Below are 133287 nucleotides of genomic sequence, written 5' to 3' on the forward strand. Positions count from 1 at the left end.
ATCAATGACCTTGAACTCCATGCTCATTTAACCATAATAAACTAACAATAATACGAAGGACGAATAATTCCTAACACTTTGTCATGAAAAGAAAAGAGAAGAAATAATTCCATGCTTAGAAATATGAATATTCATTCGTCATATGACGAAGTCTACAAGCAAACACAACACTGATCTCACCAATATAAAATAAACATAATGATGAACCATTTTTATGACAACTCTTGTACCCATTATAAAGAGTAGGTTTTGGTAAGACGGCCAGCTTAACGACAGACCTATTGACAGTAATAACTAATTGAACAAAAAATTACAACTATTAATCCGAAAATCATAACTAATGATTACATAATCAAATTTTTATCCTAAACATAATAACTAATCGTGCAAAAAGTATAACTAATTGCCCAAAAAATATAATTAATGGCCGTTTGACGTTAAGTTTTACATTTTACGGTCTTTTATGAGAATTTGTGTATAACTTATCTATTTTCATGTACCAAATAGTACAAAAGAAAACAATTGATCTGCTATCAACTGCCAGCCTTTTTTTATTAGAATCAACTAGATACGTAGTAATCAAAATTATTTGGTTATTAATTAATTGCACCGAATAATGAAAGACTATAAAAAAGATTTGGTTAATTATTCAACTGAAGACATTTTCAACCAAGGAAAAGAAGTCCGACATTGTCAACTTTCACAGCATATGCTCATCGTACGCTAGCCTAGTACTTGCTTATGTGCGGATATGCTCCTGAAAACTAGTGATTTGTTAGTCGATACAAGTGTTTTTTTACACGCATCAGACGTGTTGTTGCCTATGCTATTTTCTTGTTAGAGGTTGGGTTAATGTCACACCTAAAAGAAAAGGACTAATGTTGCAATTCGTCAACTCGCTTAATTAAACGGGTTGAGTCATAGATCTCCTAATCTTCAATTAGTTAATCATTTGGGTGTTTGCGTGACACTAAATCAAACGTGTTATTCTTTCGCAAATCCTTATATTTTGAAGTACTGTTACAGTACTAATTAATTAAAATGGCTCTTAAAAGCTTAAATAAATGGACTTAGCTTTGGTCATTTTATATTATGCAATGCAAAATTTGGTTTTACTATTATCTTTTTCCTTTGTTTGGATGATCACATTTCTCACAAATGAAATGGAAAGACAAAGTGGGTTTATGTAAATGATCGACAGAGCTAGTAGTTGCGGTAGGAATATTCGTGAGCCTAAAAACTCTTTTTTCTTAATTCTAGCGAATGGAAAGAATCAAACCTAATCAATGCTGTATTGTAAACTTAGAAATGAAGCAACAACAAAACACAGAATATAGTATATTACTCAACTAGTTAGACTCCGTTCTTTTGCACTGAATTAATGAAAATTAAGTTTATTTAAGTCCAGTTCACACAAATTCAGTTCAGTTGAGTTTAGTTTATGAGAATTCAGTTAGTTTCCTCTCACAATTTTCATTTACTTCAGTTCAGGTAAGTTTAGTTTAGACAAATTGAGTTCGGTTCAATTCAAACACATTTAGTTTAGTTCAGTCCAAAAGAATAGAGTCTTATCGTCTTAGAGGTGTTCAAATACATAAACTCTTAACTAGAAAACAATTTAGAAAAAATAACCCCGATTATCAACTTTCTTGACCAAAATGCAATACTTGAATACTGGTTGGTGAAACTCAAACCGGAATAAGTATGGTTAAATGTAGGAAATTACATTTAACCTGATAATGCAATGGAGTATCAAGGAAATGTGAAAATTTGTTTGATTGACTGCAAAAATGAACTAGCATTTCATATATAAATTTCCACTTCATCTATGAAGATTATTAGGTAAATATTAATGAGAATTGTGTTGTTGCTATTCAAATACTAAAATTTTCACTTTCGGAGAAATTTTAATAAGTGTTAATTTCTTTCGGTGACTAGTTTAATCCATTTAGTGACTAGTTCTACTTTTATATTAAAATTAGACCGTCTTTTTTAATAATTTTTGATCAAACAATACTACATAATGTGGATTTTAAAAATAAATTAATTAACCTTCTCCGTAAATTTTTTTAAAGATCAAAACATAGTCAACATTGATAAAACACCAATAGTAGGCCAACAAAAAAAAAAAGTAATATATGCATTGAAAAGCAATCCTAAGTATCAGCCTTGCTAACATTATACATTTATACTTCATGAATAAAGTGCAACCGACAATCTTATGTAAGAACAAAATTATGATGATTTTAGGGTTCCCGTGCATCCAAAGGGATCAGGATGGACACATTCTAATACATGTACATATGTTGGGATGTGTTAACTCTACTAATAAACAAATAACGCTAAAGCCTTAAATTAAGATGGGTAGATTATATGAACCAAAAACCTATCTCATATGCTCATAGAGTAGCAACAATCGATTATGCGTATCTCCTAAAGGTTAATAGTTCTCCAAGGCGAGAGAAAATGAAAAACTATATCTACCTCAATATTGGGTATATTTCATGTTTCTTGAAAGTTTCCTCACGAAGAAACAATGAAGAATATGAACCAAAAACCTATCTCATATGCTCATAGAGTAGCAACAATCGGTTATGGGTATCTCCTACTGGCTAATAGTTCTCCAAGGCGAGAGAAAATGAAAAACTATATCTACCCCAATAATGGGTATTTTACATGTTTCTTGAAAGTTTCCTCACGAAGAAACAACGAAGAACAATTCTTTCCAAGACATCGTTCCAAGTGAAATGGGAACCGGTTCTCCAAATAATGCGAGGCAACAAAAAACAGATCGGAGAGCGTGGATGACCCTTTGAGAGCTTTATCATTGATGGGTTTATTGGAGTATAATTCTTGGGAGTGTCTTGAAGAGCAAAAAAAGATGAGAGAGTGGAGAATCCTTTAACCATTGTACATGCTCTTATAAATTTATTTTCTTTATATCATATATAGTTCTCTCCGTTCGAGGGTGTGTCAATAATATGGATCCACATCCACTCTATATAATTTGTAGCATACACATAGAACTCTAGAGGAAGATCAAGGGTGAGAGAAATTAGTTATACAATTTGATTTGTAATTCTCAGCATCAATCATGCATTTATTTGGTGCTAATATGTAATCATACTATGACCTTAGCACAAGTGCGCAACTTATGGCCTTAGCACAAAACCCTTAGAAACATACAGCTAATAATGACCTACCAAATCCTTGAGAGAGGAATGGAACCTAATCACCTCGAACTTGGCCTCGATCCGGATGTAACCCGAAGGGTGAACCGGGTGCAAACACCAAAAAAAATATAACGACCTACCAAATCTATATATTCATGAAGAAAAAAAAAATGTCATACTGTATGTTTCATGCATGATCTACTACATGATAATCTACCAACTGGCCACGGCAAATCCATGGGAATGTACTTCTACTCCTCCTTGGAATTGCTCTTAGAATTAATTTCCTATATCTACAAGCATTTACAAAATTATGGCTTACAAAATTATGGCTTCTCTCACCTACAAACTTAAACTTAATTAACTCAATAACCTTCACTCTTCTATATTTACAAATTAATCAAACAAATTCCTCAAATAGTTTCCTCATATCAAACCTTTTGTGGTTACTCTCCACAGCATTAACCACTTCTTGAAAAGTAGAAACACTACATGGTACAATAAGACCATTCTTTTGCTCAAAACCAAACTCATCATAGGTCTTTTCTAACAAAATTTTGAAGAGGGGATGAGAAAGAAAGCTCGTTGGAACGACGAATCTTTCTCTTTCCTCTCCAACATATACCGCGAAGAACCCTGTTGGGATCTTCGTGGGGGTTGATCCTTCCTCCACGGATTCTTTGATTAGTAAAGATTGCCGGTATGAGTGTTCAGAGCGACGATGATCAACTTCATTGATCATCGTCGCCTTTGTTTTCTTGGATAGATTAGAGAAAGGTTTAACTTTAATCTTCTTCAACATGTTTGCTATATTATTGTAAATAGAAAGAGGGAGATAAAATAAGGAAGGTTTTGAGGTGTAGAGAAAAAGGGAGAGCAAGAGAGGTATATATATTTGCAATGTGGGAAATTTAAGGGGGAATGTATGTCTTTACAAGGGTTACATGTTGACTTGTAAGATTATATAGACAAGGGAAATATTATCAATCAATCATTGTATTTGTAGCGTAGGTAGTCATTGTTTGTTTCTTTTTTAGCACATTTGATTGATTGACTTCTTGGCAATTTTATCCGTGACCTTATCAAATATTAATTTATAAGGAAGATTAGTTGTTGCTATATCACAATATGACTTGCCATTGATTTGGCTTGCCACTTTGATTGAAAGGTATCTTATTTTTCCGTCCAAAATATTCTTTAAAATTACAAGAGGTTAGGTGAATATTCTATGGATTTAATAATATAGACTTTAGGATGAACAAATTTTGCCAAATTTCACCAATAAGGACTAATAGTGTATATAATAGTTAGTTCGACAAGTAAAGTTTGTGGGAGGATTGTGTTAAAAATGTGGTGTTTAGTCAAATTTGTTGGATATATTACCAATTACAAAAATATGTGCATATCTAGACTCAACCATTTTAAATGAACCATTACAAATTATAATTTTTAGTATTACCTGAATCGTTAAACGATGGTACTTCCTTTATTTTTTAAAAATTTCTGTATTTAACTTTTGTACTATAAACATATCTCATCTTGATTATATTTTTTTATTAATATCCATAAATAAATACTATTAAGGAATTATATAAAACATTATAGATAAATATCAATATTTTATAATTATTTACTAATGAATTTTTAAATATGCTAATGGTCAAATATATCTATATCTATGTATATATATATAATATGATAATTAGTATATTTAGAAAATAGACAATCAGTCAAAGCTAGCATATAATAATGTAAAAGTTAAAATATTGTAGCTAAACAAAAATCGAAGAAGCGTATTATTGAACAACTTTTTTTTATATTAACAACAACTTTGAGATAAACTTACAATTATATGTCAAACAATTAAAGTTACGATTGACCACTTTAAATACTAAAGAGTAAAGAATCATCCCTTAAAAGGGAAAAAGAGTATTCAATCTTATGATAAAAATTACTATCAGTTCGTCTTATATATTAAACATAATATATGCGTAGACTCAAATTCTAACTTACAAGATTTTAAAAAGTTATAATTATATTAAATACAATATATATAGACTCAAATTCTAACCTATAAGATTTAAAAAGTTATAATTTTTTTATAAAGATTAAAATAAGAACATGACCTATCCAAATACGGAATAAGTACTCTTAGGTAGTAAGTAGATGATTAGTCAAATACTTTAATGTACCTTATTTTACTCTTGGCACATGGACATGGGTAGTATTTCAACCTCAAATTCATGCTTGACATCACAATTTGGTGTAGTACTATATAGTAGTACTTGTAAAGGAAATTAATAAAAGTTACGTCTTAATCGGTTAGTCCATAAGACATTGATGTAACACCAACTTCCTATATATCCTTCAATCATGGCGCGAGTTAGTTATGACTCAAGATAAAAAATACCAACCACTCCTATTTTCATCTTCATAGTAGTATATCATAGTAGTAGTTGGTAACCATGCATATATTCTTATAATATAAGTGGGATTATAAGTATATGATAAAGAAAAAACGTATGAAGAGCGACGTCGATCGAGAGATAAAAACAGTAGTAGACGTAGTTACCAAACTAAAAATGAAATGCATAATCCAATGACCAAATCACATCAAATCAATACAAAATTATTAAATTAATCAATTGACGACTCTTTGCTCAAAGATATTTATTCGAACGTCTTATTATATATGTGTTTTTTGTTCTTAGAGAGTTGAAATGACAACAATTTCGATAGAATTGAACCATAGATTCATCCTACATAATTTTATGAACTAGTTTAGTTGACATTTATATATGAATCAATTTGGTATGGTAAGATATATACTAACAAGATGAGTTCATAGGAAAACTATAGTTTTAATTTGGTAAATAAGTTTGGTATACATTATTATATTTAAGTATACTTCGCTAATTAAGACTATAATTTTAATTTACTTCATTCATATGATTCTTTTTAAAAAGTAAATTTCAACAAACAGTTCAAGGGTTGAATTTTTCCGTTGTATAAAATTGTGCTTATAGAAGCAAAATTATTGAAATGATGAGAATTTCTAAAATTAGCATATTAGAAGAGAACTATCCCACTTCTCAACCATACAATGCAACCATGAGCTTGAGGCCTTGAGGGTTTGATTTCTAACATTCTCAAATTGGGTTATTATATTGTAGTTGTTTCTTTTTGATAAAAGTTTTCGATGATAGAGTATAAATCAATTCTTGGGACTCCAACCACCAGTTTAAATTTTTGGTTGACTTGATCCTTTGACATGGTATCAGAGCCAGGGTGACATAAAGGTCACGAGGTTCAAATCTCATCCACCCCTCATTTCTAAGTGGAATATCTAGCGTCAGGTATGAGAGAGGCATGTGCTGCATCCACACTTCAAGCCCAATGGGCTCTCACGTGAGGGGGTATGATAAAGTATAAATCAATTCTTGAGACTCCAACTACCAGCTTAAGCTTTTGGTTGAGTTGGTCTTTTGACATTCGATCATTAGTTAAGATGTTTTGGTTTTCCTTGTATGGTAGAGATTCACTTATCTTTCCCATCTTACAAGAGTTGTGTCATATATACACAATTTAGTGGAGTAAGAAAGACGTCACGTAGCATGTATACTTTAATTTTTTAAATAGTGAAAGTACTGAGTAATAATATATGTTTTTATCTAAAGAAAATTGTGAGCAACTATTAGTCACCAACTAACCATAAAATCCTCATGTCATCCTATATATATTGACAAAAATTGCCCCTTCTCTTACCCCCTCTCTCTAATCTCTCTCTCTCCCCACACTATTCAATCATTAGGCTAAGGCTACTTGACGGTTCTTCACCATAAAATAGTGAAATTGTAATTTTCTTGGACACATTAGGGTTGGAAATGGAGAAGGGACCCCTTTGAGTGAATTTACTATTGGCAAACACTAGTTGGTATTAATTGGTAGTCATATATACATAAACTTATTATTAGGTAGCTGTACAAAAAAGAATAAATTGATAGATAGTCATTTTCAAAAGTCGATCACAAATAGGTAGTTGTTCATATATTCTTTTGATAAAATTGGAACATGCATCTTTTCCTTTAGTAAATTTGTTCATCTAGTTTATATGATAATCAATATATTTGAAATAATAAAAATGTTGATTGTTCACTCGTTATATAGATTGGTTAGGGTAAAGTTCTCTAACCCGTTTTTTGACAGGTTAGGTCGGGTCAAATGACTCTTAACCAATTTATTATCAATATAAATACGAACACGGTCCAATCAAACTTGTTTACATACCCTATTTAATATAACATTTATATGCCTGATCAACTGATCTTTATTAAGGACATTATGAAACATCTATAATCTATAATATAATCTATACTAATATATTAAAAGGCGTGCCTAAGCGAGAAACGGTGCCACGTGGCGCTCTCCCTAAGGGAGATTTACTCCATGTAATCCACAACAATAAAAAAAATAGAAATTGCATAATGTATTAAGGTTTGATCCCAGAACCTCAAGAACATACACTAAAGTCTTAACCAATAGACCAAATAATATTTAGTGTTACCATCTTAAATTATAATTTTAATAAATGAAAATTTTCCGTACCTGGGGCGTAGCCCGGGCCTAATAACTAGTAACATATTAAAAGACGTTCATAAGAATGTCTATGTGCCATGTGGCACTCTCCTCTAAGGCTCTAATGCAAATGCTCTATTTTCATGTCAAACCCCTCAACTAAAAAAATTATGTTGTGTAGTTCGAAGGTATCGAACACGTGATCTTTGAAATGGAAAGTGAAAGCTTAACCATTGATCCAACATAACATCATTGTGTTAATATTTCAAAATAAAATATAATAAAGTCTTGTAATTATCTCATTAAAAGACTATACAAGTAGTTGGATACCTAACACATTAATGGTAATGATAGTAGACTATAGGGCTGGCAATGATGCGAGTCGAGCTCGAGTTTGACTAAACTCGACTCGAACTCGAAAACTCATACTCAAACTCGACTCGATCGAAAACTCGCGAGTTTCAAATTTTCAAGCTCGAACTCGAACTCGAAACTAAACTCGAACTCGAACTCGAGCTCGAACTCGTTTTAAGCTCGAACTCGAACTCGTTTCAAGCTCGAACTCGAACTCGTTTCCAGCTCGAACTCGTTTCAAGCTCGAACTCGTTTCAAGCTCGAACTCGAACTCGTTTTAAGCTCGAACTCAAACTCGTTTCAAACTTTTTAGTCATTTGATATAGTTATATTTTTTATAGAAGAAATTCTTTGCTTTGCTCTTTGGTCATTTTATACACTTTTTTTCATTTTTTCAAAAAAGAAAAGTACAAGTATTTTTATAGGAAAAAATAAAGTTAAAATTTCTTAAAAAAAAGTATATATATATTAAATTTTATCGAGTATCTCACGAGTTTCTCGAGTCGAGTATTGAGTTGCTCGACTCGACTCGTTAACCTGTCGAGTCGAGTTCGAGCTCGAGTCGAGTTCACTCGAGTCGAGCTTTGACCGAGCTTTGACCGAGCTGAGTTCGAGTAGCTCACGAGCTGTCTCAACTCATTGCCAGCCCTAGTAGACTATCGTAGACATAATCTCTTACTCCAATTTCTTGCATTCTTTAAATTATAACGTCAATTTTTCCTTAACAAGACAAAAATTTACGAAAAGAAACAATCTGGGGCATCGCTCGGGACACTAACTAGTGTATTATCCAAAATCCGCTCAACATTTAAGCAACACGAATGAATAACTCGAACATTAAATCTTTAATATCTTTAAATATAACTACTAAAACTTATTTGTATAAAGGTGAAAGTGACTACCTTAATCAAGAAAAGAGTTATGTTTAGTGATTGTTTGTGGTTGAAAAACGGCACTACCAAACCAAACCATAGGTTCTACATAAAAGTTGATTAAATTAGTTAAGTTTAGGCAGATAATGGAATCTAAGATAAGGAACTAAAGGAAGTACCGAAATAGACAAGTTATGGTGATAATTCGATAAGAAAATAATAATGTTGGGTAGTTGGGTTTTGCCGCCCGTTAACATAAAAACAAGAAGGAATCACCGAAAACATAGAACAAATGTTAACTTACAACATGGGAAGTAATCTATAATCTAATTTATGGGTTTGTGCCAAAAAAGAAAGCCTACCAAACGTTCGGGAAGAGCTTAGCCGCACAACGTGGGAGCTGCAAGTATACGACGAAGTACGGCTAACAAAACTAAAGGGGATTCACGACATTATTGGACATTTAGACGTGCATGATGTAAGTTCTACTCGAAGCACACAATTAAATAATTACTAATAATAAACGAATACTTCCTAGAGCTGGGCAGCTGCAATTATCTATGGATGAGTGGAGTGTCCAGTGTGGCAGTGTCCACCTACCTTCCCCTAATAAACGGGTGAAAACTCGCGGTGAAGTGGCTGATGGGTGGATCGAGTGTTCGAGTCGGGTTAGATATGTATGATATTTTTGAAACCAATTACCCACCTCGTCCATCCACCTCTATATATCTGCTGGATATTTAGGCCGCGTGTGATGGACGGATGGAGGTCCACCCAACCCATCTCCGATCAATTGTCACCCCTGGTACTTCCTCCGTTCTTCTAACTTACAATATTTTGACTTTTGCATTATAAGGTTTATGAATAATATAGAATACAATTTTTAGCATGTAAAGTTGTTTGGATTTTTTTGTCAGAAAGTACCTAATAAAACACAAGTTTTATAGAGAATGACCTAATTTTTTTTTTTTTTGTTGAAACAGACCTATTAAAATACTTCTGGTTGTTACTAATAATCATTTCTGGCTTGTAACGGGCCTCTGGGTGGGAGCCTTGTACGAGGATAGCCCATAGGATTTCTTCTTACCAATTTCTTTTAGAAAAAACTTTAAGAATAAGAGAGAGATATCTACCTCTACTCTTTGAATAGATTATTGGCTCCTAAAGCCCTAGTAGAATAAACATATCATCCGAATAACTCACCTGACAAAAGAGACAATTGCCCAAAAATATCTGACTCAATGTTCGAATTCCTACTCCCCTTCTTAATAATTTATACTATTCGTGGCTTTTGTGGATTAAAAAAAATTCATAACTAAACTTCCGACAATTCGACCCAAACTCGATCCACACACCTCAAAAAAAAATTTGAACACTCAAAAGTAGTCACTGGCCAGTGGCCTATATCGGCCTTCAGAAAGAAATGGATCGAGCCCAATCAACAAAACTCGAAAAACCCTTCTCTTCTACTTCTAAGATTTAGGGTTTATTCACATTTTCTCTGTTCATCATCTCTCATCCCAGAAACTCTCTCTTTCTCACTCTCTCTCCTATCTCAATCTAGGGTTTAAGGATGAGCAGATCAGGTCAGCCTCCAGATCTCAAGAAGTAAGTTTAATTTCTATTAATTCATCACAATTTTCAGTCTCTTTTCTAATTCATTTTAATTTTGATTTTCTACATTCATATTGCTAATTCTTCGTTCTCGTATTATTTTTGGGGGTTGTGCAGATACATGGACAAGAAACTTCAAAGTAAGTGTTTTTATTTTCGTGTTTATCGTGGTTTTTTTATTTATTGAATTGTTTCTCTGTTATTATTTCTACTGATTGTGGAATTTATTTTGGTGCTGTTAATAATTTGTTTATAGATTTTTAGTTTTGGATTATTGTAGCGTCATATTGAATCAATTGGAAGATTGATTTTGAATGTTTAGAGGTTTTGATGGCTAGGTGAAGATACATATGTGATATGTTTACGCAAAGTTTGAATTTCGTAGCTGTTAGGTGAAACCTAATTAACGTTTAGTAAGTAATTTTGTAGTGAATTTACTGATGTCCTGAGAAATTGAACCTTTGCGTATATATCTTGGACCTTAAACTTTGGATTTGGATAATTAGAGAGTCGAAGTGTTAAATTAGCTTGGGAAAAAGTATTTATTGAGTGTAATTGAAGCCGTCGATGTGTTTGAAATAGTCACACAACTCCTGGAATTAAGGGTTGATGTATTCTGATAGTGTGAGTTGCAAGGGGTAGATCCAACACTTGGTCTATTAGGTGTGGTTTTGTATGTGTTTTGAAGGCGATGACTGAATTTGGGAATCTTCTGAGAAAGAAAGCGCAGAGTGTAACTAGAGTCATCTAAGCAAATTAAGTAATCTCAAGAGACGGGGAAACGCTTATTTGAGATTACACCATCATGCACTGGTTGATTTTTAACCAAAGTTTGTCTGCTGGTGAGTTCATCTTGGGGAGCGGGTGTGAATGGTGTTTTATTTTACCCCCATCTTAAGGGAGCGGGTATGAATGGTGTTTTATTTTACCCAACTGTAGTAAAGAAAAGTGGGGCTTTGAAATAGATTACCTTTTGAACCAACAGGAAGCACATTGCTCTCCGGTATATCACATACACTATCTTGAAATTCTAATCAATGCATACTCAAAAAGCTGAATGAAAAGCAAAAAAGATAACAAGGAAATGGAATAACATGTTAAACAACATTGAATATACGTCCCGTCCAGAGGATGTCTACATGTGCGTATCCTTACCCCTAAATAGTCGGAAATTTCAAGAGATGCAATAGGAAATTAACACAATACACTATGGCATCTAAACAAAAAATTCACTCAAAGAGTAGCTTTTTGGGCTGCATGAATAATGCAACTTTTTCCTTCCTTCAACTGTGGATATGCAATCCTGCTTCCCAACTTTTGCATACATTTAGTCCTGCTTATGAGCTAAAAGTTCCATGTTTCCACAACCTGGATGAAAATATTTGCAGCTTCTTTGGACAGCAGATGAAGTACCGGCGTCATTCTTTTTTGTGTAACCACAGACGTCTTTTGTTTAGCTGTAAATCAACTGAACAAGATTGATCTTGTTATATATTACATATATTATAGATGTTTTTGAACACAAATCCTCCAGTTAAGCAAGGGAAAAGATAATCTTTCTTTTAAAAGAAATTGAAACTCATGACTTGTGCTCCTTGGGTTTCTTGTAGAATTATTTCTGATATCCCCTTCAGTGCAAAGTCTACTCGCCACTGACATCCTATGTAGCATGGGTACTGCTTCTAAGTCGCGTACTCGTACCCGTGCCCGTGCCCAATACATATCTTGTATGGGTGCGCCGTGCGTGTACCCATTCCCAAAATTTCAAAATCTTGCCGTTTTCCGTCCCCGTACCCGTATCCGTCTTTGTGCAACCTAGACATCTAAGTAACCGTTTGCTGCTTGGTAGCTAATTCAAAAAATTTCAACAACAAAATAGTTCTATGTAGCAAGAGTTTGGTTCCAAATATAAATTCTAATAGATGACTTTATTATATTCTGAAGCTACAAGGCGATGGGATTTTATGTTAGATTTGAGGTTCATTGAGTTGTTGTTTCAGAACTTAGTACTGTTTTGTGACGGTGAGGGAGATTGGTGGATTCTGGCTGGATTGTCTATGGTCAATCTGTTGCTTGTTTGGTCTTTTAATTGATTGTGCTCGATAATGAGTTTTGCTAATATTATTCTTGCTCTGGTCTGTTGGGGTACTTGCAATAAAATACTTCCTTGGTTCTGTCTTAATACTTTTTCAACAGCACTACTAATAAATGATACTTGTATAGTTTAGTAAACTAGCTCGTTCTCTTGCAGTCAAGCTGAATGCAAATAGAATGGTGGTGGGTACACTTCGTGGCTTTGACCAGTTTATGAATCTTGTGGTTGACAACACTGTGGATGTAAATGGCAATGAGAGCAATGAGATAGGCATGGTGGTGAGTCAAATGTTCCTCTATATCTGAAATTTTATTGATGAGCTTGGTTATGCATTTTAGTTGAGATTCTGACTAGCTGGTTTATACTCTGTTTTGTGTAGGTTATTAGAGGAAATAGTGTGGTCACTGTTGAGGCGCTTGAACCAGTCGCTCGATCCATTTAGCAAGATGATATAGTCTATGTTTATGTAGGAAGCGCTGGTATATTCAGAACATGTGATTAACCTGATACATTGGGGTGTGGCTTGAATCTTATGGGTGGTGGTATTGTGGAAGTGAGTAAAGTAAGAGCTTTGTATCTTAATCACTCATTGTGAGCTTCTGAATTGGAAAATACTTTCAAAAATATTCAGAGCAACTTTGTTTTTTTGTACATCAGGTATGCTTTTGGCGTAAACATTTGATTTGAGGACTGTAGTGATCCTCCGGTTATTTGCTGGTTTTAGTACTCCCACTTTATGTTACATTCCTTGCGTATAGTAGTAATTACTCCACGTCAGCTATCTTATACTCCCTCCGTTTCTTTTTAATAACTCATTAGTTTTTCTACATAAAAGACGGTCTTACCAGGGGTTACTTAAAAGGCAGAGTAAACAAAAACTGATCCCCTTTAAGATAAATAGTAAGATTTGTTTCACGGTGAAGACTGAAGATATCAAATATGGTCTACAGTGGAGAATTGGATCAAGAGGCATATCGAGTATGAAAAATTACGTTGAATTCCTTTACTTATTGTTTAACTACCCTTATATGCACACGATGCGTGCGTCAATTTACAATAGTTTGGAAACTTTTGTTTTTTCTTTGTTCCATTTCATTTTGAACACTTCTGATTTTGACATGGTCCTACTATTATTATGTGATTTCACTCTTCCCCTAAAAAAAATGCAATTTCTCTCTTCCTCCCAAAAAAAAAAAAAATGTGATTTCTCTCTTTTTCAATAAAAGATAGACACAACTCCTATTGGTCTATCACTTCTATTTTTTTTAATAAAAATAACATTTGATAACCACACTATAACTTATTAGCTTATATTACGTTATCCAACAAGTATTAGATATATTATCAATTATATAAAAATGAAAAAAGTTCTTTTTTTTTTGTGAAGAAACAATTGCAAGTAAACATGAGTTAGTCAATTTTCGATTAATAACGTGCATATTTTATTAAATTTCTTATGCGTTGGAGCCATTTTTCATAAATTATCCGATTAAATAATACTCCCTCTGTTTTTTATCATTCTCACTTTTCTCTGCGCGTCTCTCAATGCACTTCTTTGAACTTAAATATCTTTCATTATATATTAGTAAAAATTATAACGATTGAATATTAATAATGTACTAATTGAGACGAATCAAACAAGACCCCACATGATTATATTTTTCATTATAGATTAAAAACAGAGGGAAGATTTAGGAACGACCCTATGCATGTCACCTCTGCGAGTAATGATCATGGACAAGACGCTCTCTTCAAGACTTCAACAACATGCAAAACAAATTGGACTGCAAGCATATTATGCTATTGTTAAAAGTTTATAGAGTTGTAGTATAAACATTATTTCGAATAATTTTGGGTAATATTTAATTTTCATAGTTTCTAATAAGATATTTTACATAGATAATAGTCAATATTTGAAAATCTATACAAATATATTAAAAAGTGTTTTTAAGCAAGTTTACACGTCGTGTGGCACTACCCCACTAGTTATTTCGTTTCATGTCATCAACATATATTAAAAAATATTAAAAATATGCTTCGTGTAAGATTTATTCGACCACATGACTTCAATTTAATACAACAAAGTTCTAACCAATGAGCTATGCAACATTAGATGCTATTCTTTTGACATTAAAATATTAATAGCTTGAGGTATCGTCCGGGCCTAATAACTAGTTACTCTTGTTATAAACCGTGGGAATTGAAGCAACTTTTCCCGATAAATTTTGGTTTTAAGTTTTACTTCTATCTATACAAATATATTAAAAGGCGTGCGAAAGAACGTCTATGTGCCACGTGGCAATCTCCCTAGGGTATTAGTTCATGTAATCCATGTATATTAAAAAAAATTAGAAATTGCATAGATTTGATCCCTAGACCTCAAGTACATATACTAAAGTCTTAACCACTAGACTAAGTTGTATTTAGTGTTCTTATCATAATGTGTTATGTTAATAAATGAAAGTTTCTCTTACCCGGGGCATAGCCCGGGCCAAATAACTAGTTTGCACTTAAAAAGATGAGCACTATAATAGCCATGATCATTTATCTATTCTAGATTGTTTATTTTAAATCTAAAATCTACACCATTCATTTAATTAACTTTTATAATTAAACTAAAACTAAAATTAACAATTATTATTAATAAATCACAATTAACCGTTCACCTAGTTTTCAGTAATTTTTTTAAAAATATTTTAAAGGTCAACAAATTAATGGACAAGATAAGTCACTAAAAATAAAGGACTGATATTTTATTATAGCCACTCAAAAGACTTCCACTTAAATTCCAATACAAAAAATTATCAACTTTATATTAAATTGGAGGACGTGAGTGAATATCTAAACAATGAAAAAATTCCAATCAAAATATACAAGAAGTCCTCAACTTGAATAATCAATATTCACATCACAATAATAATAAGTGAATAGGCAATCTTCAAATTATCTTCATGAAATCTCAAATGATAAATAAACCTTTACAGCAAAGTGTAGTATATTAAAATAAAATAAAGTTGGTGTTAAACTATTTGTTTGCCCGTTGTTGAAAAAAAAGGTAATAACGTTAACTATTGCTTTGCCGCTCATGTTTTGATTGAATTTGAAACCTTTTTAATGGGCCCCCATTTAGATTAAAAAAAAAATTCTTACTTTTGTCGGATCGACTGAAAAAGCCCACTACCCAATCCATTTCTTCCATTCTATTCCTTCACAAATTCTCTTTTTGCACAAATTGTATGTACCAAATAGCAAACACTATGCCTCACTTCTTACTTTCCCTGTTTTCGGAGTCTCAAAACGGACAAAACATAAAAAGCTGTTGAGATTAAGGGATTTGTTTTTTGGTTTAAAGCCTATATCATCGCATATTTGGTTCTTTGTCCTTAAAGTAGGGTTTCCAATTCTCTACTTTTGATTGTTTAGGCTCTAGTTTCTTGGAAAACTCCTTTTATTAAGGCTATTTCCTTCAGAATTTTTATTACTCTCTCCACTTTGATTAATGTGACAATCCCTAGTTGGGGAGAGGGTACGATGGTTATTTAGTACATGCTTTCAGATATGTTACGTCAAGGATTAATTCACACCGAGATCAATCTCCTAAAAATTTAAGTGAAATGATGACATAAAGATAAGTTGCAGTGGTAATGGGTCGTTTAGATCGAGTTTATTGCATGTCTTATTGTGCTGTTGAGTCATTGTGTTGGGATGTCTAAAATTTGAGAATTATTGCGTCTAGTATTTATTCTAATTGTTTAAAAGAAGAGATTAATTTTGGTCAATTTTTATTGAGATTAAAATCAGATTATACAGCGTAATATAGGCAGAAAATTATATGAATATATAATAGCCTTTAATAAGGAGTACATGTTTTCTATAACCAATTGAATGAAATATATATCATATTATTTGATCAAATTAGATACTTATCTGCACTTAAATTTCCTAACTTTTGTTTTGGTCCCCTTTCGAGAATTTGTGGTAAGATGAAATTCTTGTGGACTGTCCTCACACAGGGCCACTCAACTAGAGGCCCAACAGGCCCAACCCCTCCCCCTTCCCAATAATATTGAAATTTTTGCTTCCACCAAGATTTGAACCTTGGTCTGCTCCCATGTGGGAGATCAAAAGCCATTAGACGCAAGGGTCCTTGTGGTACTTTAATCTCCTAACTATGTATATTGGAGATATAACACAAAATCCAATTAGGTCATATTCAATTCACATTAAAATAATACTCTTAAATCCTATAAAGATAAGTTTTTTTAAGTAAACTAAGTTCAATTCGGTAAAACAAGTTCAATTGAGCTTATAGTATATGATATAAGCGAAAATCATAAATTAGCACTATATAAGTTCAATTCGGTAAAAATAATTACAAATAAGTGAGTTTTGAATTAATTTGACCAGCTCTTAAAAATTAGGGTAAAGTGAACCGAATTATTGTAATACCAAATATTTTACTATATATGTTTATTTTTAGCCCACAAATCCAATTATATATCTTTTAATAAGTATCTAAATAAAATTTAGCTGATCACTGAAAAGTGGAAATTATTCTGAGTGTTACCTAACTAGGCATACGTTAGGAATGCCTGAAATAAGTATATTCAAAGGAAAGACAGCCAGCAAAAACTAAAGTGTATGAGATTTGGTGGGCTAACCAATGAATAGGAGAACAATTAACTCTATAGAAAATGGGACTAGAAGTTTGTAACACACATGATGTTTTCTTCCACATGGGGCTGCGTAAGAACAATATTTGTAGTAGCATGCATGTCTTTACGTTACTTTTATCAGTTTATGATCGATAATATAACTGATAAGTCGAAAGATTGCTGGCAGTTAATACAATTTTACAACTGTACATTGAATATACTGTTTTGGTTAACTACCCTCAACTGTTTCCTTCTTGTCTTGTAGTATTGCGTCTCCTACGTTAACGTACTATCCTCTATTTACCCGTCTTCTTAGGTCTTCCTTAAAATGTATCTCTATTTTGGTTGTATGTATGTGTTTTACCCTTTTGATCAATCACCAAGGCAAAATATAAGGTCAAATTATCCTCTTGAAACTCATTCCTAATTCGATCATCCGCTACTAATAGACGTTATCTCTAAAAAAAATTCTGCAAAGATTATTATACATTTATAAAGATTAAAATTTCCTCATTTTAAAGATAATTTGCTCATTTGAACATAAACGAGCAAAGGCAATTCATAAAAAGAAGTTTACGATGAATATTACCTATTTTAACATGCACATGAGTTTATGTAAGAATTTGCATTTAAAGTTGCTAATTTATCAATCTATTTCACCAATTACTTTTGTTCTCTTTATTAAACCAATTAATAATGAAGCTTGATCTCATACTTAAGTATGATCATGAGAAAATCATTAAGTAGTTATGTTGTTAAGGTAGTAATAATTTGTTCAATATACTTTTACTTGTTTTATAAAAGAAATTAATTAATTCAAAATAGTTTCAACAAATCTTTAAAAACAGTTTCAGTGAGTTCAAATAGGCCAATGCTCATTAGTCGGATAAAGACACTCAAAATCTTCCATGGGGCATTTAGCCCATTAACTGCAACCCATATTTAATAAGTTAAAGGTAATCACTTATTGTAGTTATTAGTTAGTGAGAGTTGGATCAATTAAAAGTTCTTACTTTTGATCAATAAAAATTATTAATAAATGTTATTGAGTTTTGATTGATAAAAATAACTATATATGAATTTGTCTCATGTATATTATCAATAAATTAATAATATAATCAGCAGTTTTGATTAGTAGTATATTCGTTGCTCAAATACTTCATGAATTCTTCTAATTTGAGCAGGATATATAAATTAGATACACACAACTTTACTACTTTAGCTAGCACGATAATATTAGCCTAACTCTAAACTTACGGCTGATCAATAAGTCAATAATTTCATATAAGAGTTGAAAAGGGCTAATAAGTTTATGATACGGCTAACATAATTACTATCATGGCCAATAAGTATATGAATATGCTCTTATCTAATGTTTTAATTATTATCTTTGTTTTTAATATTACTATTAATATTATAATTATAATAACAATTTTTTATATATATTTCTATTATCATTATCAATATTATTTATAATAATAATAATAATAATAATAATAATAATAATAATAATAATAATAATAATAATAATAAGTGTTGATAATATTGTGTTAATAATTATTGATTATTCTTTATTATTATTTTAGAAAATTAAATATATAATTCCGTTTAGTTTTTCTCATTTTAGTTAATTTTAATTTAGTTTAGTTAATATCAGTTCAGTTCAATTAATTTAATTTAAATTTAGTTAATTTAATTGTAGTTCAGCCAAAATAAGTTAAAAAAAAAATTTCTTTCTCTATTTGTGAGAGTCACAAATATTAAGTCACGGGAATTATCTAACATGGCATGACAAGCCAAAAAAATGACATGATCAAATGATTGTGATGTAGCTACAATACATGCAGTGGCCTGCTTGTAAACAGTAAATAACATTCCCCAAAACCCAGCAATAGCATGAGGGAGTGTTCGACAATGGTAAGGTGAATGCAACATTTTACCTAAGAGAGCGATAATGATTTTGTGAAAGTAATCTTTAGATGAGTGGTGCTTATGCGACTAGGTAGCTCGCCTAGTAATTTTCACCAGAAAAATGATCATGTGGTATGGTGGAAGTTACCTTATTTTTTTCTTTGACATCGTATAAGAATTAAAAAGTAAGATAGGATACACAGTGTTTACGACAAGTGGTTGTGACTTGCGAGATCGTGTGCGTACAAGACTTGGTCTGTAGAGACTTTCATGACAATGACTTTATTACCATGCATACTAAATAACAACGACACCAATTGTTTTTATGTGCAAGCCTTGAGGGTGGAAATTACCTATTCTTGAAGATGACTTTATTACCACGGTCCATGTATACAAAATACGAATGGTTTCAATTGTTTTTATGTGCAAGCTTTCATGGTAAGAGTACTAATCACATGTTGTGTTCTTGAAAAAAAATAAAACGTAATCACAAGTTTATCTACGTAGAGAATAAATGAATTATTTTTATATGAATATGTGAGAATATTAAATAATAATCCTTTTTAACTAAAGGTACGTAAGCCGTTTTGGCTATAATAAAACCATCTGGATTTGAACCCGTGCATGACAAATTTTCAAAATGATTACTTTTTCAGAAAAAGAATTACTATGTGAAATCTTAACAAATGATTACGTCTTCACTAAAATGAATATCTATTTCATTAGTCTCAGGGGAACCAATTTAAATAGATTCGAAAAATAGAGTTATTATAATACGAGATGTCAATGTTCATGCAAAAATTAGAGATGAGGAAAAGCCTAGTTACTTTTATGTATTCATGTAAACTTCTTGGATATAGAGGATTCACACAGCTCTAAATTTCTGATATAGCTCCATGCACTCATTTACAACATTAGTAAAAAAGATAATTTTATTGGACTCGCTCCCTTGGAATTAAGAAGTTGGCTAGCCTGCATGCTATTCGAATATAGCACATAATCAATGATGGAATCATCAATTCATCAGGTAGCTGGCCTAGCAATTTTCACTAGAAAAATGATCATGGAATGGTGGAAATTACCTTTTTTTTTCTTTGACATCGTACAAGAATTAAAAAGTAATAAAAGGTACACAATGTTTACGACAAGTGATTGTGACTTGTGAGGTCGTGTGCATACAAGACTTGATTTCTAGAGACTTTCATGAGAATGGCTTTATTGGCATGTATGCAAAATACCAATTGTACCAATTGTTTTTATGTGCAAGCCTTTAAGGTGGAAATTACCTATTCTTGAAGATGACTTTATTACCATGGTCCATGTATACAAAATACAAATGGTTCCAATTGTTTTTATGTGCAAGCTTTCATGGTAAGAGTACTAATCACATATTGTGTTCTTGAAAAAAATAAAACGTAATCATAAGTTTATCTACGTAGAGAATAAATGAATTATTTTCATATGAATATGTGAGAATATTAAATAATAATCCTTTTTAACTAAAGGTACGTAACCCGTTTTGGCTATAATATAACCATCTGGATTTGAACCCGTGCATGATAAATTTTCAAAAATGATTACTTTTTAAGAAAAAGAATTACTATGTGAAATCTTAACAAATGATTACTTCTTCACTAAAATGAAAATCTATTTCATTATTCTCACGGGAACCAATTTAAATAGATTTGAAAATAGAGTTATTAAAATACGAGATGTCAACATTTATGCAAAAATTAGAGAGATGGGGAAAAGTCTAGTTACGTTTATGCATTCATGTAAACTTCGTGGATGTAGAGGATCCACACAGCTTTAAACTTGTGGTATAGCTCCATGCACTCATTTACAACATTAGTAAAAAAGATAATTTTATTGGACTCCCTTTTAATTAAGAAGTTGGGTAGCCTGCATGCTATCTGAATATAGCAAATAATCAATGATGGAATCATCAATTCATCAGGTAGCTAGCTTAGTAATTTTCACTAGAAAAATGATCATGAAATGGTGGAAATTACCTTTTTTTTTCTTTGACATCGTACAAGAATTAAAAAGTAAGAAAAGATACACAGTGTTACGACAAGTGGTTGTGACTTGTAAGGTCGTGCGCATACAAGACTTGGTCTCTAGAGGCTTTCATGAGAATAACTTTATTACCATGTATACAAAACACCAATGGTACCAATTGTTTTTATGTGCAAGCCTTCAGGGTGGAAATTACCTATTCTTGAAGATGACTTTATTACCATGGTCCATGTATACAAAATACGAATGGTTCCAATTCTTTTTATGTGCAAGCTTTCATGGTAAGAGTACTAATCACATGTTGTGTTCTTGAAAAAAAATAAAACGTAATCATAAGTTTATTTATGTAGAGAATATATGAATTATTTTTATATAAATATGTGAGAATATTAAATAATAATCCTTTTTAACTAAAGGTATGTAATCCGTTTTGGCTATAATATAACCATCTGGATTTGAACCCGTGCATGACAAATTTTCAGAAATGATCACTTTTCCAGACAAAGAATTATTATGTGAAATCTTAACAAATGATTACGTCTTCACTAAAATGAAAATCTATTTCATTATTTTCAGGGGAATGAATTTAAATAGATTCGAAAATAGAGTTATCATAGTACAAGATGTCAACATTCATGCAAAAATTAGAGAGATGGCTAATTACGTTTATGCATTCATGTAAAATTCTTGAATGTAGATGATCCACATAGCTTTAAACTTCTGGTATAGCTCCATGCACTCATTTTACAACATTAGTAAAAATGATAATTCTATTAGACTCCCTTGAAAATTAAGAAGTTGGCTAGCCTGCATGCTATCCGAGCATATCATATAATCAATGATGGAATCATCAAGTCATAGAAGGGAACAAAAAGTATTATCTTGTTGCATACTGTATTGAAATTAATGTTGTGGGCCAAGAGAAGTGATTAACTACTTTACTCTATATTTGAATGCAAAATGTTTTCCATTCGTAAAGATAAGACGTATTATCAGTCGAGTTTTTACATATTTTTTATGCTGGGATAATATGAATGAAAAATCCAACTTTATTACTATAATATTTACTTATAACTAAACGAGTACTCTTATACATGATACATATTCACTACATGATTACTTCTATGATAAAAGGGGTATCCTAAATTTTATTTCATCACCTTTATTCATTACTTATATGACTGCAATTGCATAAAGATTAAGGAACTTGTACTCAAAATAAAGAAAACCTCCACTATATTAATTACTCACTTCTCATAACTCATGATTATTACTCTTTAACTCAACTATTCCAAGTTCCTTAGCTTCCCGCTGAAGCACACAAAACACCATTCTTCTTTCTCTTTCTTGCACACTTAATTCCTAAAAAATCCCACATTTTCTTTCTCTTTCTTCTCCTCTTACCAATCAAACTGCTAAAAATTTCTCCTTTGCTTCTTCAATGCTCAAAGCAAATACAGCTCTTGCAAAATCAAATATTTTTTTAAAAAAAATTATATGATGATGCTTTAGTCCCACCTTCCATAACCATAACCATATCCTTTTCTTCAATCCAACTCAACTTCCTAAACATTTTTCCCACTAAAAATTAAACCCAAAAAATCCCAACAATTCTTACTTTTTTTGCACTCAATTTCTCATAATAGAAAGATTTAACCAAAAAAAAAGATCAAATTTTTAGTGGGTATTTCAACATTTGAGTAGAATAATTGAAAAATGAGTATAGAAGTGGTGCAAATGCAATCTTCAAGTGTAAGTTCAATACAAAATAGTAGCCCCACAAATCATGATGGTTTATACCAACATAATAATAATAATAATCATCTCAACATTATCAATACTTCTTCTTTGTCTCCTGTAGCTGCTTTAGAAGAAGAAGAAGAAGAGGTGGGTGGAGGAGAGAGAAAGAGAAGGAGAGAAGAAGAAGAAGAGAGAGATTATCAATTGAAATTATTTGGATTGTTTTTTACAGTTTTTAAAAGATCTGTTTTTGGGTGTTCTTCTTGTGAAATTAAAGGAGGGTTTTCAACTTCTTCTTCTGATTCTTCTTGTGGTGGGATGGAAATTGGGTTACCTACAAATGTGAGACATGTTGCTCATGTTACTTTTGATAGATTTAATGGATTTCTTGGTCTTCCTGTGGAATTTGAGCCTGAAGTTCCCAGAAGAGCACCTAGTGCTAGGTAATTTGTGCCTAATTTTTTTTTACTGATTTTTATAATGCTATTTTTGATTGATTTTTTTTTTTTTTTTTCTAATATGGGTTTTATTATTTGATTTCAATTATTAATAGAGATAATTTGTTTGATTAAAAAGTAATTTACTTTCATCATGTAGTACAAAGTGCTATAATTTTTATGTACATTTGTTTGTGATATATAGTATTCATTTTTAATGCCAATTTTGCTTGAATTTGAGTTCTCTTCAATCTGGGTTTATATTATTTGATTTGAATATATGGTGAAGATTTTTCTAATTTAAAGTTATTTACTTTCATCATGTAGCAGTAGTACAATGTGCTTTAATGTAAAAATTGTAAATGTACTTTTTTTGTGATATTTTTTTAATGCCATTTTGCTTGAATTTATGTTCTTTCTAATCTGGGTTTTTATTGTTTGGTTTCAATTAATGAAGAAGTTTTTTTTTCCTTAATAAAGTAATGTACTTTCATCATGTAGTACAATGTGCTTTAATCTAGAGTCTAGACTATGTGCTGCTGTTGTTATTTATTTGCTATTTTGGTTCATCATCTCAATTTTGAATTTGAACTCTGAAGTATGAGGATAAGATGAATAAACAAATATATTTATGGTAATTATCTTCTGTTCATCATAAGCTCTGCAGACCTGATTTAAACCACATGCATGAATCAGTGCTCCTTGTTGTGGCAAATTATAGCTTTTTTGATATGATATATTTCCCCAGTTTTATATTACTCGCTATACTTCTCAATTCACGGACTGCTAGGCAATTTTTGGAGAAGAGAGCGGTAGAAAGTAAAAAGAAAAAGGACCAATGTGAGAGTAGAGAGATAGAAAGAGTTTATTGCCCAAAAGGAAGTGTAGCAAGTAATGAGAAACTTCCCACAATGGAAAGTGTAGCGAGTATTATGAAACGGAGGAAGTAGTATGAATCTGAAAACTTGGTTGTTTCTTGAATCTTTACAATTTACCAATACCCTGTTGTTTATTTTTGTTAAATGCTTATCCACAAGTTCTTGACTAAATTTGAGCTATTGTGTTTCTAATTATTGGTGTGAAGCATAGTTTTGGGAGTTGGGACCATCTTCATATAATAAGGTTGATTGTAGTGATAAAGAGACAAAGGTGTTGGTTCCTCCTAGTCTTCAACTTGGGACCTCCAAGATGATTTACTGTGATAAAAGTAAATTTTTTTTTGTGGGCCAATGATTTTTACAATATGTTTTGAACAGCAATTTAAATTTTGAATCAGTAACTCAAAAGATATTAGTACTACACCCCCTGAATAATGCTTGAATGTGAATCTTGGAAGTGATAATCAGCATGAAGTCTAAGATGTTCAAGATATTCACATTTTTGTTGCTAATAGGGATGGAAAATATGGCTAATTTTGCATAATGGTTGATCAGTTATGTTACGAATACCATAATATATTAATATATACACACTTTTGTACTTTCATTTGTACCTGGAATGTTTCATAACAAATTTTTAGTTTGAGATCTCTTAATTTGAGGCTCTTATGGATCTAAGTTTGTGTATTCATTTGATTATTATGCTTTTCATTATAGCACCACAGTATTCGGAGTTTCGACCAATTCCATGCAACTCTCATTTGACACCAGAGGAAACAGTGTCCCTACGATACTCTTGCTAATGCAACATCGGCTGTATGCTTTAGGAGGTCTCCAAGTATGAACCTTCTTCCATTTTTTCACCTTTTTAATTTTATTTTCAACTACCACTTCTTGATCTTTCTTAGTTGCCTTTGTTAATCATAATAAAAAATTCTACGTTTATAGGCTGAAGGAATATTCAGAATCAATCCTGATAATGGGCGAGAAGAGCATGTCAGGGATCAACTAAACCGAGGACTAATTCCTGATGATGTCGATGTTCATTGCTTGGCAGGTCTAATAAAGGTAATGCTGTAGGCCTGTAGCTATTACCAGAGTTATATTAGCTTCAACAACCGTGTTTCGTCAAATATACTTCAATAGTTGATACGGAGTTTATATATGGTTTTGATTAGGCTTGGTTCAGAGAACTTCCAACTGGTGTTTTGGACTGTCTTTCCGCCGAGCAAGTCTTGGAATCCCAGACAGAAGAGGAGTGCTTTCAGCTTGCAAGGCTTCTTCCCCCAACAGAAGCTGCTCTTTTAGATTGGGCTGTAAATCTAATGGCTGATGTTGCACAATGTGAACATATGAACAAGATGAATGCACGAAATGTTGCTATGGTGTTTGCTCCGAACATGACCCATGTGAGTTAAAGCAGCTGTACTGTTCTCTTGGCATGCAGACACCCTTCATTATACTGATTCTAATTTTTTGGCGATTATTTCTCCTAAAATTTCCTGTTTTGATCAAAAGTCAAAACGCTGTATTTTGAGTTTTAAGCATGTTCAAAGGTATTTGTTCAAAAAAATTGTTTTATTTGCATCTTCCAAAAAAGCTTCTCTATGAGTTTAACTTATATTCATCTTGGATTCCTCTTTGTTTCTAGTGTTAAGTTTTATAAGCTGATAAGATAATATGATTGAATACTAAATTTGTTTTTATAAGAAGAATTCAGCTTCATTTTAGATGAAGAATTCATGCATTTTTCATATATAATGCAGATGGCAGACCCTTTGACAGCATTAATGCACGCCGTCCAAGTGATGAATTTTCTGAAGACACTCATTGAAAGGACATTAAAAGAAAGAGAGGATTCGGTTTTAGATTCAGCTCTTGATTCTTACAGCCGGGATCCTTCTGGAGACAATGGTTGTCATACCACTCCCTTGCAAACCATTGATGAGGAGAATAATGAAAGCGAGGCAGATGTGAGAGAAGACCGTAATTCTGAAAACGTGAACCCTGCTGCAGCATTAGATCACCACTCCTCGATTGAAAACATCAATATTCAGGGAGAAGAAAATCAGTCTTCAGTCAGTAATCACAGTGAAGAAGAATCAACACCTCAACAGACCAAACCTAAGCCATCTAACAAGCAGAAGATCAACATTAGAAGTGCACAAATTTCCACAACTAAAAAAGGGACTAGAAATAGTAATGAAAAACTTGTTGGTCAGGTTACTAAGTCAGCTGAGAAAACTAAAGGAAGCATCCTTGCCAGCAGTGTGAATCTGAGAAGGGAGAGAATTGAAGCTTGGCGGTAAATCTCATCGCACTTTTCCCTCCATTATCATGTTATGTTATGGGTTGGAAACGGGTGGGTCGTGTTATATCATCTGCATATTTGTGGCGTAGTGATCCAAAGTTGAAATTGTAGTTTCAACTTGGAAAGATGTATTCAGTATCTATTTTGCCTGTTTCCTTGGATGATTTATATGCTCTATGTTGTATGAGTGGTGATTTTCTTTTATTAACTTGTTCTGAAATCATTTGGAATGTGTTCCTTTAACCCCAGAAAAGCTAACAGTTCCATCTTCACATGTATTGGCCTTGCATTTTGTATGAATTAATCAAGTCCGATACTTGCTAAGTATTGTAATTTGGCATGTTAATAAAGTTTGTATGACACTTGTCCCTGGAGCTTGAAGCATGATTTCATATACTTCTATTTGCTGTTTACGCCTTTACGGAACCTGAAGATTATCTCCTTGTCCTGAAATAATGAAAGGGTATGGGTTCCTTGTGACTGTGAAAATTAGGCATGTCTATTGATATGGAGTTTCAGTAGTAGTAACTAGCCTTACACGCATGGGTGGATTGAGGGGGTGGCCTACCCAGGCCTCGGCCCACCCCATGCTCCAAAATAATTATAAGTAACCTATCTGAGATAGTAATGCAAATAGGTATGGTGGATCAGGTGGTTTTCAAAGAAATTAATCAATAAGTTCGGCCCACCCTATATAGAAAATTTAGATCCGCCACTGCTTACACGCTATGCGTGCGAAGTCATTATCTGAGTTTGATAAGTTTATATGAAAGTAAAATTAATATACTATTCAATAAGAGTCAACAATAAAGAATATGATATAAGTGACAGCGCACAAACCTAGTTAAAAAGATGGCATGCACAATATGCAAATAATAGAAGACGGAGAAGAGGAAGTTGTTGGGTATATGGTACATATGAGGCTCAATGGGGTGTATGGGGTGTGGAGAAAGGTTGCGTCGAAAGAAAACATCGAAGAAATGCGTCAAAAGGTGTTATCGGGGGTTCACCCGATCGGGTCGGGCAAGGCCTCCCGATCGGGCCCGCAACGACACAAGGGAGAGTGCAGAATGTGGCTCGCCCGATGGCATCGGGCTGGTTCTCCCAATCGGGCCGGACACCGAACTACGAGTCGGGCGTCTCTCCCCCGATCGGGCGGGGAATAATTTGACGCGGGATGGCTCTGAAAACGCGGTTTTCCTAGTGAGGTATAAATAGGTGCCCTAATTACGTCATTATTGTATTCTTCATTATTAAACACATATTTGAGAGAGAAAAAGCTTTAGAGAGAGTTCTTGAGCGTTTTTGTAATCTTTCTTGAATATTTATCGATTTCTAGTGCATATTCGTGGTTTTTCTCCCAGTTCTTGGGTTTCCTCGTAAAAGTTCTGGTGTGTTCTTTCCAGCTGCATTATTTGATATTCTGTTATTGTTTGCTATTATTCTACGATTGATAGTCAATAGGACTTACAGAAGTAGAGAAACCAACATTGGTTTCTTTGTTGTGCTACAATTTTTTTTGATTACTTTAACAGGAAATTGATGAAGTGCATCAAAACTATCGTTTGTTAGTGGTGTAGTTCCCTTAACTTACTGTATTTTTCTCTCTTTTTTTTTGGGTGAAAAACCAATAAGTTAAACTTTTTTAAAAAAATTGGAGGTATTGTGGTAAAAGAGGGTGGACACTAAACTTTCTCAAAAGTTCCCACATCTCTATTATATAAGCCAAGGGGGAGCAATGGTGTCCTCTTTTGAAGTACCTATTTTGCCCCCCTTCTCATTTTAAATAAGAAATTCACTTACAAATTAAAGGGGATTCCAAAAATATAATTATAACAATCACTCACAAGTCAACTAAAATCATAAAATTGCATAATTTACATTATGCAAATCACTAAAATGAGGAAACTTTATAAAAAATTTAAAAATTCACTTACAAACTACAACCTATGAAAAAAATTGACATAAAATCAAAGTGTCCACTTTCTTTACAATTATTTATGAAGTATTGTACTTCATTCAAAAATCAACTAAAAAACTATAATATTAGAAATCATAAATAAATTCAATAAAATTTCTATTTTGTTCATAGAATTTAACTTTGAAAAGTAAAAAAAAAAAAGAATGGTGAGAGACTTAAGTGACAGAAACTAAACCAATCAAATTATGCAACTAAAAACAATTATACTTCATATGACTAATGTTCAAATTTTGACTTTTATGTCGAAGAAAATCGAGTTTCTGTTTCGAAAAAAAATACAAGCACGCATCGCGTGCAAAAAATTCTAGTATAATAGAAACAATGACCTTGTTTGGCAAATAGAGTTTAGAGTTTGTTGTTAGAGTTTTAACTTTATGTTTAGCAGATTTGACTGCTGATTTGACAACTTTTTCTTATAAATATGTTTGGTAACAATTAACTGATTGCTAAAAACTTATTGCCATTTTTTGAGTAAAATGACATTTATAGACATCCTAATACAATGTGTAGTAGTATTATTAGAGGCAATAAAGTCATTTAACATATTTGCACCTAATCCTCTCAAGAAAAAGCTTTTATTAGGAGCTTTTTCATTTTGAGAGTTTTCATTCCAACTCTCTCTAAAACTCTATTTTACCAAACACTTCTTTTAGAGTTTTTGACTAGTCAAAACTCCAAAGTGGTCAAAAACTCTCTTTTTACTCCAAAACTCTAATTGTCAAACACCCCCAATATCTTTATGATATTCTCCTTGCCGCAATTTATTTGATTCAATATATTACTATACTTAATATCCTGATCTCTGTTGATGTGTTTCACTTGATATTGAAATATAATTAATGATTTTGATTATTTTTAGTAATTATATACTTAATGATTTTGATTAATTTGGTAATTAGGGGGGTTTTGAATATTTTTAGATAATTTAAAAAATCCTTAATGGATTCAATGAACATTTATCTGTAACTAAATAGTTGTTTATAAGAAATTTCTCATTCAACACACGCACGTTTTCTTTAGTTTGTTAGTACATGTTAAGAAAATATATTCGTAATAGACTCATTACAGACACCTAGATCCCATAAAAAGCTTCAACTTAGAGGTGATCATCTTGGCCCGGCCCGGCCCGTTTTTGGGCAGAATTTTTTGGCCCGCGGGCCCGGTCCAGTCGTATTTTTTTGGCTTTGGGCAAGCCAAATCGACTTTTTAGTCTATTTTTTGGCCCGCAAAGCCCGGTAATTTAGGCCCGAAATAGCGGGCTTTGGACACAAAAATTTTGGCCCGAATTTAGGCCCGGCCCGACCAATGGACAATTTTTTTTGGCCTCGATCCGGCCCATGATCACCTCTACTTCAACTACATATTAGTACTCCTTTACTCCATGAACAACTAAATTAACTATCGCCCTATTAAAACCTAAAAGACCACCACAATCACCCCTCTGAATATTAAAATATTCTAAAACTGAATATAAAAGTTCCAAGTAAAATGTTCAAATGCCAAATAAACACAACATGATTCATTTGTGATAGGATGACTAAGGGAGAGAGACATAGCCTTACGGTCTAGGAGGAAATACTGGAATTTTTGCTCTTTCCATGTACACTTGAGAAATATATATTGCATAACTTTGACATTCATATTCAAATTTATTGTAGATCAGATATCCAACATTTCGAACAAATTATAACTTTTTTTTTCAGCACAATCTATCAAACTTATATCAAAACATTCGTTACCATCCATGATTTTTACTAGGAAAGGCCAATAGTTAAACGAACAACTTTTTCACAAAACCTATCGTCAAATATCTGTAACCACATCCAAGAGTTGCATTACATCAACCAAAAACTTACATATCATAGATTATTATTTTTACATCAACCAAAATGAAAAAAGCACCAAAAATTTATATACTCAATTTTCATACAATTATTGAACTGACTTTCTTATATATCATAGATTATTATTATTACAAGAAGCTTCGAACAAAGGGTAGGAATCTCATCATATTATATCTTTCCTTGCATTTATGTTATAGATTTGTATCGATCATCTAATGACAAGTTGGAACTAAAAGGCAGTAATCTGAACCTGTTGAAAACCATCGAAAGTCCATTTGTGAGTGTCCCACATTGGAAAAAGAAGAGAGATTGTTATACTTTATAAGCTTAGGAATTACTCCTATCACCAATTGGTTTTAGGATAGAACCTCATTGGGCTTGTAAGTGAGCTAAACTCTCCTCTTCCTTATTAAGTCACCCGAGCCTATTTTTATATAATCTACAAAATTTGACAGAACTTACACCTAAAATCTGGAGAGACTCTGATCTGTTCCCTGTTCTTATATCAAAAACCACGAAATTGTTTTTGGTACGCGAAATCATCAATATCTTGCCATTGTTGAGGACTTGAATAAGCTCTAATAACTCACCGGCCTTATCGATAATCATTTATCACCAAAACACGAATCCAAGAACTCATCACTCCATACTTCTTCAACACCCAAATTTCAAAACCCCTACGATATGTGTATATATTGGAGGCTCGAATACAAAGTAATCCATCTAACAAACTGAAGAAGCTATCACCCATCTCTGGCTTTCTGTAGGGCGTAGGAAAGAACTCGAAAACCTCTGTATTAATGTTGAACGATCAAATTTTCATTACTTATTATCCAATGCAAATAATCATTCACTAAAACCTGAGCACTTAACACATCAAAACCATCATAAAATATATGAACCGTTCTCCAATTTTTGTTACCACCTAATACAGTTAAGACCTCTAGAACTTTGTATTTATTTAAAAATTTATTTCCTGTAAACCTAGCCACTTTGTACTGCCCCGACTTCTGGTTATAATCCAGCCAATAATATGGTTCGATTCGATGAGTCAAGGTGTACTTCGTCATACTCATGAACAATATAATTAATAACGACGTGTGACGAGATTTACCAAAAGGAAAGACTCGTAAAGACCACCAACAGTAGCATCATCCATTATCCTGTGTACGTACCTAACAAGAAGCACACCGTTGCAAGAACATAAAACGTGTAAATTTGACATTATTATTATCGAATCTTTATCATTATCTGGTACAAGACAATCCGTGTCGAGTTCATGAGTAAAGACAAGTCTGTTATCATTACCCTCATATTCTATGATAGAGGAGGTAGTAGAATTGTCACAGAAACCTATGAAAGTACATGATGAAATTATATTATTATTGTGATGGCGTTGGAATAACTTAGCAAAGTGAGGGGTTCTGAGTCTTCTGACAATCTCTATTATATAAGGCAATACTCGGGGGACACCAAAAAATAGAAAAAGAAATAAAAGAAAAAAAAATAGAGGCTAACTAACTGTTTCATTTGAATGAAAAAATAAAGGAGGGAAAGTAGGACATTTAAATTGAACATTAGTTTTTTGAGAAAACATAATATAAAGACAGTTTTTCTACCCAATTAATTTTATATTCTACTTCATTTGTTATCACATGTTATCGCACGCGTTGCGTGCATGTAAGACTAGTACAATTAAACTCAACATTAACACTAATAATCTCTATTATATATGTGAAAAGGGATAGGACACCAAAATATAAAAATCCCTATTTTACCCCCAACAAATCAAGTAATTGATGTGATCCAACATCCAATAGAATAAGAGAAAGAGAAAAAAAAAGAAGAGAAAAACAAAAAAAAATCAAAAGATAAATGTGGATTTTTCAAAAAAAAAAAAAACTTCTCCAATATAAAAATCTTTTTCTAAATGGAAAAATCCCATGATTAACTGCCAACACGCTGCCTCTATTCGCAACTTATCCTCACTCTCTCTCTCTCGGAAGTTCGAACTGACGAAGCCACCACCGCACCACCGCCAACGGGCCCACCAGAAGACCACTACAAGCCCACCGCCCACTGCACCTTTGTGGCTCCGTCTATGTGAATAATCATCTGAATTTCAAACTCCAAATTTTGAATTTAGGTAAATTGATCTTTATCAGGTTAATTGCTATTTTCTCTCAATTTCTTTACTTATTTCCGTTTCGAGTTTTCATTTGCCATTGTTTATGATTGTGATTTCAATGTCTTATTTAGAATTTTTATTATTCATCAACATGATTAGAGTTTGTGTTTTCTAATTTTAATTGCATGCTAATCGGGTATGTATGCTTAATGTTTTAATTGGATTGTGTTCATTGCTTCATTTGCATCATAAGCGAAGTCTGATAATATTTTATTGTATGATGATTAAAATTTTATGCTATGCAAATCTATGATGAAAGCTTCAATGTATCCTTGATTTATAAGTGAATATTTTAGAAGTTTATCACCAACTTTCGGCTGAGATTTTCTGTATGGTATGATTGGTATCTGAAGAAGTGATGAGGACATAGAGAAAATCAACATTTGATGTTTTCAGGATTTTATAAAATAGAATTAGATGGAGTAGACTAGAGTATGAGATGTGATGTTGAATGTTGATCAAGGTTTTATGATGAGTGGATGGAGTGATGACTGATGAGAATTGAGATCATGAGAGCGCTTGGAGCGAGAGAAAGAAGCAACAGATATAATGGTCAGTTGAGATATAAAGGTGTTAGATTATTACTTAGGGCTTGTTTGGTTGAAGTTGGGAAATATAATTACTCATGAATTTGCACTTCTCATGAAATTTTACATCCTAGAAATTACATTTTTTTGTTTTATTGAACATGGGAAATTCTATTTCCCATGGGAACTTCCACTTACCTAGGGGGCCTAGGTAAGTTATTTCTTCCATTTTGTAGGAAATAGAATTTCCTAGGAAGTTTTACTTACCATGTTTTGCCAACCAAACAACAACACATTTACTTATTTCCTAGGAATTCTAATTTCCCATGCATTTGAAGGTTAACCAAACAAGCTCTTAGTATAGAACTTTCTCAACGCTAAAGGCCAAGAAATACACTTTGAATGAATAATAATTAATTGCTCTTTGTTAAAAAATAAAGAAACTAGGACTTTTAATGTTGGCAATTCAGTCTTTTTTTAACTCTTCAAATATACAACTGCCACGATTTTATTTTATTATCTGTTTTCTGAAATTTTCAAATTTCTGGCTCTGAAACTTTTGGGGAATTGCAAAATTGATATTAGTATAGTAAAGAGTTTACATGCATGGCATGTATATAAAGTGTTTTTTTTTTTTTTAAAAAACACCACAAACAACATTAGAGTATTTTTAAATTTGTTCTTTTAGAAACATTGTACACAAACTATCAATTCTTTCTCTTCTCTCTTCCATAAAATTCTTACTTGTGTATTATTTCATATTATTAATTACAATTACGTAATTATTTCAACTTTTTAAATACTTTCGCACGCATTGCGTGCATATAAGGCTAGTACTGAAGGACGGGAACATTGAAGAATGGTGGAAATTGGTAACCTACTTATAATTTCCATTAAGATTTCAGTAGGTAGCACAATAGAGGTTTTTCTTTTTCTCTTTCTCTCCATTCTAATTAGTGACGCCATTATAGATAATAGTTGAAGCTCTCTTTAGTGAGAAATAAGAGATGAGAATTGATGTAATTGGAGGGAGATAAAAGCTCGAGTTATTCTTACCCTCCAATAGCATATGTATAGAGTACATCAACAAAACACTATTTAGAATTGGTTTAGGAAAGAAGCTGCAAAAGATTATTAAGTCCTATGTTTAGCGAAATTGTATTTGCAATAGGAGAACTATCATATAATCTGCAGACTCTGCAATCTTTCTCTTCACGACGACCACTAAAACCAGCAAATCGGCGGCAATAACCTGCGGATTTGAATATTGATTTGCGAAAATTTTGAATCTCCATTGTTATAAGTTTCAAGGTCTCTTCTCACTCTTTCTCCTTGTGTGTGTTTCGCTCTATTTTTCAAATTTGATAATTGCTGACAAATTTCCACACTCCAAAACTAAAATTTCTTTTGATTCTGTATGGTTCTGCTGCTAATTTTTATTTCCTCATGCTTGTTATTGGTTTTTAGCCTCGAATAATTGCAGCGCCACTGTTAATCGATTGAAGGAGTGGTTTTACAATTTCAGAGGTTTGACAAACGCAAAGTTTAAATTTCTTAGCCGTTAAGTGAAACTTGAATTGACGATTTTCCTTATTAAGGCCTTGATAGTAGATTTTGCTCGATTTGGTTCAGAATTTATTTCAATCAATTGTATTTAGTATTGTAATTATATTTTGTGTTTCCTTTGTTCAAATATATTTCTGTCCATGTTAATTCTTATTCTCATGGTGTTAAGGATTAATATCATCTTTTTTTAATAGTGAAATTATTGGATCATTGTAATTACTTAATTGAGTTAATACATAGTTATTTGATGCAAAACCCTAATTCTCTGGTTATGCATCTCATATTTTGATACTTTGTCTTTTGCCAGTAGGTGTGTTTGAATTCTAATTAATTCAATAGAAATTGCGTAGCAACAATGGAATGAACATGCGCTGCTTCAGCAAACATATGTCTCTCTTCAGCCAGCCTTTGCTTTCTCTTCCGCTCCCTCCGCGAGGGTATTATCTCTTCTACCTTTTCCATCCGACTTTGATTGGATTCGATTTCCGTGTATTGTTTATTTCTTTCTTGCTTGTCTATAGTTTACTTTAATGTCCTAATTTAGAAAGTTTTGTTTTGGGCTTGTGGAATTTGTGTAGGGAAACACATTTGTGGTATGTGATTCCAGATGAAGTAAAGAACTTATCACTTCTAAACCAGTATCTGGAAATCCTTTCGCCTACTGAGAAACAAAGTGTGCTTAGCTTCCAAGAAGATGAGCGCAGGAAGAATGCCCTCTTAGCTCGTGCCTTGGTTCGCACTACTATTGCTAGATGTAAGTTCTCTTCCTTATTCTGAACCTTTCATGTTAGTTTTGTGTAAATGTAGTTTGTCAAATTGCTCATTGACATTGTGGCTTTCGAAGGACGTTTCAAGGTTTTATTGTTTGATGACCTTTTACTTTGTAATGCTCTTTTTCTTGGGATATATGCTTTTATCTTTCTTTTCTTGCTGGGTTACTTTATTTGATTCTATTTTTGTTCAATTTTGTGATTAAGATGCTTGATTTTTTTGTTCTTTATCCAATTTTTATTATTAAATTAGAAGATTTACTAGCCTTAGAATGCATCCTACAACAAGACCCCAACTATTTAGTCTTGTAAGTTGGCATTTAGTAATTTAACCACCACTTGATACTCAACCTTAAAGTTGGGGGAAATGAGAATTGAACCTCATGGTTGAAAGGTGGGAGCTCTACTATTTGAGCTTCCACTTGATTCTATGTTTGAATAATTAAATTCTGTTACTAGTCTCCAAATAGGGATTCATTAGAAGTAGAAATTGGTAAATATACAAAATTCCAATCGTTGATTGATTTACTTTTATTGTTTCACACTTCACTGGGATATTGAGTTTCCTTGATGTGCTACGTGTATTTTTTTCTTAACTTGTCTTTAAAATGTGTGAGTTATATCTGATACTTCAGCATATGCGATGATGCTTGAGTTTTAGCTTGAACTTATGGGACAAGCATAGTGGGATGACTTTCTGATACGAGCATGGTTATAGAGTTTTCTGGAATGTGCTGCTTACATTTGATGTCAACGTCATTTTAGCCTACGGATGCCATCATGCCGTATTGAACCGTATAATGCTAACCTCAATTAATAATGGTTCTAGTCTTGACTCTTTATTAGTCTTAACCGTATAATGTCTAACACCTTTAGCACTGGGATCTACATTGGGGGTTCAATATGTAAATTGGGATAATGCTTCTTGGCATTTCTTATGGGCCACTATTGTCTATGACAAATATGCTTTCCTTCACTGAGTTCTTGTCTTATATCACAGCATAATCTAAATAGGAAATGCTGGAGTTACTAACTTACTCGATTCATGCTAGATCAGACAAATTCTTACATTAACCCAAGATCTCTGAAGTTTAAGAAAAACTCATATGGAAAACCCGAAGTGAGTTTTAACCACCCTTCTCCATGGAGATCTTCATTTGTTTGATTAGTCATCTCTCATCCCTTATTTTTCCTTCTCTACGATTTTTAGGTTGATTGGCCACATGAACCTGACATGAGTTGGCCATCGTTGCATTTCAATCTGTCACACACTTCATCCTTGATTGCCTGTGGAGTTACGACATGTTCTGCTGTGAGATATGATTCTTATTGTAAGTTTATGACTCCAGGAAGTGCTTGCTTGATGTTTAAATTTTGATTTGATTCTTTGTGCCATGTAGATTGGAATTGACGTTGAAGAAAAGAAGAGAACAATAAAGAATAAAATCTTGTCTTTTGCACGTCGCTTCTTCTCTCTGGATGAAGTTGAACACTTACATAGTATTTTAGACCCGGAAATACAACGTCAGGAATTTATAAAATTATGGACACTCAAGGTAATGATTATACAATAAGACTGTTCACACAAGGTTAACATATGCGAGTACTGAGTAAAGCATTTGATCTGTTTTTTTTAAGGGTTTCTGGAAAGTGCTCTAAAATCCCTTAGAGTAAGGATACTCATCTTTCTTATGTCATTAACCAAGATATGCGGTGTTTTATTTGTTATTTGTGGATGTGTTTCCTATGTCTATGATTCTTTAGGGAAAGAACGGAAGAATTTTTTGTTGATTTACACTATATGGAAGTTGCAATGAACTCTTAATTGCAGTATTTCTAGAGTTAATTTCATGCATTTCCCCCCTGCAGTCAAAGTTCATAACTCTATCCATGGAATACTAGTTGATATCTGACGACATATTTGATGCTAAACTATCGTCTAACTTATGAAATTACCACTTTCAGGAAGCATACGTAAAAGCATTAGGAAGGGGCTTTTCAGCTACTCCATTCAAGACCTTCAGGATTCACTTCAAAGCTTCTTCCAAAAATATGTCAAATATCCCAGAGGTTACTGATCTGACGGTAAAGTCTTGTGGCACTAGATTTCAGTTTTATCTGGACTTGGGTAGAAAGTAGATTCTTTTTCCTACATCTTTTGTGTACTATTTCTGCACATCATTTCACCTGATAAAGAAGTCTCATCTTCTATTTGAAATTGCTCCACAAATAATGCACTTTTCTTGGGGTAATGCAATATTGCTGATCTTTTACGAAGTACGTATCTGTGAGAGTTTTCAGCTTAACTGTCTTGTGTATTTTGACCACCTGCATGTTGGTAAATTTCCCACCTCCGGTGATCCCAGGAATCTGAAATTGCTGTTGAATCGACTCAGTTTCCAAATGGACGATGGCAGTTTGCGCTTCTTGACCTGGCTGATACTCATTATACTGCTATTTGCACAGAAAGTGATAGCTTCATTAAAGGTAAGGCATGATAATATTAGACTACAGGTTACAAAAGATGCTTTATCATTTGTAAAATTTTGCAATTCACTTGTGCAGGAAACCCGTCTCCTATGGCTTTAAGAGTGTGGAAGACAATTCCCTTTTTAGAAGATTTGTGTATGTCGGGTACTGATTCCGTAATCACTGTCAATGGGCTTGTCAAGCAGCTCAAATCATAATCACTTGCAATGATCAATTGTAGTAATCAGAGTCAAGCAGCTCAAATTATTCAATAGGTGATTGTTTCTGATGATAATCACAGAATCGACGAAATTAGTTACAACAAAATGATCAACAGAAGAAGAAAGCTAACTGGAGACCAGAAATAGATCAGTGATATTGTGATATAGTAAATTTAATCAGTTCCAAGCTGGAATTGGTTAATTAATTCCTGGGAGCTGTGGAGCTGTATTCTCCTCATTTTACTTGTACCGATATCCCACATTACGCAGAAAATAGGTAGAGCTGTGATGTTTAGTTGAAGTATATAAAATTTCTCCATTCGTTTTTTCAGATTTTTCTGCCTATGGTTTCTCATTATGTATGTGTGAGAGAGCATTACTAATGAGTTATCCTCTAACCCAATTTAATTTACAACTCTCATTTATTATGCTCTTTTTTTTTTTGAAGGAGAAATGTAAGATTTCATGAAATAAGTGGTTGATCAATTTATGTTCAGTTCACGAAGTGATATAGGTATGGAATAAGGAATGAAATTGGGGTGGTATAGGGTTGGAACTTGATATTTGATTCCATGTGTTTGGATTTATTTTGGAATGAATTTTTTCCTTTTTTTTTATACATGAAGGTTTGGTATGAGTCATACACATCACCTTCTTGAGTTTCTAAATTTTATACCTTATGGGTTTGAGGTATGAGTTTTGAAATTTAAAATTTTGCAAATACTAGGTATAGGTTTTCATCATTATAAACCCATATCTCGTACTTTATTTTTTTCAACCAAACATCCCTTTAGAGATTTCGAGTTTAAACTTTATATTGACTATACCTTGTTTAGATGTTTGGGTATGACATAAATAGCTTGCTGATTACATGAGAGAGTGCACCAAGCGGCCGACATGCATTGACTGACCAAACCTTTTGATACATATATCATATATGGATATAATAAAATGAAAATATAGAAGGAAGAATTGAAAACAAAATTATGACTTTTCTTGCAAGTTTATGATGTCATAATATTTGTTCATGCAACAACGGAGAACATTATAAGCAACAAAACTAGTTTTCATATCTCAATATATGACATTTTAAAGATCTCTTAGGATAAAAGACATGTGTATTAGAAAGCTAACTACACGCTAAGTCGCTAACTACGTTGTTGCTCTGGGTCATTTTGTACCAATTCATCAAGATATTGACTCTTTCAGTAAATTTTATTATCTTCTTTCTCTTATTAAATTAGGATTTATCGTCGAGAGAAAACCTCCTTAACTCGTGTATCTTTTCATTATTTCTTTTAAAAAAATTTGTATATATGTATCATCGCAAAAAGAACAGAAATATCATACAATGTTGTGCAAATTTGATGATGAAATTTGAAGTACACAATTGTGTTACATTTTGAAACAAAAGAATGCTAAAACATGGTTTACATTTTTAACCCCTTTACGTTTAGAAGCTACTCTACTAGTACTACCGTTAGTTGACGTGGATAATCCGATAATTGTGCCAAATAAAAGAAAAACCCTGTCATCAGATTTTTACAGAGGATTAGATAATCCTATTTTCTTCATCTTCTTCAGCTGGATAAGATCTTCTCTCTCCTTTACTCCATTACTCCATTACTATCTAAAACTAACCTTTTTCAGAGGAGAGAGAAAATCATCAATTCATCAACAGCAACAACAACAACAAAGTTAAACATCCACTTCCATGGAAGCTACACTTCATTTCACAGCGATAACTCCATTTTCCCGCCAATTTCCTTCTCCCTCCTCCACCTCAAAACTCAGCAACTGTCCTTCTTCTTCATGGACTGGTTCAACTCTCGCCATTAGTCTCTCATCAAGAAATTCTTTCACTGTGAGCTTCTCAGTTTTTTGTTAATTTGATTAATTTTATGATTTCGTTTCTCAATTTTCCTAAAATTCGCGGAAATTTCGAGAGTTTATTCAAATATTTAGCATTATAGTATACACCTGAATATTCATTATTTTTTTCTTATGACGGAATAATGTCGGATTCAATCAACAGAGAGAATTATGGAGAGGTGTGAATTCGAAATGCGTAACTACAACAGGTCCAAGAGATATGCGGAATGTTATTAGGGCTGAGATGTTTGGCCAGCTCAGTACTGGTCTTGAAGCTGCTTGGTCTAAACTTAGAGGCCAAGGTATTTTTCTTGATTTCTTCAGAATTTTTCATTAAGAAACATCATATTTGCTAGTATTTTTCGATTAATATTCTACTTTGGTTATATTGAGAACTTGTGAATTGTGACTATTAAAGAAGATTAGTGCGGAAGTCGAGGTTAGGATTATAGTTATGTGATTAGTGCGAAAGTTGAAGTGTTGCAATTGGAAGGAGACGGAGGTAGTATGTGGCATGATTTTATGACAAATTGAGTGATGATGTAATTTGTCTTATCTTTCTGATAATCACAGCTAACCTTGCTAAATAAGAAAGTTAAGTATGTGGCAATTATACTCAAGCTGATTTTACCAATTATCCTTTTGGTACTCTACTAAGGATAGCATATTTTACATAATATAATGTTTTTTTTTGAGGAAGGATATTGCCCCTTAAAAGTTCTGTCACTTTCTTGTTTGGTTGATGTAATGCAACTCTTGGATGTGGAATCAGAAAGTTGACAATAGTTTTTGTGAAAAAGTTGCTCATTTAACGATTGGCCTTTCCTGGTTAAAAAAAATGTCATGGATGATAATTAACGTTTTGATATAAGTTTGATAGATTGTGCTGAAAAAAAAAAGTTATAATTTGTTTGAAGTGTTAAATATCTAATCTACAATATATTTGAATATGAATGTCAAAGTTATGCACTATATATTTCTCAAGTGTACATGGGATGAGCAAAAATTCCAGTATTTCCTCCTAGACCGTAATGCTAGGTCTCTCTCTCTTAGTCATCCTATCACAGATGAACCATGTTGGGTTTATTTGGCATTTGAATCAAATAGTCAATATCTCTGAAAATCCAGCTATAACACTCAAAATTGCCTTTATGTTATTCGTTTCAGAATATTTTTTGTATGACCAAAATAGGAGGTACCTTCAAGAGGACAATCTCCTCTCTTTTCCATTTCTATACCTCTCTTTTGAAAAATATAATTTAATTTTTGTTGTGTCTACATTAAATCCTACAGCTAACTTGAATGACACTACAATTGCTTTGCCTTCTAGGCTGCTAGTGTTGAGAACAAAATTAACTCAAATAGTGTCATTTCGATGGAGGTCAGCAATATATTTGTCTTGACAGGAGGTTTCTAATCCAATTATTTTACCAATTAACATCTTAGAAGATTTTACAAAACCTCTATCACTTAGTTTTCAACTTTTCAGAAATGTATTAGTGGATGAATTCAGGAGGAATGGGAGTGTGCTTGATTGCGATGCACGTTGAAAGGCTACAAAGTGAAACAAGAGGCTCATGTGAACCTCTTCATATCCATGTCTTCTGCTTATGTTATTTCATAGCTTGTTTTGTCTGGGGTTCTTTTGTACTGTTTCCTACTAGTTGAGATTGTTTTTGGATATATATTATTAGCCTCCTAAAGAATGTGTATATATATAGATTATGACATAACCAGAATATCCCCTAAGGTAGGCAGGATTAGGTTGCTGGGTCCCCAAAAAATGGGCCATTAGTGTGTTGTGGTGCACACAGGAACAACCATGTAAAGGATCGTGTTGTGGTAAACACAGCCAAGGGTGGGTATGATGAGTATGAAGACACTGAACTCTGAAGACATTGAAGAGTGTTCTTAAGATGGGGATATTTTCTTATAATTGGGAGTTCCACCTATAATTTGTGTGTGCATTGCTACTGTTATTGATATTCGTAATTTGCACCTAAGATCGTTGATTTGCACATCTTTATGCTGAAATAGAAACTATAGTTGTACTGTTGTAGGCCGGTCACTAGGTCAGGGAAGCAACTTAGAATCTGCCACTGTCTAAATAATATTCAGCATTTCTTCCTGACCTGTGGTGAGCTGAAAATGTGAAAGCATAGATGATTCGTTTTGTTTGGATACCTTAAAGTACTACTTGTAAATATAGGTCACGAGTAAGAAGAGGTGAAGTAATAGCAACTCTTGTTCTTTTTGTTTTTGTTCTCCAGAGGTCCTGACCAAAGAAAACATTGCGGAACCCATGCGAGATATCAGAAGAGCTCTACTGGAAGCAGATGTGAGTTTTCATTGAGATGGGTAACTATTGACTGATAGCTAAATGGTTTCAGGTTATCATGCTCTTATGTTGTGCTATGTCATGACAGGTGAGCCTTCCAGTTGTAAGAAGATTTGTTCAGTCTGTTAGTGATCAGGCTGTTGGAGTTGGATTGATTCGAGGAGTAAAACCTGATCAGCAATTAGTCAAAGTACACCTTTCTGAACTTATTGTTGCTCGTCCTGAAACCACTCATTGATATACTTTTTATCGTCCTTTTCTCTTTTGTGGCCCTGTTTCTTGGGACTATCATCCTGATATGTACTGTGTACTGAAGTGTTCGTTACGCGTTTCATCTTCAATGACTTGACATTTAGACGGCTTTTTCTTTGGTCCCTCCATTTTGTTGGTAGACTGTAAGTACAAAATCCTATATCAACTACACTGATCGTAACCCTTGCTGCATAATTATTTGCTGCAGATTGTGCGTGATGAACTTGTAAAGTTAATGGGCGGAGAGGTTTCTGAACTTGTTTTTTCAAAATCTGGTCCCACTGTAATACTATTGGCAGGATTACAAGGGGTTGGGAAGACAACTGTTTCTGCAAAGTTGGCCTTTTATCTTAAGAAGCTGGTATGTAAACAAATCCTTCTCAAGCTTACTCACTTCATGCTCCTTCTCTTGCTGGCTAAATTTATGACTTTATTATATGCATTCAGGGAAAGAGCTGCATGCTTGTTGCAGGAGATGTTTACAGACCTGCAGCAATTGACCAACTTGCTATTCTAGGAAAGCAGGTAATGACCTACGATATCCTTTTATGTTTGTAATCCTCCTTTGCTTTGCGAGGAATATCAACATTGCAATATCATGTACACTTCGGAACCCAAATAGCTTGATGTCATAAAAAACCTTAAATAGTAAATTATTTTTAATATCCTTTCATATTAGTACTTTTCCTTGTAAAATTAATTATTGAAAACACACTACAAACAGTTGAGGGTTCAAAAGACAAACTTGCCAGTAAAATTCGAAATTGGTGAATTAAGTTCTCTGATTTCTGACATAAGGGGACCATACCAGATGAATTGATATTGATAAACTTATTAGTTATCACAAATTTAGTCTTTCTTGCTTAGATGCTTAATTTGCTTTCCTTGCATGTTTTCGTGAAAAAAGTACGGAGTATTGGTCCAAATTTCCTAATTCTACATGTTCCATGTTATAATCATTGTATCATAATCATCTTCTGCGATAGCTTTGATGTTATTTGTCCTCTCTAAATGAAGTAAAATTCACTCTCATGTTTATCATCAAGCTTGTGACAGGTGGATGTACCTGTTTATACAGCAGGTATTGATGTTAAACCTTCAGACATAGCTAAGCAAGGTCTAGCGGAGGCCAAAAAGAAGAATATGGATGTGGTCATAGTTGATACTGCCGGAAGACTTCAGGTGATGTTGCCTTTTAATGCAATTCCTTGGTCTTGTTGCTTGTTGCTTGTTGCTTGTTGCTTGTTGCTTGTTGCATGATTGACATCATAAACTGGACCTAGCTGATACTTCAATTTTGGCAGATTGACAAGGCAATGATGGATGAGTTGAAAGAAGTGAAACGAGCAGTAAACCCTACTGAAGTTTTGCTAGTTGTAGATGCAATGACTGGTCAAGAAGCTGCAGGTGTGAAAATATATGTTGCTTGCTTTATCTCTGCAATCAAATTTCAATCATTTGCAGCAACTTTTGCTTGGAAAGGAATTTGAGCCTATCAATTCCGCCTTTGATATATATTTTCATGTTTCCAGGATAATGAAGCTATAATTAGATAGTTGTTTCCTTATTATAACTCACCCCTTCTTTTTTTGGGTTGGTTTGAAAATGCAGCTTTAGTCACCACTTTTAACCTAGAGATCGGTATTACTGGGGCTATCTTAACAAAGCTAGATGGAGATTCTAGAGGTGGGGCAGCTCTCAGTGTCAAAGAGGTTTGGATGCTTATTAAGTTTATGCATAAAGTCTTCCTATTCAAGGAGAGCTTACTTCTACTTTTCATTTTTATGCGACACTTACATGCAAAGTTTCCATCAAAATTTGATGGCATTAGTTTTCAAGATGTGCCCTATTTACTTCATTTTACTTAATGCTGGTTTGGGTTTGAGATGAATCATGTAAAACTCCAAATGCAAGTATGATCTATGATTTAGCTTGTGTTATATACTTATATCAGCATTTAATGATTGGATATCTGAACCTAATATTACATCTCATGGTTGGTTATGGAACAACAATTTACTCAAAAGGAACTGCATCACATTAACTTAGTTGGGAAGCATTCTTTTAAGTTGAATTAGCATTGGACTCTTTAAAATCTTAGTTCTTGAAAGTGTGTCAGAACAACTTTAACTTCACCATGAACCATCCTAGACAACTGCAATAAGCTTGCATGTTTATGTCTGACCAGGAGAATTCTCTTCTATGTTAATCCATTATGTTAATATAGCAAGTGTTAAATCCATTGCCACTTGTAATTCATATGATTTGGCTTATCGGTTGGTCCCGGGTAGAACTTCTGTTGCTCAGAAGTTATGCATCTGTAAGGTGCATGCTCTGCTACTATATCTGATTTTCCATTTATTTTAGGTGTCAGGAAAGCCAATAAAGCTTGTAGGCCGAGGTGAGCGCATGGAGGATCTTGAACCTTTCTATCCAGATCGTATGGCAGGACGCATATTAGGGATGGGAGATGTTCTTTCATTTGTGGAGAAAGCACAGGAAGTTGTAAGTGTCATACACCTTTTCTATCTTCCTTTTATGTTCTAAATCCTAATGAAGCTTTTTGATCGTTGTATATTATCTAAGATGGCTTCACAAAATGTCTTTAGATGCAACAAGAAGACGCTGAAAATCTTCAAAAGAAGATTATGAGTGCAAAGTTTGACTTCAATGACTTCCTAAAGCAAACTCGTGCAGTTGCACAGATGGGTTCGGTGAGCCGTGTAATTGGGATGATTCCAGGCATGGCTAAGGTAAAAAAAAAGAACTGCTAAGCTCATGCATCCAAACATAAAGTGTTCATCCTCCTCAGTTCCTCGAGGACATGAGATGTATGAAGCAATTTTTTTTTGTTGTTTCTCCCACTATATTGTTTATGATATGAGTTCAGGTTACCCCTGCGCAAATTCGAGAAGCAGAAAAGAGCTTGAAGATAATGGAAGCAATGATTGAAGCCATGACTCCAGGTCCTACTTCACTTTTCCATTATGCGCTTCATATGCTTGCTTTAATCTTTTTTCACATCTCCATTCATCCATATATTGGCTCTCTTCTTCTGAGTCCTCTTTGAAACAGTTAGAAATTCCCTTTTTGATCTGTGGTTTTGCCTGTTTATGTGAAGTCGCTTCAAGTTAACCACTGAAGCTGCATTTTTAGCATTGTATGTCCATGTCCCTGATCAGCTCTTGACTCAGTTTGAACTTTGATCGTCATTTTCTGATCGTCCCTGACTTAGCTGCTCAGTTGTTGATTATTAGGCCCCAACAAGAAATGTACATGGATTACTTACTTACTTTCGACCCTGTTAGACAATCTGACTTTGACTTCTGAGTAAGAAATCTCGGGCATCGGGAACTGGTGTTCATATTTGTCTAGAAATTTTTCACTTATGTATACTGGAGAAATGTATAATGTTAGAGCTTGTCCTAGTTTCTGATCTTCGTATCATATCGGTCTTGTTTAGTTAACCTCTGCAGTTCATGATGGCTAGTTGTTAGGAAAATTTAGTCGCTGGTGCTAAACCTTTTTGTTATACAAGGATTCTATGTCTAACTTTCTCTCAGATGTAGGCTCCATAGTTCCTACTTCACTGTACAGTTTCCATAAGAAAAAAAAATGTGCGCACAGTCATCATGAGATCATTTAGATAAAACTGGCTTCCTGCACTAAGTTACTAAAACTTTCCTGCTTACCATAACCATGTCAAATGGAGTGCTTTTTAGAAAATTGAAGAGATGGATACAAAGAGGTGGACAAAACAGCACTAGTAGGAGAAGTATTGTGGATGGGGCATAAAGCCTGGCTTTAGGGGTTGTTGGGATCTTCATCGGGAAGTAAGACATGTTGATAATATAGACTTATTAATAAGACACCTGAAATTAGTCTATATTATCAAAAAATATTAAATTCAAATACTGAAATTAAACTTTATAATTTACGAAATGAATTTATAATTTAGAAATTACTAATTTCGTGAAATTACTTTATTTTAACTCTTAATTATTTTCCAAACGTAGCATAGGTTGATAATAAAACCCTTAAATTAGTTTAAAATTTACAATATAAGAAATTATGTTATTTTAACTCTTAATTACTTTTTTCATAATTAAATTTTTCGGCATAGGTTGATAATATTGTTGAAGATGATGGCCGTAAAAGAGCTGAAGTAATTTATTTCTGTAAATTCAATTTTTTTTGCATAGAATGATAATATTGTTGAAGTAAATTGTCATATTTTTTCTTTGATTATAAAGAAAATTTCTTGTATTATAAAGTTTTATTTCATAAATTATAATTGATATTTTTGTATATCATATCAAATTGAATATAAAGAACATTAATTTCAAAATTTATAGAGTATAATTTAGGAAATTATCTATAACTAATTTTGAAAAGTCAAAATTCCTTAAATACAAGTACACAATAGGAATATACCGTGAGGGAGAGGTGGTAGCTCAGTGGAGTATCGGCCGGAATTCCAGGGCATTGCCTAGGGTTCGAATCCTCATCCTAACAATATGTTGAGGCATTTACTTTTGGGTTATTTAGCCTTGTACCGAACCTTGGAGCTGGTGTACTTTGTAGGCTAGTAGCCTAGTAAGGATTGGTCTTCGGACCAATTATCTTTGCTAATAAAAAAAAAAAGGAATATGTCGTATTTGACTTTATCTATAGTATCTAGTCATAACTCATAAATAACATACTGCTGACGCTTATAAATGTGTCGCTCAAATTAAAGTATTACGGTAGCCTTTTTCTTAAGAAGACTATTGTAAATTTTTCACATATGTTGTAGTAGCTAGTTGTAAGCTTGAAACTTTTGTGCTAATTGGTGTCTCTCCAATGTCCATCCATTTGCTTGTTAAGATGGTGGATGATTTGTTTGGAAAGTTTGAAGTAGCAGATAACAGTGATGCAGAATTGTCAGTCCTGATTTCCAATTCACCTATAGACCCTTCAACTTATTAGTTATCACGCAGAAAAATCCCTCCTCATCACTTGTTTGTTTATCGTCCTGGCATAATGATGCTTTCCGGGTTTCACAGAGGAAAGGGAGCAACCAGAACTCTTGGCTGAATCTCCGGCAAGGAGAAAACGGGTTGCCCAAGATTCAGGGAAAACTGAACAGCAGGTATGGCTACTCCTATTGACAAATTCATAATTTGACATAATATCAACAAGTTGCAAATCAGATTATACAGGAGAGAAATAGATCTCTGTCTGAGAACAACAATTTGAACTATATTTGTATCATGATGCAGGTTAGCCAGCTCGTGGCTCAAATTTTCCAAATGCGTGTTCGCATGAAGAATTTAATGGGTGCAATGGAAGGTGGTTCCATACCTGCACTTGAGAATCTTGAAGAGTCTCTTAAAACTGAAGAAAAGGTTCATAATATCCTTATTCTAATGTCTATAAAATATCTATATAATCTTTGAGTTCCTCCATTTTGGCATGCTAAGTTGCTAACAGCAACTCTCTTCTCTCACAGGCTCCACCTGGAACTGCAAGAAGAAAGAGAAAATCAGTGTCAAGAAAGCAATATGCAGATTCAGGTTCAACCAGACCAAGTCCTCGTGGCTTTGGGGCAAGCAACTAACGAAAATCTAGCTTCTAGGAACTTTCTACTCGCCAACACGCATATCACCATTCTTCTTTAAGGTGTGATCTGAAATTTACGCGTTATAAAGCACCTTGAATTGTCACCTCCAACTCCATGAACTCCCGCCCTTGCTTATTGATGTAAGATTATACAATGCCTCTTTACTGGAAATGTATGATGTGTTTTGCAGCCAATCATGTATTGTTTTTTGATAGTGAAGAAATTAGATAAAAATTCTCAGCATACTTCTGAAATGATGTCAAGAAACAGTATAGAGATCCTCCTTTTCTGATTTAAGTTGACTGGAGAATCAATGTGCTGTGTGCATATACAATATAAATCATCTGTGCGTATCTTTTAGTATACAATATAAAGCAAGGGTTCGTGTTGGATCTGAGTACCTGAAAACGAAAGAAAAGAGGCAACATAACAGTAGTAATAGTAATCATGTATGTTTCACTGGGAGAGATTTTTCAAGCACCAGAGATCTTTAAAAAGGGAAGTTGGAGTAAGCTTTATGCACCAGCACCTTTGAAACACAATATATAACAAGATTTGGAGAAAGCTTCCAAGCATCAAATCACCATGATCAAATACCATCCACATGACCACAAAAGTTCATGTCACATGTGAAAAAAAAAAATTAGAGTCATGACGATTAGGAATGACAAAAGGTCTTCGGAATTCATCTCTTCAGGGGGCGAATGTGTACGCATTCTCAATAATTGTCGTAGTATCATAAACTCTTTTGGTTGTAATATTAGTTTTTTGCGTTGTTATCGTGAAGGAAACAAAGTCGCGGATGTTCTTGCTGTCATGGGGGTTGATTTGAAAGAGAAATGTGTGTTTTTTGAGAGGCCACCTCTTTCGATCACTCACCTCCTGCGTGGGGATGCTGTTGGTGTGGCATCAACAAGACTTGTTGCTTAGTTTGTTTTCGTTTGAGTTAAATAAATGGGTTTCCCCTCTTTTGCACCAAAAAAAGGAATGGCAACGGGTTAAACTTGGACCGGATTATGCATAATCCGACTCCAACCTTACAAGAAGTCAAATTTTAAATCTGACTCCAACTCCAAATCCGAGATACGACTCCGATAATCCGAATCTGATACAACTTAAAATCCAAACACCCGACTCTGATAATCCGAATTCAATCCGACTTAAATTCGAGCATTGGACTCCGACTTTTTTTTACACGGTTTTATATTATAAAAAAAAACTTGTATATATTTTAAATGATAGTTAAAAAATTTCAAAAGTATATAATTAACTAGAATTAATTATCATAAATGAAATGATATGTGTATTGTGTCTAACTAATGTCTATATATATATATATCTTTTTCTACATACATTTTATATAGCATACATATAATAATATTAATATAAAATAAGACCAATTGTGTTGAAAGTTGAAATCAAAGTTAGAGTATACATGCGTAATACATTTATATAAAGAAATAAGACAAATTGCCTCGAAGTCGGAGTTGAATCGGATAAGTCGGATTTTTTATGAGATCCGACTCCAACCCTACTCCGACTCGAAAACTAACTTTTTAAACGAAGTCGGATGTGGATTTTTTTTTTCTCGGAGTTGGCGGCTCGAATTTAAAAATTTTCACTTAAGGGATACTATATTCTACAACCACCAAACTTAATATAAGAGCATTTTCTCCGTAATTTAAGAATTTTCACTTAAGGACTATTAGTAGTTGGAGTTCGGACCCATGCGAATTCCACATGAAAGTTTTTTTTATCAACATATAAGTTCCATCATATTAAATGTATACTTATATCTAATAGTTAAGAGTACGTTTAACAAAAGAACACCATCAATTGTGTTAAATTTTAAATTTTATACATGACAACTGACAAGAACGAAATTCAAGATTTTATGATAATTACCTTAAACTCATGGTCGTGCAAAAAATCATAAATAATTAATGAAATATTAGAGACATTAAAGTAGTTACATTTTTTTTTTTTTTTTTTTTTTGAGGGGATTAAAGTAGTTACATAAGTATTAATTAAGTACTAAATATAAATTAATAAGACAAAAGATCAAATATGTTATCAACTTTAATGAAAATCAATATTAATATAGGGCAAATTCAACTACTCCATGTATAAGAACTAAGAAGCATAAAGTTATTCAACTGAGATCAAATATATCTCAATGACAAGAAGCTAGGCACAAAATATTTTACATTAATTCTACGTCTTATCTTCTTATCTAATCCCTCCAAAATTTCCACTCTTCTACTATGATCATCTCTTTCTCTTTGTTTAGGATCATAAACCTCCAAAGAATATCTCTCTTCACCATAATTCGAATTCAACATCAATATCTTACCTTTTTCAAGCACTTTAATTAGCCTGAAAAAATCCTTATTAAGAAACTTATTTTCTATGAATGTAAAATAACTCCAAGAATCTTCCACACCATATTCCTTCATCACCCGAAACTCAATCTCGGCATAATTATTTGATGTGTATGCACTCACATAAAGCAAACCATCCAATACACCTAGATCATAGTAAAGCTCCATGATAGCAAGGTTGCGAGGTGTATGGATTAACTCGAACTTCTCTTCGTCGATGTCAAACTTTAGAATAAAATTAGAATCGTCTATTAACCAATGTAAACAACCATTTAAAGCCACAGCATCAATACTACTTGTTGGGGTTGGGGTAAATTCTATAGTAAGTGATTGGGTGATAGTCTTCCATCGATTAAGATCATTGTCGCGACCACCAACACGAACACCAACGCCAGGACGAGCACCACCACATATTGTGAAGACTTGTGCTGTTAAAATATTACTTGGAGGAAAATCAGAAGATACCCTAACCACTTTAAACACGTCTGTTTTGGAACTGTAACCTAATGCAAATGCAAAGTTGTTGCTTTGCCCATCTGCATTATGAGGTTTAGGAATTTCAACCCGACGTTGAGTGATGGGATTTACCAAATGTAAGTGTAATAATGTAGGTAATGGCCGCCATAACTGACGAAGAGCATAAGGAACTTTTCTCATAACAGCAACTAAAATACATCCATTACAAGAATCTAGGAGTTCGACAATGGATTTAGACAATATATCTCTATTTATAAAGTTCATTATGTCAATATTGTATTCGATCTTTCGATGTTGATCATTGTTATCGTCGTAGTTATACTCAATCAATGTAGCAGAATTTGTACAACCATTAAAAGCCAAAAAACTTGTGTTGATATTGTGGGATTGGAAGAAACGAGGAAAAGTTGGATTTGATATAATGGCGTCAAATCCATTGTTACAATGTGATAAAGGTGGAAAAGGATGGCAATATCGAAGGATTGTAGTAGCAGGAATTCTACTTATTATTTGTACTAAGATTTCGTGTGGTAGATGTGGTAGGGTTTTTTGATTTTGGGATTCATCAACTTTGTTCTTCTTATGGTGAGATAATATCGCCATATTTGATGAGCAAAGTATTCAAAATTATGTCTAAGCATATGGGATTCGATAATAATAGCACAATATATAGTAGCGTTGACTGCGCCATGAGTTATCACTCATATGAAAATCTAGTCATATGTCTTCATATAGATTAATAATCGGTATCTTACTCCAATAGTAAATTGTAATCTTAATAGAAGTATAACTAGTTATTAGGTCCGGGTTATGTCTCGGGTAAGAAAAAAATTCATTTATTAATATAATACTTTATGATAGTAATACTAAATACAACTTAGCCTTGTGGTTAAAACTTTAGTATATGTACTTGAGGTCTCTAGATCAAACTCTATACTATGCAATTTTCTTAATTTTTTTTATTGTACATGGATTACCTGAACTCAAAATCCCTAGGGAGAGCGCCCACTTTAACAAACATCTATTTGTGATATATTTTAAAATTTGTGGAAGAAGATCGAAAAATTCTTTCAAATCCCTTGAATTAATAATATTATCATGGAAGAATGTTTATTGATCAATTATGTTGAGAAGAGTTTGATATGGTTACGTTTCATATTCTTTTAGAACCTAGTTAGGATTGTGATTTTATAATATAAAACATATGTTGCACATAAATCTGATTTTATGTTTGTAGATAAAATCAATAGTGTTTTTAAAATCCCTTGAAATTGAATTAATGAGACTAATTATTAAGGAATTATATTTTATTATCTAATAGTTTGAAAAGAGTATGATACAAGTATGATTCGTGTTGTTTTAAAAAAAAAATACAATTAGGACTATAAAAACTTTTACGATAGTAAATTATTTAAGATTTGAAATAGCATGACAATTATTTTCATCCTAACCTATTGCACACGTATGAGTTTTTTCAAAGGATTGACTTTTATAATATTTACAAACTCTACTTAGTTTATATTCGGTGATTTATAGTTAAGGAAAAACAAATTCATGTGGGATCTTGTTAGTCGGTGTGAACTTCATGGGCCCTTTCTGATCGAGATCGATGTATATTTTGAATATCTACTTTTTATAGTTTTTAATTATCGATAATTAAAAATATTAATGATTGAAGTTAAAAATATTAAAAATATTAATTGGCCAACGTTAAAGTCAATTTGTTGCAAGTAAAAAGATATTAATAGAGGAGGTATATCTAAAGCACAATCCATAAATAAGTGAGGTGTTAATATTTTTTGTCTTTATTTTTCTCGATTTGTAGCTCCGCATAAGTCTAAACTCAAAATTTTAAAATTTTAATATATAATATTTTAAAATTTTAATATATAATAAATGATTTCTAAAGTGATAAACACAATCGTGTGGTAAGGATGGTACAAGTTCCCAACTTTGATATTGGAGGTTCAATCTTCATCAGGAGTACTTTGAGGGAGGGGATTCCCCCATATTTCCTCCCACATTGCGTCTAGCCTACTAACCTTGACTGGATTGACCAAGGACAAGTCCTTGCTCGATAGGATCCTTCCTCTTTCTTACTAAAAAAAAACGATTTCTTCAATATTAGCAAATTACAACTTTATTTGCACCAAAAAAAAATCACATATATTAGGAAGAATTCAAAAAGAGCTATAATAATGGGAAAACATATGGCTTATATTAACAACACACAACTTAGACCTTGTAGTAAGTAGTTTGCAAAAAATAAGGACATTATAATTAGTAAAAATCTCCCAAGTAATAGATTTATTGGTTAAGGCCGTTAGAGACAAATTCGTTGAACTTTGCAAACCACACAAAAAAGAATTTGCATATTTGACATTTGTGTTTTTACAATTTAGTCTCCTTTGGTCATTATTGAATATCCATCTATATACATTTTCGGTTGAATCATTTTGCAGTAATTTATTTATGAAATCAAAAATAGTTTAGTGTAACAAATCTGAATAAAAAGAATTGAATCAAGAAGATGGCAGATGAAGAAACTTTAGTTGATGCAACTAATGACGCCACATTTCCACCTGCTGATATAGATGGAGAATTAAATCCTGGCAAAGACAAGGATTTATTCAAAGTCGATTCTGTATCATCTCAAGTGGCTAAGGTAATTAACACAAATTCCATGCTAATTTCTATAAAGAAAATTTGTCAAAAAAAACCTTTTAAAAGTTCAATTTTGCGAGAAAAAACTTTTAAAAGCATTCTTTGCGAAAAACACCACAAACTTAATTTTTCTTGTAAGATGAAACCTATTTCCATTTTCTGGTGTGGTCTTTGAAATGCATAGGGGTTGTGTTGCAGTTAATGGAAATAGAGGGTTAAAGAGAGATAGAAGAGTCAGCGTCGAAATTGAGAAAAAAACACACCGGAAAATGGAAATGGGTTTCTTATTGCAAGAAAATTTAAGTTTGTGGTTTTTTTTGCAAATAATGCTTTATAAAGTTTTTTTAGCAAAATTAATTTTTTAAAAGGTTTCTATTGGCAAATTTTCCTTTCTATAATGTATTTTTGGAGATATTTGTTCAAGCGCGTTTAAGGTAATGACGCTATATAATACATAACTAGTATATTGGTACAGACGATACCTTGGATCAATTACAATTACCAAATATATTATTATTCATAAATTTCATAATTGATTATATTAGCTTTTCGTAATATTCTGTCTAACTCAAAATTGAAAAATGGACGGTATGACATGATAAGTTGTAAAAAAAAAACTTCTAAGAAATTGAAGATAAAAGTAACAATTTCAATGTAATAATGGTAACAGGATGTTATTACTTCATTAAAAGTTAAAGATCAAAAAGTTTGTTTACATGTTTTTATAATTACATATAATGTAAGACTGTATTATGTTTTACTTTGAAACGTCTATATCTCTATTATATAAGCCAAGGGATGAGGTGTGGTGTCCTCTTTTGAAGTGACTAAAATACCCTCTAATAGTGATTTAAAATAATGTTTATCTTTTATAAAAAATTGAAAATGAGAATCAATGAAACTTGCCATATGAGTAGGTCAAAAATGAAATATGCAATATCATTAATAACAAACTAGATTGACACAATCAATTCACGAAATCAATTAGAATCTTCAACCAAAAAAAGTTAGCAACATATCGTGATAACATAATATTTCATATTTACAAAGTTCAAACAATATGGTTTATTAACATCTATAATTGTTAATGAACTATACTAAAGTCGCTGAAAAGAAAATTATTAAATCATCTACCAAATTTTACAGTGACGGTATTGAACAGTTAAAAATCATTCACCTTTAATTTAAAAAGATAATAACATCTACAAAAGAACCTCACTAATTTACATCAATATCAAAATAATTTTGAATAAAATTAAAAACATGTTCATTTGTATATATCTACATAAGATTGTCGACGCACGCATCGTGTGCATATACAACTAGTATATATAAAACCAAGACAAACAAATGACATGTACTCTCTCGTCCCCCCCCCCCCCCCACACAATCAAATGAGACATTAAATAATAAAAATGTGTGTTTCAAGATTCAAACCCATGACCTCTCATTTGATGTGCTAATGCACTAACCAACTACACTATAATACTCATGTTGGTCTTTGATAAATAATTTGGGGGAGTTCAGTCGGGACAAGATCTAGTTAAGCATTAAAATCCTAATGGATTAGTGGTTAAACTCTCATATTTCATTTCAAAGATCATGTGTTCAAATGGTTCATAATAGTGACACGTGGCACCGTTCCTTGGATAGGATCGCCTTTTAATATATATTTGTATAGATTCCTATGTTCTTTATTTGCATGTGATTTTTGTACTATTCGGCATTAAATTTTGGCGATTAATATTTCAAGATTGAGAATATACATTAAGATTAATGTGAAAACATCTTGCTTTATAATTTGCGAAATTTCCTTAAGTACCCCTGAGGTGTTTGGCATAATTTCCGAATTACCCCTCACATTTGGGGAATTCCTCAAATACCCCTGAGGTTTGTGTTTGGGCTCAAGATACCCTTACTATGGACGGAACCCTAACGCCGTTAGGTCATCCCCCTCTCTCTCCCCAATTTTCTCTCTCCTCCCATCCCCCACCCACTGCCAACACTCCTCCCACTTCCAGCGGCCAACGGCCAGCGACCACCACCCACTCCAGCGCCGGCAACCTTACCCCCTGCCTTCGCCGCCCAGAATAACAACACCCCCGGCGACCCCACCCTATCCCCTTCCCCCTCCCTCGACACCCCACCTTAGTCCTCCATTTCCCCATTCTCGATTCCCCTACCCCACCCCGACACCACCCCTCCCCCTTTCCCCCTATCGGAAATGGCCCCCCTTCATTATTCCCATCATGAGTCGACCATCTCCCCTTCCCCACCCAGATACGCCTCCCCTAAACCTTTAAACCCGCCCTCGAAACCATCCTAGGTTGTTGTTATATTGTTCTGGTAGGCGCCAACACCAAGGGTAAGGGAATCAGGAATAGGGAAAGGAGGGGGTTGGGTCGACGTCGCTGGAGGGGGAGTTTGGCAGGGGGTGGGGGGAATGGGAGGAGAGAGAAAATTGGGGAGAGATAGAGGGAAAACCTAACAGCGTTAGGGTTCCGTCCATAGTAAGAGTATTTTGAGTCCAAATACAAACATCGGGGGTATCTGAGAAATTCCCCAAATGTGCTGGGAGTAATTTGGAAATTACGCCAAACCTTAGGGGTACCTGAGCAAATTTCCCTTATAATTTTTTATTAATATGTTAATAATTAATCTAATATGGCTTACCAAATTAGTTTATAAATATTACGAAATTCAAAATGGTATAAGTAATACACAAAAACAGAGGAAATATATACTGAAATGGGTTAGTGCCTTGAATATCTGGATGATTGGGTGCTTAGAGTATCTTTTTTTTTTTTTTGGCGACAAGTACAAACATACCATTTAAACTACTAACTTACCCTGTCTAGCTGCTACTGCTAATCTATGAGCTAGAGTTACATCCATTCTACTGACTTTCTTTATTCTACAATAATTAAACTCTCTACGTAGGGCTCTGATATCATGAACTAGGGTGGCAATCTCAAAGTATCTTGCTCATGTCCTTTTTTCAGATTTTCTTGAATAAAATATTTCTTTCCTTTTTACCAATAGGCTATCAGCAATTCATGAACTTAAATTGGTTAATTCCTCATTTTAAATCTAGTTAAAGACTATTTGTGTTATAAATTTTTGATGGTGATCTTTGATATATATATATACTAGTCTTTTGTGCACGCGATGCGTGCGATGATATTTTTAGGCCTAATACTAAGTAGTAAACAAACTGAAAATGCAAGTCAGTATGTAAGTTCACCTCTATTTTGTGAATAAGATTCTTCCATGTTCTTTTATTGTATTCATTTTTGTGATTTTGAATAGTTTTTTGTTTCTCAAGTCTTATATGCGCATGTTCCTTTATAATCAGTATGTGCTTTCCAAATATCGTCATGTTCTTTTTTTTTTTGTTTTATTCATTTTTGTAATTTATAATAGTTTTTTATATGGATTTCAGTAATTTCTCTATGATCCCAAAATTGTAACCGAAAAGTATAATACAATTTTAGTTTTTTTCCTTGTCTAACTTCTAAATTCTGATTTCACAGATATTTAAGAATTTTCATCATTTTAATTTTTTCTCCTTTTCTAAATTTGAACACTTTGATTTTCAATTATAGGTGAAATGAAATTTCAAATTTTTCATACACAATCTGATTTCGCATGAAATGGTTTTTGCAAAGCATTTTATAGAAATAAACCGTATTGTTCATTATTTATACTTATATATTAAAGTGTTTTTAAATACTATTTGATTGTAGTTCAAAGAATCTTATTTCTACAACATGGAGGTGAACTTAAATACTAACATGCATTTTCTTTTTGTTTACTACTTAGTAATAATAATTAGGCCTAAAAATGTCATCGCACGCATCGCGTGCATAAAAAGCTATGTATGTGTAGTCGTCAATGATAATAACATGAAACATATTTGTTGATCAGTGAAAGTAGAAGCTAATCAAGTAGGTATTTTATTTCTATAAAGTTATAATAAGAGGAAACTTTAATTTTCCTCATATAAGCTAATCAAGTAGAAGCTAATCAAGCAAGTATTTTGTAATTTAGAAAGGAAAGAGGGGTAAAATAGTCGGTTCAAAAAAGGACACCGTTGCTCCCCCCTTCCCTTATGTAATAGAGATATATATATATATATATATATATATATATATATATATATATATATATATATATATATATATATATATATATATATCACTAACATTGTTTAAAACCACTAAAAAATACTTCATCCGTTTCATTTAATTAATTGTTACACTTTGACATTTTACACTATTCACAAATTGCACTTTGACCCTCGTTTGTGATTTATATGTGAATAAAAACATAGTCATGTGGGATCTTGGTAGATTTGTCTTAATATGTATTTTATTAATATATGCTTTTTATAATTTTTACAAATACAAAACTAGAGATATATATCATAAGAGTTTTGCATTGGCATGCGTGAAAAGTGTAAGTGTAACAATTAAAATGAAACGGAAGGCGTATAATTTAAATATTTCATTTGTTTTCTATTTCCAAGTAAATGTATACTTTAATTTCTCACTCAATTTTAACCCTAGACATCTTTATCTATAATAAAATTACTTCATCCGTTTCAATTTAGTTGTGACATTTTTAAAGTCACAGACTTCTAGAAAAATTTTGAAGAGAAGAGGGATAGAGATAGAAAATAAAAGGGTCACATTTGATAGGAGAAAGATATAGAGAAGTTATTACTCAAAATGAAAGTGTCACAACTTAAATGGAACTTCCTAAAATAAAAAATATCACAACTAAATTGAAAAGGAGGAGTATAAGAAATTGTAAACATATACATTAAGGGGACGTTTGGTTGGGAGTATTGTGGAAAGGGTAAGGGAATCAAGAGACTTGATTCTCTTACTTGTTGTTTGTTTGCTTAAATCAATGAAACCCTTTACCCTCTCCTTACCCCCAAAGTCCTCTACTTTCATTCCCCTACCCCCCAAGGGTTTCACTTACCCTTTCTTTGACTTCTAATTGACCTTCTCTTTGACCACCCCAACCACCCATTGACCCAACCATTCAACCACACCCGACCACCCAACCACCACCATCTGCGCACCCTACCACCGCAACCCGTTCCCTCCACCGCAACCAGCCAGCCGCCGGAAACACCCCAACCATCCAACACCTAAACGACGTAGGGGAGGGGAGGGAGAGAACGCGGTGCTGTAGGGGAGGGGAGGGGGGAGACCGCGACGGCGCAGGGGGAAGGGAAGGAGATACCGCGACGCTGCAGGGGGAGGGAAGGATAGACCGCGACGCCGCAGGGGGAAGGAGGGATAGACCGCGACGGTGCAGGGAAGGGAGGAGAGAACGCGACGGTATGGGAAACAACGTGACGCGCAGGGGAGGGGAGAACTCGACGGTGCAGGGAGGGGAGGGGGGCGACGTGACGGCGTAGGGGAGGTGGTGTTACTGGGGTAGGGAGAGGCGGTGTGGGGAATAGCAACAGAGGGAGGAGTGGTGGTGTTAGGGTGGAAGAAGGGTAAGAGGAGGAAGAAAGAGAATTAACATTATCTTAACCAAACACCACTCTAAATCTAAGGGTTTTCTTTTCCTTTCCTCTCCTCTCCCTTTCTTGATTCCATTCCCTTTACCCCGTTGCAACCAAACGCCCCCTAAGGTTACATTAGTAATAATAGGTAGTGCAAAATAGCAAAAATTGAAGTGTTGTATTGATCTACAAACAAGATATTGTTTGTATAAGGGAGCTTGAATCAAATTAATTATCCTTTGATGCCAATTACATTATTATTTTATTTGACATGAAGGAACCAATTAAACCACGCAAGCCAGCAAAAGAGAAGAAGCAATGTGCAAAGAAGGATCCAATGCAAACTCTGAAAACGACCATCATAGTTTCAGGGGTGATTTTGGCTCTGGCTGGTGGAGTTTTTGCGATCACTAAGAAGATGAAAGAGAAATGAATTTGCTTGAAATTAAAACAAGCCTTTTTCATGAGAGTATTTTGTTCATCAATTAGCTATTACAATGCAGAGTGTACTTTATTTCTCTGGATTTTTTTGTATGTTTAAAAGCTCATCTTTATTTTATTTTTTTTGTTTTTTAAACTCATGTTGGAGAAATTATATGTAGTTTTAATTTAATTTATTTAGAAGGTTGCTAAATGTATTTTTGGATGATAATTAATTTACTCCTATCATCTTGTTTGTTCATTATTTTTAATAAGAATGTTCATTCGAGAATGGTGGATTGACTCAGCCAAATGTAAAAACTAAATGGCTTGTTTGCCAAAAACAAAAACAAAACACAAATTCATCCTAATATGCATGATAAAGCATCATTCCAAATATGAGTTTTTCTTTTCAAAATTTGTTACCATTCAATACCTCTTCTGAATTAGTAGTGAAAAACAATAAATATATATGTGTGAGGGAAAGAATTTACATGAGAAAATATAAGTATTACCATGCATATTTACATAAGACTTTAATAACAAAACTACCTATAAAATTCATTACATGTACTATCATTAGTTACCGCCTATCAAATTGACTTTAAATTAGAGCATTCATAATGCCCTTTATTTGAAATAAATTAGAGTATTTATAATGCCCATTATTTGAAATAAGGTGAAATGTATGAGTACTTCACAAGTATCATAGCGGATTATTTTACTATTGACAACGTTGTCGGTCATAAAAAGGATTTTGCTAAACAAGCAAAGCCTACATACATGTGATTACCATCCATACCTGCTACATCCTACCTGTTCCCGTAGATAGATTCCTCTCTAGGACTAAATACGGATTATTCTACTAGTGACAACGTTGCCGGTCACGAAATGGAAGGCTAAACAAGCCAAAGACCAAAAGCATGATCCGATATCAAAATCGAATTGAGGGTGGTAACAAATTGGTAATTCAAGTCATAGACTCATTCACTCATAGCGAAGGAAAAGGCGCGAGAACGAGAAGAATGCTGAACAGCTGAATTCTATGAAGTAGTATATAAAGCTCTAGAATTTTAAAAAATCTTGACAATTTAGTTTTACATAGTACTTTACTACAAATAATGTCTTTCACTCAACTTCAACATTCTCCATCTTCAATTCTTCACATAAAATTCAACCCTAAAAAATCAACCTCTACTAATCTCAATTTTACCCTAAATTCGCCATTTAAATCCTCAATTTCCCTCAATTGTTCTTCAAATGATTCTCTATCCTCTTCAATCTCATCTCTTCAGTCGATCAAACCCTACGTTCAATCCGAATGGAAGTTAATTCTTCAAGGATGGACTTGTAGCGCCATTTCCGTGTTTTCTCTCTCCAAAATTGTACCTAATGCTGGAAAATTTTCGATGAATTTGGGGGATTTTCATGCGATTAAATGCGATGGTGCGAAACTTGCCGCGTTTTTTGTTGTTCGATTGATTGCGAATTACTTGCAGCAGGCGTTTCTATGGGAGGCTGCGTTTAATTCGGCGTATAAGATTAGGGCAGATGTTTTCGAGAAGGTTTTAGAGAGAGATTTAGGGTTTTTTGAAGGAGGTGATCATCATGGTGTTTATTCTTCTCCTGGAGATATCTCGCATCGGATTACTTCTGAGGCTTCTGATGTTGCTGACACTGTTTTCGCTCTTTTGAATGTGAGCTGAATTTTTTCGATCCTTTTTTTTTTTCTTTTGTAAAGTTTTTTTTGTTCTTTGTGTGGATGGTGATTGCTGGAATGTTAAGATATAAAGGTTTCATGAATTTCATTGCTAGCTTCAACATTTGGCGAATATTTTGACTTCTTATAGGATTTTTAGTTAGAATTAAATGGAACTAAAGAAGATGAGCCTGTTTTGGAAAAGAACTTCGAATGCGAGTATCTACATTCATACCATACCATGACATCAATTGAACTTATGAGGCTCTTATTCATATTTTGGGATTTGGGGGGGGGCGAGGGGAGGTGATGAGGGTTTACTGTGCTTAGTGTTAACCAAATGGTTGCAAATAGTGTCATCCTATTAGAAATGTTGATTTTTGCAGTGATTTTACTGATTCTCATGACAGACTATAGTTCCTAGCACTCTGCAGCTATCAGCTATGGCAGCTCAGATGTTGGTCATAAGCCCTGTTTTGTCAACAATATCTGCCTTGGTAAGAAATAAATTACTTAAACCGACTTATATTTTTATTTAATTGTCACCAGATGAATTATGATGTCGATACACCTTGTGTAAATAAAGGTCGTTCCTTTGGTGGCACTCGTTATTGCTTTACTTGGTTCGAGGCTTCAAAGGATATCAAGGAAGGCACATCTGAGTATTGCTGCTCTTTCCACTTACCTGAATGAGGTATACGTAGATGTTTATAGGTCTAGAAGTAAATTGTTTTTTGTACTGCATCTTGGTTGATAATTATTTTGATTTCACAATTGATTCAACCTCTGGCTTGGAGAAATAAGTTATGAAGCAGTAGCTTTTCTAGTAGTTTTTGGGCCATTGCAGACTGACTTGTTGACCAGGTCCTCCCGTCAATCCTTTTTGTGAAAGCTAGCAATATGGAGTGGACCGAAAGTGTTAGGTTCAAAAGGTTAGCTCATGCTGACTTGATGAGTCAGTTAAAAAAGAAGAAAATGAAGGCCCTTGTTCCGCAAATTGTGCAAGCTGTTTATTTTGGAGCATTGCTCATATTTGTAGCTGGATCACTTGTTCTCTCAGGGGGATTGTTCAACACCTGCAACTTGATCTCGTTTGTTACTTCCTTGGTTTTCTTAATTGAGCCTATTCAGGTAATAATTTTGTCTAAATTCCCTTCCCCGTCCCCTTCTCCATCTGCAACCGACCCCTTAAATAAAGAGAACTCCTTTGTCTTGACTGTAATACTAGTACTATAAACTGGAAGCCAGAGATATTTCTTGTTAACTTTAAGAAGTCTCTCTAAACCACTAGTATAGAGATCTTGATGTGGGTAAAGACTCAGTTAAGTTCAACGAAAGAGACTTAAGAGTGTTGCTATATTTTGCTTTAACTCAAGTAATATTTTTGTGCAGTTTTGTTATGAACATTTTCATCATGCATCATGGGGATTTTTCCTTATCTAATGCTGTGATTTTCATCTCGGATCCGGTTTCTTGTTGGTATCCTCGTCACACTAAAAGGAGTTCTTTTGAGCTGCCAAACTGAAAACTTAAATAATATCGCAGGGTGTTGGAAAAGCATACAATGAGCTGAAGCAAGGAGAGCCAGCTATTGAGCGCTTGTTTGATCTCACTAGATTCAAACCTCAGGTAAGGTATTGACCAGATTGGCATTTTTTTCTCTCTGCCTTGCGCTTTTCTTTCTTACTTTCTAGGGCTTGGGATGTTGAATTAATTCCTTGAAAGAGATACAAGTCCTTGTTAGAAATATACTTGTTGCCCAAATTTTATTTTATTTTTAATGTATAAATGCTTACAGAACATTGATTGCTTTCTGATGCATATTCTAGATTCTCTCATGGATATAAGTATCAATATATGCAGAGAAATCTAGCTCAATTTAATAAGGTTCCAACTGAAACATTATTTGTTGCCATATACGTTCCTTTCTTCCTCACCTTCACCTCTTGATTCAAAATGGTAACCATCAATCCTTGAAACCATTCTTTACTTGTATCACATTACAAGGAACATCTTTCTTCCATTTGAAAGTATGTTACTGATTCCATCTTTTAAATTCTACAAGCTGGAAGGGTGACATTTATCTTGGCTGGAGCAAGTATTAGCTTTGTGATTGACACCTATACTTTAAGGAGTTTCTCATTGACTGCCATTTTATAGTAAAGAACTAACCAGGATTTTTTACTTCATCTTTCCATGTGAAGATAGGCCGATTTGTTGATTCTGTTCAGAAAATTGCTTATTAGATACTGCATACTGAAATTACCTGTACCTTCTCTTCTCTGAGATGAACAAGAACGCGACTGATATGCCAGATAATGTATTGTCAGTTTATACCATAACTTGTGTGATATTAAAGCGTAGCATCTTGTTTTCTAGAGGACACAATGGCTTTTTATTAAGGCAGCAAATTGCTGCTTTCGCATCCAACGATATGGTTTCAATGTCAATAGCTGTATCCTCCCATTATTATTTAGTCATGACTCAACTTCTGCACCTACAATATTGATGTGCAAAGCTGATGTATTTAGAGCAGATGACAAAAGCTTGGTATCTGAACAAAATTATTGAAAATTGTATCATCATTTAACATGAACTCAACTATATAGGAGCTTATTTCCGAATACCATGACATTTTTGATATATTTTGAGTCATGTGCATAATAGAGCAAATAATTTAATCTTTATAAGGCTATGAGATTCGTTTGCTTAACATTTTACCAGTTTACTGTGCGAAATAGCCTTATATCTTGGTCACAAGTCACAACCTTAGGTTTTAGTCCTTTTAAATTTCAGAGTCCAGTGACCCATATGCTATTGGTAAATACTTCCCATACCCCAATAAGTTACTAGATTTACAGCACTACATGCCTTTGCAGCTCAATGTTGTGCTCATTTCATGCCATTACAGTTTGTATTTCTGGAGGGAAATCATAAATGACCTAGCTTCTTTATTTTTCTCTTCATTATGTAGGTGATTGAGAGGTCAGATGCAATTCATATAGATTCCATTAGAGGAGAAGTGAAGTTTTGTGATATCTCATTTCAATATAGAGATGGTTTACCCCTTGTCTTGAATGGAGTTGACCTCCACATTAAAGCTGGAGAGATCGTGGCTCTTGTGGGCCCTTCTGGAGGAGGGAAGACAACATTGGCTAAGCTTCTGCTTCGCCTCTATGATCCTATGAATGGTGAGTTTGAACAGGCAGTATTAGAGGGCCTATTTGTTCACATCATAAACGATGTTAAGTTTGTACTATGAAGCTTATGTTGTAACTAGATGTTATTGCTCATTTTCTTCTCTATTTGGTAGGTCGTATATTAATTGATGGACACGATGTTCAAAGTTTTCGGTTGGAAAGTTTAAGGAGCCATGTCGCCCTAGTTTCTCAGGATATTGTGAGTTCTATCATACCACTAATTACTGATTTCTTTTTTCTTTTCTGACTATAGTAGTTAGAAATTTGAATTTAACTAATGATAATGATTGTCTATCTGTAAGAATTTTAGAGACCAAAGACACCAATGCTGAAAGTTAATGAGTTTTACACTCAGGTCGTAAGTAATGAACAAATGTCAGTGATTTAATTTCTTTTGGTTCATAAATCTGTAAATTTGCTTCTACTTGACCTAAGCTAGGGATGCCTCTGTTGACCGGTGCATACTTTAGTTCTCATTGATGTTTCGTTGAATTGATCCTCTGTATCAAACAAAATCCTCCCTTTGTCAAAAATATAACGGTGTGCCTAAATTAACCTAAACTGCAGAATGTCTAAATCTGGTCTTTTATGTAGGACCTCCCCCCCCCCCCCCCCGGCTGGCCTTTAGACCAGGTGTTTTACCAAAGTCCTAGTTTTGTGTCTTTTGTCAGAATGACAGATGGGTTGATTCCTGTTCCTTGATTGACTTGTAATTTTTGCATTTTACATGAAAATGTACTAGATGCTGTTTTCAGGGACAGTTGCTGAGAATATTGGCTATAAAGATCTTGTGAGAGGAATTGACCTGGAGAAAGTTAAGCTTGCTGCAAAAACTGCAAATGCTGATGAATTTGTCAGTTTGCTTCCTAGAGGGTACGAGACTCATATCGGATCAAGAGGTTCAATTTTAAGTGGGGGCCAGAAGCAAAGGTTAGGCCAAGAGTACTTTAACTATGTCTTTTTGGCTTATTCCCAAAATGATTGAAAGCACGTCAACATATTGTTACCAAATTATTGTTGCCATTATCCCACTTTGTCTAACAAGGCTCGCGCCTGCGGTGTGATGGCCTCGCAAGATACAAGAACTGTACTCTAATGTAAGCAACCTAATCCCTCTGGTTGCAGAGAAGCTAGCTCCCTACTAACCCTTGATCTTGAAAGGGATAGATTTTTGAAATGGTGGGCAGGGTAGCTACTAGCTAGTAGCTAGACTAAAGCAAATGCTTCCAGGATTTTTGAAATGTAACGTAACCCAATACTGTGAATTGATGATGCTAATGTATCATCTTATTGAAGCTAAACTGGAATAAACTTGTGTCAGGTGAAACAGGGCCTTATGGTATTATTTATATACACTGATAGAGTTTAGCTTGACATGGCCACCAGCATCACATTGTTTTTTTATTGACCAACGAAGTCCATAGATATTTACCTGTAGGTTTCTTTTGCCAATTGGACTGGATGCCAATAACATATCAAGAAGAATTAGTAGGGCATCAATTAAATTTCAACATTCGTTATGCAATATGATTTAGTAGTTATTGTTCCTCGCTGTAACATGGAGGGAAGGCACACATGTTGAGGAGCCAATACGATGAGGAGAGAGATAGAGAGATATAAAAGGGATTTATGTGATTAAGAGAGGGGGGAAAAGAACCCGAAAGTATATTGTGGCAGGGAATATGTATCAACTGGGAGGGGAGTAGACATTGGTTAACTAGAGACAAATGTGACTCACATATGCCTAGTCTACTAGGCTTATTATAAATATAACAATGAAATCGCCTCTGTTGTTTCCCCAATGCAGGCTTGCAATAGCAAGAGCAATCTACCAGAATTCTTCAATTTTGGTTATGGATGAAGCAACTTCTGCGTTGGACAGCAGGTCTGAACTGTTGGTTAGACAAGCTGTGGAGCGCGTGATGAAAAATCATACTGTGAGGACTTTAGCTTCTATGAATCTTTTTTGCACCCTTCCCCCTTTGTTGGGCTTTCTGGTGTTTGAATTTCACTATGCTATGTTTTTTCTCTAGCATCATTTTGACTCCCAATTTTGTTTTCGATATCTCGTTATGATTTTTTTTGAGATAAGTCGTCGACTAATTTCCAAACAGTTTAGTTAATGCTCAATTTGATACAAGCCAAGGCTACAAACAGTAATTTTCATTCATATTCGTGCAGTAGCTTTTTTACTTGCGTTTTTGTTTATCTAAACTGTTTCTTTTGCATACAGTTACATCAGTTGTGAAGGAAAATGGGTCCTTTTAGTACAAGAGATTTTGGTGGTCAAAGTTTTGAAAATGGTACATGCATTGTAATAAGAAACAGAGGGTTTTACATGTGAGGTAGGACAAAATTTGAGAGGGATTATGGGGACCTTTTAACCTTAAAAGGAAATGGAGCAATAAGGGAAAACTAAAATGGAAATGGAGCAAACAATGGGACAGAGGGGAGTATTGACAAGAAAATCAATATTTTTCTCCCGTGTTTGAGGTGATGGAAATTAGCTCCGTCATATTTTTTGGGAATTGACCTTATATAAGATGTTGAATGACTATGATACAATCTAGTCTGAAGTTATTTTTCTTACTCCTTGATTATGGCAAGGAAGCAAGTGCGGGAACTTCATAGAAGTACTAAGGTGTTATAAGCTAGATAGTGGTGCTAACTGTTCTGTTCCTCAACAGTATTTATTTTCAATGTTCAGATAATTAATGACAATCCGGAAAAAAAAAAAACATTTAATTTGCTCCCTCAAGTTGTTGTTCTCAAGTCAGAAATAATGAGTGTTTTGTTCTATTATATGAGCTGCCCTGCAGCTAACAAGGTGAAATTTTGAATTAGTTTTGAGCATGTGTAATATGGCTCAACAAAAATTTTGTGATATCTGATGTAAGCTCTAATCCACTTCTCCTTGGTTTCCATTTTCAATATGACCCTGCTATAATCTAGATGCTTGGTTTTCTGCAGGTTTTAGTCATTGCTCACCGACTCGAAACAGTTCTAATGGCTGAGAGAATCCTAGTCCTAGAAGCCGGTAGATTGCAAGAGGTTGATCGTTCAATTATAACCAATAATTTGCATGATTTGCAATCATCAGCTAGCCTTGTCATATAAATGTATGACTAGAGAATGCCCATGCACTTGAATGACAGGCTACGCTTTTAAGTTTTATGCCTCATTCATGCTCGACTACTGTATTCATCTCAAAGCTCCACAGTTAAGAGTTGGTGAGGTAAATGGAACATTTCTATATTTGTAAGGAAACAAATTTTAGATCTATCAACTTGTAGTGAATATTGGCTGTAATCTTCTAGGTCAACCTGGGTAAAATTGTGTACAAAGTTAGGAAGGACACAGGCCTATGACATGCCTAGAAGTAATTGTATATAGATGGATTGGGGCACAGGTATCGAAGACTGTACTAGCTGTTCTTAGTTTAATACCTGGAGATTGGGAATTAGTGTGAGAGATAAGTATATTTCCGAATGTAAATATGAGCTTTAGCAACAATCAATTGCGTTAGATCTGACAATCATTCTATGCATTAGCAATAATTATGTTATGTTGGTTCATATTTCATTGTTTTGTTGAGTTTTTTTTTTTTTTTTTTTTTTTTTTTTTGACAACAAGGAAATTTGCATTAATGAAAAGTTGGAGTACAACCTAATGGTAATACTACCAAACGAAACAAAAACAAGAAACAACTAACACTATGAAAAACGACACTAACTCGTACAAACAACTTAACATAAACACGAATAAAGTTTGTTGAGTTATGGAGTACTAAATGCTCAACATATTGAAGCAAGGGTCATACTGCATGTCAATTAAGTTGTTTTCTGTAAAAGATTTCATGCTATCTATCCATGATTTAATAGGCTCGGCTTTTATAGGGCATGCTATTCGCGATATATTTATACTTCCTCCGTTTAGAAATAGTTGCAGAGTTTGTATAATGTTTACTATTCACATTTTGCACTTTGATTGTCTTTGGTAATTTATATTTTAGGAAAAACATAATCATATGAGATCTTGTTAGATTCGTCTCAATATATATTATTTTAATATCAACTTTTTATAATTTTTACTTATTGATAATTAGAGATATTAATGTTTGAAATAATATATTGACAAACGTAAAAACATGAAATGGTACAATTATTTCTAAACGGAGGAAGTATATGACATATGCGGATGGAGCCTAATCAGACACTGATCGAGTCATTGTTTTGTTGATTTAGCTTTTCTGCAAGAAGATGAAACAAATATATCCAACTTTAAGTTTATATCTTGAAATTTTAACAACATTTACAATCACGATCGAGTCATGTCCACTGAAAGCTCATTAATTATGGAACAATTGGGTTGCCGAATACAGATATCTTAAGTATTTCAAATGCTCAACGCATAACATTACATTCTTCTAATCCTTTAATGATATTACATGAATTACAAATCACAATTTAAAAGGTGATCTCACAAGGTGCATGGAAGGTTCTTCCACGGCAAATTGCTTCGAGATTTTCTCCCATATACGAGCATAGCGGAGAAACTTCGACACCTGAACTTATACAAGGCACAGAAAATTATCAATTAAGTTTAAATGAGCTGAATATGTAATGATAATTTCCTCAATAATGCTAGAGGGGAAATTAACTCCCAAATATGAATCAGCTCCAAAGATAAATCCCAAATTGAGATGGTTTTTGATGGGCCTTAGGGGAAGGAAAGAGGGGAGGGGGGGGTGAAACAATGTAGAACCACCGTCTCGGTTAGCAAATTTAAAGTAAACCCGCTACTATCTTTGTTGGTTATAAGTTGAAACCACTAGCAACATTAGCACTTTGTAACTTCAAACCACCGAGTTAATGGTATCAATCTTGAAGGTTATTCATTGTATGAGTTTCTGGAAACAGAGCTGCCATTATTAATAATTTTTTCGCTTACATTTGATGCCAGCACATTGCTGCTCTGAGAACTTCACGAATCTTACTCTAGACTCTAGAGTTCCAACTCAGTTACTTGGAAGCAGACGAATTAGTAGAATGGATGAGTGATATGTCTCATATTAGTCTGGAAGAAGTGAATAACCACCTGTTGGGGTTGAACTACATTTGAAGAGGGAAAATTTATGGTGTGTCTGGAGGTCTCTCGACTAGTCAAAGAAAGATAACCTGGTCTCCGAATCTCCCATGGTTTGAAGCCCAATATCGGTAGCTTTAAATTAGCGACTCTACACTTACCCAAGAAAGAATACAGACCACTTTCAATGCTATGTGTAAGTGGATGATATTGGGAGAGGTAGTTTTCAAACCAATGAAATGAGGAGCTTTTCTCCTCTAGCATCACTTTCGAGGAAATTTTTTATTTTTTAAAGAAATAGATATAGGTACACTTACCAGTAGAATATAAAGGCACAGAATGGGTTAGGAAGCCACCAGCAGCAATCACCCATCGAGCATGAAGGCGAAGAACAAGCAGCCTCGCACTATCAGGTGTGTCAAAATTAGCCCCATTTGCGTTTTTTACTGGAGCAAATTCTTCTTCTCGTAAAACCTGAGAATATAAATAAATGAATATCACATTCGCATTCATAGCCAGAGGTCTATTTTAAATAAGGAAGCGGATGAAAACAGATCACCTCAAAGAGTGCAGTAGAAGGAGAATATGCGAAGGCATCAAATATGAACTGTTCCAGTTTCAGTCCCATTGTATATCCGTTAGCTGATGGAATTTTCTTCTCTGCCAAATGATAACTGCAGCCAAATTTATTTATTTTAAAAAAAAAAATTTAACTAGGAACCTGGGATTGAATTGCAACAGAAACATTGAGGAAAAAAGCATTTACTACTGCTCAAACCATGAACCATAATTTGAAGACCTCAAATTTATATAGTAAAGGATAAAAGGAATATAAGAATAAAGCATTTACTACTGCTCATTTCATATATATTCTTTATACGGACCTGTTTTCTGTGCTTTAAGCTTCATTACTGATTACTTCAATTCATGTTCTTTAACTTAGATAATAAGAGACTGATGATGGCTTCCCATTTATGATGGGGCAAGTTTATTTAGGCAGTTTAAATTACATAAAATGGGCTGGACTGTAGGCTTAGGTGTTTATTTCTGCTGATGACATTGTTTTATTTGCAGAGGCTTCTACTGAGCAAGCAGCCATCATTTGAGAGTGTCTGCGTTGTATCTATGCAGCATCTGGGACAAAAGTCGGTTTCAATAAATCCGACAAGTAGCGTAACCAGGGACACCTTTGTCTACCTCTCTGAATAAATTGACCATAGATTGGCCGGGTGGAAAACCAAGCATTTTTCCCTTATGGAAAGGGCTGTGTTAGCCAAATGAATACTGTGGCTTACTACTACGTAGGGATGCAGATTGCCAAGACTTTGTACAACGTCTGGTGACAGACAAAAATACGAAAAAGATTCATATGGGGAGGTGACCACGAGCAGCCCAAGATAAATCTCATCTCACAGGACACCGAGCAAAAGCCAAAAGATCAGACAAGTCTTGGTTTTAGGTTTTCCATGCTGGCTAGTGCTGCCTATTTGACTTAGCTTGGTTGGTAAATTTTGACAGAACCTTCTTACCTATGGTCCTGTGTCATCCGTGCTAAATATTTTCAAGTTAGATGTGACATTGACATGTTCAGACAAATCTAATTTGTCTTGGGAAATTTTCTCAAGTACCCCTGAGGTTTGACATAATTCTCAAATTACCTCTCACATTTGAGGAATTCCTCATATACCCCTGAACTTTATGTTTGGGTTCAAAATACCCTTATCATATACCGAAATTCAAGTGTATTAATTTCCTAAGGTACCCTTAAAACTTAAACTTTGAACTTCAAAATTCAATAAGGATATTTTGAGAATTAAGTCAAACCTCAAGGATACCTCAGGAAATTTCCCATTTGTCTTTGTGTAAGATTAGGATTTAGGACATACTATTTTGGGTATCATTAGTAATTCCGAAAGTTAAAACTTCAAAAGAGTAGAGAACATGGGAGAGCTCTATATAAGATTGCAATTATCATATTATTTGAAACTTTTCTCAGTGTTGAGAACAAATTTGCTGGTAATTCTTGGTTGCATTTTGAGTAAAACTTACATTCTAACTTTTTGTATTTGGAACTACTGTAGTCTGTATATGTCAACGATTCAAGGGGATTTTTTAGCATATCTTATGCTTGCTACTCAAAGCTAAACCAGTCGTGCAAATTTGTCATCTTAGAGAGGAAAAATGAACGCCCTTCTTTGCATTTTGGATCAGATTTACTACAGAATTCGTCCAAGATTTATTCAAGTCTCTTTTCCTCAAGAAAATCCACTTTTCACAAAGTTCCAATGTAAGGAGAGATTTAATATAGTTTAAACCAGCAAATGGAGGACAAGCCATATAGTTGAATATTGACATTTTAGCATTATTTAACACTCTCTAGAAAAGCTCAAGATAATCCGTTCCCTAGATCAGAATATCAAATGAACCTGAAGTTCAAAAAAAGAAAGCATTCCATATAATTACTTACATGCTATCATTTTCCAGTCCATTGGCCACAGAATTCAAAAAATCCAAGGTGAACATATGCAAGCAAACCTGAAAATCATTGAGATATAACCTATCAGAACTACAGCTAATTAAATTTGTTAGCTCTAACAAATATAATCTAGAAGGGGTATAGAGAAAAGGATAAGATTGATTTTGAAATTAGTTGGCCAAAATTGCATTGGAAAAAAGAACCATGAAACACGGAGGTCAATTGCCAATAACTCCATGTCCAAAAGAGTGCTCCTCCTTGTAGAATAATTTGGACAAGACTTTACCATTATTCATCTCTCATGAAGAATGGCAGTCATATTATTTGTTTCTAGGACTGAAGCTACTATGAGTTCCCCCTTCTCAAGCCTTGGACAGTCTAGACATGAGTAAAAGATTGGGAAAAAAGGTCACCTATCCAAGCTAAGCCAAAGGCCTAGGTCCATCAACAAACTACCCCTTAGGAAGCACAACTTAATATTTTGTTTCAATGTCATGGCTCAGATTCAGAAATCACGTAAGTCAGACCACTATGCTAAGAAAACAAACATGAGGCAAAACGTAGTCATACATTACTCCAGCAAAAGCGAAGACGTCCAGTTGCCTGATTAACTGCGCTAGCCAGTGAAGAATCTAGTTCACTGTATTCAACCACATCAAGTGGCCCACCCTTTCCTCGTTGTACAAAAACACCAACTTTTTCTTGTGGATAGGCCTGTTAATCAGATGAAGATAAAATACTTATATAAGACAAGTATATTAGGAGCTAACATTACATATGCATATGTAATAAGATACATAGAAAGTCAAAATAACAAAATTCATCACTTCCCATGACAATGGAATTTTGACCCAACATGTAGTGTCACGAGCAAAGTGATCACGTAACTGAAGATACAGAAGACATAAAGTTGTATACTTGTATACTAGTTCATGCCAAAACTTGAACAAAGATGTCTATAAATTTATATTATTCATTTATTCTTAAACTTTCTGTTTCTAGATAGTATCTAAACTCCCATATATCACATTAGAAGGACAAACATATCTGTACTCAAACAAATACATGCAGATTCACACACAGAAATGCATCCCACATTGCTGCGACTCCACTCACAGACCGACCCTGCTTCCCAGGCTCAACAAGGACACGTCAATCAGGAATAGCTGATCAATACTTGTTCGGCTAGTCGCAAATAGGGACAACTAACAATTTGTTTTGTGTCACTCTTTCAATTCCGTTTCGGGGGGGAGGGGGGGGGGGGGGGGGGGGGGGAGGGGGGGTTGCTTCTACCAGCCAGTTAAAGTATGATTCTTTTAGTTTCAAGCTTCAACCAATCATTATATCCACGCGACACTTCAAGTATTATGTTATAAATCTGCTATCAGGGGTTCTCTCAGAAAAGGTTACTGGTGCAGCCAACACCTTATTGTTGATTTTGGCAAGGGTTCCAGGAGGGTAAATCAGATATATCAAGATTCTATCAAGCTCTATGTTATTTTCCATTTCCACATTATAAGATGATCCCAAGCTAAGAAATATGTGTAATTATTTAACATGACTATTACATTTGAAAGATTATTCAGGCATTGACAGGAATTCTGACTTCTGAGTCATAGCTTGGCTAAAGGGTAGTTATGATGTTTGCATAGGAGGCTTATATTCTTATACAGAAAGTTAATTTTCTGATTTCCAACTTCAAGGTCAAAGTACACTCAGCTTTTATAAGGCAAAAGACAAGAAAAGCTTCAAATCCCTGAACCAGAAGATAGGCTCCTTTGGTGAATCAAGAATCAACAAAAATATCTCAAGACTCAAAGTATGGACATTCAAGTTGCTTTTGCTGACATATGCAGACTGCTACTGGATCGTTTCCATCTAAGTGGGGAGGCGGATAAAAGGTACATCAGACAATGGTAAGAGGCCATGTTTTGATCCAGAATGCAAAATGAAATAGGCAAAAGGAAATAATTAGAACTTGAGGTCAAATTGTCAAAACCCGAGCACAAGTAGATGAAGCATTGAAAATGACAGCTAAAATAAAAAATATAAGAAACTACAATCTCATAGATACCAACTCAAATTACCTTCTTTACAACTTTCGCAGCAGCTGCAACACTTTTATCAATGAAGTAACCCAAGAACGTGGGATCAGCAACCCGAACCTGTTACCAATATATACAAGTCTCTGTAAGATAACTAACACAAATCAACAAGAAAGAAGAAAACAGAGGGTAACAAGAACTCACGAGTGCATTGTCCACACCATAACAATCTACATATTTAATTCCTCGTGCAGCCATATCTTCTAATAGTCTTGAAGACTTTAGGGCTGACCCATATGATAAACTCATCAGACACCTTCAACTCATAGACTTGCGCAAATAATAGATATCAGAGAAGGTGCAGAGATGCAGAGAATGATATACCTGTATAAACTCCTCCATTCCCATCAGGAGCCTTTGCCACCTGAGTTTAGACACTTGAACAATAAATCCAAAACTGATTTATATTCAACAAGTTGAAATGTCAATCAATTCTATAGGAAACAAACACATAGAAGTTCATACATATGCAAGAAAAAAAAGAGAGAAAGAGTCTTAATAGAGGCAGTGTAACTGCAGCAAGGATCTTGACCATTTTTTTTTTATAACTTCCTAGCATAAGCATAATTGATTGTATCTATAAAAAAAACAACATGATGGAGTACTTCTGCCCCGCCAAAATCATGTACATACTTGTAATTTCCAATAAACAACCATATAGCATCTGGACTCTAGTTCTTAGAATGTGATTCGCTTCGATTTTGTTTTCATAATGCAAGTTCACATACCAAGATTTTACCCTCTTTATCTATGAATTAGAAAATTAACCTCATATATTATTTATATTACCCACAAATTCAAACAAAAAAAAAAACTAATTATCACCTCTGGTCAATCTTTTCAGTCACATTTTAAAAAAATCCGTCATGGGCCTCACACACATCACAACTGATGCTAAACATGCACAACAGGTATTCAAATTCCACGACATCAAGATGAAAAGTAAACGCACTTTATATGGAGTCTCCATAATAATTCTTCCATCCTTTGAAACACAAGGAATAGTGCCCTGCTGAAAGAAGGTGACCTACATGGGTAATATATAACTCGTGTGAGTGGAATGACATTTTAAACAACCTGTTGTATAGTAAGTTTAGTCAAAGATTTACAACACATACTTGATCAGCTTCAAGGCCAAAAAATTTACGACTTTCAAAGAATTTGCGTGTTGCTTCATCTGTGAAAGGGCTAGTCATTATGTACCAGTGGATTGGTGTGACAGTTGCTGATCCTGAAGGGTGCAGATAGAAAATCAATTAATTACCTTGAAAGAATCCGATGCATTTAACTGGATCCACGAAGTATCTTACCCTCACTCATAAATTGAGTAGCTAGTCTTTGAACACACATAATTCGCTCAGCCTGTAGCTGGAAGAGTGACTTTCCGGAAGGAAGACCAATATCTGAAACCAAATTAAGATTTAATCACCGTCACATGAGTAAACCAACAAGAAAAGGTCACAATTGATGATTTTGCAAGTTCATCGCTGAACTCCTCCACCACTGATTGTGAAATAGAGAGAAAATGGATAAAAAATAGAACAATAAGAATAACTTCACACAGAGCTACAGAAGAAAGTGATGTACATCAGGACCAGCACACCTATGCTGGTGGTTTACTGATACGTCTTGTCTGTATTTGTTTTGTGTAAATATGGTCTAAAAACTTGCCACATAGAATTTAGAATAAAGTAAAGAAGAGAGGGGTATACTATAAAAATTGTTCTAAATTATGAAAAGAGCAGAAATGCTGTTGTAAATTGGTTTCGATATAGAAAAAAAGATGAAAACAATTGCAGAATAACTATTCAAGTACTTAGTAGTTTGAGATTTGAGTACTATGACTTCTTAGAGTGTATTCGTGGCTGCTGCCCCAAGCTCAAAATCCTCAATCCGCCATTATTTCTTAGAGTGTACTTTATATATATATATATAATATATAATATATTATATATAATATATATATATATATATATATATATATATATATATATATATATATAGCAAACAGAAATCTAGATACAGGATTTCAGGCTATTTAGTAAACAGTGATAGCCTAAATGATGAGTTCAAATTGCAACAAGTGGATGGTAAAAGGCGATGCCACTTACTAAAACAACCCTTAGGATCTGAGCTTCCAAGCCGGGTTCCCTGCATCAGATTATAGGGAATTATTAAAATATTTTAGGCAATACATTATCATCTGATCTTAAGAATTGCATATGCAGCAAAGCACAAGTTGAATATACACCATACTGAACATAAACAGATATAAATGACAGATGTACTTGCCAAAGATGGACAAGTCATGCCATGTGAAGCCTTTACGTCAGTTCAACAAACTCTAAAGAATTTCATTCTGAGCAAATAAGACAACAGCAATTTCAGCACTGCACGTTTTTTACTTAGCAATCTCTCTAATTATGGTTTTCTGTTTCCTTTTGCTACTTTTAGATCCAGTTTCTCTTTCTCTTTGGAGTGTAAAAGAAGGAAGGTAAGGTTAGTGATTTTTGCTCATCTTTCAGATATGAATTGCCCTCCAAATTTACTCTTTTTTGATTAAGTATCACTAGTTCCTTTAAACTTCACAGCACATTTATCAAAATACAAGCTTTGGCAAAATATATGGAGCTCGCAAGTGAAAAGGTCTTCACTTTATGGAAATACACGATTACAAGCTGAATTTCTAGCTAGCATAACTCCTTCTCTGATGAGACGTGGAAGTAGGTTTCTACAGATTTTAGTAGTAATCTGAGCCCACCATTCTGTGAGGCATAAGAATGGTGTACATTTTAAATTTATTTAGAATTCTAGTCCCAGATCTTAATTTCGTAACTTGATTTTTTTATTGATGGCCTATACAATGGCGCAAATATCACATATGTACTTCATTTTTTAGACTTTTTTCATATTTCTAGACTTGGTGAATGAGAAAGAAGGTGGAAATATTTCCTTGCATCTGTTTATGCATTTTATATTAATGTGTAAGTGAAGCAAAATGAAAGAACCTTGAAGATTCTAGACTAACAGTCAAGTTTCTTGATCTCACTTACAGGTTGCTTTGTTCTTCTCTTTAAAGGAGTTTTTTTCTAAAGCATACAAACATAAACTCCCTCCATCAACAAGTATCTTTGAAGATTATAGAGAATCAGTCTCCTTTAAGCAACCATACTAGTAAAATACTATCCTTTAAGTTTCAAGTTTATTCAGCTAAAAAGAAAAAGGTGACCCGTATTCATTTCATGGCTAATAACAAAGAATACTACCAGAGCAATATAACACCAATAAATTAATTGAAAGTTATACACCAATAGATTAATTGAAAGTTATGTACTACAGGGAACTTAAAAATAACCAAACCGTCCGAATATACGTTACTCAAAGTGCAAGGGGACTACCCCTTATGGAAATACATTAGATATACATTATATGATACAAAATGCCTTTATGCTAGATTAAAAGTTAATTAAAGCTGGTTATCAAAGATAATCAGATAAACATACACTATTTTACTAACAATCATGATTGCAACTTAAAAAGGTAAACTTCTATAATCAGGCATAAAGGAAGAAGAACAAAGTAAAGTTAAGTGGGGAAAATGAAAAAACAAAAACAATATTGTAAAGTTTAAGCATGATTACACACAGAAAGTAATCATACAATTTATTATTGGTGGTCCGACTTCTATTGCTCACTGACAACACTTAAGTATCAAATAACATAAACAATTACAAATTATCAAAAAGTAATCCTACAACCACTTATTGGTACTCCAATTTCTATTGCTCACTGACAATACTTAATCACCAAATAATTTGAACTATAAAATCTCAGATTCAATAATTCAAATTTTGTCAAAAGAAAATAAATAGTACCTGACCACCAGACAAGAGGAGGACAGCCAACTTGCCGTCATGAATGGCCTTCATTCCCATCTTCCACCATCTTTCTCTCTCATCAACTGTCCTCTGCTCAACTGTGGACACAATGTTTTCCGACACCGGCTCGATTGCCGCCACCGGCAATCCTATCTAGCCAAAACGATTGGAGCAATTCATAACTCTTTTCATCTAAAATTTCGAATTGAGAACTAACAACGTGTCGTAATCACTAACCTTGAGACCGAAGTGAGCACCGAATGATCCGATCAATCCTCGGAAGATCCAAACTCTGTACAATTTCAACAAAATCAACAACTCAAAATGCTAAAACAAAAAAAAAAAACATGCAAATTCGAACAACAATATATCTATACAACAAAATCAACAACTCAAAAGACTTGAAAAATCATGCAAATTTGAACAACACTATATCTATACACCAAAATCAACAACTCAATAGACTAACAAAAATCATGCAAATTCGAACAACACTATATCTATACAACAAAATCAACAACTCAATAGCCTTACAAAAATCATGCAAATTCCAACAACACTATATCTATACAACAAAATCAACAACTCAGAAGACTTCAAAAAAAAACATGAAAAATCGAGCAACACTATAATCTATACAACAAAATCAACAACTCAAAAGACTTGCAAAAATCATGCAAATTCGAACAACACTATAATCTATACAACAAAATCAACAATTCAAAATACTTACAAAAAGTCATGCAAATTCGAACAAAACTATATCTATTCAATTCAATTGAAGGCGTAATCGAATTGCAAATAAGAAGAAGAAAACTAAAAACCTCAATGTCTTTGATGAGAAGTTCACGTTCATCAAGAGAAAGGTCATTCCAGAAAGCGAAAGTGTCTTCTTGTCCATAATCTTTGAGTCGCTCAAGTAAACCTTGAGGAGGTGATGCTGCCATGGTGATATGATTAGTTTCCGCCATTGATGAAGCAGGTTCACTCATTTTCTCTCTCTGAATGAATAACAATGGAGGAAAACCAAAGAATTTCAAATACAAGTAATTGAGAATATGAGAGTAAGAGAGATGATATTTTTTTGAGATATTAGAAGGGTGGGAAAATCAGAAATGTCGGTGAGTGAGTATAATGAATTAGGCTGTGTTTCACTCTCAAAATGTGAATCAGATTTGGATCTCAAACTAACCCACGGGCCACAATAACAGAAACTCTACACCTTTGTGATTTTTATAAGTATTAAAAATACTACTTGAGATCTTGACTACTTTTTTTTCAAGAGTCAGCCAACTAACAACTGATGAGTTGGCAAAGCTGCGAAATATATATACTCCCATAGCAATATAGCATAGCCCATACTGTAGCAGACAACAGCTGGGCTCGAGAATTGATGTGTATTCGAATCATAGGAGCTAGCAATAGTCGATACGCTTGTATTGGTGACGTTATTGTTGATCTGATCAAAGAAGCAATACTTAATACTCCCTCCGTTTCATATTAATCTACACGCTTTGACGTTTTACACTATTCACAAATTACACTTTGACTCTCGTTTGTGATTTATACGTGAATAAAAACATAGTCATATGGGATCTTGTTAGATTCGTCTTAGTATGTATTTTATTAATATGTACTTTTTATAATTTTTACAAATACAAAACTAAAGATATATGTCTTCAAAGTTTTACATTGGCATGCGTGAAAAGTGTAAGTGTGTAGATTAAAATGAAACGGAGGGAGTACGTCCTTAGAAAGATCCGAAATGACTATAGTTGTAATTGTACGTACCTGTATTACATTCACAACCAAATGATGAATGCATCTCTAACTTGCAAATACATTTACAAAAGTAAGCACTTCTATGAAACTAACAAGCTAAAATGTTGGTATATTCTCGGTTTCTATTTGTTCTTCCTATTTAGAATCTTTTAAAGGAATTAAAAGTCAGGATGAACAAATAGGAACAGAGGAAGTAGTACATATTGAGAGTTAACTACCTTCTAAGGACCTAAAGTATTCATCTTTTTTCCGTTAAGGACCTAAAGCACATTTTTGCTCCCTTAAATTAACACTAACTGACATTAACTTATTTGCCTAAAGTCTAAACTAACGGCAAACCCAATTATGAAATAAAAACAGCCTGAAAATAAAGGGAAAAAAACTAAACCTTCCTTTATAATTTTCTTTTCACTATGAGAAAAGATGAGTCGCAAGAAGATAAAAAAAAAAACTCATTCATCTTTGTTTTTATGTTAATCAAAGCCCATCTGTGAAGGTGAGAAAATTCAATTTCTTTGCTATTTTTTTTTTTTTTTTTGGTTTTTGCTTATACTTTTGTTTTCTCTTCTTCGCTTAATTTTTTTCATCGATAAAAAGTGTATGTCTATACCATTAAATTGACTCAAAAACATGATTAATTAAGATGTTACTTTGTGCTTAGACTAAAAAAATGATTTGGATTTAATCTTGAAATTTTTGGTGGGAATTATGGATCCTTGTCGAAAGGAAGAGAATACCTAGACTTAAAACTAAAACAAGTATGATGCTCATGAATAAGATTGAAAAAAAAAAGGAAGAAGACGACTTAGTACATCAAACAAACGGAAAAATGAAAATTTGGTTTGGGTTAAAGGAGCTTTATAAATTTTTAATCAAGCATCACATGTTAAACTAATTAACAATTTTTTCCCAACACTAAGTGAAAGCAGGTGTTGCTTTTTTCGCGCTAAAATAGAAAATTCATGTTTAATTAGTTTCATGTTCTAATTGTGTACTCTTCAACTTTATTTTCATGTCATTTAATTTTGATAAACCTGACATAGTGATACATCATGGAGGGTATTGGCAAAAATGCAGAAGCTTTACAAAATAGATTGTATAAATTTTTGTCGCTCCATATGAGGTTTTGGTTAATAGTTTTGTTTTATTTTTTAGGAAATTATAGCTTAATAATTGATTTTTTTTCTATTAAATTAATTTTTCTGCTTTTGGTGTTTATAGTTAACTTATGTTTTCAAATAATCCCTTGGAGGAGCAAAAAATTACTTTAGGTTGTCCTTAAAGGAAAAAAGATGAATACTATAGGTCCTTGGGAGGTAGTTAACTCTACACTGTAACTGAACAAAGGCTCCATTTGGTATGGTGTAAATGTTTTTCATTCATGAATTTGAGCTTTCTTTTCCTCTTAGGGTCTGTTCTCCCCAGCTTATTTTCAGTTCAGTTCAGTTCAATTCAGTTCAGTTCAATTCAGTTCAGTTCAGATCAGTTCAGTTCAGTTCAGACCAGTTCAGTTCAGTTCAGTTCAGCTCTTGACAATACTTTTACTCTCACATATCACTATTCATTTCAGTTCAGTTCAGTTCAGTTCAATTCAGTTCAATTCAGTTCAGTTCAATTCAGTTCAGTTCAGTTCAATTCAGTTCAGTTCAGCTGTTTTATGCCGAAGAGAACAGGCCCTTACATGAAAATTGGAATAATTAAAATGAAGTTGGAATCTAGTGAAAGAAATATGGCAATTGAGTTAAGTACTCTTTGTTCATAACTTCTAGCGCAATAATGATAATTGATTGATTCTAGCGCATTGGAAAATATACTTGAAGGTATTTGTAATATCTCGTATTTTTAGTATTTATTTAAATAATTAAATATTTATTTTCTAAAATAAATATTTTAAGCAAAGGGTATTTTAATATTTTCATTGGTTTTAAATTACTTTGGCTGGAATATGGCGCCAAAATTGGATTTTTTAAGCTTTTGTTATTAAATCCAAGTCAAAAAATTCCAAAAAACCCAAAAAAGAAAAAAAAAAATTGGGGGGCCATATGATCCTATGGGATTTTATGGTGATTGGAGGAGTTTTGTTTTCCTATAACTTTCAAGTTTATGATGGAGGTTACAAATTTTGGTTTAATCTCCTAATTTATGGTGAAGGTTACAAACTATCTAATTTTGAAAATTAAGTACTACCTATTGTACTCCTATAAATCTCTATTATATAAGCCAAGTGAGGAGCAATGGTGTCTTCCTTGAAATTTACTTAATTACCCCTCCACAACATAAATATTAGAAATTTCCACACATAAACTTGCCAAAAAAAATCAATCAAATCTTTATTAAACTCAATCAACTCATATAAAATCTCAACTACATAAACTTGCCAATAAAAAAGATTCATAATCAAGAAGTTACCAAACATGAATACCACACACAATAACAAAAAAATATATGGCATTCTCATTACATAGACAACTCAAATTCAAACTCTAAATAATTTTTCCGTAACGCAAACATAATTACAAAAACAAACTCCAAACAAAAAAAAACAGTTTTCTTCACAGATTGGAGCTTCACGGCATTTTCAAATACGACATTCTTGCGGATATTTTACAGTTAATCAGGTATGCAGTTCATTATTGAACATAAAAGTATGTTTCAGTAAATTGTAAGAATTAATATATCTAGATTCATTAACAAAAATTCAATATTAAAAATCAGTTAGATTTTAACATTAGCGAATTAATATATCTAAATTCATCTACCTATTGATCATTCACATTGTAAGAGTAATTATAACTGTAATACGGATGGAGTATATGATAACAAGTTTTAAAATTAACGCACGCATCGCGTGCACATAAGACTAGTACATACCACATACCTTAAACCAACTTTTCCACACAAAAACTTTGAAGAATTCATACTCTCTTACTTCAATGTTCTTCTTTTTCTTCCTATCTATTCTAGTTATATATTTATTATTCAAGTTCCAATTTTCTTTGGTTTAAGAAAAAAAAATCATATTTCTTACTAAAAAATATTGTACTTATGATAGGTCATTCATGTTTAAATTCATGACTAAGTTCATGTGATAAATTACTTAATTGTTGGTTATGAGAAAGCTCAAGCATAAGAATAAGTGAAGAAACTAGTATACTTTTTGTGCAAGATCAAGGTACGTTATGTAGCTAGATCTTTTGAAATGTGGTTTCATGTGATAAAGTTGTTCATTGATTTACTAGTTGGATTGTTGGTTTAGAAATTTGGTTTAAAATGGTTACAATATTTTATTATTCACTCTTGGAAGTGAAAAGGAATAATGATTTTATCAATCATTTTTATATATATAGAAGTTTTGTGATCCTTCTTGGAAAATTAAATTATTTTTGCAAGGAAAGGTTGATTGGCTTGTTTAGGGATGGAGGAGTCCAACCTAGTTGGTTTGCTCTCCCCTAGATAAGGCTTAGGATGTAATGGTTGGTTTTGGTGCAATATATCTTAATTACTAGCCAAAAAAAAAAAACGTTGATTGGTTTTTATGAACTTTGAATGTTCAAAAAGTTGGTTATGAGGAAAGGAGATTTATTCATGACTTACAAGTCATATTATTATTATTTCCGCTTGATTAATATCCAAAGATTCAAAGTCCACTTTTTGGCAATTATAGTTACCCCTTGATATAGCCCCCTGATGGGATGACTAGCTTAGGGGGGGTGAACACTTAGTAAAATAGAAGGGGAGATAAAAAGAGGAATTGTTTTCAAAGATTGTTTTTAATCCAAGTTGTTTAGAAAGAGTTTTTTCTTAAAAGGTTGTTCTTGAATTATTATTCAAGTGTTTGGAAAAGAGTTTGTTCATAAAAGGTTATTCTTGAACTATTTTTTAAGTGTTTGGAAAGAGTTTGTTCTTATTCTTGAATCATTATTAAAGTGTTTGAAAATAGTTTGTTCTTAAAGTTATTTTTGAATTATTAGTGATGGAGTTCTCGAAATGAAAAATGTTGCGAACTAACAAATGTGTTACTTATCTAGTACATTTCGTACTCAATTTTATACTGACGCGTATTTTCGTTTTCCTATTTGGCTTTGCCCTGTTTACCTTTTTGGTAAGCAGTTTTGCAGGTTAATTCTGGATGTGCATAAGAGCATACTAAGAAGGAGATCTTCACCTAGATTAAGGTGTTTTATTTATATTGAGTATTAAGACAATATTTACTTTTATTAATAAAGAATTATTATTATTTTTGATTAAAGTCTTCCACTGCAAGTTATTTTGTTAGTTAGTAGTTGGTTGCCGAAAGCGTGTTAGTCACGTGACGGTAATACTCCTAAATTACTCAAATATTATTTACTAAACTATTTATATAAAAGTGAATAATTTGGGAGTGTTACAATATTTCTAATGATAGGTTGCACAACCCAAGATGAGTTATATTCTAGGGGTCTGGGCTTTGCATGTTCGGACTGTTTTCCTGAAGTTTGCTATGCGTACGTGGATTAGTTAATTCCACCTATTTAATTGACGTTCCTTATTTTGTAACTTACGTTTCTACTAGTATTAGGAGATAAAATTTTATATTAGAGTTTTTCTAATTAGGTCAGGATATTTTGTTCATTATTATTCAAGTTATACTTCTTAATTTTTTTTATTTTCTTGTTGCGTTAATAGAAATACAGTACACAGTTGTGCAATTTGTGAGTTTTAGGAAAATTTATTTTCTGGAAAGGATTTCAAAACGATTTCCACATGATTTTAATATGAGCTATAGCCATGACTATGAAATTAAAAAACAAGGGTTTTCAAAAATTCATATTATGAATATAATCTAGAGATAATTAACAAAATGAAAATTGGGTTAGAAACGGACTTTGGAAATTCGGATTTGGAAAACAATTTATACAAGAGGTGTAGAAAATGGGCTTAGAAATATGGAATGCACTTGGAAAATTAATCTGGATGTTAAGGCTCATCTCAATTTATGCTTCATTTCAGATCAATTAGATATAGTTATTGTTTCTGCCTCGAAACTAGTCAAAAGAGTAATATGTTTAAGGTGAGAGTCAAATCCCGAATTAGGTTAGAATCCCGAGTCTCGTAGTCTCCAATCCTGCAAAACAAGGAAAAACTGGCCCGGGGTGTTCCCGGGAAAGCCCCTCCGACGCTCAAGTCAGTTGAGATTGAGGTAGAGAGAGAAAGTAATCCAAGTCTAGAGAGAGATGCTCTGGTTTTGTTAGGTGAGAATTGAATACCTGCTCATTGATGGGATTGTTGGTATTTATAGTTTTTGGGGATTTCCCAGACAGGAAACCCTTTTTGGGAGCCTCCCAAGACCTAGGGGAGCCACCACCTTTTTAAGGTAATCAGCTTTTTGTTCCCTAAAAGCTGGTGGATCTTCCTTGAGATGAGAGAACTAGGCTTGGGGTGAAATGCCTTTTAATATTTTATTGGGCCAGACCAGGGGCCCAAACAATTAGCCCCGCGCCAAATAATCGTAAATGAACTCTGGTTTCAGAATGCGGTTGATTGGCGAATTTTTCCTGAGCTGGCTCTCGGTCCGGGAACCCGACCCGAGTTCTCCCACTTGTGGGGGGATTTTTGAGGGGAGTTACTAGACCCCGAGAGGAGTTTTGGCTGAAGGTCCAACACTGACCCCGACCCGAGGACATCGCGGCCTCTCATCACGTCAATTGCTGAAATCCCGAGTGGGGTTTCTGGGTTACAGCGTTGAGCGGAGGTGTGAGCACCGTCCCGAGAGCGCCCTGATGCCCCGAGTGCGGTATGATGAATTCTCGAGTGGGGGGAAGCGACCAGCCATAAGCACGCAATCCCGACTCGGGCATGCCGCGGCATCTCAAATCCTGAGTGGGGGAGGTGTTGGTTTGCATATTATCGGCCTCGGGATGGAGGGGGGCACCCAAGGGTCTCATGCTACCCCGAGTTGGTCTGAGACGGACTTGGGCAAGGAGCGACCAAGCAGGAGTATCCAACTCGGGGCCAATGGACCTCTCCATGGAGTCCCGAGATGGCCATGACGGAACTAAGCCATTATTTGGGTTGACCCTACTTGAGTCCCTTGGATTGACCATGTGGTGGTACCCAACTCGGGGGCGGGTGAACCTCCGTGTTCGATCCCGAGTTGTTTATTGTTTAACTTAGCTCATTTTGGCTAAGTATGAGCTCCTTGGATTGATCAAGAAGGGGTACCCAACTCGGGGGCCAGTAGGTTCTCATGTAATCCCGAGTTGGTGATGATGGAACTTAGCTCATTATTTGGCTAAGTACTGAGCCCCTTGGATTGACCAAGTAGGGGTACCCAACTCGGGGGCCAATAGGCTTTCTCATGTAATCCCGAGTTGGTGATGATGGAACTTAGCTCATTTGGCTAAGTATGAGCCCCTTGGATTGACCAAGTAGGGGTACCCAACTCGGGGGCCAATGGCCATCCCATGTAATCCCGAGTTGGTGATGATGGAACTTGCTCTTATTTGGCTAAGTACTGAGCCCCTTGGATTGACCAAGTAGGGGTACCCAACTCGGGGCCAATAGGTTCATGTAATCCCGAGTTGGTGATGATGGAACTTAGCTCATTTTTGGCTAAGTATGAGCCCCTTGGATTGACCAAGTAGGGGTACCCAACTCGGGGGCCAATAGGCCCTTCCCATGTAATCCCGAGTTGGTGATGATGGAACTTAGCTCATTATTTGGCTAAGTACTGAGCCCCTTGGATTGACCAAGTAGGGGTACCCAACTCGGGGGCCAATAGGCCTCCCATGTAATCCCGAGTTGTGATGAGGACTTAGCTCATTATTTGGCTAAGTATGAGCCCCTTGGATTGACCAAGTAGGGGTACCCAACTCGGGGGCCAATAGGCCTTCCCATGTAATCCCGAGTTGGTTGATGATGGAACTTAGCTCATTATTTGGCTAAGTATGAGCCCCTTGGATTGACCAAGTAGGGGTACCCAACTCGGGGCCAATAGGATCCCATGTAATCCCGAGTTGGTTATGATGGAACTTAGCTCATTATTTGGCTAAGTATGACCCCTTGGATTGACCAAGTAGGGGTACCCAACTCGGGGGCCAATAGGCTCCCATGTGATCCCGAGTTGGTGATGATGGAACTTAGCTCAATTTGGCTAAGTATGAGACCCCTTGGATTGACCAAGTAGGGCGCCCAACTCGGGGTGATTGGAGGGAGTCATGGTTTGAATAGGGTTGACCGTTGACCTTCTGACTTTTGGCCATTTGGACTTTTGGGGCCTGAACTTGAATTGGGCTTCTTCCATTTTGGCCCAATCTTTTGAGGGCCCATTGAGGGTCCAGAGGTTGTCGCGACGCGGAGGGGAGATTTGAGGTTATATATAGAGATGGAGAGAGGATTTGTCCGTATCCCAAATCATTTGCAATCACTTTCACTCTCTCTCTAGAATCTCTCTCTAGAATTTCTCTCTAGAATTCTCTCTAGAATTTCTAGAATTTCGTCCGATCCCGAGTCCTCCTAGCGCGCGTCTCGGTTTCCGCTCCCGACTGTTGTTTGAGAAGGTACGCCCCCTGTGTCCCTTTCTTTTCTTATTTTTGTTATTAGGTGTTTAGGATGGATCCCGAGTCGGATCCTAGTGAGTCTTCTTCTTCTATCATTAGACTTTCTGAGGAGATGGGGGGTAGATGGATTCTTGGTTAGTACTCGGGTTCCCTGTGAGGACCCTTCCACCGTTCCCGAGGCCATTCCTCTTACCACTCCATCGGATTCCCTGAGCGAGGAAGACGAAGGGGTTGTCCCGGGACCTTTTGATGTTTCCTTGGCCCATAAACCTTGTAGTTCGAGTTATCTGGATAGGTTATTGTCGGACAAGGTGGTGACGGTTTCTGAGGAACCCGAAGATGAAGCCCCGACCACCTCCGGACAAGAGGTTCCTTCCTTAGATCCCGAGGGAGGCCCTCATACATTCTTTCCCGAGGCCAGCTTCATGACTTATATGGAGAGAAATGCGAAGTATATTGGGACCAAGTTCTGGATCCAAGACCCTTACTTTGTGGTGAGGGCCAAGATGCGGAGTCGGTATTGACTCCTCCTCTGGGTGTGTTTCAGTGTACCATCATAGCATGCAGATGGGCCTTAGGTTTCCCTTGCACCCTTCATCAAGGACCTACTGAATGGTTACCAGCTTACTCTGACCAACTTACTTCCAAACAGCTGGTTAACATAAATGGATTCATTGCTGTTTGTGATCTTCTCGGGGTGGCCCCGAGCTTGCGCCTGTGGCTAATGTTTTTATTTGATGCTTGGCCCGGCTGAGCGCCATGGTCCGGGGTGGTTCCGTTTTCAGTGTCGCCCAGGTTACAAAGTGGTTCGTGATCCTCCTTCTAACCAAAAAGGATTCAGAAGAACCTTCTACCATGTTTATACCAGCGGCGATTGGGGGATACCCATATTACCCCCCGAGGAAGGTCCCAGATTTAGATTGAATCAGACGGTTCCTGAGATGTCTCGGGAGGAGGCAGTTGCTGGGATATACCTTTCTACTACCCCGAGAATACATTCGGGGGACTTGGCTTATGTGCCTTCGAATTGGTTGCCCACTCGCCATGATATCCGGAACGAGATGTTCTTGGCGGCTGTAGGCTTGAGTGAGCTGTGATAAGGGTAAACTCCTTGTCCAAATGTGCAATTTATCTTGTTTATGCTAAATTTTGACATTTTGTTTGTTTCAGTTCTAGCCCGACACCGACTCGATCCGTAATGGCTGAGCGATTCATCAGTAGCCACGACTTGGCAGCTAAGCTCTTGGCGGAACTGGACGCAGAGACTATGTCTGTACCCCCGGCTCCAAAGGTGAGTCTTAATTCCGACCCGATCCCGACACCGAGTGTATTTTTCTGTTTTGCTAACTATCTTTTCCTTCAGGATACCGAGTCCAAGAGGGCTAAGAAGCCTCACGTCCGTCCCGTAAAGTGAAGTCGGATGTGGAGAAGGCTCAGGCTGCTGCAAAAGCCGAGGCGGAGAGGCGGCTAAGGCGCCTTCGCTTGTAGCCTCGAAGGTTTCCGACAAGGCCTCGTCTGGGGTTTCATCGGGAAGCAAGCGGAAGGTCCGAGCTTTCCCGAGGATGCTTTGATAGGCTCTGAGGAGCCTATACGAAGCGTACCCGAGTCGAGAAGTTTGGGATTGATACTCCCTTTACTTCTATTTCTCCGGCGCAGAAGATGGCTAGGGTGAGGTCTGCTCTTCATACCCTCTATACCGATGCCGATGATAAGGCACTCTTGGACTTGGGCATGGGCGAGATCAATGCTTTGTACGAGTCCTGGCTCGAGGTGAGTACCTGTCCCGACTTCTTTTATTTCTCTTTCGGGTTTTCCTTATGTTTTGCTTTATCTTGCAGACCTCCATTCGTATGACTTCTGTGATAAATCGTCGCTCCCAATTTGAGGAGGGCGTTATTGAGCTGAAAGGGGAGATTGACGCCCTTAAGAAGCAGATTCAGGAGAAGGACGCTGAAGTTACCCGGCTCACTACCGAGTTAATTCTCAGAAGGAGACCTTCGAAAAGCCTCCACTGCTGTTAAGGAACATAAGCACTGAAGGATAATCAGAAGGTGCTGACTGACGACCTTAACGCTGTTACCCTCGAGAGGAACACCCTTCAGAAGGAGCTGGACGAGCTACGCGTCAAGCTGTCGTCCGCAGAGAGGAAAGCCAAGCGCTCCGCGCACAAGTTGAAGAAGGCCTCCAAAGAGGCAAAGGCTGAGCACTCTGAATTTTTGGAGGGATGGAAGAGGTCTCCTGAGGGTTTGGATTACTTGGGACAGATGGCTTCTCGTTCCTACCGGATGGCGGTCAGGGAAACGAAGGAGCGGTTAAAGGGAATCCTGGTCGGTCCCGACTCCTCTTTGGACTGGTCGAGGGTCGAGGCTGAGTTTGACGCTCGCATAGCCGAGGAGCAGCGAGTGAATGCCGAAAAGGCTGCAAGAAAGATCCTCCTCAATCATCTGCTTCCAAGGCGCCTCAGCCTTCGGTTTCAAAGGTTTCTGAGGACCCGACTGATCTTCCTTCCACACCTCCCGAGGCTCCAACTCCAAACCCCGAGGTGGACGTTGAACCAGAGGATCTTCTGTCGGAGAGTTCCAATGATGAGGATGGTACAGGCAGTACCGACAGCTCCCCTGCCAAGACTGCTGCTGTTTAGATATGTTGTTTTAAACTTTGATGTACTAACCCTGAGTGTTTCTCGGGTTAGATTTTTCTTATGGTTCCTGAGAGTCTGTTCTCGGGACCTTTATGTTGTACTTTTATTTTGATGAAGTATTTCTTTACAAAATTCATTTGTCTATTTGCTAAAATTTCTGTTATTGATGCTTATCATTCGTTGCAAATATGAGATAATGTGTCAACTTTCATTACTATTGCAATAATACCGAGCTCTAATAAGGTATTGCTAATGGCCCCGAGTTGTAACGAATGATAAAACCGCGGCTCAACTGTGCAAGGCGGCTTTAGTCATGTTAACTCAAAAGGGGACTGGCGAATACCCCGAGTTGGCTTGCATTTTGATTACAAATGGCTCAAGTGTGGCCATGTTACAGGTAACTTAGATAAATACTTCTTCAAATTGTCTGCATTCCAGGGTCGGGCAAGTGGGTGCCTTCTGGTGACTCAAGTCGGTATGTCCCGGGCTTGACCTCGGCGACAACCTTGTAAGGTCCATCCCACTTTGGCCCGAGCTTGCCTTTGAGGTGGGTGAGGCCAGTAGCTTCCACCTTTCTCACCACCCAATCCCCGACTAGGATAGGGCGAGCTCTGACCCTTTGATTGAACTGTCTTGCTACTCGTAGCTTGTTGTGAATGGATTTCAGCAGAGGTTGCCTCTTGTCTCGGGAAGTAAGTCGAGATTGACTGGTTTTTCTTCTTCGTTCTGCTCGTAATCGTAGAATGTCATTCTCGGGGATGGTATCCCGACTTCTACAGGAAGGACAGCTCGCTTCCATAAACCAGGTTGAAGGGTGAATGGCCAGTTGCCTCTTTCACGTTGTCCTTGCTGACCATAACACTCCCAGGAGGTCGTCAATCCAGCTTCCCTTAGCTCCTTCTAGGGACTTCTTTATCCCATTTAGCACAACTTTGTTTGCAGCCTCTGCTTGACCATTTGTCTGGGGTCGGGAACTGCGAGAACCTTGTTCTAATGCCGAACCTGGAGCAGTACTCCCGAGTTGGCCCACTGTTAAATTGCCTTCCATTATCTGAGATGAGAGTCTTGGGAACCCCGAACGGGTGATGATGTTTCTCCATATGAAGTTCTGCACTTGCTTATCCGTTATGGAGGCCAGTGGTTCCGCCTCGACCCATTTTGTGAAATAGTCGATGGCTACCAAGAGAAACCTCCTTTGCCCCGAGGCGCGGGAAAGGGACCTATGAGGTCCATTCCCCACTTGTCAAATGGAAGAACAGCTTGGATAGTGGTAGCTGATTGGTCGGGGCCCGAGGTATATCTCCATGAAGTTGGCAATTAGGGCACTTCCTGACCAGGACCTCTGCATCATGTTTTAGGGTGGGCCAATAGTACCCCGCCCTTAGAGCTTTCCCAGCTATTGTCCTGGCCCCCTGATGGCTGCTGCAAGCCCCTTCATGGATTTCCCTTAGAATATAGTTCCCTTCAAATGGAGTGACGCATTTTAGCAACGGGTGCGTGTAAGATTTTTTGTACAAGTTGCCTTCATGCCAGAGAAACCATCCCGCCTTCTTTCTTAAGGGCTCAGCCTCCTTCTCATCTATGGGCAAGAATCCGTCCCGAAGATACCTATGATTTCTGCCATCCAGGTGTCGGTGCGGTTCAAAGTGTGCACTTCCAAAGAGTTGATGCTGGGTTGCTCAAGAACCTCCCAAATTATGCTGCGAGGGGCTAACCCTTCAGCTGAGCTAGCCATACGAGCAAGGGCATCAGCTTGTTGGTTCTCGGACCGTGGGAAATGCTGGATTTTGAACGAAGTTAGCTTCTGAATTAGCTGTCGGGTCTTGTTAGGTACATCCTCATATTTCTCCTTAGCTTCATACTCCCCGAGACCTGCCCACTATTAGTTGGGAGTCGGATTTTGCCAGTATGTTCTGGCTCCCGGTTGATACAAATTTGTAGGCCCAGAATCAGTGCTTCATACTCGGCCTCATTGTTTGAGGCAAGGAAGTCAAATTTCACTGCATATTCCATTTTGTCCCCGATAGAGGGAAGGATGACCAATCCGGCCCCGCTTCCTGACTTAGTTGCGGAACCATCTACTTGTAATTCCCACGACTCCCTTACTTCAATATCTTCCGGGCGGGAGCAGCATTCGCTAATGAAATCTGCTAGGGCTTGGGCCTTGATCGCCCGACGTGGCTCATATTCCAGCCCGTAGTCGGCCAGCTGGTCCGCCCACTCGGTCATTCGGGTCGAATGGTTCATGTTCTCAATTAGCTTCCTGATAGGTTGTCCGGTTAGGACGATGAACTGATGCGCCTGAAAAGACGGCTTCAACTTCCTACTTGCCATCACCAAGGCGAACACCATTTTCTCAGCCTCCTGTATCTCGACTCTGCCCCTCGGTACGCATGGCTGATAAAATAGACGGGGTGTTGGGATGTTTCCCTTTCTGCAACCAACACCGCACTGAGTGCATGCTCTGATACCGAGAGTAAGTAAAGAGTCTCTCCCGGCAAGGGAGATATGAGTTTGGCAGCGTTGCTAAGTGTTGTTTTAATTGTTGAAACGCTCTTCAGCTTCCGTCCCAGTCGAACTCTTTTCTTTTCAAGGCCCTAAGAAAGCAAGCTTTGTCGCTGATCGAGACAAAACGCCCCAAGGCAGCAGGCACCCCGTCAGCCTTACTTCTCGAACGTTCCGGGGTGATGACATGTTCAACACTGCATTAATCTTGTCGGGGTTGGCTTCTATCCCCCTCTCATCTACCAGGAACCCCAAACACTTACCGCCAGTGACCCCGAATACACACTTCTTGGGGTTTAGTTTCATGCCATGGCGCCTGAGTGTCGCCAATGTCTCCCTCAGATCCTGTACATGATCCTTCTTCTTCTTGCTTTTAACAATCATATCGTCCACGTATACTTCTATATTCCTCCCGAGTTGCTCTGCAAAGACCTTGTTTATGGTTCTTTGTATGTGGCCCCTGCGTTTTTAGCCCAAAGGGCATCATTTTGTAGCAGTATACGCCTTGGGCCGTGACAAAGGCAGTATGGACTCGGTCCTTTTCAGCCATGGGGATCTGATGGTATCCCGCATTGGCGTCCATGAAGCTAGCAACTCGTGACCTGCAGTGAGTCGACTAACCTGTCAATTTTCGGGAGGGGATGGTTGTCTTTAGGACATGCTTTGTTAAGGTCTGTGAAGTCGACGCACATACGCCAAGCTCCGCTGGCCTTCTTCACCAAGACCACATTAGCCAACCACTCAGTGTATTGGCATTCTTCAATGATTCCCGCCTCTAGAGCTTCTTACTTCTTCTGCACTGCGGCATTCCTCTCGGGACCCTGATGCCTGAGCTTTTGTTGATAGGGCGGAACCCTTCCTTGATGTTTAGCTCATGGGAAGCAAAGTCGGGGTTCAGCCCTTGCATGTCCGCAGCTGAATAAGCGAATACTCCTTGAATCTTTCAAGTGCCAGAACATTGATCCTGATCTCGGGATTGAGGTTTGACCAATCCTCAATGTATGCCCGACTTCTGGTCTATCACGACCTCTTCGACTTCCTCCACAGGACGGGGCGTTCATAGTACTTGGGGTTCTCGGATATATAAACCCCGAGGCCCGCGGGGCTTCTGTTGGTTCCTCTCTCTTTCTCTTCTTTTCCTTCTTCTCCTCGGGTGCCTTAGCTCGAAAGCTGTTAACATAACATTCCCGGGCTGTTTGCTGGTCACCATAAATCTTCCCGACTTGCCCATCATCGGTTTCATATTGGAGCAGCAGCTGTATACCGAGATGGCGGCTTTATTTGTTCATGGTGGGCCTCCCAATGATAGCATTGTAAGGAGCGGGGTTCAACAACTAGGAATCTACTGGTAGACTCCTCCCTTTTCCTCTTCCCCAGTCTTACAGCCAGTTTACATAACCGAGAGGTAGACCGACCCGCCTCCGAAACCGATCAAGGTTGGTTGGTAGGGATCACATCCTTCTCGGTTATTTCAGTTTGAGGCAAACAGTCGATGATGATGTCGGCTGAGGATCCACTGTCAACAGGATTCTTTCACCCGAGAGTTTGCTATTTTCATTTCTATGACCAAGGGTCATCATGGGGGTGTGAAGTGCCGGTCAGGCTCCCCGAATGTCATTATCGGGCATCCTGCCTTTGCAGGTTCCAATCAGCACCGATGGTCATTGCTTGAGATGGGCCTTGCGAGCGCGGCCAGATGATCCTCCCGAGGCATGGCCCCCGCTATGACACCAATACCCGTCGGTGTTTCGCTATCGTTTCTTGCTTCTTTCTCCTTCCCCTTCTCTTCTCGGGGATGCTTGATGTATCTATTCAACTTTCCTTGATCAGCCAAGTGATCCAAGGCCTTCTTTAACTCCCGACAGTCTTTCGTAGTGTGACCACACTCCCGATGGTATTCACACCATAATCTCTGATCCCGCCTATCTTTGGAAGTTCTGATAGGTGGGGGAATGGGAATACCGACTTGTGCTTAAGATCCAAATAGATTTCCCGCCTGTTTCTGTTGAAACGTGGATCATTCCCGTTATCTACTGCTCTCGGGAGCAACTGTTGGTGATTCCTCATGCTTTTGTTTGGTTCCCGGTAAGGGAGTTCTTCCTTCTTCTTCTTAGCCTTTTCCCCGACAGGCTTACAGATATCCGAGGCTTGGATGAATTTCTGAGCCCGACTCATGGCCTCGGTGAAAGTGGTGACCTCGTTCTCAGCGAGGGACCATCTGAATTTTCCGGCCAAGTCCGGACATTAGGGCGGTGAAGCAACCCCGTCCTGAAGATCTGAAATCTTCAGCGACTCCTCTTGAATCGCTTAATATAATCCAAGGCTCTCGTGCTCTTGCTGCTTGATGGACATTAAGTGGATGCTGGTTTTCTTGTGCCTACGTCCAGCAATGAAGTGTTGGTGAAAAATGCCTCAGAACCGAAAAGTTGTTATGAACCGGGACAAGCCCGAAAACCAACTGAGCGCCAACCCTTTGAGGGTCGTCGGGAAATAGCGGCACCAAGTGGCTTCACATCCCGTCTGCACACTCATCTGAGCCTTGTAGGCCGCCATATGATCCTCGGGATCGCTACTTCCCGAGTATTGCTCGATGGTGGGGACCTTAACCTTTCCCGGGTTGGTACCTCCATGATCTCCCGACTGAAGGGGGTCATAAAGTTGAGGACTCCCCTATTGATCAAGGTGTTGGTCTTGTTCCGAGGAGGCCCTGAGTCCGCTTCGTCCTCCTGCCTCGTCCTCTTGGACCCGACAGGAGACTTCTCCCGCTCCCTCCTCGGGGTCTGAGAGTGAGCCTGCTCCTCACGGTGCGTCCTTTCCCTTTCTTCTCTCTTCTTGTTTAAGAGGATGCGAGCGTCCTGCTCTCGCTCTGCGCCTCCTATTCTCTTCAATGATGCGCCTGGCATCCGAGTTCTGGTCCTCTGAGAGTGAGCCTGTCGGGATCTCTCTCCTACCACTCGTTGCTCGCTCCGGTTAGGAGCGTGAGTTTGAGGTTATCCCGCCACGGGTCTCTGCCCGGTCATCTCTCGGGGCTCCCCTTGATTGAGCTGGGGGATCCCGGCTATGAGCTCTGAAACTCCTCTGCATGTTTTCGTTCAACTGTCGGGCAATCCGCTCAATGTCCGCCATCGTGACCGGCATAGGGTCATCTCGGGGAGCAGAATGCTCGTCGTTACGGGGGTCGACCCTCGTCGTCTATGGCCAGGGATTCGACCAAGACATTGGGTTGGTGAGACTGGAGAGGTGTGGGTTGACGAGACAGTGAGCCTCGGGTGGTTTTCCTTCGGGGTGCCATGTTGCTCTCGGTACGTGACTTTGAGATGTAGTATCCCCACAGACGGCGCCAAACTGTTTCTGCCTAGAAACTAGTCAAAAGAGTAATATGTTTAAGGTGAGAGTCAAATCCCGAGTTAGGTTAGAATCCCGAGTCTCGTAGTCTCCAATCCTGCAAAACAAGGAAAAAACTGGCCCGGGGGTGTTCCCGGGAAAGCCCCTCCGACGCTCAAGTCAGTTGAGATTGAGGTAGAGAGAGAAAGTAATCCAAGTCTAGAGAGAGATGCTCTGGTTTTGTTAGGTGAGAATTGAATACCTGCTCATTGATGGGATTGTTGGTATTTATAGTTGTTGGGGATTTCCCAGACAGGAAACCCTTTTTGGGAGCCTCCCAAGACCTAGGGGAGCCACCACCTTTTTAAGGTAATCAGCTTTTTGTTCCCTAAAAGCTGGTGGATCTTCCTTGAGATGAGAGAACTAGGCTTGGGGTGAAATGCCTTTTAATATTTTATTGGGCCAGACCAGGGGCCCAAACAGTTATTAGTCATCATCAAATATTCATACAATATATGTGTCTTTTTTTTAGAAGCTCGAAGTAAATTAAAACATAAAATGATAGTTTACAACATGTAAGATATATATATGTCGGGTTACAAACTTAAGTAGATCTAAAATTTTGGGTATTGTTTCTCCCATAAGGTTTTTGTCTTGCAAAAGCGTTATAATACAACATTGCTAAGAGGATGTAAAAGAAAATACAACATACTTTGCTTCTTTTGCTTCACGTTTCTCGATTTGGCCAATGCACCCACAACTTGATTGATTCCCCTTTCTTCATGGTTGAATTCTATCCCTGGATATGGAATTAGGAGAACCTTGCAATTTTCCATTAAAGAGGTTAATCTATTTGTAATGCTCGAAGAATTTTTAGTTTTATTGATTGCTAACAAATTGTCCAAGCTAATAATGCACTTATTCCACCCCTCTATCCTTCGTTTAAGTGAAGCTTTGGTGGATAGTTTTTGATTAGCTAGCTTCCGACGGACCAAGAGAATGATTTTGAGAGGTATCCTTTAATCCATTTTTCGTCTCTTTTCGACGTATTTATGTAGAAGAGGAATCTCTATGTATTATCAAATGTACCATCAATATTACTTTTAAGGGGGTAAGATGAAGGGGATTTAATGGGGTGAATTGGATTGCTTGTCATGGAAGGTCTTGAGTGTAAATCATTCCGTGGAAGACCAAAAAGTTCCTTTTAGTAAGGACATGTAGATGCTAAGTTCTTTCTGTTAAAGATCCAAGAGCTTCTATGGAGTTAAATATATCACGTGGTAAAAAAAAAAAAGAAGAATGTATCCTCAAGAATAGAGATGGAATAGATATTGTTTTCTTTAGATAATGGTCTTTCTAACCAATATTTGAAAGGGAGAGAATGGCCAGTGAATGTTTGAGAGGGACGAGCTTCTCGAGCAGTAGAATAAGAAAACAATATATGTTCCATGGACTTCAAAATTAGGGAGCAGAAAACAGTTCCTGTTTGAGATGATTACCACCAAAAATGTTTACATTGTTGCTCCATAATATTGCGTCCGATTCTTTTAAAGTTGAAGAATTTATCTCCCTTCTATAATAAGTCTGAAGGATCGATAATGAGAAACCAAATGTATAGTTAATATTGACTCAATGAAGAGGTATAATATAGAATAAATAAAAAATCTAAGAATACAACTTGGAAGAAATAACATTGCGGATACAAGTAGAAAACGCAAAAACATTGACTCAGCTCTACCCATGTTAGAGCTCCTAAAGACTATTAAAAATAAAAGCTATACTCCAAAGTTTATATTCCTTGTTTGGAGTCTTTGGAAAGAAAGAAACTCCATTGGTTTCAATCAAGAAAAATGGAACACCCATAGAGTCCTCCACAAAGCTCGTTTTGCTCATCAACAATGTCACACCCACACGACATTGAACCGCTTTCATAGTTTTAGATCTCCCTTTAAGGGAGCACATGCCTCTTCCCTTTCATTCCACCCATCCACAATTCCAATTGCTTGGGAGCCAACTCCCATCAACTCCTTTAAACTCAACTTCGATGGTCCCATCAAAGACTCTTTAATAGGCATGCATCAAGAACTGGTATTATCATCTACAATCATTTGCGAGACCTCATTCACGCCCGCGCTTTCCACCTTAGTTCTACCTTAGCATACATGCCCGAAGCTTTTGCTCTTCATCGACATTTGCTCCTAGCCATTCAGCAAAATATTAAAAATATCGTCATTGAAGGCGATAATCTTCTGGTAGTCAATGCAGTCAAAGGTATTTGGGCAGCTCCATGATATATAACAAATATCACGCAAGATATCAACCTACTACTTAATAATTCGACAAATGACAACTCAGCCATGTTTTCCGAGAAGCAAAATCAGCGGTTGATTGGATAGTTAATGTTGATCATTTAATTACTTCTTCTTTCATTTTCACTCCTTATAGTAATCCTTCTATTTCTTTTACCCCTATAATTGATACACTAGTAGTTCCCTTCGATTAAAATGCCTCCTAATGTTATTATGTTTCACCTTGAAAAAAAGTAGACCTGATCAAATCAGCCATGCTCGACCCGTTTTTTTTTTTGCGGATTTTGGGTAGATTCTTTTGTCCCGCAGTTGCGCTCGACTTGTTTTTTTGCTTTGGGCAAGCCAAAAATGACTTATCATCTATTTTTTTTTTTTGCACGGCCTGATTTTGGCCCGAAACCCCCTCATTTTCCCCGAAATTTGGTCTGGTCCGGCTTGACCCATGATGACTCTTTAAAAAATAAAAGCCAAAAACAAGAGTAGGAGATTACCTTATAAAAAAAATCTTAATAGGAAAAAAAAAAAAAAGAGAAGAAACATACTAGAAAAGAAGAAGTTTGGTAACCCTAACCCTCGAAAAAATTCCAATCCGTAGAATTTGAGCTAACCCTCCCTTGCCCTGCCATTACAACTTTACAAGTGAAATTCATCTCTCTCTCTCTCTACATTACAGATTTACAGTCTACAGTCATATTCAACCATTCATTCCAGTTTTCTTTTCTATCTAAAAGCTCGATTTCCAGCATCTTACTTTTCGAGGAAAGAAATTGAAGGATTTTGCGACGAAATTTGAAGGTTTGTTCAGGACTAATTTTACTCCTTTTTCATATTTTTTTGATTTAAATTTTGTAGTTTACTGTTAAATATTTGAGTAAGAATCTCGTTAATTTCATTCACTAGCATGCTAAAACAAATCCAGATTTTGGAGGTTCAATCTCGTATGTATTTTAATGGAGTTTTACGATTAGGTTATTGTGATTTTGAGTGGAATAAGGAAATTTATACATTAACTGCTAGAAATGACATGCATATATTATTTAGTTTGAATGTAGATTTGTGATTAGGTTTATTGTGATTTTGACTGGAACTAAGAGATGTATACATTAAATGCTAGAAATGACATTTGCATATTATTTCTCTGAGTAATTGGTTGAATTACTACTGTTTCGATATTGTAAGCTGCTTTGCTATCGATTTCTCATTTCTCTTTACTTATTAGTATTTTTTTCCCTGTTTCTCTTGTTGTTCTGCGGTCGTTGTTAAAATCGATAGATATGAAGTTAAAATCTAGCCTTTTGCTTGTTTGGGCAGAGTCCCTATCTAATTATCGGAAAAAAAAAGAATTCGATTTGCTTCGTTGTTTGAACCTGTTGAGCATCACCTCATCCTCTTCATTGTCATTCAATTATCTTTCTTGCCTGTCTCTGTTAGTTCTATTGTTCATTCAAGTTTCAAACTCCTTGGTGCCGTAAATCATGGCACAGATTCATTTGAGATTCTTACTGTGCAACTCCTTTTGGCCTTTTAATTGCTCCTCCTTTCTGCCATTATCTTCATTCTTTTTTGGGATGCACCTGGATTCTGTGCATCATCCACAGCTATTTAGCGAGATTACCAGATTAGATAGACAAGATGCCGAGGACGAGAGCCTCTGCAGCAGCAGCTTCTGTTCCGCATACACACGAGGAGGAAAATGAATTAGAAAGGGCCACTCAACCTGAGGAGAAGGTGGATTTGGATGGAGAAAATGATCCTGAAGAAACAATAGAAGAAGAGATTGAGTATGAAGAAGTGGAGGAAGAAGTGGAGGAAGAGGTGGAAGAAGAGGAGGAGGTAGAAGAGGAGGTCGAAGAAGTAGAGGAGGAGGAGGAGGAGGAAGAAGAAGAAGAAGAGGAGGAAGAAGAAGAGGAGGAGGCTCCTGGTGCTGAAAAAGTCGGTGATGCTGACACTGATATGGTTGAAGGGGATGACCAGAAAGAGCATGCTAAGCTACTTGCTCTTCCTCCTCATGGTTCAGAAGTTTTTCTCGGCCGCATACCTCATGATGCTACCGACGAGGAATTGAGGGGCTTTTGTGAAACTATAGGAGAAGTTGTGGAGGTATGTTTCTATTGGTTCATTGTGATCCGCTCTTATTTTTGGTATAGCATAATCACATGCTTATGAATATGTTTATAACTACAGGTCAGGATAATGAAAGGCAAAGAACCCGGTGAAAACAAAGGCTATGCTTTTGTGACATTTAAGACAAAGGAATTGGCTTCTAAAGCTATGGAGAAATTGAATAACACTGTACTGAAGGTAAACCTTAATTATTTTTTTCTTCTTTCCTTCCCTTCCTTTCCGGTCCTCTTATATGAGCAGGAAGACCTCCATGAGTTAGTGTGTGCATCTAATACTATTATAATTTATGTCTTTACATATGCAAATTGATGTTACATGCTATCGTTGATGATGCATATCACAAGGTCTTCTATATGGATCGCTCATGTCAGAAGTAGAGAAAGATAGTAAGAGAAGGAGAGAGAGAGAGACTCTTTACTTGCATTACTAAGTGACCATGATCAATCTTTTTCCAGGGTAAGAAAGTAAAGTGCTCCTCATCGCAAGCTAAGCATAAGCTCTTTATTGGTAACTTACCTAGAGCCTGGGGAGAACAGGAACTAAGAAAGGTGGTTTCAGAGGTTGGGCCTGGAGTGACTACTATCGAACTTCTAAAGGTTTCTTACATTTCCTTTGCTTTCTGTATGTCTTAGTTTATTTACAATTTTGGCATGGTTTATTGACACTCCTGTTGCTGACGTTTACCTGCTATGTATCATTGTAGGACCTACAAAATTCCAGCCGCAACCGTGGATATGCATTCATCGAGTACTACAATCATGCATGTGCTGAATATTCAAGACAGAAGATGTCGAATGCAGGTTTTAGGCTCGGCGGTAATACTCCAACAGTCAGTTGGGCTGATCCTAAAAATGCGGAATCTTCTGCTGCAGCCCAGGTACCTTATTGAGTCTCATTTTCCTATACAAGTGTGAAATTATCTCTGATACTTTCTTGTTCTATTTACCTGCTCAATATTTGATAACATCCTGATCTCTTCTAGCCGATATTTTTGGTCAAAGACATAGCTAGATTATCCATGTCTTGTTAATTATGTAACATATGGGCAGAGTGAAAAGCGCCTCAAGATTCTAATGCCCTAAGCATTGAGGATTATAGCCTCTAGGTGCTTACATAATAGAGCATGCTTCTGGGAGTGTATTGTTGTTTTTTTTTTTTTGTTGAGTTTGTTTAATACAGTGAAAAATCCCATCCTAAGACATCAGTCGTGAGATATTCAGAGTTCTAGATTAGCTTACTTAAGTTACTTTCTTTAAAAATTGATTTTCAATGATCATGTTCTATTAATAAATAGAGCTTCGCTTTCTAAGAGGTGATAGGCTCTCACCTCCATCCTTACCTTTTTGCCTAGGTTCTAGGGTTCTATTGCATTCTTGTGTCTCCTATCTATTAAGATACTGTATATGCTCTAGGTTTGCATTTTTTGATGGATAACTTGAATTACTCTATTAATTGCATCTACTGGTTGGGGAAAACTGTGTTAATTCAACATCATGCCTAGTTGTATTTTGATACTACAACAGTGACATTTAGTTTGTTACTAGCTTTTCTATGTAGGTGTATTTTGTGCGGGAATGATCCACTTGACTACATTCTTGTGTAGATTTGAATGTTATCCTCGTTGATCATTACAATTTCATTTCTGTGCTTTTTGGACGCTCTTTATATTTTACCAATTCAAATTCAAACTAGCTGCTTGGTGGAAACTGTGTGTGTACTAAGTAAAGATATCCTTTGAAGTGTTGCCTCTGTTCCATTAGAATCTACTCATAATAATGCCCCGCCATTTATAATTTCAATTGTTTATTTCAATTTGCTTTCTGTATGAACTGTATGTGGTTTTGGTTGATTATATAGGTTAAGGCTGTCTATGTGAAGAACTTGCCTAGAGATGTCACTGAAGACGGTTTAAGGGAGCTTTTTGAACGACATGGGGTAATAACTAAAGTTGTTTTGCCACCTGCAAAACCTGGCCAAGAGAACAGCAGATTTGGCTTTGTGCATTTTGAGGAAAGGTCTGCTGCTCTGAAAGCTGTAGAGAGCACTGAGAAATATGAACTCAAAGGTACTGTATATGTTGTTCTATGTAGCATGGGTACTTCTTCTAGGTCACGTACTCGTACCCGTACCCGTACCCGATACGTATCCTGTATGGGTACGCGTACCCTTTCCTAAAATTTTCAAAATCTTGCCGTTTTCTGTCCCCGTACCCGAATTCGCACCCGTACCCGTATCCGTCTATGTGCAACCTAGATGTTGTTTACTAGTCTGCTCTTGACAAGTCCCTCTATGTCCCATATCTTTTGAAACAGGCTACTAATTGCTTAGAACTCGGGTTCACTTTTGGGGTTTCACAGGTCAAGTTCTGGATTGTTCTTTGGCAAAGCCACAAGTTGACAAGGTAACACCAGGCACTGGTTATCAGAAATCAGCTTTGCTTCCTGCTTATGGGCCTCGAGCTGGCTATGGTGTGGTTGGTGGTGGATTCGGAGCTGTCGGTGCAGGATATGGTGCTCCAGGCTTGACGCAAGTAAGAATTTCAATTTTATATATTTTGTTTGTGAGAATATGTATTGATTTTATACGATATCTACATGCTTGCAAACTGTAATGCGTGTCTGGTTGGGTTTATGTTATGCTAACCATTTGGAGTGGTAATGTGATTTTGTCAACTGAACCAGTTAAATATGAAGACTTGATTCCAGTCAGTCACGAGTTAGGAGTTAGGAGTTAGGAGTTGCATGACATGTAAACTGGTGAAATTGTCTTGCATGTTTGTTTAAATCGTGAGGGAGACATATGTGACCTAGATTAATATTTCAGATGATTTTAAACCAGTTCTGTGTTCAACTGTTCATTTCTCATGGCTCATTTTTGTAATTTAATACTCTTCATGATGTGCTTCTCTTGTGGGAGGGGGAGTCCTGCAGCTATTGGGATCTTTGTGTTTGAAGGAGTCCTCAGCAATGTTAATTCTGGATATTGGCTGCTAATTGCATATTATGAACTTGCAGCAGTTCAGATTTTTGTATTTTGTTTAGTTTTTCATAAGTGAAAGAGTCAGGTCATCAGATGTATCCTCGTTTGTGGATCTTTGAAATTAGCGTAAGACCTTTAAACCAGTGTTACTCGGACACCTTCATTTACCTAAAAAACGTGGTGTCGTGTCCGACACAACACTTTACTTGGATACTTCATTTTAAACTAAAAACTTGACTTTTTTCTACAAGCCGAGTCGGACACCCGTATCCGAGTAGATACTCAATCCGTGTTTGAGCAACATAGCTTCAAACCATGTTCCTTGTAAAACCAAAAAGAACTGGATAGACCACATGTTTTCCCAAAGTACCAGTTGTATGTCGGATGGACTGGGCTGCGCCTTGATTCTTATCTTAATACAAGCTCTGGTCCAGTTTTTTTAACAAAGAGGAAACACTGTAAATGTTATAGCATAATGTGTAGGAATTTCAAAGTCTTTGCAGTTCTTTGAAAGATGTATTTTAACAGATAATTATCTACATGGAGCTTTTTTTAGCCTTTTCTCTTAGGATTTAATTGATCTGAAAATATAAATTGTGATAGTATTAAAGTAATTGTATTTTGTTCATATTGTCTAGTAAAGGTTGTACGCACCTCGTTTATACTATGCCTCTTAATTAGAATGACATGAATGTCCGGGAAGGTTTCCTGTTTTAGATAGGGTATCCATCCAAAGGCTTGCTTCCGAGACATAAACTTGTGTAGCTGGTTGCTAATTTGCATCTGTTTTCTGTATTACTTGCTTGAATGTGGTAAACGATCTATTAACTAAAATGATCGGGAAAATTCTATTTATTCAAGACCCATTTAATTATCTGGTCCTTCTCCCTTCATATGGGTCAAATTCTGATGTTTATGACTGTTTCTTTCAGCCACTACTTTATGGCGGCAGGGGTCCAGGTCCTGCTGGTATGGCAATGATGCCGATGCTTTTACCAGATGGAAGGATTGGATATGTATTGTAAGTTGAACTGTGATTAGGTCATGCATTTTGGTTAAATATTGATTCGAATAGTTAAATTGTGTTTTTTTGTTCTGTTTCTTTTTTTTTCTTTTCTGAATGATGGGGTTAGTTTCTCTATTACTTCTGCTTTTCTTTCACATAATAAACTAAGAATGATAGAGAGAAGGGAGGGAGGAAGAAGTGCCCAAGGAAATGCCTTAAGTGCCTACGTTTCGAAATTGGACATTACTGCGTTACTATCGCAGTTGTGTAACATTTAATGTTTTCCACAATTCATTTTCCTACTTTTCTTTCGCATGTCTCAAATGGCAAGCTGACGAACCAGGAAAAATATCCATGAATTTAGGTAGTTCTCTAAAAACTTCTAATTTTTCTGAGCAAAGTATTGTGCTCTCTTTTGTCTGCAAGGTTGGTGAAATAGGAACCCTGAGCTGCACGTTCCAACGATGCATGCCTTTAGTAGCTCTCAGGTCTATATGTGCAAAATTATTAGGAATTTGGAAAGGAAGAATTTTGAAATTCATTGCAATAGAAAACTCACCCTTATTTGACAATGAAAATTCTCGTATTCTGGTGCCTAAGAGCTTTCATCATTTCTTGAGGAAGTTAGAAAATCTGTCAAAGAAAGTTGATTGATTTATGGTGAAATTCAATTGTGCTCAAATATTGGTGTATGGTATTGATGAGGATCCAAGTCCATGTACCATCCTCTACAAAATAATGGTGAGGGATAGAAAAATAGTAGAAGAAGATTTACTTTTCTTTTAGTTTTCAAAGATTTAATATAGTAGGTTTGTTTTCGTGAGGAAGTTGTTTGACCTGGAAAAGACAATAATATTGGCCAAGGATGTTCTTTTACCTAGAAAAGATTGTTTGGCCTAGCATTGGGAAAAGAGAAAAGGTGATAATCCCATTCCCGTGTGAAGGGCTAGTGGCGAATTGAAGTTTCTTTTATTTTCATCTTTTGTTTTTGGTTAGGGGGAACGTGAGTCATTGCTTGTATCTGATACTTGGTAATGGGAATTAAAGTGTGTAACAAATGGAGCACATTGATGGTGTTGGCCACACTGTTGCAGGATAGACTGGAACATTGAAGAATGGGATACAAACTTTGAAGAAAGTAAGTTTGTTCTAGGTTTGTCAAGGTGTAAGTTTGTTCTAGATTTGTCAAGGTGGTTATAGTTGGTAATTAATTGAGTGATTATTATTGAGATATTAGAGGGCAGAGGCTCACCCTTTCGAGGATCGTAAAACATAATAGCTAGCTGTAGTTTGGGGCATTCCTGTGTTTCTTTGTAGTAATATTGTTAGTACTTTTTGTGGGTGGAGACTAAAGTTAGATGCTATGAACTGGCATAGCTATGGCAGATTAATGGAATTGATTCGAAACTAAAAATTGACTTCAGAGTGATTATGGGAAAATCACAGAGAATAATAGAGAAACTTCAAGCTTTCGAGAGGCTTTTCACTCTCCCCAGAACTAACTTAAACTCTCAGCAATATTTTCCTTGATCTCTCTTCCTAGTTCCTACTCTTCTCTATTTGTAGAAAACTGGTTTTCTTTTACTCTCTCTCACATCTGACTAACTCTCCGGGATTTTTCCCTTAGTCGCGACTAATGCAACCGTCTTAATTACCCTTTTCCCCAAATATCAGTTCATTTTATTGCACTAGAGTTTACAATTAGAGAGATCAATGGTGCACATACGTGTAAATTTCAATGAAAAAAAGAGGTTCAATTACTAAATTGATTTCTCTTTATCCATCTGTTAGCAAGATTTCCATTATCAGAGGGTGTTATTGTTTACAAAATGTCAGTGGACAGAATTGCTAGAGTAATGAATTTGGATTAGTTGCAAGGATGTGAAATGAGAGAACTCTTATCTGACTTATTTATTAGTGATGTCAATGTCCAATATCTGTGTGGATATTTTTTTTAGAAGTGACTTTGTACCTTATTGGGCTATTTTGATACCACGTGCTTTATTTTATATGGAATGAATACTTGATTACAACCTATAAGAGGGGGGGGGGGGGGGGGGGGGGTAAACCTAAGACATGTTCGCCAATGATAATGGAAAATTCATTTTCACAAGAAGTGAAGCAGTAGGTCAAGGTAAAATTTGAGTTCTCACTGTAAGTCCTCAACTTTTTTGCTTCCGTGAAACAATGGTTGATGACGACTGAGTGGAAGTACATAGGTCCAAAGCCGTATCTTTAATAATGCTCCATATAGACCATGGTATTTTCCATTGTCTTTAAATTATGACACACAAATTGTCACCTTTAATAATGAGAACAATGCCTCTTTGACACCTTTTCGAAGCGCTAATGCTTCCGCATGGAGCGCATCACCATCACACCCAATTTGTTTGGAGCTAGTCAAGTAGATTGAACTAAGATAATATTGAGATTTTGCTAATTACCATCCATTTGAGAAAACTTTTTACAGGACAGATGCTACAAGGAACAGAGAAACTTTGATTTCAAAATAGTGTTTATTTCGAATAAACCATCAGGTCTACCATATGAATGGTTCACAAATGATAGAGTTCATATTATATGATAGTCTGAAGGGAGAGGGGCACCATTAACTATCAATCCTTTGATTCTAGAACTTTTGAAGTCAGTAGAAAAAGGGTAGGAGGATAAAATGTGGTATTGGGTTAATTGAGAATGATAACTTTAACACCCATTACAACTCAACCTTTTGTTAACGGAATGATTGAGTTTTAATTCTATAAGCTCTCATCTTAATTCTTAAAGAAACCATGATTTTAGAGCAAGAGGTGACGAGAAAGGCATGTTCGAGTAACGCTTTGAGCTTTCTAATCCTATTAAAGTGAAGATTTTGTTGGACAAATTCAATCTATTTGTGGGTCTGATCTACATGTCAAGGGATATTTTCTAGCTACTTTTGTTGATTTTGGCATATTAGAATGATATACGAGCTAAGTCTGTACCTTAATGTGCTAACTTATGACTAAGGCCTATTAGTCTAAAAGCAGTGTCACCTAATTTGTGGTATGAGAACAGCTTAGAACACAATTCACTACCTAATTATGTTGATTTAGTTCATATTACCTTTTCGATTTTGCAATTTGGAAGGGGCTTAGCCAATCAGCGAAGCAGGTAACGCAATTGAAAGTCCTTTTAACACCACATGTCGAATTATGATAATTATCATAATTATGGATGTTCGTGTCCCTTTGTAAATAAAATGAGAGCTTTTTGTAAGTATAATGGCTGAATTAATTGTTGAACAATCTGATTCTCCCAAGTATATAGATTGTCAATCGGCTTGAATGCAAATAATTTTGATCTCAATGAATAGATTGCAACTCGTAAATATATGGAAAGGTGAAAGCAGCTTGTGGGCTTCAACTCTTAGCTTCTTACCAGGTTGCACTTCTTTGAATGTTGTTCAAATAGCTAGCGTATTCCCAATAAGTTTATTGGATTTTCAGCCATTTATATATTTTATCCTTATTTAGCTAAAGTGCTCCAATTGGGTAAGAAAACAACTCCTCCTAGTATGATGGGTTGGTAAAGCTCTGTTATGTTACAATTGAAATCTCTATGATGAAAGGTAATCGACACTTGAAGGTAAGGTGTGTCTTTGGGAGAAGACAATTGAGGGGGAAATTTACTTGCGAAAGAGATCTTTGATTCTTAAAGTAAAGGGTGTTGGGTATTTTATCTTTATTAGGGGATAGGAAGTTGAGAAGGCGTTGGAGGGTATTGTCATTGATGAGTAGAGAAAAAGATTTTGGAGGAGTAATGTGAGGTATTGGGACATTGTTTCCGTTTTGCTTGAAGACCAATTTACACTCCAAATAGATAATTCCTATTGTTTCCTTTTTTTTTTATTATGCCTGATGACCTATCTTACTCTCCAAATAGTCTCTTCATGTGCCCTTTTTCTATTGCAACATTTGGGGCCTTGGCCACACATTTCAAGGAAACTATAATGGTAGTGGGGTTTGGCAAAAATAATTCATGTGATTGGTGGTGGATAATAATGATGGATTTAGGTATATTTAATAAGGGGAACGTAGTCCAATTGAGTAGCTTTTGTGACCAAAAGAGGAAATGCTGCAGTAAATATGAAACTACCAAAATAAGTATTTCACAATAGAAAAAGATAGGAGGAAATATGTTTCCAGAGAATTAGAATTACCAGTTTGCTCTTAAGACACAAAAGAAAATTGTTGGTTAATTCTTTGAGGGTCTTGCTTGACACTTTCTTTTGTGGCCATCTCTAAAGAATACTATGTTACATTCCTTGTCTCTATTTCGAGCTTTATTTGGATTGCCAGAAGTTCTGAAGCGAGTAAATGTGTTTGTGGTTAGCTTCTTTAGGGAAGATCAATACTAATGAGGAGCTAGTGTTTTATTGTGGTACGTACTTCCATCTATGGATAGTATGCTAATGGAAGCAACCAGTTAAGACAAGGCGTGCTAATCCAGCTAATCAGTCAAGTATTTGCACATCTAATATGTGTATTAAGTAGGTAAGATCCGCAGGTTTGGTCTACCTGGTCTAATCAATTGCATGAGGTCTTGTGGCTACTGGCTAGCTCGGCCCCGACTAGGAAGACTGGACGTTTGACTGTTCTGGAATCATAAATTGTCCCATATACCGAGACTAGGAGCAGCAGCCCCTGTGGCCTGGTGCATGGGCAAAATCGGGGAGAACGAATAATGAATTTATTTCTATTTTAGAAACTTTCAGTGTCTTTCGATGTATTCTTGGTCAAGCCTTGTAACTGCACCCCCATTTATCCAGTTACAGGCTTTGCTAGACTAAAGCTGGACGTGCTCTTGTTTGTCTATAGGTCCCTGTTGTTCAGCCTCAGGTTGAAGGGCTTGCATGGCTTGGCCTGTGAGTCATGTCTACAAGAACAATTTATGAATTTATTGTTCTCTTTATTGAATATCCTTTATCACTATAACTTCTCATGTTCTGTGAGAAGTTTCATGTCCCATGAATTTCCTTTTACCTTTTGCTGCAAACCAAACAACTATTCAAATTATCAATTCCCATGAAGTTCTACTTTCCCCATAGTTAATGACCAAACCATCAATTAAATTTGGTAGTTTATAGTGCTATAAATTGATTGGATATTGGATGCCTGTCAAACAACGCTTATTATATCTTTATCTAGATAAAAGATTTATTTTGAATAAGCATGGTATGCGTCCTGTAAAATAAAAATAGGCGTGTTATGCTTGGTTTATATTGTTGAGGACTTTTTAAAAACTGAATGTAGATTTCCTACTTTTGGCAGTAATGTAAATTGTTATACCTAAAGTTAAATTGTTTGTTTTGGATAAATAACCATAAATTCATGTTTATGTTTCTTCTCTGATCTCTCAATATTTTAACAGTTTTTCTGTATGTTACCTGAAGTCTAATGGTTTGTTTTGGATAAATAAGTGTAAATACATGATTTTTTTTATGTCTCTTCTTTGATCTCTCAATATTGCAACTTGGTTGAAGCTAGAATTGTTCTCGGCTTGCCAAACAGGGCCTATATCAGGCAGACAGGCCCAGTTTAGTGTGTGTATAAGAATTGTAACATTACACACCTTGAGCTAATCCATTTCAGCACTTACCCAGCTTAAGTTCAGGATCATTTTTGGAATTTCATAGCGTATAATCTGTTAAATCTAGTTGGTTTTGGAAGGGGGAACATGAAATACTTGTTCTGGGTTCCTCTTTTCACTATGGAATAAATTTTTTGTTCCTCTTGACTTACAATTTTTTTTTGCTGCAGGCAACAACCTGGAGGGCACCCACAGACCCCTCCACAGCAACATAGAGGTGGTGGTAGAGGTGGTGGTGGTGGTAGGGGTGGCTCCTCAAGTGGGGGAAAGCGTAATCATAATAGTGGTCGGGGACGAAGCCGTTACAACCCTTACTGAGATTAAGCTGTAAGGCCCTGCCGTTCAATCTGGATGCCATGACTTGAATCTTATGATATTACAGTTGTAACGCATTTAATTTGTTGGTCAGGATTACAGGATTTATATGCTTGTCAAATGAAATCATCCTGTACCATCTTGTATTCGTTTAATGTCTTGTTTAGTTGTAGCTCGCATGGTCCACAAATGGTGATATGTACTGAAGGAAGTAGATCTATTAACAATAGCTTCTTAAATTTTATGCTCTTTCAAATTTTTGAAATATTTTCTTAGGGAAACGTTCAAAAGATTGTATTATTGTTGCACTAAGCATTGTGGCAGTCCTTAATTATAAGTCATAACCTTTACAAAGTTGCTTTTTTTAGGAAGTTGTGAATAAAGAGCTTATTTTGATATTTCTTTATTGATTGAGTGGTTTGGATGTACTACATTAGAGTTATAATGATGTATATGTATAAGATTCTTTTGGTCAGATATGGTGTAAGCCGACTATGTTTGGCCCCGCCCTGGCATGGTGTGAGACTGCTTTGGCATGATGTGAGAGACGGTAGTGGGCGTGCAAGGGGAACCAGTTATGGAAATAAGCACGACCACAACGGGCGGAACTAGTATGTTGGCTTGTTCATTCAAAAGCAAAAATGATCCCTCTGTTTTTTTTTATTTGCTACATTTAATATCTCTTATTTTATTTAATTAAAATTACAAAAATTTAATATATAAATCTACACATTGAGACGAATCTAGCAAGATATATGATAATAATTTTATCTATAAAAAGATTAAAATAATCCGTTAAAGTTAGTGGTTTCATTTTCCAAAATAAAAATATAGCAAATAAAAGAAACCGCTGCGAGTATTAGTAAACGTGCACGTGCTATTAAGTTCTTTTTGACTGTTGAGAAGTAAAAGTGTAAAACTTGCTAATCCCTTCTCAGTTTGCCCGCGTGTAGAACTTATGAATTGCAACCTTGCTCTAATTTTCTATCATTCTAACTTTTCTGATAGTAAAGGCTAGCACTACCAATTTTGGATCTCCCGAATATCTCATAGAATGCAAACCCACAAAAGACCACAACTGATTTGGCCAAATCTTCCTCTGTGACAATTGCAGCATCACTACACTAACCGTCAATGATGCTTGCTTTTTCCTCGGCCGAGGGACATTTTCTTTCGCAGTTGGTTTTCAACGTTTTCATGCAATCAGAAGAATTAATATACAGGGTTCGAGTTGCTATGGAACAAAAAATTAAGCCTATAAGGTGTAATCTAGGAGTTGCCAAAGAATGCGATTAGTCGATTACAGACTTGGTCATATCAAAGTTTGGCAACTATGCTTCTAATTAGTGTAAAACACAGAATCAGCTCTAAATCAATAACAGACACCATGCAAAAGGGTGCAAGTTCCCGAATTTTATACAGAACCATTTGAACTTAGCTCTAATGTGTACTAATAATTCTTCTAAAACAGTGGCTTCACAAGAATTATTCACTGTTAAAACATCTACAGCTACACGCGTTGTCCATTTCTCCTTTATTCAGATCCAGGAGCTCTGAATTCTCTTACAGTTGCTCCCGTATTATCTCATTGAGGAGTCCAGACAACTCTGCGCAAAAAGCATCAAGATTGACGCAAAGAGAACACCGAAACATAATTTACCTGCAGAAAAGCCAGATACATCATTGTCAGGCGAGTGCTTTTCCCCTTCTCTTTCTCTTTTTGAGGGGGGTGGAAAGAGAGAAGAAGAATAGAACAAAAAAAAAAATCGGTATGGCCTCTTTTAAAGGGTTCACAGTTGATAAGTCGTGAGCAGCCATCAAAGAAGAACGAGAATATTGCCAACAACCAAATGTATTACTACCTAGACTCGATTATTGTACTTCCTTTCCATTCTCTTTTTGCTAGTCTGTTTATAAGTAAACAATAATCCACTGCAAATAAAGTGAAAGACTTGAGGGTGAGTTCAGCACAATTACATTAGGAAGATTTGAGAGAAACTACCTTATAAAACACACTTTTTGCAAGAAACTACCTTATAAAATTGTTTTGAGGCAAAAAGATACCAATGGCCAGATTATGGTGAATTGACTGTTTTCTAACGTTGACCCACATGTCCTTGCAAATCATTATTACTTCGCTCCTTTCTAGTCCTAACCGTCTCATCTGTTCCTTTTCCTCTGATTTTCACTCGCATACTCACCAACACAATCACCTCAGCATTGCAATTACTTTCCTTGCTGTCCTCTCTTACAAGCATCAGCCTCTTAAATTCAGACCCTAAAGTCCAAACTGCTTAAAACATTTACATCGAAGTTTACTTTCCTAAGGCTAGGATGAATTTCTTTTCTAAAAGTGCTACTCCAATTTTCTGTCAGGAAAGCCTTTAACTTGAATGATGCATAACTGCATCCTAAAAGTTAATTTACTGTTTTGACAGTTTAAACCTGAATGATGCCTCATTTACCAGAATCACTGAAAAAACATAGGTTGCAGGCATGACTTGGTAAGAAGAACTCAGAAAAACAAAAGAAAGACTTTATCAAAGCCACCACAGCATTAAATAGTTAGCTTAAATTGAAGTGCATGGCATCAAAACCAAAAAACACTCAAGATGGGAATGAAGGAGAATCCCTTAGTTGAATACTTGTATTTTTCCGAGTTAATAACAGACATAAAATTATACTGGTTGATTTCACAGGAATGCAAGACGACCAAAAGTACCTAAAGGAGAAATTACTTACAGGATTTGTCATACATTACATGAAGATAGAAAGATCCTGGGGCGGATCAATCCAAATGCTCTCAAAAGGATCCTGCTCTCCCCAGTCATGAAATTGCTTGCGAGGATAGTATCTACAGTCCTTCAGGGAATATGATATGCATCGTTTTCCATAAAAACGAACTTTAGAAAAATAAACACTATTCCTCATAATTCCAGGGAGATCAGTTCTTGAATGTGATGAAAGAAAGCTTGCAAACAAAGTAATCCCATCTAAGGTTTTTACTTCTTCCCACACCATGTTTGTCTGATCAAGTTTAAATATGATGGGGTAATCACTACAGCAGGTATAAATCACCAGAATGTCTCCACCATGTTCCGCCAGGAACTTGCCTTTCCACCAGTTTTTGGTAAAAAAGTTCTCTGGACATCTGGGAGGAGGCACCACCAGGACATTCCAGGTAAGCTCTTTCGGATCAAAAACCCCAAGCCATCCAGTTAGACTAAGACAATAAAATTGCCCATCGGAGAAAACCAATTTGTTCCAAATACTACTGACAAAAGGCAGGCGATTCTGGTAATTGGCGGTTAACCATTCTGTTGCCCCTGGATGACAAGTACTAATAGCAACAACTGTAGGGCTAACATGCTTTACTGTAAAGACTACGCAGCTAGGAGATGTTGGGTCACAAGAGAAAGCAACAATTTGACAAGTGATTTCAAATCTAGGCAACTTAATTAACTCCCGAGAGAAGGGGTTAAAGAAGAAAAGGCGATGAGTTCTAGGCCTGTATAACAATAGCCAACCACCTTTTGTGTAACAGACTCTTGATCCATACAACTCTGGTAATTCAATAGAATAAGTCTTGCGGTTCAGAGGATCATAAAATTCATACAAATCGCCGAACTTTGGAAAATACATAATCCAGGGGGGCTGGTTTACTAGGCGCACCGAAAGAGCAACTGAGTTCCATCTTTTGCAAACAGCAGAAAAACGAATGTTCTCCCTAAGCGTCAAATGACACAGAATCAATTCCAAGAGTTCTGCGGGAAGATCGGACCATGATGGCAGCTCCTGCGTATCTTGCTTCACATCAACACAAGTGTTTCTGTCATCTCGGAAGGCCGCCGACAACCTATCCAGAATATATTCTCATAAAACTCTCATTTTAAAACATCAAGGACAAGGCAAGCACAAATTCAGAATAAGAAAACCCACAAATGAAAACTTTGAATTAGACCTTGTGCATTTATCCTCTTTCTACCAAATCCATTGGAAACCCAAGACTGGTAAACATCTGAAATACAATAAAAAGCCAAAATGGAACAACTCAATTCGAGTGTATTCATCTTATACATTCCAATCATAAACCCTAGATTGCTATACAAAACCCAATTCAGTTGGCTATTCATTAGAGATCATCAAACTCAATCAACCCACAATCCTAATTTCATTTCTCATGTATAATATATAACAAAAACAAATCAATGAACCCATATCATATGCAATTGAACAAGAACACAAATTCCAGATCGTGAATCATCAATTTTTCAAAATTGAAATTCAATTAAACCCAATTCGAAAGGAATTGACAATATACAATAAACTACTCCAAATCTCAAAAACCAAAAAAACCCTAATTTAAGAAACCCTACAAAAGAAGATTTCTTTTTAAAAAATTAAATAAATGGAAATAAAACATCAAGAAAATTGAATTAGATAAGGTAAAATTTCCAGAAACTTACGATTTGATTCTTCTTCTCTTATTTCCTGCCATAATAAGATAACAAAATAAGGGGAAATGGAGATAAGAGAGGAAATGAGCACACACTTGAGGAGAGAGAAGAATACTAAAGTGTCCAGCAACCAAAATTCAACCTGTCTAATAACCCTTGAGGTTAGGAGGTGAAAAAAAAAAAGAATAAGGTTAAGCTTTTTTTATAATCTTATTCTTCATGTTAAAGATAAAGTTTTGAAAATTTATTAGTAAAATTTATAATGTAGTGTTTATATTTTCTTTGTTGATAATGAGATCATATACTATTAATTTCTGTTTGGAAACTGACTATTGATCTTGTTTAGGAGGAATACTACTACAAGTTACAACAATCGTCAATTAGTATAAATCTCGTTATAAGAAGAGTTCTGAAAGATATAGATTTATAAATTTATGCGATATATTGACATTATCATATAAATAGATCTATTCATCAAATAATCAAATAATCAAATAGAAATAGATAGAGTGAATAATTATGAGGTTATGTTTAACTATGTAGTGTGATCAAGCATGATTTTGTTAGCCAAGAAAGTGTTTTTGATTCCATTAACTGTCATGGTAAATTATGATAGTATGATCAAGCACCTCATTATTAATTGACATACATACAGTTTGAAGTTTTTACAAGTAGGAGGCTACAGATTACAATATTTAGATTGTGTAAAGATATCTATCATAACATGATTTTTTTTGTTTTGTTTTGTTTCTGACAGCTTGCTAACATAAATATTGTACATGGTATTTAATTTAGTTACTAAAGTATTTGAGAATTCGTATAAATCCAACATTTGAAATAATAAAAAGACCAAATAGTGCATTACATTCATTAACAGGGAAGAAATTACATTTGTAAGATCATTGGACTAGTGTAAAATTTTCGACGAGAATCATTTCAAAGGTCATAAGCCACGTCAATAATTAGAAAGTGAAGACTAAACAGTGTGTAAAGGTTCACAAATGGTAAAAGAAGAAAAAAGAAAATAAAAAAAGCAGCAAGTTTCTCAAGGAAACGACCAAAGGATGAACTGCATCAAAGCAAGCTAGAAAAGCTTTACGAGCTTAAAGCTAAAGAGAGAATAGAGATGCATCATGCATGTTTATGCTTATGTGGATCATAAGGAGCACAATTTGCGACTGCAAATTTCGAGAATTTGGTCTTCAAATCTTTAAAAAGTATGATAAAAGCATTTGCACCTATCAAATGGACATGCCACTAGTTAGCACCTATGCATGAATATCAAATTTTATAAAATGACTATAGTTCCATTGCAATGTGCCTTTGGCATGTAACTTAATTTTAATGAAATTATGTAATTCATTATTATTATTGGGTCAAGTAGAGGATCAGTCCAATATTATAAAAGGAGTTTACCTCTTTACTAGACAGGTGACGGTTGTGGGTCTCATTATAGAGTTGACTTAAACTAAAGGGATTAGGAAAGTCTTGCAAAAGGTTGGAAAAAGATGGTTACCTTAAAAGGCAACAAAACCACTTACTCCAAGGCCCATCTTCTCAAGGTTATCTCCTAACCGTATAAATAGCATCAGTTTCATCAATGAACATATCTTCAATTTGAACATACCAAAGCCAGAGAACCCGTCTCTATATTGATCATTTCTATCTCTCTACCTCACTCACAACTAACTTGAGCTTCGGAGAGGCGATCCCGGAACAACCCCGGATAGTCTAACCTTATTTTACAGAATTTCGGTGTACATATAACGAAGCTTAGGTACCTTCTTGAAACCCGCATCAAGTCTCTCAACCTTCAACAATCCTTAATTTCTTAAAAATAAACTATTACCATCTACTAATAATTACTATCGGATTCAAACACACAATTCACTAGAGATGACCAACAGTTAGGGCCAATCCAGCCTACCTCGTGGGTCGTGTGGATCGGGCCAACAAAAAACCCGGTTCAGCCCAGCTCGAACCGTGAAATTGGTGGGTGGGTTGTGTGTCAGATTTCTTGAGCCCATCCCACTAAAGCCCACAGCTAAAATCGCCCAGCCCGAACCATGAAATCGATCCAACCCGACCTATGAACCAAACCAGCCCAATCCAAGTAAATATTGAACTAACTTGTGTATATTTTAATCAAATTGTATATATTCTAATCAAATTGCATATATTATAATTCAATCAAATTTAAAATAATAAAAATTATTCATTAATATTAATATTTGTATATATTTTTAATTCATTTTAAAGATTTTATGTAACAATAATGAATAATTTCAATGGTTAAATAATTTTGAAAAAAAAACTTATCATGCCGGCCCGTCAGCCCAGTCCAGCCCACCAGACCCATGAACTGTGAAAACCGGTAACAGACCGGTGTGGGCCAAGATTTTTCAGCCCACAAACCAGCCCACCCAACCCATGAATTTCACGGTCCGGTCATGAGCCATGAAATCTCAGCCCAACCCACTACGGCCCACGGTTCGGCCCGTCCAGCCCGTCCAGCCCGTACCAGTGACCATCACTACAATTCACCATACATTGTTACTAGGAATAGTAACTTATATTAGTCAAAGTGGCTAATCATTGTATAATATGTATGGCAATGGAATAGTCTAGGGTAAATCTTAATACAGCCATTTAAGGACATGTGCCTAGACTTGATTTTCTTTTTATTTGGATTCAGACTTCATCTAGTGGCGTTTGCTTTGAAACTTCTCCAAGAAAAGAACAAGATATTGCCACCATTCACCAAAAGTTTGGACCAAAGTCCAAAAGGATATTGCTTTTTTTGCTACCAAAAATTTATGAGAAACCAAAAAAAGGCCTTTCTACTTTCCAAACCATGGCACTAGTAAAAGTACAAATCAATTTCACACCCAAAAAGTAATAAAAAAATTAAATTTGCACACCATATAACATTAACAAGTCACAAAACTCACAAGTTAATCAATCATGAAAAGAAAAAATTCATTCAGAATACAAATTAGACAAGAAATAAGATTAATCATTTAATCCTACCTTAACAAAGCACAAAAAAAAAGCCCTAAATCTAACTTTAGAACCTTGAGTTTGTGTTTATCCCCATGATCTTCAACAAAGTCCCTTTTTTCTCCTTAGAAATCACTTCTTGATCAAACAAAGAATAAGATTAGTTTTCATTGCAACAAATTGGGCAATGAATTAGCCCATTTTCATTGCATTCTCCACATCTTACCATATTTTTGTTATTCTCATCCAACACTTTACAACTTCCATTACAATCCATACACATAACAAATCTAATCCCACCACATCCTTCACACATACTTAATGCCTTTGGAATTCCTTGAAACAATCCTTCTAATTTCCCTTCTTCTTCCAATTTCACTACATCTTCAGCTCCACCAATCAATCTCCCCTTCACAAATACAAGTGGTACTTTAACTTCCTTTGTCCCCATCAACTTCCTCAACTCTTCCTTGAACCCGGAATCCATCGAAACATCTCGTTCGATCACTCGAATGTGGTACGATTCGATCACTGATCTCACAGCATTGCAATGCTCAAATGTCTTCCTAATCCCCCTCAAAGTAGTAGTATACATTACTACACAATTCTCACCTCCAGGTGGGCATTTTTCCACATAATTCTTAAGTAAAATTGATGAAGAATTAGGACTATTCCTTGAAAAACACCTGATTTTTATACTTGGTTTAGCTTGTTTTGGAGATAACATCTCCTTAATTTGCTCATTTTCTTGTGATAATTCCTTCTCAAGTGAATCAATTAATTCAGGATCAAACAATGGACCTAAACTTCTTCTCCTTGATGATGATGAAACCCCAGCATTGCTCCTCCTTGGACTCTCAAAAGAACTCGCCTTTCGGAGTTTATTCGTCGAATTCGATGAAAATTTCCATGATTTTAACAACCCTGATCTTGGTGTACTATAACATTGTTGCCTTTTAGTAGTATCAACTCCAATATTCACCCAATTACTCTGTACTCCTCTGTTTTCTTTACCATCCACTTTTTTCACTCCTTTTGGTGAACTCACTTGATTTATCAACCGTTTAAATGGACTTCTTTCACCTTTCTCTCCACACCCACCTCGAATACTTGTCGATATTGTGCTCTTATTCATTTGATTTGAATTGGGTATTTCCTCAATAAGATCTTCCATAAGTTCCCATGTATTAATCACCTCTAATTCTTCTTGACATTGTGAACTTTTCGACACGAAAACTCCAACTTTAGTGCCATTTTCTTCTGTTTTCTGCACTGATTTTTCCTCTTCATTGGTGTCTTTTTTCTTGATTGTTTGATTGATAAATGAAGTGGGAGAAATAACATGGGTTTTGTTTTGGTTTTCTAGTTTAAGAACACCATAAGTGCTTGAAGTTAAAGAAACAACATGATTTGGTAAATCTCCATTTCCAAAAAGAAGTTCTTGCTTCAGATTTTTCTTCAGTAATTTGGATGATACACAACCCATTGATTGGGATAAAAATGGGGAAAAAAAAAAGTTGGGTTTTTTTTTTTTTTGTTAAGCAGTTTTCATTTTGGTTTAAGAAGTTATTGAATGGAGTGAAAAGTTTGTGGGAGATAGTGGAGGATGTTTCTTTGTTGTTTTAATTTTTTTGAATGTTAGGGCATGGGTTTTTTAACCGTTATCTCTTTGTCTGAAAAGGGCCCTCTAACGGTCGAAAAAGAAATTCGAATAGATCTGTTGGCTGTTGTGTTTGTGGAGGTTCTTGTTTCTTTAGCAAGTACTTACTGTTCTATTCGTTTTTTTTTTCTTGAGGTGCACTATTCTATGAGTTTTAACGATAACTTGTAATTTTTTGTAATATTGAGTGTTCCTATTCTTCGGCTTCATTTGTTTGGGCCTAAAAAAAATTTTAGTGTAAAATAATTTTTATGAAAAATAAATTATAATGAAAAACGCGATTCTAAAATAGTTTTCGTTGTTTGGTTCCATATAAGAAAAAATGATAAAACGAAAGAAAAACAAAACGGAAAGTAAGGAGGTAGTAAAAGGAGTGTACTCCTAGGAAAAACGATTTTTACACTCCTTTACAAACCAAACACTGTAAAATTAAAAATAGAGGAAAATAGTTTTCTACGAATATGTTTTACGTCATACCAAACATAGCCTTTTTTTAAAAAAATTTTAATCATTATTTGCTCTAATAGGATACAAGTAAGAGTTAGTCTTGTATGAACCTAGTCCACAATAATATTATTGTGGATTATTGTGGATCAATGCAACTTATTTAATATAGTGACCATTTTTTTCCATATAGTAAGTTTTATAAAATCTTAAGTTACATTATATAGTTAATACCTATCATAGTGACTGTATTTTTTTTTTTAATATAGTCACTCTTTCTCACATTAGTTTATCAAAACGAAAATATCACTTTATGACATAGTATTCTTATTAAGAAGTTTCATATTCTTATTCATATTGAGTTATGTTCATTTTGTATATAATAGTTAGGAGACAAGTTTTTTTTTTGGTATCGAGTTATGTTCAAAATAACATATGTCGTTTTATATCATAAGAATTGTCGTTTTCAACCAAGTATTCGATGAGCACTATACTACACTTTACACCGTACCTTTTACTTCCTCCATTTTTTTAGTTCTACTATTTGCTCTTTGCAAGTTTGTCAATGCATAACTTTGAATTATTATATTTTTAATTAGGTACAAATAAAAACTATAAAAAGTTGATATCTTGAAAAAATATCGTGACGAATTCAACAACATTCCAAATGACTACGTTTTTTCTTATCTCTATTATATAAGTGAAAGGGTGAGACAAAACTGGAAATCATTGACCATCGAATTATTCGAACCTGCTGGAAACTAGATTCTTTTGAATGGATTTTCTCCCTGTCAATTGGAAAATCTGGAGGTATCCTTTCAGCCTGGGATCCGAAATTCTTCATCAAAGACTCAATAAAAATCAAGAGGAACTAGACTGCAATTTGCGGGGAAATTCCCTCAATTTTTTTTAAGTGTATGCTAATTAATGTGTACAACCCCTACCAAGCAGATTTAAGGCTCGAAGTGTGGAACGAAATTGAAAAGTTCTGGTACGAAATGAACATTCCTTGCCTCATGATGGGCGATTTTAATGAAGTCACTTCAGTTTTAGAAAGAGGGAGCCAACACTCAGCCAACATAGGAATGTTTGCCTTCAGTGATTTCATCCAAAAAACCCAGCTCCTAGATATTCCACCTTCGAACGAAAAATTCTCATTGTTCCGTGGCAACTGATCAAATAGTCGTCTTGATCGAATTTTGATCAACCCTGAATGGTTAACCATATTCCCAAACCTCGCATCTTTATTCCTAAATAGAACCATATCCGATCATTACCCTCTCCTCGCTTCTACTTCCGATCGGAATGGGGCCCCAAACCATTCCGTTTCTTGAACTGCTGGCTATCCCACCTCTCCTGCCTAAAAATTATTAAGGAATCCTGGTCCGCATCCCTGTCACTCACTGTACCAGATAAACTCAAAATGGTGAAAATATCTCTGAAAAAGTGGAACATGAATGAATTTGGTATCATTGATAAAAGAATCGCACAGTTTGAATCCACCATTGAAAAACTTGATGAAATTGCAAATCATCGAAATCTGGATGAATTGGAACTCTAAGAATGGAAAGAAGCCCAATTGGACCTTTGGGAATGGCTTAAACGAAAAGAAGTTTTTTGGGCTCAAAAATCTCGGGCCTAATGGCTTAAGGAAGGGGATAATAATACGAGGTTCTTCGATACCATTGCTTCAATCAGAAAAAAAATAACATAACTCCGTTGAATCCATCAATGTAAATGGATCAATTTTGGAAAAGCCCACCCAAATTCACAAAGCTGCCATAACCCATTTCAAAGCCATTTTCACAGAAATATTCCCCTAAAGACCTACCTTCGAAAACCACAACTTTAAAACATTAAATCCTGAGCAAGCAAAATCCCTCGTATCACCCTTCACAGAATCAGAAATTGACGAAGCAGTTAACTCATGTGCATCGAATAAGTTCCCGGGGCCTAACGGGTTTAATTTCCGCTTCATCAAGAGTGCTTGGGAAACTATAAGGCTGGATGTATATAAAATTGTGCAAGAATTCTGGTCATCTACCAAGCTTCCCCATGGCAGCAACATTGCTTTTGTTGCTTTGATCCCAAAGAAAGATTTTCCAGATGACTTCAATGATTATAGGTCGATGAGTATGGTCGGCGGCCTATATAAAATCATCTCAAAAATCCTCGCTAGAAGGCTCCAAATGGTCATTGATACTGTGATTAGCCCTTTCCAAACATCCTTCATCAAGGGTTGCCAAATTTCAGATGGCGCGCTTATTGCATCTAAAATCATAGCCTCGTGCAAGAAACGAAACATACCTGCTACCTTGCTCAAACTTGACTTCCACAAAGCCTTTGATTTAGTCTCATGGAATTTCCTTGAATGGTCTCTCTCTCAAATGGGTTTCCCAAAAGAGTGGTTAAACTGGATAAACTCATGTGTCATCTGCATCAACTTCAATTTTGGTTAATGGATCCCTCACAAGCCCAATAAAATTACAAAAAGGATTGAGGCAAGATGACCCACTATCGCCTTTCCTTTTCAACATCATTATCGAGGTGCTCCATCTCGTGATCTCAAAAGCAATATCTATGAAGCTAAGGGAGGGAATCGAGGTTTCATGGGGGGGGGGGGGGGTTAATGATCTCCCATATGCAATATGCAGATGATACTATCATTTTTTGCCCCCCAAACATGGTTTTCTTGGAAAATATAAAAAAGGCTCTCATCATCTTTCATCTTGCATCCGGTTTACAGGTAAATTTTTAAAAAAGTTCAATAACGGGCATAAATGTATCTGACCAGTGGATTGATTGTGCATCAAAACAGCTTTTATGCAAGAAAGGGGCTCTCCCTATCACTTATTTAGGTCTGCCAATTGGTGGACTCCCTTCTCGCATAGCATCTTGGGATCCCATCATTACTAAAATGGGAAAAAAAAACTGGCTACTTGGAGAGGGAAACTTTTATCTATTGGGGGGAGGTTGACTCATAAAGTCCTCTTTTTCTAACCTCCCACTTTATTATATGTCGCTCTACCCAGTTCCCCAGTGTGTCATCAACAAAATCATCTCGATCCACCGCCAATTCTTATGGAGCGGTGATATGAAAAAAACGCGCAATGTCCTTAGTCAAATGGGATCTATCCTCCAGTTGCCTCGAAATTTAGGTGGCCTCTCTTTGGGTAATCTTCTTCACCACAATCTCTCATTAATGTTCAAATGGGTTTGACGGTATTTCACTGAGCCAGACGCACTTTGGAGGAAAGTGATTCAAAGCAAATACAAATACCCACCAAAATTGCGAATGTCAAACTTTCAAACTCCTCAACATGGTGGCCCATGGAGGGGTATTTGTGCATCTATCCTAAAAAATCAGGAAGCAAAAAAAATGGCAACACAAGGGATTAGATGCAAGGTTGGCAATGGAAAAAAGGCGTTATTTTGGCATGACACATGGATTGGTGACCGTCCTTTGAAATTGCTTTTCCCGAGACTTTACTCGATTACAACCATCAAAGATGCACCAATTGAAGCTATTGGATCATAGAATGGTTGGACATGGGTAGTCTTTTACCTGGAGCCAAAATTTGAGAGTCTGAGATGCCCTAGAGAGAGACTCGTTGCAATCTTTGCTTGATGAGGTATGTCTTTCCTTCGACAACAACGATGAATTTTTCTAGTCATATTGCAAATTCGGCCTTTTTCCGTTAAATCATTCTCCCATGAACTATCAAAACTTATTGCCACAAAAAATCAAGATGCATATTAATCTCTGGAAGGGCTTGGTACCTCCTCGCATCGAAATTTTTGCGTGGCTTGCATGTCTTAGCAAGCTAAACACTCGAGCAAAATTGGCGAAACTCAGTTTAATTGAGCCTAATATGATCTCTGCCCACTTTGTAATAAAAAATCAGAAACCGTGGACCATCTTTTAATACATTGTGATTTTTCTTGGAGAATTTGGGGTTGGTGGATGAACATATGGGACTATAAATGGGCAGCTCCCTCTTCCCTAAAAGAAAGTTTCAGTTCATGACACCCACCTCCATCACAGCCTCTCTTCAAAAAAATTTGGTGGGCTATCTTCTACATTCTCATTTGGTCTATTTGGAAAGAGAGAAATGAAAGGATCTTCTCTAACTCTCGGTGCTTGATTGGACAAATATGTGATCTCATTATTATTCGTCTTGGCTGGTGGATCAAAGGTTGGGGTGAGTCCCTCCTCTATCCAATTGAAGATATCATTCGAAATCCAAAAAGTCTTCAATGGTGTGAAACATCAAAGGCCAAAATCAGCAACCAAAGCATAAATGCATCATGGAATCCTCCACAATCTGGCTCCCTCTAATGGAATGTGGATGCCTCTTTCAACCCTCTCCTAAATCGCTCAGCTATTGGTGGTGTTTTGAGGAATTCCAATGGAGATTTTATCTGTCTTTTCTCAACTCCTATACCACCAATGGAGATAAATAACGCTGAAGTAAACGCAACATTTCGTGCTTTCCAAATCACTGCTGCCAGCTCCCACCGTATAGAGATGAAAAATATCATTGTTGAATCCGACTCACTCAACGCTGTCAAATGGTGTACCTCAAATGAAGGTGGTCCTTGGAACTTGTCTTTCCATCTGAATTTCATAAGGAATATACTCTGCAAGGAACCTTCAATCTCAATCATACACAAAACTCGAAGCTCAAATCATGTAGCGGATGCACTTGCGAAACAAGGCCTTAATAGACAATCAGAATTCCTAGCTTGGGTATTATGTTTCTACTGGGGTGGGTTTTCTTTCATTATGGCAATATCTACCTTAGTCAATGGTTGGCAGTGTTTTATCTGGTTCGCTTTTCTACTGGACTTCGATTGTAATAGCCTTTTGGCCTCGTATTTGATTTGGCCTCAATAAAAGACAAATTATCAAGAAAAAAAAAAGTGAAGGGGTGAGGAAGATGGTTTCCTCCTTACAAAAGTCTAATATACCTTATTGAATTTAAATCGCCATATATATTAAATAATTTTTTTTCTTCCTACTTGTCATACATATTGAACAAGTTAACAATGGAATTGAATTTGAAATTTCAATTAAATATTAAATTAAGGAGAATGATTTCCTCTTCCTACATATGTGAAAAACTATGATAAAAAATTAAATTGACAAACACGTTAATATGACACACACGAATAACGTGCGAAACGAAAAATGCTAGTAACACAAGATGATTAAAAATTAAAAAATGAAATTCGTGAATAGTATTAAAAATCAAAATTGTAGAACGAAAAAAACACGAAGGAAGTAAATCTTGTAATTATCTGATACAACTATTGAACTATACAAGGAGAACAACTATTTCATATGCCAATGATGAGCGAAATAGCACGATCGTGCATTCGTGCTAATTGAGTGAAACGATTATGCTGCTAAAAAGCAGGATTTTCCTAGATTCTGCTTCCAACAAAAAGGGCGTTGCTACAATTGGACTATTGGAGCATGACCTTTTGCCTTTTCTCTTCTTTAATTTTCTATTACTACTTGCTTGTTCTAGCTTGCATGGCTTCTTGAGAATAGTTGAAATGATGATGCATGAGAATTGAGAGAGAGAGTAACTTGAGAGTTCATGATGATGGCCTTCACCATACTTGATGAGAAGCCAACCATATTCTTGCAATATACATTATAATTTCAACTTTACATTTCGAATCCTATATCCTAAACAGTGGTGAATCCAAAAATAATACTAAGTGGTGTCAAAAACATTTGATAAATTTTATCTGGGGTCAAGTGGTCAAATTTATTTAAAAAAAAATGAAAAATCAAAATTTATAAGAAAGAATTTTATATTTTCATTGTCAAGTGGGGTCAAAGGACCCCACTTAACCTAATGTGACTCTGCCATTTATCCTAAAGACGTTTATCTAATTCTATTGTTCTTAGTACATCAGCTCCAACATAAAATAGGGGTTTAACTTCCAAAGTTCTAAGATGGAGTACTTCACTTGTCTTTATAGTTACAACGTTTACACTTTTATCTTTGTTAGAGTACAATTTCTACTATTAATATATTTAATTATCTATTATAATATTTTTTTTAAAAAATTGATATTATTAAAATATACATTAAGATGAATCTAATATCTTACTCCCTCCGTTTCCTAAAGATCTTCCCTCTTTCCGTTTAAGGGTGTTTCCAAAAGATCTTCCCTCTTTTGCTTTATTCCTTATTTGGCAAAACAAATTTCCCTATTTACCCTCTCATGTCACTATCATATGGTCCACCATTACATTATTAATTCAATTTTACTCCCTTTCTCTCTCTACTTTAACCCCTTTCTATTTGTTTATTTATCTTAACCCCTTCTCTCTCCTACTTTACTCACACCATGCCCCACACAACTTGATTTTCCTTGGTATCTGTAGGAACAGTAAGTGGGAAGATCTTTAGGGAACGGAGGGAGTATGTACTAATGTTTACTTTATATGATAGTTTAAAATTGAGTGTACAAATGTTGCAACAAAAAAAAAATGGAGGTAGTATATAATAAAAAATCGTCCATTATTCCGCAATTATGAGATTAGTGGTTTAAATTTTTCTATGGACATATAGAGAGATATAAGAAGCAGTGATGTAAATGAAATTCGATTTGAAGCGGGTGGATAGAAGGATTAATTATAAGATTGAAGAATTGGATCATTTTTTCATTCACAATTCTTTTTTGTAATGTGATGACTGATTCCTAGACTATACAAAATCCTTTGCATGTACTCAATTAAGCATGAATTAAGAATTACTATCTATACAAATATACTAAAAAGTGTTCTTGTCAAAATTTATGTGCCACGTGGAAGTTTCCTCTTGCACTATAATTTTGCCATGTGTGCAATTAATCAACCGTAATCAAGTCATCAACATTTTTCAAACAAATTTGCTATTATCTTGAATCGAACCATAACCTCATATTAATTATAAGAGTTAAGATTTACCATCTCTTTTGTTATTTTTTATTGATTCTTAAGTCCACAAAACCCCTTATATTTCTTTACAGTGACGGTCATTCCCTTCCTCCACCATGAATTTGAAGTATTATTTTCATTATTGCACTTGACATATATCTACTTTTTCTAAGGTAAATATGATATTGAACTTCGGTCATAATTAACTGCTTTGTATTGCAACTTACAAAATACATAATATTACAAACGAGACAAAGTAAACAATATGTTGTGCATAAATAGTAGAAACAAAAGTTCAGTCGTGCAAAAAATAAAAGTAACATCCGTTGCAACGCTCGGGCCACACACTAGTTTACTTTTCAAACTAGTAGCCAAAAGAAAAAGGAAGATAACAAAATTGATTCGAGTTTGCAAGGATGGGCCAAAATCTTAAATCGTTGCATGTTAACATGTTTGCTATCTACGAGGCCGAGCGGGATACTAATGGGCCCATTCTCTCAACTTTATCTTTACGGGCCACTGATATAGGTGGCAAGGCAATTGGCAACAGGACAATTATTTGTACTCTCCTCTCTTAAAAGTACATGAATAAGATTTTTAAAAGAAGAAGTATGCGAAATTGCTTGATTGGGAAAAAAAAGGAAGTATAATTTTTATTTTTCACAAAGTCGAAAAAGTTGTTTATTAAATTAAACCCTACCAAATAATACATGCGAGTCCTATAAACAAAACAAACACACGTGAGATTTTGATAATTTTTATCTAAAAAAAAAGGGAAATTTCCTCAGGTACCCCTGAGGTTTGACGTAATTCCCAAATTACCCCTCACATTTGGGGAATTCCTCAGATACCCCCGAGGTTTGTGTTTGTGCTCAAAATACCCTTACTCTTGACGGAATCCTAAAGCTGTTAACTTTTTTTCTCTCTCCTTCCTCTCACCCTCCTCCATGGATGAACCTCCAAGCTTTCTCTCTCCTCCCACCATCCCCCACCATCCTCCAAACTTTCCCCATTTTTGTCGCAGCCCCTGCCTCGGCCGCCGCTTGCCGGAGCTTCGCCGGCCACCAGCATCCTCGTACTCTCTCTCCTTCGTCGCACTCTCTCTCTCGCTCCTCTCCTTCCCTTACCTCCCAACAGCCCCACCACACCTCCCCTCCTCCCCTGCCTCCTCACTCACCCACCCACCCTTACCCAGCCCACCACCCAACGCGAGCTACCACCCACCCAACGCGACCACCACCTCTCTAACGCGAGCCACCACTGCAGCAGGAAATCAAAACCCCAATTTCTAGTAGAAATCCAAATTTTCGAGCAACATTTTTGCAATCAAATTCGAATTAAACCTAGATTATTCGAGCAATCAAAACTCTAATTCGAGAAACCCATATTTTGCAATTAAATTGGGAAAATTTCGAATTAAACCCATTTGAATTGAATTGGTGGTGGTATGCGAGAGGGAGGGAGGTGGATGGTTGGGTGTTTTGCGTGAGTGGTGGCCGTTGGTGGGTGGTTCGCGCAAGTGGGCAGTGGTGGGCATGCTGGCTGGTTTGCGCAAGTGGGCCCGTGGTGGGTGCTTCGTGAATTTGATGAGTTCGTCGTGACAGAGGGAGGTGGGCTTCGTCCACCATTGATGAGGTCAGAGGTTTTTAGAGAAGGAGAGGAGCGAGAGAGAGAGAGTGCGACGAAGGAGAGAGAGTACGAGGATGCTGGTGGTCGGCGAAGCTCCGGCGAGCGCGGCCGAGGCGGGGCTGCGAGAAAAATGGGGAAAGTTTGGAGGATGGTGGGATGGGGGGAGAGAGAGAAAGCTTGGAGGTTCATCCATGGAGGAGGGTGAGAGGAAGGAGAGAAACTGAAGAAAGAGAGAAAAAAGTTAACGGCGTTAGGGTTCCGTTAAGAGTAAGGTATTTGGAGCACAAACACAAACCTCGGGGGTATCTGAGGAATTCCCCAAATGTGAGGGGTAATTTGGGAATTACGTCAAACCTCAGGGGTACCTGAGGAAATTTCCCAAAAAAAAATTATCAACAATATACTTCTTTTGCCACTTTATTAATAAAATTATAATGTGAATAGGAATATGCAAAGTGATTACCAACGATATACTTCTTTTGCCACTTTATTAATAAAATTATAATGTGAATAGGAATATGCAAAGTGATTACCAACGATATACTTCTTTTGCCACTTTATTAATAAAATTATAATGTGAATAGGAATATGCAAGTTGATTGAGTACCTGAACTGGAACTTGTTTTGACATTATTGAAAATTAACTGATTCCAATTTCTTTTTGATCTTGTTTGGATGCTAAGATCATAGTATACAACTTCTTATCCAAGTATATAGATAACATAATCCTCAAATTTCTATAAAAAAAATTTAAAAACAAAAATATAATCTTCAAATGGTATTGATAACTTATGCTAAGTACTCTAAAACCTATTGGACAGTATTCGATCATGGTTTATAAATTTATTCTATTTTGAATTTAGTTGAGCTTAACTAATTAATCTCAATTTATAATACTTCCTCCGTTCTGTTTTAAATGAAACGTTTGCTTTTTCACGCAACCCAACACGCTTCTTTAATCATTAATATATTTAGTTGTGCACACGTAAAAAATATAAAAAAGTTATAATTTGATAGTATACATCGAGACGAATCTAACAAGATCCCACTTGACTATGTTTTTCTTTATATAATGGCGATAAATTAGAGTCAAAATTGATCAAAGAATAGTGTCATTTCACACAATGTTTCATTTAAAACAGAACGGAGGAAGTATAAGTTCATGACACCACTAAGTTATACTCCATCCGTTTCTTTTTAATTGTTACACTTTGATATTTTACACTATTCACAAATTGAACTTTGATCCTTGTCTATGATTTATACGTGAATAAAAACATAGTCATGTGTGATCTTGTTAGATTCGTCTCAGTATGTATTTTATTAATACAACTTTTTTATAATTTTTACAAATACAAAACTAGAGATATATATTTTCAAAGTTTTGCATTGACATACGTAAAAAGTATAAATATAACAATTAAAAAGAAACAGAAGAAGTATTAGTATTAGATAAACGATTGAGCTATAAAACTTGCAATTGGCTTCCATCAAGCTTTCATAGTCATATCACACATCATTTTTTCCACTCATCTTTGCTTGAGACTTTAGTCTTAGATGACGGCCCAACACACAATTACTAGTTACTAGACTCTCTAGATTCACTGATATATATTTTCAGTAAATAATTAATACTAATATATTAAAAAGCGTGCGTAAACGAGGAATGGTGTCACGTGGCGCTCTCCTTAAAGAGTTTTAGTTCATGTAATCCATGTACAATAAAAAAATTAGAAATTGCATAGAATAGGTTTTGATCCCATGACCTCAAGTTCATGTACTAAAATTTTAACCACTAGACCAAGTTTTACGTAGTGTTATCATATCAAAGTACAATATTAATAAATAAAAATTTTTCTTACCCAGGGCATAGCACGGACCTAATAACTAGTTCAAGTACAAAAAACTGTCTCAAAAAGAAAGAAAAGAAGAAAAATTAAAGTACAAATCATTGGACTTACAGAAAGTGACTCTTCTAGAATAGCCGACGGTATTTTTGGTATTATTATCGTGCTCTCTTTTGTACTAAATACTAATAGTGCTCAATTCCACATCAAACAACCAAAAAAAGAACATGCATATTCATATTGACTTGTTTTCTGTAGTTTTTTGCGTCAAATAACCAAATAGAAGTAGCACACTCACTTCTTGAGTTCTTGTTGAATTTTGGTTTCTAGAATCTATGGGCCGAGGGAACATGATTGTTCATGAATTCTAGAAACTATGGGCTATAGATGGCTAAAAATATTGCAAATATATTATACTATGGCAGAAATTCTAGAAAGAGGCTACAATAATTATGTGTATTTTAGTACAATACACTGATACAGTGCTAACTATGTGTATTTTAGGGCCTTTCCTATTGGAAGTACATGAACGAAGTTGTAGTTTATCCTCTTCATCTCACAAGTGAGTAACTAGTATGATATTTTGGGATCAAATCCCAAAGCAATCATAAAACACTAACAGATAATGGCCATTGATTATTAACAAGGACCAATATGCAAAACAACAAAATTATTGAAGGGTTTAATAGAAAACTTATTATTTACTTCTTCTTTTTTAATTATATATGTATGTTTTAACAGTAAATATGGTTTCACACATAAGCATAGTTTTTTTACGGATACATAAACATGGGTTGATTTATAAATAATAGTCATCTTAGACAAATCAATAGTGGTTGGTTTACAACAAATAAGTGTCTCAAACGCACAAATAAGGGTTTTCATAAATTGTAACTTTTATTTTTTTCCAGAGATTACATCTATATTTTTACTTTTGGGGGAAAAAGCTGACAAATCACATTAATCAATGCAACTTTTACTTCTTTCAGAGATTACATCTATACTTTTTGACAAAATGTAAGATTACCAAACAAACATGGGTTGATGTATAAATAACAAGTGTCTTAAACACATAAACATGTGTTGATTTATAAAGAACAAGTGTTTTGAACACACAAATAAGGATTCTTAAATTATAGAAGAGAGAAAGTTCACTTTTTCCTATGAACAATAAATGTACCTTTTTATAATGTTAAAAAGGTATTTCAACTGTCTATGCTGACACATATCCTCCAACTATTTTGTTTTTGCAGATTGGTCCTTGTTAGTGGTGACTTTTTTGCACTAACTGTTAATGCTTTATCATTGTTCCAAATCCCATTAGAGGTACTTACGAGGTAGCAATTTTTTTTTACTCTTTCTCCAGTTTTTTAAAGAATCTTATTTAGTTAATCCGATCGGGGTGGCATGTACAAGTTTTCAAAATAACTAAAAAAAAGTGCAAAAACCTGTAAAATTCATGCATATCACATTTGATACCACTTGGGCTAGTCTTCATCACTTCATGAGTTTGTGAAACAAAAGAATTTTCATCTACAAATCAAACAACATATGCTTATTAGGCATGACTCTAAACTATCAAACAACAATACGAAGAATTAACACCTTTTGATGTCTCAAGGACAATCCAAAGTGTGTGAGTAAGTGACATATTGCTAGGGTAAAAGACACGAGTTCAAATTTCATTTAAATAAAAAGTGTGCTTTTTATTTTTTTTGACAATAGTTTGTTTTTCTATATTAAACTTCTTTTTATATTTTTTTATACCTTCTATTCCATGATACTTTTTACACTTTTTATTTTTATTAGTCGTATTTATCGTTTGCAATTTTATTTTTGAATACAATCCATTGTTATTTTAATTTTTTTTTCTCAACAAACATGAACCACCACTCTCCCTCCTCCAAGTAAATAATCACTTTGCTATCTCGTGTCATATCTACCTATTGTTTAATGAAATAAAAATTGATACTAGAGTTATGCAGCTTAATAGGTGTAAGGAGTGATTTTAGACGAAGGAAATAATACATTTTAAAAGTTTACATGCTTCATTTTAACATATTTTTCCATTCTGGCTTTAATACTATTTAGATATATACATGACTTTCACTATTTATTTTGATGCATGTTTAAGAAAAAACGGAGTATACCTATTTTGCCAAGTAAGCGTCAGAGGAAATACTAAGGTCCTATTCTGTTCAACTTATTTAATTAATATCTTATAAAATAAGATAAGATAAGATATGATCATATAAGATAAGACAAATAAGATGTTTTGTTCACTAATTTTAAACTAAGATAAGATCAGACAAAATAAGTTGAATTAAACAGACCCCAATTAATGGCGAAAAGTTTGCTCGTGCCACCATATATAATAGGCCCAAGAGTTAACTCTGCCCAAGACTATAAAATGTTAGAAATGACCCTATAAAAAAGAGGTCACATATACTACAAAAAATACAAAAAGATTATTTAAAGAACATATTCTCTATCTATCAAAAAACAAAAAAAAATATTCTCTACTAAACAAGATAAATAAAAATGACGAGACTATGGACCTGTTCGACAAAAGTAGCTGTTGGGTAGCTGTTGGCTGTTCGAGTAGCTGTTGGCTGTCGGCTAGTAGCTGTTAGCTGTTAGCTGTAAAAATATTTATTTACAATATAAGTGTTCGGTAAAAGTAGATGTTATGCTTATATATGATATAAATAACATATTTTTTAATTATAATATTAGTTATAATTATATGATTAATTACTATATGGTTAAATCAAATGTTTATATTATGAACACAATGCATTTTTCTTTTCATAAATGATAAATTTTAGTTGGATTTTGCGACTCTTAATATTATATTCAATTGTATACACTTTATAAAAACTAAAACCATCATGTAATGAATAAAACATGAAAAATTAAAATTATTTCCAATAATTCAATAATGTTGTATAGCTCTCCAAACAAATTAAATATAGTTGTTACG

The 133287-nt window shown here is 35.5% G+C and overlaps 12 protein-coding genes across 19 annotated transcripts; 7 read left to right on the forward strand and 5 right to left on the reverse strand.

Moving 5' to 3' along the window:
• Positions 1–3573: 3573 nt before the first annotated feature.
• LOC104898343 (auxin-responsive protein SAUR21) lies at positions 3574–3975 on the reverse strand. The gene has a single exon (XM_019250552.2). The coding sequence runs from the start codon at positions 3973–3975 to the stop codon at positions 3574–3576; it is 402 nt and encodes a 133-aa protein (XP_019106097.1).
• Positions 3976–10407: 6432 nt separating this feature from the next.
• Positions 10408–13393, forward strand: LOC104898344 (probable small nuclear ribonucleoprotein G). Its single transcript, XM_010685404.4, has 4 exons — positions 10408–10582; positions 10706–10728; positions 12840–12961; positions 13063–13393. The coding sequence occupies exons 1-4, from the start codon at positions 10548–10550 to the stop codon at positions 13123–13125; spliced, it is 243 nt and encodes an 80-aa protein (XP_010683706.1). The 5' UTR covers positions 10408–10547; the 3' UTR covers positions 13126–13393.
• A 9070-nt stretch (positions 13394–22463) lies between these two features.
• LOC104898345 (rho GTPase-activating protein 5) lies at positions 22464–26857 on the forward strand. The gene is made up of 5 exons (XM_010685405.4): positions 22464–23451; positions 25041–25161; positions 25272–25391; positions 25502–25732; positions 26090–26857. The coding sequence occupies exons 1-5, from the start codon at positions 22985–22987 to the stop codon at positions 26630–26632; spliced, it is 1482 nt and encodes a 493-aa protein (XP_010683707.1). The 5' UTR covers positions 22464–22984; the 3' UTR covers positions 26633–26857.
• Positions 26858–32236: 5379 nt separating this feature from the next.
• LOC104898346 (uncharacterized) lies at positions 32237–38628 on the forward strand. 3 transcript variants are annotated; one of them, XM_010685408.4, is made up of 9 exons: positions 32237–32605; positions 35051–35177; positions 35319–35494; positions 36563–36630; positions 36721–36822; positions 36911–37066; positions 37476–37595; positions 37877–37997; positions 38076–38628. In XM_010685408.4, exons 2-9 carry the CDS (start codon positions 35101–35103, stop codon positions 38195–38197), a joined length of 942 nt encoding a protein of 313 aa, XP_010683710.1. In that variant the 5' UTR covers positions 32237–32605; positions 35051–35100; the 3' UTR covers positions 38198–38628. The 3 variants fall into 3 exon arrangements, with proteins under 3 accessions (XP_010683710.1, XP_048490087.1, XP_010683709.1); XM_048634130.2 differs by having other exon boundaries at positions 32238–32605; positions 35048–35177; positions 36511–36630; XM_010685407.4 differs by having other exon boundaries at positions 32238–32605; positions 35048–35177.
• Positions 38629–39730: 1102 nt separating this feature from the next.
• LOC104898348 (signal recognition particle subunit SRP54, chloroplastic) lies at positions 39731–48561 on the forward strand. Its single transcript, XM_010685409.4, has 15 exons — positions 39731–40064; positions 40236–40374; positions 42343–42410; positions 42499–42600; positions 42871–43023; positions 43110–43187; positions 43719–43844; positions 43967–44069; positions 44274–44374; positions 45030–45167; positions 45272–45415; positions 45553–45628; positions 47708–47793; positions 47924–48049; positions 48154–48561. The coding sequence occupies exons 1-15, from the start codon at positions 39915–39917 to the stop codon at positions 48259–48261; spliced, it is 1698 nt and encodes a 565-aa protein (XP_010683711.1). The 5' UTR covers positions 39731–39914; the 3' UTR covers positions 48262–48561.
• A 1865-nt stretch (positions 48562–50426) lies between these two features.
• Positions 50427–51725, reverse strand: LOC104898437 (hypothetical protein). The gene has a single exon (XM_010685523.1). The coding sequence runs from the start codon at positions 51723–51725 to the stop codon at positions 50427–50429; it is 1299 nt and encodes a 432-aa protein (XP_010683825.1).
• A 1927-nt stretch (positions 51726–53652) lies between these two features.
• LOC104898349 (hypothetical protein) lies at positions 53653–60314 on the forward strand. Its single transcript, XM_057396294.1, has 2 exons — positions 53653–53787; positions 59546–60314. The coding sequence occupies exons 1-2, from the start codon at positions 53653–53655 to the stop codon at positions 59744–59746; spliced, it is 336 nt and encodes a 111-aa protein (XP_057252277.1). The 3' UTR covers positions 59747–60314.
• Positions 60315–60679: 365 nt separating this feature from the next.
• LOC104898350 (ABC transporter B family member 29, chloroplastic) lies at positions 60680–68207 on the forward strand. Of its 3 annotated transcripts, none has more exons than XM_048648601.2 (10): positions 60680–61430; positions 61843–61929; positions 62019–62126; positions 62297–62563; positions 62978–63061; positions 64407–64623; positions 64746–64831; positions 65375–65562; positions 66440–66569; positions 67610–68207. In XM_048648601.2, the coding sequence occupies exons 1-10, from the start codon at positions 60855–60857 to the stop codon at positions 67637–67639; spliced, it is 1773 nt and encodes a 590-aa protein (XP_048504558.1). In that variant the 5' UTR covers positions 60680–60854; the 3' UTR covers positions 67640–68207. The 3 variants fall into 3 exon arrangements, with proteins under 3 accessions (XP_048504558.1, XP_010683713.1, XP_048504559.1); XM_010685411.4 differs by having other exon boundaries at positions 60686–61430; positions 67603–68207; XM_048648602.2 differs by lacking the exon at positions 62297–62563 and having other exon boundaries at positions 60687–61430; positions 67603–68207.
• Positions 68208–68903: 696 nt separating this feature from the next.
• On the reverse strand, positions 68904–79466 carry LOC104898351 (UDP-N-acetylglucosamine diphosphorylase 1). 2 transcript variants are annotated; one of them, XM_057396364.1, is made up of 15 exons: positions 79001–79466; positions 78414–78468; positions 78174–78329; positions 76410–76449; positions 75609–75701; positions 75417–75529; positions 75251–75325; positions 74623–74662; positions 74443–74525; positions 74281–74358; positions 72764–72907; positions 72185–72252; positions 70277–70391; positions 70035–70191; positions 68904–69196 (listed from the first exon to the last, which is right to left on the reverse strand). In XM_057396364.1, exons 1-15 carry the CDS (start codon positions 79075–79077, stop codon positions 69099–69101), a joined length of 1392 nt encoding a protein of 463 aa, XP_057252347.1. In that variant the 5' UTR covers positions 79078–79466; the 3' UTR covers positions 68904–69098. The 2 variants fall into 2 exon arrangements, with proteins under 2 accessions (XP_057252347.1, XP_010683715.1); XM_010685413.4 differs by having other exon boundaries at positions 78174–78325; positions 79001–79465.
• A 19313-nt stretch (positions 79467–98779) lies between these two features.
• Positions 98780–110733, forward strand: LOC104898352 (heterogeneous nuclear ribonucleoprotein Q). Its single transcript, XM_010685414.4, has 9 exons — positions 98780–99070; positions 99874–100375; positions 100460–100576; positions 100855–100995; positions 101103–101276; positions 102257–102464; positions 102757–102929; positions 104311–104399; positions 110183–110733. Exons 2-9 carry the CDS (start codon positions 99908–99910, stop codon positions 110328–110330), a joined length of 1518 nt encoding a protein of 505 aa, XP_010683716.1. The 5' UTR covers positions 98780–99070; positions 99874–99907; the 3' UTR covers positions 110331–110733.
• Positions 110734–111576: 843 nt separating this feature from the next.
• LOC104898353 (F-box/kelch-repeat protein At1g57790) lies at positions 111577–114953 on the reverse strand. Of its 3 annotated transcripts, none has more exons than XM_010685417.4 (4): positions 114794–114951; positions 114267–114345; positions 113070–114183; positions 111577–111987 (listed from the first exon to the last, which is right to left on the reverse strand). In XM_010685417.4, the coding sequence occupies exon 3, from the start codon at positions 113967–113969 to the stop codon at positions 113085–113087; it is 885 nt and encodes a 294-aa protein (XP_010683719.1). In that variant the 5' UTR covers positions 113970–114183; positions 114267–114345; positions 114794–114951; the 3' UTR covers positions 111577–111987; positions 113070–113084. The 3 variants fall into 3 exon arrangements, with proteins under 3 accessions (XP_010683719.1, XP_048504037.1, XP_010683717.1); XM_048648080.2 differs by having other exon boundaries at positions 114289–114345; positions 114794–114877; XM_010685415.4 differs by lacking the exon at positions 114267–114345 and having other exon boundaries at positions 114794–114953.
• Positions 114954–117680: 2727 nt separating this feature from the next.
• On the reverse strand, positions 117681–119625 carry LOC104898354 (hypothetical protein). Its single transcript, XM_010685418.3, has one exon. The coding sequence runs from the start codon at positions 119268–119270 to the stop codon at positions 117945–117947; it is 1326 nt and encodes a 441-aa protein (XP_010683720.1). The 5' UTR covers positions 119271–119625; the 3' UTR covers positions 117681–117944.
• Between the last annotated feature and the right edge of the window lie 13662 nt (positions 119626–133287).

This window comes from Beta vulgaris, chromosome 7, assembly GCF_026745355.1.
Source record: "Beta vulgaris subsp. vulgaris cultivar EL10 chromosome 7, EL10.2, whole genome shotgun sequence".
NCBI lineage: Eukaryota > Viridiplantae > Streptophyta > Magnoliopsida > Caryophyllales > Amaranthaceae > Beta > Beta vulgaris.

What these genes read in the sequence shown, in the direction of transcription:
- LOC104898353 (XM_010685415.4), bottom strand. Translation starts at nt 114,825, where the DNA reads ATGGCAGGAAATAAGAGAAGAAGAATCAAATC. An exon ending in AAGAGAAGAAGAATCAAATC is followed by an intron (nt 114,184 to 114,793) that starts GTAAGTTTCTGG and finishes TATTCTGGATAG; the next exon opens with GTTGTCGGCGGCCTTCCGAG.
- LOC104898437 (XM_010685523.1), bottom strand. Translation starts at nt 51,725, where the DNA reads ATGGCGATATTATCTCACCATAAGAAGAACAAAGTTGATGAATCCCAA.
- LOC104898349 (XM_057396294.1), top strand. Translation starts at nt 53,653, where the DNA reads ATGGCAGATGAAGAAACTTTAGTTGATGCAACTAATGACGCCACATTT. An exon ending in TATCATCTCAAGTGGCTAAG is followed by an intron (nt 53,788 to 59,545) that starts GTAATTAACACA and finishes GAATCAAATTAA; the next exon opens with TTATCCTTTGATGCCAATTA.
- LOC104898345 (XM_010685405.4), top strand. Translation starts at nt 22,985, where the DNA reads ATGAGTATAGAAGTGGTGCAAATGCAATCTTCAAGTGTAAGTTCAATA. An exon ending in ATGCTTTAGGAGGTCTCCAA is followed by an intron (nt 25,162 to 25,271) that starts GTATGAACCTTC and finishes CTACGTTTATAG; the next exon opens with GCTGAAGGAATATTCAGAAT. An exon ending in GCTTGGCAGGTCTAATAAAG is followed by an intron (nt 25,392 to 25,501) that starts GTAATGCTGTAG and finishes GGTTTTGATTAG; the next exon opens with GCTTGGTTCAGAGAACTTCC.
- LOC104898350 (XM_010685411.4), top strand. Translation starts at nt 60,855, where the DNA reads ATGTCTTTCACTCAACTTCAACATTCTCCATCTTCAATTCTTCACATA. An exon ending in CCTCTATGATCCTATGAATG is followed by an intron (nt 64,624 to 64,745) that starts GTGAGTTTGAAC and finishes TCTATTTGGTAG; the next exon opens with GTCGTATATTAATTGATGGA. An exon ending in GCGTGATGAAAAATCATACT is followed by an intron (nt 66,570 to 67,602) that starts GTGAGGACTTTA and finishes GGTTTTCTGCAG; the next exon opens with GTTTTAGTCATTGCTCACCG.
- LOC104898352 (XM_010685414.4), top strand. Translation starts at nt 99,908, where the DNA reads ATGCCGAGGACGAGAGCCTCTGCAGCAGCAGCTTCTGTTCCGCATACA. An exon ending in CTATAGGAGAAGTTGTGGAG is followed by an intron (nt 100,376 to 100,459) that starts GTATGTTTCTAT and finishes TTATAACTACAG; the next exon opens with GTCAGGATAATGAAAGGCAA. An exon ending in TGAATAACACTGTACTGAAG is followed by an intron (nt 100,577 to 100,854) that starts GTAAACCTTAAT and finishes ATCTTTTTCCAG; the next exon opens with GGTAAGAAAGTAAAGTGCTC.
- LOC104898343 (XM_019250552.2), bottom strand. Translation starts at nt 3,975, where the DNA reads ATGTTGAAGAAGATTAAAGTTAAACCTTTCTCTAATCTATCCAAGAAA.
- LOC104898354 (XM_010685418.3), bottom strand. Translation starts at nt 119,270, where the DNA reads ATGGGTTGTGTATCATCCAAATTACTGAAGAAAAATCTGAAGCAAGAA.
- LOC104898348 (XM_010685409.4), top strand. Translation starts at nt 39,915, where the DNA reads ATGGAAGCTACACTTCATTTCACAGCGATAACTCCATTTTCCCGCCAA. An exon ending in CCTTTTATCTTAAGAAGCTG is followed by an intron (nt 43,024 to 43,109) that starts GTATGTAAACAA and finishes ATATGCATTCAG; the next exon opens with GGAAAGAGCTGCATGCTTGT. An exon ending in GACTGGTCAAGAAGCTGCAG is followed by an intron (nt 44,070 to 44,273) that starts GTGTGAAAATAT and finishes TTGAAAATGCAG; the next exon opens with CTTTAGTCACCACTTTTAAC.
- LOC104898346 (XM_010685408.4), top strand. Translation starts at nt 35,101, where the DNA reads ATGAACATGCGCTGCTTCAGCAAACATATGTCTCTCTTCAGCCAGCCT. An exon ending in CTTCCGCTCCCTCCGCGAGG is followed by an intron (nt 35,178 to 35,318) that starts GTATTATCTCTT and finishes GAATTTGTGTAG; the next exon opens with GGAAACACATTTGTGGTATG. An exon ending in CAGAGGTTACTGATCTGACG is followed by an intron (nt 37,596 to 37,876) that starts GTAAAGTCTTGT and finishes CGGTGATCCCAG; the next exon opens with GAATCTGAAATTGCTGTTGA.
- LOC104898344 (XM_010685404.4), top strand. Translation starts at nt 10,548, where the DNA reads ATGAGCAGATCAGGTCAGCCTCCAGATCTCAAGAA. An exon ending in CATGGACAAGAAACTTCAAA is followed by an intron (nt 10,729 to 12,839) that starts GTAAGTGTTTTT and finishes GTTCTCTTGCAG; the next exon opens with TCAAGCTGAATGCAAATAGA. An exon ending in GCAATGAGATAGGCATGGTG is followed by an intron (nt 12,962 to 13,062) that starts GTGAGTCAAATG and finishes TGTTTTGTGTAG; the next exon opens with GTTATTAGAGGAAATAGTGT.
- LOC104898351 (XM_010685413.4), bottom strand. Translation starts at nt 79,168, where the DNA reads ATGAGTGAACCTGCTTCATCAATGGCGGAAACTAATCATATCACCATG. An exon ending in GAATGGAGGAGTTTATACAG is followed by an intron (nt 74,526 to 74,622) that starts GTATATCATTCT and finishes CATATGGGTCAG; the next exon opens with CCCTAAAGTCTTCAAGACTA. An exon ending in TTCGCTTTTGCTGGAGTAAT is followed by an intron (nt 72,253 to 72,763) that starts GTATGACTACGT and finishes AATGATTTTCAG; the next exon opens with GTTTGCTTGCATATGTTCAC.